Consider the following 127,065-nt stretch of genomic DNA (forward strand, 5'->3'; position numbering starts at 1 on the left):
AACACAAATTTTAAACCATTCCTTAAAGCGGTAAGAAAATAAGACCATCTTACTTGGCCGGGCCGAGTAGACCGACTTCACGGGAACGGAGGTCATCGTCAAAATGCCGCGCAAACAGAACAGCGCAGTTACTTCTCCCACTCTGCGCTAGATGGCAGCACATTCCTGTGGAATTCTTTGCACAGGTGGTCTTTGCTTCTACGGCTGTTGGACAACCGCCACGGCGCTAGAACGAGTGTGCAATATATTGTACACTGGTTCTAACGAGGCTATACGAAAATAACCACATGGGAGCAGTAGGAGGAGGCGTTGCGCTGCCCAGACAAGGAGGCTCAAGCTTCACTGGCCTCCCCGGCAGCCGCGGGCGCAGCCAAAACGACGGCCATCATCCTCAACTAACTCTCTTCCAAAATAAATGTGTTTCTTTTTTTTGAAGAAACAGTACGGCTTTTCTTTTTCGTAACAAGAGATAAAGCCGCTAGGCATCCAATCAGGCCACAGTGTTCGAACAGCATCTGGTCCTGGAGATTGCGGCAGTGCTCAAAGCTAACCAGTGGACGGTGCTAAGTGGGACAAGAACGACCCGTTATCGACTGATTTTGAAAATGATTTCGCGCTTACCTTGATAAAAAATTTCTGCCGTGGCCATTTTTCTCGAATCCTCATTATAATAAGGCTTCACATTTAATTAACTTACACCCACCTAAATGACCGATTACATTTATACAACGACGAGCAATAGGTGATTACATGATCATTGCAGCAGTAGTTTAACAAATGCAATCTAAGTAGCCATTTCAACCACACCAGTTGAACTCGCCTCCGTATAGATCTATAGGTCAGTTGGGTTAGTTGAACAGGTACAGTTAAAACAAATTCTGTTTCGTCATTGTGACAAGGTTAATTTCATCATACAAAAACTGTTTTATTAGGCTAAATGTAAAAAAAAAGGTAGAATGGATGAAATGAATTTATTTGTACAGTGAAGGTACGCTTGCGTTCTTAGGCACACCGGGAAATCCCCGGAAGACTTCCTGTTTAGAAGATACTTTCATAAGTTCTGTACATGTGGCGCCTTTTGTTTGATACACAGCACTTTTGTCCAAGCTTCCGTCTTTTACGAAGTCTCGTATTCGGGCATTCACTTGCACCGAGCATTGCTTAAGCAGCCAATGTCCCTTCTCCGGGTAGTACACAACTGTGGAGCTTGCCAGCCACTTTCTGTTGTACTTCGCAACCTTGGCAGAGAGGAATGCATCGTTTTCTCCCCAAAGGATGAGGGTGGACACGTTGGTCGTACGATAGATGAGCTTTTCTAGTTGTTCACTGTCGTTGTTGAAGGCACGGTAGTAGTTTAGAGCTGCTGTAAGCGCACCTGAAAGCAAATATGCCACGAAACAAAATTTGCAACGCTTCGGTAGTCCTGCAGGATTTTTAATTTTGGCACATTTGATATTTGCTCAAAAGATTTCCTATAAATTTTTAGTACAAGCACAAATGCTAACCCAGAAACGTCGCAATAATTAAAGGTAATGTCATGCTTACCTGGTTTAGAAAACGTGTATTTTGCTGCATATTCCTCTTCTGGTGAAAATGCGGTGCCGTGTATTTGGCTCAAAAATTCGAAATCATGCATGATGAGATATTTTTCTGGTACAACAGGTTTCTGGAAAGGAATGAAGTACCTGCAAGATGAGAGGTGTCAGTGAAAGTGTTTACTCAGCAAAACAATCATCCGATTTCCGCACTGCCTTCTCGCGTCTTACCTGCAATAGTTATTACTTTGATGGGTGCGTACACGCATGTAGTCGCTCATTATTTGAATAGTATACTGGGCGCAACCGCCATATGCACGCACAAAGCTCAGCAAAGTACTGTGAACATGGGGGAATAAGGAGAGGTCTGTAATAAACTAGAAGGTAGTATGCGAATACAAACTACAACTTACACGGAACCTTTTATTTTGGTCTAGGGAGGGTGTACTTTCAACGCGGTTGCTTATTTTCACTACAGATTGAAGTTGTAAGCAAAATACTGATCTCTGGATTTTGTTTTCATGTTGAATATATCCCAAGAACAAATTTCCGTTATTTGTACTATCATATACCGTGAACGAATGTTAATGCCATAGAAAAAATTTTCCTACGTGGCTGAAGTGAATACTCGGTTCTATACAGCGACTAGAAGCTAATGTTAGTGATCGTCAACACCAGTTCAAAACGCAAAAATTATATTTAACGAGATCAATGCATTTTCAAATTTTATCGAATGCTCGAGTGAATGTCTCAATACACTGGTTGATGCAATACCCAAACGAAGACTTCGAAAAACAGGTGAGGAATATTTAAACAATTATGTCGTTATGTTCCTACGTTCAGAAGAAAATGAAAAAAGTGGCTGTGGCGTGGCCAGGACCCAATTTCTAAAACTAAAACAGTAAATGGGCTCTCATAAGGCTGCGCAACAACGTATTACAACGGCCTCAATTTGCGGAGATTGAAAGGCGGTACACAACATCGATTCAACAAAGCAGGTAGAAAAGCTGCTTTGTAGCGGCATACTATAGAAATGTAACACAAAAATAATAAATAGGTATATTCTCAAAAACTATCGTTTCGATTGGCCTTTTTCGAACAGTCCTTATGTACTCTGAGGAAATTAAAAAGATAAGCTCCACGGACTACTACAGATGGGTTTATGTTAAGGCACGTTCAAAATAGAATAAAAAAATCACGCCAAACAAGTATTAACCCACTGTAGCATTCAAGAATGTTAGTGCAACGTATAGATAATAACGCCTTTACAAACTTTTCATCAGCGGAGACGTAGTAAATGATTGTCTGCTAGTGCAGATGCTATTATGACTGAGAAACCAAGTAGGCAGTAATTCCACTTTATTCAAAAACTTTTTCCCGGAATAGTTAGAACTTTTTCTGTAGGTTAGAATACAAAAGCAGAGCATGGTACGAACAAACATGTTTGTTTGATACCATGCATGTTTGAACTCTTTGATTGTTTTCTCTGCATACATAAATTCAGCCATGTCCGCGATTCAGATTGGAAGATTTAGATGCGAAGATTCAGAAAGACTGAGCCGGTGGTCTTCACTAGGTTTAGCACCCTCTTTTTCTACACCTAAATGTTGGCTTTCTGTAGCTTCAACTAGGCTTTTCTAGAGCTCTAACTTAGCTCTTCTTTAGCTCAACGTAATGTTTAGTATAGCTATTCATATGCACTTTCTTTGCCGAATCTCCGCTCCTTCCTCGGGAAAGAGTAATTTCTTAGTCCTGCCTATATTCTCGGTAGACTCGACACTGCTGCCGCCGAGCCCACGCCGTTTCTCACAACTTGGAGAACACCTGCGTGTAAGAGGTTATCATTAGGTGCGGCCAATTCCCCAGGCGCGCCTGACCGCCGGACATCTGAGCTACCATTCCACTCCCGCACTCGTCGGCTCCTTGCCCCCTCGCCACTGTTAGGAATGACGATCCCAACGCAGCCACCTCTGTTGCGAATGACTATCCCAGGGCGATCGCCAAGGTTGTGACTCGACGATCCCACCGCTGGCACCACTGTTGGGAATCAGCCATCCCGACGCTGTCTCCGCTGTTGCGACTGGCCACCCGAGCGCAGTCACCGGTGTAGCGATGTTGCCTTGCTCCGTCCGCTATCGACGCGGCGCAGAGCCGAGCGAAGAAGTTCTCGAGCCGACGAAAACTTGAAGTAACATTTATATACAGTATGTACAGGGTAAGCAAACGTTACATAACTCGCACAAAGGTGACAGCACCCCTTTCACTCGGTGCTTCCGAAGAGACTGGTGCCGGAGAGAAGCCGCCGAGGAATGCCGACGATGAGAGCCTCCGGGCTTCTTTTATAGCCCGGGAAGTTCGTTGGGGCCCCGAGAAGTTCAAATAGCTCCAATCAGGGCTCTCGCTGCCTGAAGTTTGAATTCCGACGAATGGTAGCGAAGCGGTGAGTCAGCTGCGCCGCCAATGGGGAAAGGGAGAGCGATGCCGCCGCCGTCTCCGTGACCTCGCCTCCGGGCGTAGCGACATGCCCTTGTTTGGGTCGTTCTCCACTGAGGGATTCGGCCGCGCCGCAGCGTTTCGAGATGCAGGATTCGGCCGCGCCGCAGCGACGAAAGGGGGAGGCGTGACTCAGCCTCGCTGTCGGCGCGTCGCCTCGTGCAACGCCTGTGGGCCAGGCGCTCTGGCACAACAGCACCCCCGCCGCCAGACAATGCGCCGTGAAGACGAGCTGCCTCCACGTGGCTCGGATGCTGGGCGCGCTCGTTCGCCAGGCTCATCCAGGTACACCTCCAGTGCCCCAGGAAAAGGGCGACTCCACCAGGTCCCTCTCCATGAACGGGTACCGCCTGCCAGGTCCGGATCGCAGGTACCTCGCCGTGCTGCCCAGGTGTCTCGACCAGCTTCGTCCGGCTCTTCCGGTCTGTCCTCAGCACCGGTTGCTCATCGTTCTGGAGCTTGCAAAGAACCGACCGACAACAGGCAACACCCAGCGCAAGCAAGCACCCTCTGTCCTCTATCAGAACACCAGACTCAAAACGTGACAAATTCTCCTAGCTAAGTGTCTATCCAAAATTTGGACCCTCTACACCAAGACACCCATGCGGGACGTAAAACTCTTAAAAGAAGAACTCACACTAAGTGTCAAACGTAACACACGACATTAAATGATAACTAAGGTTGATTACTTGAAATCACGCGGTGCGGAAATAATCAACTGAGGCAGCAAATGAGGGCAATAATTTTGCTCCCATCTACCTGCTAAGATAAAAGCTGCTCACGGACTGTGCACGCGTTTCGAAATCTTTATTTCGAAGCGGCTTCTCTGCCTCCGCGCCGTTCTCGCTTTCCTGGCTCGCTTCTCTGTCCAAGAATACGAGTGCGGTCGCTTAGCGTTTGCCCTGGCACGCTCCGTCTTCTGGCCCTGACCTCTCAACAACGAACGGCGGCCGTTGGTCCTGACTTCTCGGACCGCTCGCCTGAACCGTTAGACAAGTCACGCTAGGCGCCGGCGAACCCTGACGGAACTCCGACTCTAGCCTCATCAACTCGAGCTGCCTTTTGGCTTCCCGTTCCTGCCTTTCAACTTCCTCCCTCCGTTCCTGCCTTTCCGCTTCCTCGCGCTCGCGGCGCTCTTCTTCTTCGGCCTCCTCGCGCTCGCGGCGCTCTTTCTCTTCGGCCTCCTCGCGCTCACGGCGCTCTTTCTCTTCGGCCTCCACGCGCTCCCGGCGCTCTTTGATATCAGCCCTGGCCTCATTGACTTCCTCAGCCGTTACGTTCTCCTTCCGCATGATCTCAAGGATCGCATGCTTCCGTTTCGCACGGCCTAAGTCAAGGCCCAGCTCCTCGCAAATTTCGATGAGTTCCTTCACTTTAAGGTCCTCCATCGTTTGAAACTGGCCTCTTGCTGCTTACCCGCTTTAGAATTCCCTTGCCGTTCCTGTACTATCGAACTACTAGTAAGGCACGCGCAAGTAATTCTCTACGCTCCTTTGTTTACCTCTCGGCACTAGCTTTGGTTTCAATGCACTTTCTCTAGGCTTGAAACACTCAAAGCTATACACAGTGCTTCACACAGCCCTTCTCTAAACTACTATAACCTGTGCTAGAGAAGTCTGGTGAACTGAGAGAAAACGTCGAGCGCTTACCACACCAGGTAGTAGCCGTTGCCGGTCGATCCCGCAGCTGCCATCCACTGTTAGGAATGACGATCCCAACGCTGCCACCTCTGTTGCGAATGACTATCCCAGGGCGGTCGCCAAGGTTGTGACTCGACGATCCCACCGCTGGCACCACTGTTGGGAATCAGCCATCCCGACGCTGTCTCCGCTGTTGCGACTGGCCACCCGAGCGCAGTCACCGGTGTAGCGATGTTGCCTTGCTCCGTCCGCTATCGACGCGGCGCAGAGCCGAGCGAAGAAGTTCTCGAGCCGACGAAAACTTGAAGTAACATTTATATACAGTATGTACAGGGTAAGCAAACGTTACATAACTCGCACAAAGGCGAGAGCACCCCTTTCACTCGGTGCTTCCGAAGAGACTGGTGCCGGAGAGAAGCCGCCGAGGAATGCCGATGATGAGAGCCTCCGGGCTTCTTTTATAGCCCGGGAAGTTCGTTGGGGCCCCGAGAAGTTCAAATAGCTCCAATCAGGGCTCTCGCTGCCCGAAGTTTGAATTCCGACGAATGGTAGCGAAGCGGTGAGTCAGCTGCGCCGCCAATGGGGAAAGGGAGAGCGATGCCGCCGCCGTCTCCGTGACGTCGCCTCCGGGCCTAGCGACATGCCCTTGTTTGGGTCGTTCTCCGCTGAGGGATTCGGCCGCGCCGCAGCGTTTCGAGATGCAGGATTCGGCCGCGCCGCAGCGACGAAAGGGGGAGGCGTGACTCAGCCTCGCTGTCGGCGCGTCGCCTCGTGCAACGCCTGTGGGCCAGGCGCTCTGGCACAACACCACTTCGCCTCACACCTCCAGCATAGCATTTTTGTCCTCTCCACTTAGCTGTGCCCAGTTTTGAGTGACATCCGGCACGGCTCCCCACCCGAACATCTGTGCCGCGTTATGAACTCCCCACCCCTCCTCTTCGGCTCTTTGACTTTTGCCTACTTCACCTCGCAGTTATTGACCAAGAATTTTTCCCCTGTCCACTTTCCTACGCCGATTTTTCAGCGAAGCCAGGCCATCGCCTCCTTTAAAGGAGGCGATGGCGAGGGCCAGGCATGGCTGGAACCCATATGTATTGACGAAACACAGAATAACACCCTAGTGCAATAGTATGCAGAGGCAAGCTTCTTTCGACATTACATGGGTGTCCCACGATCTAAAATTTTAAGCGAACCTACAGTCGATTATTTAATGTGTAGTATAAATAGAAGGATGTTCCTTACTTGCCCTGAAATACATAGCCCTTCTCTCTGAAGTCAGCTGCTGACTACCTTTATGTGCAACATCTTGAAGATGTTGCACTTTTTTGACGAGGTCTAATATATTATAGTTGAGTGCCAAATAAAAACGGTAGTCTCTTTGGAGCTGCTCAACGCAAAACAAGATTATTCGCCTGCCTGTCTCTCAATCAATTGAGGCGCCAGGCCAAACGGCTGAAAGAGTGGTCGTACCCAAATTTGACTCAACCAGATGTTCTAACACGACTCTTACTTCTACATAGTACTCAGTGCATGGGGAAATAGGGCGCATATCTGAGACAATATAGAAGTGAATAAACGCAGGCCCATCGTGTTTGTTTATTTATCGACGTTATAGTTAATTATAGTTACCTACTTATCACGTGTGGAAGCCAAATTTGCTTCAGCTTGCGACGGTTGTTTATTTAGAGGCATTTTCGATGCGGCAAGTCGCAGTTTCGGCTTCAGCGGGTGCCACGAAGATGGATATTTTGTGTAAACGAAGAAAACCATGTGACCATCGGACAGATATCACAGAGAAGAGCTGCCGTAGCACTGTCGAATCTGCGCCGCCATCAGTTTCTGCGAATGCCCCCACGTACTGGTCTCGGGAGCCGCTTAATTAAAAAGCGACCATGGACATAACGCAGGCGCTGCCAGTGCGCGTTGCTTCTGCGGATAGAGAACAACGCGCGATGCTCGAGTCAGTGGCCGGGAAGACGCACGCTGGGAGCAGCCGGCCGCTCTACCTACAGTCCCAACTACAGATTTGTTCGCCTTATCACTGCGGCGGATATTCGACTGCCGCTATCGTCAGCGGTGCAGATAGTTAATGCAACCCGCAATCGCATCATAACTGCTTTCTCATATAAGCTGTTATGTTTTGTACTTGGGTCCAATTTTGTGCAGCGGTAACAAGCTCACGCTTGTTAACGCTGCACAAGCATTACCTCACAAGCGTTACCACTGCACTTCCTGCTCCGGCCTCCGCCACTTCGCCGCCAGGACCGCCTCCTGCACAGCGACCGTGCGGCTGACTCGTGCGCTCTTCGTGTCCCGGGCGCATTCTCGCGTCCAGGGTAATAAAAAGCAATAAAAATAGAGTGTCTGGAATTGCTGTAGAACTTAGGTTGCGGCCAGCTGCCCGATGAACCGACGAACCGATTAAATCACGGCCTGTCCGCCGCCTGCGACCGGGTCGTTGGTTTCTCGAGAGCAGAAGCTCCAACCTCCGATTCGAGCGGCGAGCCGGACAAACGCCGGCAGTGCGCAAGCGGCCAACACAAACTCGTGTTGTGTTGGGATGTTGTTTATTTACGAAATATCTACGGAATTTCTATTGCGCAAGGTCTCCGCTAGCTGGAACGGCCACCATGGAGCCGAGCTGATCGAATTTTTTCTACATGAGCTCTGTGGATATTCTATTCCTGGGACCGACATTCCCCACGTGGACTCAGGAAAGGTATTCCACTGTGTTCCTGAAGGTACACGCACCCAGAGGACACAAAACCCCCGGTGGAAGGACAATCGGCCGGTGGAAGGACAATCGGCCGTGCTAACCCCAACGAGGCCTACAACTGCCACGGCTCGCACAGTGAGTCGAACACTCTGTTCTGGCTCGCTCTGGCACGTGCCGTGACCCGCGCCCTTGCATCCTCGGGTGCACTGGCGTTTACTCTGGGTGCGAGCTGGCACGAGCCGCTGGGGACTTTTCCAGCAGGAAGTGCAGTCTTAGCCCCCGCCTAATCGACACCCATAGAGGTAATATGCAAGTCATGAAAGTGGACGGTGAGCCAATCTCACCCGAAGACTACGGAAACGACGCGGACTGGGTTACCAGGCGCCAGTAACGAAGCAGCCGAGCCAAGGCTAGGCTCACTGATTGAGACTCCCGAAATCAGGAAGGCGCCAGCCGAGAGCAGGCCCACCAGATCCAAAACCAGGTGGGCGTTGGCAGACCACGTCTGCGGCCTCTTCGAAGAGAAGATATCAAGATAGTTATTCGACCCCGCGACGGCTTGAACACGTCGCGTGTGAGTTACGCACAGGTCCGTGACGGTGTGTTACACGCCGCCGCAGTGTCAATGGCGAGGGCGAGGGACGACATCTTTCGCCTCCACCCAGCACAGAACATCATGGTCGTGAGTACGCCAACGATGAAAAATGCCAAGAAGTATTGTAGCATCAAATAAATTCAAGTAGGGAACTAGACCTTCGCTAAGACAGCGTATGTGACGGCACCCGACGACACATCGAAAGGTGGGATTCGCAAAATCCCCAACTATGACATGCAAGGAGACATCACAAAGAGTCTGGTCCACTCGAAGCACCCCGCAATTCTCCAGGCGAGACGAATGGGCAAGACGAGCTCGGTTATTATCGTCTTCAAAGGTAACAAAGTTCCGCACTACGTGTACTACCGCGGTGCAGAATATCGGTGCATCATGCACAAGAACAAGGTGGAAGTCTGCATCACCTGCGGTCGTCTCGGGCATCGCACAGATGTCTGCCCCGGCCCAAACGAAAGATACTACCAGGGCTGCAGGAATAAAGACCCACCGATAAAGATAACAATTTATATCTAACATGCGCCATGTGCAGCAAAGCCCACATCACTGGTGACAAAAAATTTTGCACCCGTTTCAAGACACCGTTCTTGCTCAAGTAACGGCAATGGGAGGAATAGCAGCCCTCGAGTCAAGAAGAGGGCGAAAGAAGGAGCTCCGGAATTCTCCATGGGGAAAATCGCAGAGCTACGAGCAAGCAAGGCCCCAATAAAGACATCGGATAAGACCGAAGAGAGCGCTGCAGCTCCTTTGCCCGACTCGCTCCCCCAGAAGCGAAAAAGCAGAACTCAAAGCGTCATCGATCTCGGTCAAAGTCGAAGACCAGCAGGGATTCAAGACGGCCTTAATCACGGTCCTGCTCTAGCTCCAGGCCCCAGAGAAGGAGGGGTCGCTCGCAGTCATCGGAATGTAACATAGAAGACAATGCAAACAAGGTGAGGTGGGCAGATGCGGTCTCTCATAATTCTCCTAGCAGAGACGAAAAAATAACAGGGCCTTACCCCGTAGAACAGGAAATGGTTATGCTCAGGCAAATGCTTGAGCAAGTAACCAAGGAAAACAGATAATAAAGGAAGAAATAGTAAAGATGAACGCGAAAAAGCAAACGCATGCGCAAACTGCTGCAGCGCCAATAGAAATGGGAGAACCAGAAACTCAAACCATTCCGGTCGCACTTGCGATGTAGAGTCATGGGGATTCTTCACCGTCTTTAAAGAAAAGGCGGGTGAACAACTCAAAGAACATAACGACTCCGAATAACTACAAAAATTAAGCAACAGTATTGACTGCAGGGTTAAAGGTATGGACCGAAGAATCCAGGCTGCGATCTCTGAGCTAACCGGCGCCATTAAAGATGACTTTGACAAGGTGGTCACCCGCCTTACAGCCTTAGAGGATACCCATAAGAACTCCAGCACGGCTGGCGTTGGGCCGATCAAACCCTCAAACCCTTACAGTAGAACCGCTTTGGCGGACATGGCCAAATTTAACAAGGAAGAATCAAACTCGAACATTACCCGCCGCGGTGGCTCAGTGGCTAAGGCGTTGCGCTGCTAAGCACGAGGTCGCGGGCTCGATTCCCGGCCGCGGCAGCCGCTTTTCTGATGGAGGCGACAAGCAAAAACGCCCGTGTGTACGAGATTTCGGCGCACGATAAAGATCCCCAGGTGGTCAAAATTAATCCGGAGCCCTCCACTACGGCGCGCCTCATCGCCTGCGTTGCGTCGGCGCGTTAAACCCCACAATCAATCAATCAAACTCGAACATTGGCCGGGACCAACGAGAAGTACTTGATTTGGTAATGGAACTTCCGTAGGTTTCGCCGGATATGAGAGAACCTGCAGCAGTTCGTAGACACCAATGTGCAAAAGGCGCCGGACGTAATAGCGCTGCAGGAGACAGGGGTACAGGCACAATTGGCTCGGTCTAAAACTTACGGCAAAGCATCGGACGATAAGACACCCGTCGCCACTCTAGCAAGATGCAATTTGCCGGTTTTGGAACACGAGACGGGCGTCGCCACCGTCGACCACGTCCTCGTCGAAATTATTGCCACCAAAAAGGGAAGCGAAAGGAAGCGTTTTCGTTCTAAACGTATACAGTAGTCCCAGGAAAAGGCACAGGTTCGCAGTTCTATTCCGTATGCTCTTAGACATAGTCAAAAGACAATCACGCGTTGTAGCAGGCGACTTTAACGCGCCTCACCCATCCAGGGGGTACGGTATGGAGGTCGCCACAGTACGAAACCTATGGATGGAAGCACAGCAGAAGGGTCTCACTCTGGTGACCGATCCCGCTCATCCCACTAGGGTGGGTAACAGCGTATGCCGCGACACCACTCCCGACTTAACCTTCGTCAAGGACGTGCCGGATCCCGCTTGGCTAAACACTCAAGAAAATTTGGGAAGCGATCACTGTATTGTAGCGACTTCTGTGAAGGCCGGTCCTTCCAAACCAAAGGGTAACAAGATCTAAATACCAGAATGGGATTCCTTTCGTGATATCAGAAGAAAAGAGAACTTGAGTAGCCAAATAGAGGACATCGATTCTTGGGCAAAAAATATACAAAAATGCGTAGAAAGAGCTAATAAAACGATCCCCAAGGAAGCCTCACTGAAAATGGCTGACAGCAGGCTCTTGCACATGTGGAAAGCCAAGAATGCCCTGCAGAGTAGGCTCAGTAAGCAGAAACCTAATCGTAGCCTGCGCAGAAAAATATCAGTTTTAAACAATCATATTGAAGACTACGCGAATCATCTCACCCGCCAGTACTGGCAGAGCATGTGCGACGGCATGGAGCGTCAGATGGGGCTCGCTAAAACTTGGCATATTCTCAGATACTTCATTGATCCCGAAAATAGTAGAACTACGCAAAAACCCAAACTGAGTAAGATTGTTCACTTAGTAGAGAACGGAGCAGGACTTGCTGAAAGAAATTAGAGATAGGTACATTGGAGCTACCCAAAAGAAGGCGCCAAAATCATACACCGCTAAAGAAAACACACACCTGGCCGTCCCGTTACGATATGCGAGATTCGGGGAGCTTCGCACAATCTCCAGACAGGGTCCACCCCGGCCCCGACAGTATATCGAAAAAAATTTTAAGAAATCTAAATGACGAATCTATAGAAGCCTTCACGAAGTACAATTATGGATTCTGGGAAACGGGTAGCATCACGCGTAAATGGAAGACTGCCCGAGTGGTCATGATTCCAAAGCCCCGTAAGAAATTACATTGGGAATACGTCCGACTCATCTCAGTGACGTCGTGCGTCGGCAAGCTGATGGAGCACGTCATCATCAATAGACTGAACACCGACATGGAGAACCGAGAGCTCATCTCTCACACCATGATAGGATTTAAACACAAAATGTCTACTCAGGACATAATGCTACGCCTCAAACATCAGATCCTAGATGGAGACGAGAGCTCGTCCCTAGACACCAAAGATATTTGGGGATTGGACTTAACAAGGGCCTTCAGTGAAATCGCTCACGAGGCCATCTTAGAAAACCTCCAAAAACTGGAAGTGGGTTTTAGAACTTATGATTACATATTATACTTTCTCTCCGACCGGAAAGCTCAAGTACTCAAGTACTCAAGCTCAAGTACTATCGGAGGGGTCAGATCAGAGGACATAGAATTGGAGAGCCGGGGAACACCGCAAGGATCTGTCCTGTCGCGTTTCTTTTTAATTTCGCCATTATTGGGTTTCGTTAAATACTAGATCGGATAGGAGGTTTGAATCACAGCCTCTACGGTGATGACATCACCCTCTGGATCCCCGGAGGTAGTGATGGTCAAATTCAAGATATTTTCCAGACAGCGATTGACGCAATCGATAAATACGAGAAGCCGAGATGTCTAGCATGCTCTCTGCAGAAATCCGAGTTGTTGCTTTATCAACCTACGATGATCGGATGCAACCGTGTCTTGGAAGTCCCTAAAATCAAGCTTTTCGTTCATGGTAATCTCATTTCAGTTGTGACGAGTACCAGGATTTTTGGCTGGAGAATTCAAGCCAACGGAAAAAATATTTTTCTGAAACCAATAAAGCTTTAGAAAAACGAGTCCATCAAACCTCCAAACTGATTTCCAGGATAGCAAGCAGACATCATGAAATGAAGGCGGGCAATTTGATCAGGCTAGTACAAGCGTTCATCCTGATTCGCATAGCGTACGTAACACCTTTCTTGAGATAAAGGCGGGCAAACAGACCAAAATTAATGCCATGATGGGGAAAGCATATGAAAAAGCTCTGGGGATTACCACGTCCAACGAACATTTTGAGGCATGAGGTATTCATAATAGCTAAGCGGAACTAAAAAAGGCGCAGAGAGTTGCCCAGCTAGAGAGACTTCCAAAGAGCTCTACTGGCCGTCATATTTTAATTCCTGTAGCCTTAAGGTACGAATCTTCATTCGGCGCCAAACTCGAGAATCCCCGCGAAGTATGGGAATGCACACACGTTCCTCCTATACCGAGGAATATGCATCCCGAACATAACACAGAAAGGAGACGACAAGGAGCGAAAGCCTTACAAAGGAGATTCAAATACACCGAGAACGTGGTCTACGTAGACGCCGAGGAATACGCAGCCCGCAATGACATGACCGTTGCAGCTATCGATTACAACGGCAATTCCGCAACTAGCGGCACGATACTGACGTCGTCGCCGGATGCGACAGAAGAGGCGGCCATTGCTATGGCGATGGCTTCCACGAAAGCTAAATATATTGTCAGCGAATCTAAAACTTCAATTCGCAAGTTTCATTACAGATTGGAATGGATTAAGTATCCTCACTCCCACTGTACTCTTAACAAATGGCAGTCTGCAGTATGGCGCCTCTTACAGACAAACACATTCCTCAATCCGGTCATGTACAGTCATTGTTACCCGGGGCTCTACACGAGCGAATGTAAGCTATGTACGGGCAGCGCAGACTTGCGCTATATTACTTGGCAATGTCCCCAGAAGAAGAATCCGCAAGTTGCTTCGTTATTAATTATAGGAGCCATGAAGACAAAACACAAGTTTGTGTTATTCGAAAGATTTCGTGATTTATAATGCCCCCAGCGCTTGTCCGAATGCAAACGATGCCTTTTTCACTGTCAAATTAATTATTCTAAGACAAAATTTTTTCAATCATATCACAGCGCCTTGTTTACCGTTAGTGAACTTAGATGGCGCCAGCACACCGCGGAAAGACGTTTTCTGCCTTTGGTTTGTTTGTGAACGTATTTTTACCTCGCTTGTTTTGCTCATGGAGACAATAGTTTCGTGAAGCATGGTGCACGCTCAATCAACACGGTCACATAAGACATCGTCGCTTGCGTCAGTCGGCCAGTGTCGTCTGAAACAACCCCAAAGCCCCGCAGTCCTGTGCAGCTAAATTAAGCATATTACGCGCAGTGCCAACAGCAGCATACGCATCGGTACTTCTATGTTTACGTGTGCGTTTCTAACTTCCTCTTTTTGTCCCACCATTCTTAGGGCTTTCAAAAGAATGTGCCCGACATTTAAGTGCAAATAGCTCGTTCGGCAAGCTAATAAGCTCTGCCTAATTTGCGTTTGCTTTTGCCGCCCTCCGCCAATCGCAGAGCTGTCTGGTATGACATCATAGGTTCTGTGCCGGGAAATGAGCTAGTGGGTCGCATGACCATCCCATTTTTTCCTAATTAGGTAGCTTATTTGAGCGAAGTTTACGTTGAAAGTGGTGTCAGTATGATTCTAACGAGGCAATCTTTTGAATGAACCAAACTTTTGTTTTCTCTTCATGGCGCCTTTAAGACCGAGTAGCAGCGGGAGACCGTTCTGCGCAGCTCCGACCCGGATGTACAGACCTGGGCTGTCCAAATGGCCGAAGACGCAGGCCAAGGACTTCTGGCCGCCGTCTGAGGTAGGTGAAGAGACATCATAGGTTCCGTTTCCTTTGCTTCAAAATCATGCGGGACCAATAAATGTTGGTTCTCTCTCTCTCTCTCTCTCTCTCCGCTGGCTGTTCGGTTGCGTTTCGCACATTTTAAAATTTATTTGAAATATGTTCTAGGCTGTATTTGCCGCTGACATTTTGCAGATGATCTATGCGTGTCCACACAAATCTATCTCCGAAGTTGTCTGAGCTTCAAAAAAATTCTGCCCACTTCCCCTCGCGGGAACCCTGGTGTGATGCGACGCTGAGGGGGGTTGAAGCGCACGCGGAGAGCAACCGTCGACCGAAAGGCCGCTGGAGAGCGGCACACCGGTTACATGCGCAGCGCGCCCGAAGGAGAGGAGACCGCGGAAGAGAGAGTACTGCTCATGCGCCGGCGCCAGTGCGTCTGCCGCGGCTATGACGCAACACAATCCAACACAATCCACTTTAATCCAATCCAATCCAAATCCAATCCAAATCCAATCCAATCCAATCCAAGCCAAGCCAAGCCAAGCCAAGCCAACCCATTCGAATCCAATCCAATGATGTCCCTCGCGAGAGAGTGTTCGCTATCGGAGAGGAGAGGGGGTGAGCGGCGGAGAGTGCAGCTCGCGCGGCGAGGAGAATGGGTGAGGGGCGGACGCCGACGACGCCGGATGCAGGGACAAGGCGAGTGAATGAGATGCAGTCGCATCTAAAATTTTATGTCAGTACCTCTATAAGCTATTTGCATGCCCCAACTGCCCCAGTTTGGAGTAGTGTCAGGGGTCAACGCGAGCGCAGGGCAATGCCCGCGCCTCCAACTGCGGGGGCTGGGGGGGGGGGGGGGTAAAGAGAATTTATTATAACTTCTCAGGGAGCAACGAGGCGCCAATACATGTACTTGTGAGGTTTCTTGCTTCGGCCGGCTACCCGGCGCGGTCAGGAGTAATGTCGAGAGACGGTGAGTATTTGAGTGTAACACAAATTATAAGCCTTGTACAAACTTTCTCTGATTGTGCATGGCGGTTGCGGAAGCGGACAAGAAGCGTTCCAGAAATCTTAAGATTGTGTTAGTTAATTTTAAGCCGATCTTATTCATTATACACTTTTCTAGTACGCGTTACGATGTAGCACGAGGCTTTCGAAAACGAATGTTCCCGTGTTTTAAGCGTGGCCACATCAGATGCCGACAGCAGCAGACGCCAACAGCCCGTGGCCCTAAGGGGCTGTGCCAGTAAGAAACTAATATAACACAGAAGAGATTGGCGCGAGGTATTCCGGGATATACCAAAACAAGAGGGCCAATCAGATTGCCCGGTAATGGCGACGTACAAAATGGAAAAGAACGGGACAGAATTCTACTGCATTCCTAGTAGGCGAAGCGAGACACAGAGAATACTTAGTACGGGGCAGAGAAGAGAATGGAGGGGTTGTTACGTAACAATGGTATGGGAACACCGCCTTTTTCATGGATTTTTCTGTTGAAGCGACCAGTTAACGGCTAATATTCTTGCTAATGTCAATTGGGGCTCCTAAAGAAGATATGTTCGGCCGTGTGTGTGTGTGTCGTGGTTCAGGCTAACTATCCTTGAGGCTTGGAATCTCACGTGACACGATCAGCTCGCTGCGGTTTGGTCGTACTTTGCATTTGTCATTAGTGTTTATCTTTATTTAACTGAGAAGCTAAAATATTTTCGGAAGATGTAAACAACGTTATAACCTTATAAGGTCACACAACTACTTGATTGTATGGTAAATTTAATGGTCCCGAAAAAATTTTGGAGGCTTAAAAAGGCGGAAGCTTATTATTAGCGTCGACATTTGTGTTAAGGACGCCATTATTCACAGCGAAACTTGCATATCTCATGAGATCTTTGTTTTGTATTCTGCTTAAAAAATGAGACCTCCACTGGTGATACATAATAAAAAGTTTTCATAGGTACAACACTGCACCCATAACCCGCGAAAATTCAGGATGAGGACGGTGCTGGGGCCCCCACATACAGCGCTTGCATTTTTAATACTAAATTGATAGCATTAGCGTTAGTATATCAGTACTCAGTGTTATTATGTTAAACGTTCGGGAATAGACTAGAATAGACAATGCAATAAAATTTGGCATAACCCATTAGGCATAGCAGTGTGCAGCAAGTTCGTGCGTGTGGTTCTCCCAATGTCTTTTGGGCAGGTTTGCTTACTTCGGGTGTGGCGACAAATACCGCGTCGGTAGGAGTTTAATTTGCAGATTTTTCTACATGTAATCTGTACATTCTCTACTAGATTTCTACGATGCAAACGAAATTAACCGCTCAACTGTCCAGGTCAGTACAGTGTTTTATGCAGAAATGTATTATAGTCGGGGGTTGTCGTGCGTCTCTTGGCCGGCGTGCGCAGCGCGTCTGATGATGATTGTGGCATGATGCTCCTAGGGATTGGCCAATCAAACAATCCATCACGAGATAGCTTCGCGTTCAACCACCATCGTCACCTTCCCGTAGGGGAACCGCTGAAGAAGAAGAAGGAGAAGAAGACAAAGCTGCGAAGAGGAGGGCTGCGTGATTTTTGACTACAGTTATCCTCCTCGGCCGGCGCATCTTCCCGATCTGAACCCGGTCGAAGAGCGGCTCATCGCGCCTCGACTCCCCTTCATGAGCATCAGGCGGCTGACTCGAGGCAACGGGCAGTTTGGAATCAAGGGACAGGCGGTGAACGTGCCCATCGACGTATCGAAGGTTGTGCGGTGCCTTCCTCGCATGGTACCCGAGGACGTTGCGTTCGACATTCACATCAAGCGGAGGCTGATGAGTCCGGCAACGTACAAGCGCGGGTTGGTGAAGCGCGGCAACATCCTGGCTTGGCTCAAGCACCTGGAACACACCCCGCTGTATCGCGCCATCAACGTTCGGGTCGATTGGAGTCGGCTCGATCACTTCGATGACGGCGGCGAACGAGAACCGCAGGAAGACGACGTCGATGATGCTGACGGTGAGTTCGAAACGATTCCCGACGACTTTGACGTGAACGATCCTCTGCAGTTGGTGGTTGCGTTCAACGCGGTTTCGAAGATGCCTCTCTATAACGAAGCGGAAATGACGGGTGTGGGAAAAGAAAAAAATAAATGATTACGCTCACAGTCTCGCCTCTCTCTTCGCCATTAATCGCATCACACTCATCGGTGCACCCAATGCATTTCTGCATCCTCACAATCCCCCTCTGGGAGGTGCGGGGATTTTTTTTTCAGTGTGATGGGCCACCCGCATGCCGATACAATTTTGCCACAGATTTCAAGGGATGGAAATAAATTCAAAATTTTCTAGAACAGAGATGGAAATCTAGAATACACAGCCTAAGGGCTCTTTCTTTGTGTAGAAACTCGTACATGAGAACGAACAACTTTCCTGGAAAACACATATTGCTCACCTGTCCAACGAACCCTCGAAATGTATATATATCAAATATGGAATCGGCCATTTGATACCACTATGGCTTAAACAAAATATAAACATTGCCCTCATTTATTCGCGACTATGCTACGGGATTTTGGGGTAAGGGACCACAACTAAAGCTAGTTATAGCATGCTCGATGTATTTAAAAATCAATTTTGCCTATATCATAGCTGTTACTCAAATTTTGATAAGTCATTAATTTACTGAAAATTCAATGGTTCAAGCTGGCAAAATCTATTATATGAAGGTTATGCAAATCATTTATAAACAAAACATACACAATCCAGTTAACATTGCATCTTCTAGCTATCATCTCAGGATTAAAATATTGCACACTCCTAAAGTAAGAACAAATTATGGTGAGCAATCCTTCCTGTACCAGTCAAGACAAATAATAAATAATTTGCCAGAAAAATAAATTTCGACGCCAGTGAATCCACGTGTAAAAACACGGTTAAAGAAATGTATTGAAGGAAATCGCCTCCAATAGTGATATTCAGTTAGGGGTTTCAAGTATATGTCGATATGTCCCCCTAAAGAAAGACGTTGAGGGCATTTACAAACTAAAATACATTATTACGTCATTTTGATGTATGTTTAATCGTTGAGACTTCATGCGTGCGAAGTACAATGTTTGTGCGCACGCTTTGATTCTCCTGGGCATTTCAACCGCATGCTTTCTTTCATACATTCGGAAATCTATTAATGGCTGGGTTTTTGTGTGCTACTCTTCTAGTATGATTGTGGTATTATGTTTAAATTTATTCAAAATTTTCAAGCCTCCAACATAGCAAAGTTAGAGTCAATACAAAAAAAAAAAGACGTCCGTTTTATCTGCCGAAGATATGACCGCGATTTTTCGCCTACGTCCAACTTAGCACCTTTGGGTTTAACTCCGTTATCTGCTCGGCGCCATTCAGAATGCCTAAAATCCCTGTTCACCTTGATTAATTCGCCGCGCTTGCCATCGCTTCACAGGTATCTGCAGTTTGCCATACTACCCTCTGTTTACCGCGGAAGCCAACACGCGCGAAATATTACTCCATTTGACCCCAAAACTGATTTGCTGAAATATAGTTTTTTAAATGCGAATGCATTTCTTAGACGGGGGTTGTCGTGCGTTTGCCGGCGTGCGCCTAGCAACAGCTGTGGCGCGCCTAGCAACCGGAGCACGTGTAAGCTCGGGCGGGAGTAGCGGAGGGCAAGGGGAGAGGAGGAGCGCGCTCGGCGTGTGAGGGCGCTCGCATCGCGGAGCTAGGGCGGAGTAGCGGAGAGTGAGTGGAGAGGAGGAGCGCGCTCGGGCGTGTGAGGGCGCTCGCATCGCGGAGCTCGGCGGAGAGAGCTCGCGCGCGGGGCGGGCGTGTTGCGCGGGTCTCTCTCTCCTCTCCGCGTACCCTCTCTCCGCTGGCTGCGCTCGGAAAAATATATATAAATGCAGTGGAGCGCGCGCATCTCTCCGTGACTGCTTGCCGCAGCGCACTCATCGGTGCACCCAATGCATTCGCATTTCCGCACGATCCCCTTCGGGGAGGTGGGGGGGGGGGTTTTTTCCTCTGACGATTGAGCTCTGGAACTCGATACCTGGTGATACTCGCGGGCTCCCTTTTGATCAGTTTCCGAGTGCAATATCAAATGCGTGCTAAGTAGAGATTTCTATGTTCTCCTTCTTTCTTTGATCTTGCGTTTGTTTACTCTGTATCTTGTGTAGTATTGTGAACCACACAATCTGTGCCATACGCTCGTGTTTGTGTTCCTGCTCTTTATCACTTGATCCTTTGTATGCCCACTCCTGCAATAGCCCAAAGAAGGGATGCAGCATGTATAAATGAAATAAATAAATAAATAAATAAATAAACACTACTTTTGTGCGTACACTTTGAATCGGGTGACCGAGGCCTCTGTCACGCCGGCTGTCACGCCCCGTCATTCTTTAGACTCAGTCTCCACTTGGTTCTGCCAAGAAATCAAATCAAATCGAATCAAACACTTACCAAGCCATCATTTTTTGCACCAAGCTTTTGCGCAGCTGCTTTCCGAAGGCCTTCGGGTGCATGCCATTGATGATCACCATCTTATCGATAAGTTGGAGGTCTTCGTGCAGCGTGGTGAAACAAAAGGCAGTCATTCCACCCCAGCCATGTCCGACGAGAACTACCTTTCGCTCTTTTCGGGGGTCTGAAGCATGCAATACATACAGGAAAAGAGGTCAGTGCATTCATACTTTTCGACAAATATTTGTTTTTCTGGCTCCAACAAATTATTGGCACAATTCGAACCAATCAAAGGCCTGGGAGAGGTAATGGGATTTTGTGATGAGTATTCTTTTGTTTGAGTGTAGCAATTGCGTTTTCGATAAGAAACAACGCAACAAGAAACAAAAAATTTAAATTCGGAAAATTGCGTCATTAACAGAATTACGAAATGTGCTCATACATGCAATAAATATCACACTTTTAACTCAGAAATATACGCGAAACATTTCATGTGTGCCATCATCATCGTCGTCGAAATTAGAGCCGCTGGATAAAGTCGGCTTTGTTACGAGGCGTTCGACGTACGGCGCCACCGACGGCGCCAAGGAGCCAAAACAAGTTACGCTTGAAATACATATTCTCTTGGCCTGCCAACCACACCAATTCCTAAATGTCGGCGTCCTCCTCCTCATCAACATCATCGTCGTCATCGGCGTCGTCGTCGTCAGCCTGCTTATGCCCACTGCAGGGCACACGCCTCACCCGTAGATCTACAATTATACCAGTCCTGTGATATTGCGACTAATTTATCCCCGCAAACTTTTTGGTCTCATCTGGCCACAACTTTGTGCCGCCCCTCCCTAGCTGGCCTTCTCTAGGTATCCACTCTGCTACCCTTAATTACCTACGGTAATCTCGCCTTCGCAGTGCATGCCCTGCCCGCACCCATGATTTCTTAATTTCTAAGGCATATATGTGATTTTAAATTCAAAACTAATGTTGTGATTCAAAGGGGTATCGATAACGCAAAAATTTTATGGTGTTCTACAATATGGGCAGTTTGTCGTATGCGCCGCGTAGCAATAGTGGAGACAAGTAGCATGGATGCCTCCCGCCTGGGGAACCCGGGGTGCGCTGCACATAGGAATGCTGAACGGATCTGTACGCAGGTTGTACGTTTCGGGCGCGAAGCGCGCGCGCTACAAGTCGTCCGCTTTGTCAGCCGTGGTATCGCGCCCTTCTTTCCGTATATTTTCCGTGCTTTCAGTGCTGCGTAAAAAATAAGAGGCGTAATAAGAGGCGTAAAAAATCCGCCTGGTACATCAGGACGGAGTTCAACTGTACGCAGCAGGCCTAAGAGGAGACACGCTCTCTTTACCGCGTTCAGTCCGAGCCTGCTAGCCGCAAAAATTAGGCATGCAAAATAAATAAAGATGATATATGCTGTGGAACAAAGTACAGTCAAACCTCGTCATAACGAACACGCATATAGCGAAATATTGGCTCTAACGAACAAAATATGAACTTTGGGCGGTTGCGCTTCGTTTCAGTGACACTTATTTTTTTTATAACGAAACCGAAACCGCGAGAGCCGTGCACGGTATCAGCTATAACGACGAAATATTTCGATCGCCCGAGGCTCGAAACTTGAGAGCTGCATAAAAGAGCAAAATGAAAGAATAAAGACAAAACAGCAATTTGTTTAATAGGTTGTAAAACTACAAAGTGGAAAAGCCCGTTTCTTCTATGGACACTGTGGAAAAAAACGTCCTCCTGGGGTGCTGTGAAAAGCCGCCAGACGAAGATCACATCATAATTCAAATATACGAAAACGCAGCCCTGTTTGGTCAAATGAACTTTATTCTGTTGGAATTTCACATTCTCGGGTTCTGCTGCATTTAATTTGAAATGCAACAAGAAAACAGGTAAGGGTTATTTCGTGTATAGCACGTTAGAAGCCTATAATAATGCGTTTCAGTATCAACGGGTATTGCATGAGCCAGATTAACTATTTCTTACAGCCGATTATTACCTCTACTGTTACTACACTCAAACCCGTTTATAGCGAATTGCAATATGCACCGGGATTAGTTTGATATATCCAATAGTTCGATATAGCGGAACCCGCCTATAACGAACTTATTGTTACAAGTTCGCAATCCGCGGGAGCCCCCCCTTCTCGCCCTCCCCAACTCCACCATCTCCGCATGCAGAAACAAACACATGAAAGTAGCCAGTACCATACCCAAAATAATCCATTTATTGCAAGTAATAAAGCTACTTTCCGCCTGAACTGCCTACTTTGCAAAGAAAAAAGCGGTGATTTTTGTTCTCACTTTCGTTTTGGCGGCTTCAACTAGCATAGCATTCTCTACACGAAACATTGTTACCCCAGTTCGAGTCCGCGTCGTCCAAAATCTAAGACGCATTGGCCGAGCACATCGACTCCCGAAAGCGCTTCATTATAAGCGTCGGACGGCTTTCACTCGAAACATCATCGGGAACATGGGGGAGCTCCCCCCGCAGTTCACCGATGCTGCTGTCTTGGTCCGGACTCGCTGACTTCGCGGGTTCAGGTCGTGAGTCCCGCGCGTCGGAAACAGTTACGGAAAGTGTCTGGCGTCACGTCGTCGTGCGAGGCGCAATGTCTCAGTCGCAACTCTTGCTTTGCGGTCGCGGCCAATCCGCATCCCAATCGCCGCTCCGAGACCGCGAATTTCGGCGGCCATGTTCGGCGCGCTGAGTTCGATATATTGGATGTGAACTTCGTTATAAGGAATATGTTTCCCATGTATTTCCGTAACTGAAATATTTTTGTTTGATATATAGCATAATTCGCTTTATCCGGGTTCGTTATAGCCGGGTTTGACTGTACAAATGTCGGATATAAGAAACTCATTTACCGGCCCAGTACTACTTCGTAATAACGAGTGTCGACTGTAGTGTACTTTGAGGACGACATATTTTAAGCCTTCCTTAATTGAGCGCATATACAATAAACGACAATCAGAAGCGGGGTTTCGGACATCCCTTCAGAGAAATTAAAGTGGCAATAGAAGCTGCCCCCCCGATATTCTTACAGCCAGTTATGTTTCAAAGACACTGTCAAGAAAAATAGAATGGGAGAGCATTCTGCGACAGCGTTGATTGATTGTAGAGTTTAACGCGCGGACGCAACGCAGGCGATGAGGCGGGCTGTGGTGGAGGGCTCCGGATTTATTTTGACCCCCTGGGGATCTTTGACGTGCGCCGAAATCTCGTACACACGGGCGTTTCTGCTTTTTGCCTCCATCAGAAAAGCGGCCGCTGCGGTCGGGAATCGAACCCGTGACCTAGTACTCAGCTGCGCCACGCCTTAGTCACTGAGCCGCGGCGGCGGGTCTGCGACTGAGTTATTTCTTCGGAAAAGCGGACTCGACATGCAGGTTTGTAGCGAAGTAAACAATGAAGAGAGCCAGATAGAAACTTGGAAACACGAAGCGAATTGGATCACGCCGTTCAAAACAAGAATACGTCATACGGAAGTCTGAGCGCTTCACCATCGCTGTCCATATTAAATATTTGGGAAGAGAAGCAGACCAGATAGTAGTATTCGGCTTTTCCGGAATAAATTTGAGAAAATTAGTGCACTGACCATATAGCTTCTTTTTAGCGTAGAGGTGCTGAAAGGACTGCTCGTACATCGCAAGCGGGTTGCATTCGCGTACAGTTCCGCGAACAAGGGTCTGAAATTCTCGTGGATTTCAAAACTTGTACCAATCATTTCATCAGGCATCTCAAAGGACGAAATTCTTCCTAAGCTGCAAAAAATACTTCCTCCAACTTTTAATGAGCGGAACTGCATGCTCCAAATCCAAAAACGGGTCTCTAATAACGACACTGGAGAGAGACCGTCCTTCTCAGTTTCTGCTTTCACGCAACATCACTAAACAAAGACACAAGCCACAAAGACAAAAACGCAGCCACAATGACTGAAGCGCTTGAAATTAAAGCTTTGAATGTCCCTGTTGCGTGCCTAGCTTAGGTGTGAACATTTTGTTCGTGTGGTAAGAAAGCGACATCTTGCATGCCAGGAAGTCTTCCCGCTGTAGATACAGCATTTTAGTGTTTTCCAAAACTTACTGAGTTAAGCGAGGACGTGTACAGCTAGCATGTTGAACGGAAGCCCGTTTAATCGGTACGGCACGTCCTCAATGAAACAATCAGTGGGGATTGTAACGCATGTATTTATGAGTTCGACCTCATTACTGAAAGCCGCGAAAAAGCAGGTCGTCGAGGCAAACTAGGAACAAAGGCGCAGCCAGGGTGCAGGCGCAGGATATTTCATCGCGAGAATAAAAAGGCAGACTTTGTACACAGCGAAGCGCGGCTGTATTGAGCTTAATTTATTTCAGCACCATTGCAGGCTTGCTGATTCGTGACGTACAAGAAACTCCACAGTTACATCTACGGGCCGCCGGGGCCCAATGCTGGCCACATCAGTGCAGCGGAGCTACTCCAACCGGTACGGCGCTTTGGGGCCGCCCGGATTCATTAGTGGAAAATGAGCTCGCACTCCCTTTAAGACGTCACACTGCCCACAGTTCTAGGACACGGCAGTAACTCTGCAAAATGGTTAAATTCGCAGGGTCTCTGTAATGTACTTTCATAAAAAGGACCTCTGAGCTTCACCCCATTGTTTAAACAGATTAACGCCAAACCTATTGTGGATGCACCTGGCGCACCTATAACTGGACAGCTGTTTTCTTCAACAACCAGGCGGCCCGTATTATGTTCAATAAAGGCAGATGCGAAAACAAGCGAGCCTAGTTTACAACTCTTCCCATGCTAGGAGTAGGACAGACCAGAAGTTTGGTAGACATAAAATACTTCCTCAAATTCAAAATCATATTCTTGACGTCTTCAACAAGATTTCTCATCATGTAGTCCGCTGAATCTGGTGGCTTGGACGTCTTACCGTACCCGCGCATGTCAGGAGCCACTACACTGCAAAAAAGACATGAATTGTGGGTTATGGTATAGAAGTGGACGTGTTTTCTTTTGCCATAAAAATAAACACAGAACTCAACGGTGCTGAGGAGACTAGGTAATAAAGCTTTTTTCAGTATAAAACGTGACTATATACAGAGCCACGCACACAATTTTCTTTTCTATGACAAACGCATCAACCCTGAGCGGCCAACAAATTTCTTTCCTTCTACACCGACCATTCTCCCTCAATAGCTAGCCTTTCCAGTGATTTAGTAACGTGGACGGTTATAATCTTGGGCCGACGTGCCGTGGAAAGTGGCAACGTTGGTGAAAGGTGCGCGCCGCCGTGGTTGTTAGTTTTATAACGCTGCCGAGAGCATTGTTACTTTGGCAATCCTAAACATCGGTTGCTTTGGCAACCAGGCACAAGCAGCCCTCGAAATCAGTTACGGTCGGCTAATCCCGGTTAATATCGGGACCCCATCCTACCATATGTGGGCACTGCAGCTGTACCACTCACTCCCGTTGAGAAGCGGGCGATATGTTCTCATTGGAAAATACAGGAAGCGATAGTTGATCAGCACGCGTGGAGGGCAAAACTTTGGACTGGACAGTTGCCCTCTTACGCTGACGGCGAAACTTTGTTAAAACCATTCTAGAGTGTCACTGCCGTATAGCCAAGACGATTATATCTTGCGCTTCGTAGCTACAAACCTACACATATATTGAAACGTGTTTTTTTGAGGCATATGATAAACAACAACGTTGGCGATTAGTGGAAGACCAAAAAATTCCTAGATGGCGTTTTTATATTCGTTTCAAAATTAGAGCGAAATTTCTGACTTACAGGCAATGCAGAGCATTTTTCAAAAAAAAAAAAACATTTATTATACGTAAACTAGAATAGAGAAGAAAAATAAAAACTTACGACTGAGTAATACCAAACTGAACTCCTTAGTTTGCCAAAATGCACAAACACGGGACGTAACATTTTCTGAAGGTTGGCAATGCTTGTTATTTTAATTACAAAAACCTAACTTCTTAAACCGAAAATTCGAGATAACAATTACAAGTTGTTTAGCTCGCCTATGCCAATATGGCCAGGAGATCGTCCTATAGGAGGCGCCGCTTAAGTTAGGGGGCGCCACGGTCAAATTTCTATAGAGGGGAAACAAACGACAAAAATACATGGGTTTCTATAGGGCACTGGTCGGTCAAACAAGGTTCATTTATTGTACGGGGAAATTATGCGCAGTGGGGCAGTGGAAATCTACGAAATACACATCAGGCATTAGCCTGCAATGCTTTCCGCAGGCGGAAACACAACGCAAGCTCTCGATATCAAAGCTGAAATTTTGAAGGAACGTTCGACTCGGTCTTTCGTATACTTCAGCGCAGAGTGTTTCAGGCACATCTCAGACGGAAATGAAAATAACAGCGTAGAAATCACCACAGACACGAAAAGCCGACCCAAAAGGCTTTGCAATCATTCGCGGCAGTGAGAAGACAGTGGCTTTTTTAAAAGAACAGCTGTTCCGTTGGACGGTGAACACGAAAAGCCGCCGAAAGTTGCATGTTTTTCGATAATTCCCATTGAACGTTCCGCCTTACCGGGCACAAAAGAAGTTTGGCTCTAAGTCACTTTTGATGAACCCTGTGTTTACGTAGTAAGTTCCATACCTACGAATTGAGTCGCGTGTCAGTGCGGCAATTTATAAGGCCCCGCTTGCGAAGACGATTGATACCCCACACTACACGCTACGCCGAAATGAAACTTGAACACGCTAAAAGCTGCTCTAATAATATTTAAGTACTTTTTTAAGTATTCTAAGTACTTACAGGTAGCAACGCAAAACACGCTCCTTGCGCGGACGACCCGTAATCCGCACAAAATAGGAAGCGCTACACGTACCACACACTGTTATGTGAGTCGGTATCCAATGGTCATAAGACGTCGTCGCACGGAGAGCCGGCAGCGCATATCAGACGGGCGAGCTGACACGCAGACAGGGATGGAACAAGCACAGGTAATTCAAGACAGACCACGAGATGTACACAGTTTCACAACTCCATGGGACACACTGCACACCGACACAGACGAGCTAACTCAACGGGCGATAAGCGCCCATTTCCCGCGCAGCCTTAGCACGTCGAGAAAACCAGTACGTTTGAAACAGAAGCTGTCGCCGCGACACGAACACTCATTGGTCTAAACAATCACGCGACCCGTGGCTGTCTGCAAATAAATGCCTACAAAGAAAGACAAGTTGACGTTGAGGCAGACGATACGGAGGGGGAATCTGGCGGCCGCCTCCACCACCCCCCTCTATTCTTTCCCCAGCACTCTGCGCTTATTGGGTGGTCGGAATCAAGACAAACACACAGAAATGCGGGAGGTCACTGCTCTTTTTGTTCCCCTCTCCTGAACGACAGCATGCGAAGAAAGCCCGGGCAGCCGTTAGGGCAGTTCGGTGGCTCTTACATCCGCGCGCGATTAGCGAACTTAGCGGAGCTTTTCATGCGAATATAACTAGATCAGTGTCGCGCATGGAGAAAGAAAAAGTTGTGTCGCGCGTATTTGCACGTGTATAGCGTGTGAAAGCCTGTGAAGGTATTGTAACTCTGCCGCCTTCAGCGTCTACTGTGCGGGACGATGTTCAGTGGGGGAGACAAATTTTTGCACCTGTCGGGGGACCAGTACACCGACGCGAATGCAGTTTCTTACCAAACTGGAATTTCATTCGAACACCGAGAACTAAACAACGTCGGAGACTTCGCTCCTCTGTTTCTTTTTTTGGTAACTTTTCTCGTGCAACAGTTGTGCGGATTCTCATAGCCATGGTAAGAATGACTGAGTGCGGCAGCTCTCGTAGAGGGACGGCTGAATGTTAGGTAAGTTGAGTGGACAAAACGCGGTAAAACAGCGCGCAAAATCTTTTCGGGAAATGTGTACAGTTTGAGTAATTCTTTTAGATCAACATATACTGGAAAGTGCTCCCTAGAATTGGATAAATGGGTAAATATCGTTCTCCTGAAATATACGGTACGACTTCGGCCATGTGAAAAAGCCTGTGTCGTCTGCTTTGATTCCCCTCTATTCAGTTTTTCGTTGGCGCCGCTAGGGGCGCCACTGTAAAGGCACATTCCCACTGGCGATTTGCCTCGTCGCGCGACGGCACCCGTCGCGCGATGAGGCCTTGAGGTGGTGTTCGCACTTGCGATGAGCGATGATGCGACTGCGTTCAGCGCAGCTGCTTCCCGACTTGTACGACCTCGTTGGTGCGTCAACCATTCGCAGTCAAAGAAAATGATGTTACGCGACAAAAGCAGGTAGAAATCAAACTAAAACACATGCTACTAACCTGGAGCAATGCCGAAAACATTTGCGGGTTGCGGGAGGAGCAGAAAATAACAAACTCAAGAAGGCTCTTTTCAACATATTATTGCACGAAGAAATATACACGCTTGCACGCCACAACACCCACATCACGGCCCACAAATATCGCTTCTTTTCACAGGCGCAAAGTTCTGACGCCACCGAACTCTACGCGTGTTTACCAGTCGCCGATAGAACGAAGAGGCTGCAAGACCGTCTCGCTGTCCACCTAGCTCTACGATGATTACTCGCTTTTACAATCCATACACGCTTCTCCACACTGATGAGGTCCACGCTATTCGTTGATTAGTGCACGCGTACGCTGAAGCCACTGACCAAAGAATTGATGCACACGGGAAGTTGCTCGCCGGCCCGACCCGGCGGGTACAGCGATAGCGGGCCAAGCGCCTGGCCGCCTGGCCGAGCGAGCCAGCGGCGGTGGCGGCGGCGGCTCGTCCTCGGCCGGCCCGCCCGCAGCGTTTGCATACCGGATGTAAAGAAACGTTTCGTTTCCGGCTACGTCAGCCTACTCCGCTGCCATGATTGGCTCACCGGTTTTGCGGGGCCGTCGCGCGACGAGGGAATTCGGACCGAGAGCGATCAGCTCCGCCGTCGCAAAACGCCGAAAAGCGACGGCCGGCTCGTCGCTTTGCGACGTCGCTTTTCGTCGCGCGACGAGGCGCATCGCCAGTGGGAATGTGCCTTAAAATCTCCTCCCCATATTAGCGTGAGCTAAGGTTAAAAAAAATTTCACCATCTTCCCGTAGGGGAACCCTGAGTAGTATGCGAAGCAGCCATGGGGTCGACCCGATTCCCTATTAGTTTTCAGTTCGATCACGGCGTTGCGGGAGGAGAATGACGGGAGCGGGGCGCGCACGCGTGTCATTTATACATCATTTTCCTTTCTAGAAGTGGGCGCCGCCATTTGCTTTTTCTGACTACCTGCTAGCGCCGTCTATGAAGCGAACGCCAAAACCGCTGCGCTGGGCTGTTAAGCGCTCGGTTCTTTCCGTGCGTCTGCTCGGTACCCGTGCATTACCGAGTGAACCGTAGTGGTTTGGCGTTAATTTAGCGGTTTCAGTGCTTGCGTGTGTGTGTTCTGTTTTGTTTTCACCATATGCGGATGGATTTTAGGTCCTAATTTGCTGCCAGAGCGGCAGATGCCGACCCTGCAGTTGCGAGCAGCCGTAGCACTTGTGGTGGTGGTGCCGGTGGTGCCCCGCAGTTCCGCGACGCAAACGTACCGGTATGGCACGGACTGACATAGAAATCGATATCATGGAGTAAATACGTGTTTTCAATGCTACCATGCTTGTTATATTCACCGATTATTCATGTTTACGGAAGCGCGGACGTCGAATGCGGAGCGCGCACAGCATATGTGGGTCACGCTGATCCGCGCTCGCGATTGACTTTCGACGAAGCGATGGCCACGCTGTTGACATTGCAAGGCAATATAATCTTTATTAACTAGGCTTATGACGGTTACTGACGAAACAAAATTACCTGGGCGGAAAAATAACACGACCGCACAACCAGTCAAATTACTGTTCGAAGGTTGAGCAGAATGATCGACATTTGGGCGAGTTATTACTGGTTGATCATGATCGTGAGCATGATTGGCCTAACTCTGAGCAGCGCATTTAGCTGTCGCTCGGGGCCCACCTTTGTGGAACCGCTCCTTGCACCACAAATGCTTTACGGGATCAGCCATACGGTTTTGTAATTGTAGTACGTTAAATTCCCTGACAAGGCAAAATGATTAGAAGCTTTTACTTTCACCGCATTGTGAACATGTTGAGCTATTTTCCAAACGAAGCGTTTACGTATCTCGAGCTGCGTTTCCACATTGGGCTGCCTGCTTATCGTGCTATCTACCAGCAGTGTGCGATGGAGAAAGTATCCTTTCATATCGTTTGGCAGTGTAATGCGTTCGCCTAGAAAAAAGTAAACAAAACGCAGTGATTTTAAAGGTTAGAGTACATGAAAATGGGATTGTTTAATACCAATCGGCTACAATGACCAAATAATATATGGTATTTTAAATTGACTACAAGGAACCAGAAGTTATTGTAATGTTGTATTGTATCGGCGCTCGTGAAAGATCCCCAGGTAATCAAAATTAATCCGGAGCCCTCCACTATGGTGTACCTCACCTTAAGTGTCGGCGCGTTAAAGCCCATAATCAATCAATTAATTAATCAATCAACCAATGAATGAATGCTGTATTGTAAAGGATAAAGTTACTTCTAACATTTCAGGGTGTTCCGTTCCCTGTCGCAGCTTTGCGTGATAAATAGATTTTGCTCCGTCTGCTTGCCGTCCAAGTGTACCCAACAATTCTAGAGTGTGTTGTTGGTACAGAGTCGTTGCGATTTATCAGCGGCGTCCACCGATATCTCAACTGGGTGTTTGTTTGGATTGATTGATTGATTGAAGACACATTTATTCCATTTTCTTGCGCTTGCGCGCTGCTATGGATAGATGGGTCGTTTGGAAGCGATGCAGCAAAAACACGTCGCAACCGCACTGCATTTTCTCCAGGCAGTGTCGTGCAGATGCGTGCTGTCGGCGACTTTTTTCGCGCTTTCTCCACCACCGCACCCACCCACCACCGCACAGTGCTGGCCAAGCGACGTTTGCACCTTGAACGGCATCGCAACATTCGCTAAAATGGTTGAAAGTTCCGCAAAAACAAAGCACACGGTGCGAAACACTCCTTAACTACGCAGCGGAGGACACCGCCCCGAGCGGTATTAACAGGCAAGCGCGCACAGGCAACGCTGGTCCGCCGGAAGCGGAAGGCGCACGGGCCCCGGAGAGAACTGGTTTGCGAGTATTTTCCTCCTTTCCCGGCTGTTTATGGAAAATGGTGTATACCACGGAGCTAAAGTGGCGCCCCCAGCGGAGTATGCAGCGGCTACCGTGGCGCCTCTAACTCTAAGCTGCTTCGCATTAGCGCGCGCGGAGCCGCAGGTGTTGCCATTCGTTGCGCAATCCCGGAGAGGAGAGGAGCTTCGGAGAGGAGAGGAGCGTCGGAGAGGAGAGGAGATGAGACAATTGATTTGATTGATTGATTGTAGGGTTTAACGCGCCGACGCAACGCAGGCGATGAGGCGCGCCGTAGTGGAGGGCTCCGGATTAATTTCGACCACCTGGGGATCTTTAACGTGCGCCGAAATCTCGTACACACGGGCGTTTTTGCTTTTCGCCTCCATCAGAAAAGCGGCCGCCGCGGCCGGGAATCGAACCCGCGACATCGTGCTCAGCAGCGCAACGCCTTAGCCACTGAGCCACCGCGGCGGGTAGGAGATGAGACAAGGAGAGTGGAGTAAGGGGAGGAGAATGGGCATGCGCAGTGGGGGTGTGGACGCCACACAACGGCGGAGGGAACAAGCGCGCCAATAAGCATCTCCGCATCTAAAATCCAATCCAATGGAGTACAGTCCAGTCCAGTCCAATCCAATCCAGTCTTATCTAGTCCGGTCCAGTCCAGTCACTGCTCCTCACGCATGCGGAGCACTGCTCTTCAGGAGCCACGCGAAACGGCTACCAAGCGGCTCCGGCGCAGCGTCAGACTTGGCTATGGTGCACGGCACACGCCGGCGCCAGTGCATCTGCCGCGGAGATAACGTCACTCCTCTGGAATGCGCAGGCCTGCGAATGTGCAGACCAAATTCTCTACACTCCCCTACTCCAATTTGATTGGATTTCCAATCCAATCCAATTCAAATCAATTCAATTAAATTCAATCTAGTCCCAATCTAATCAAATCCAATCTAGTCCAAATCCAATCCACCCACTGACTAGCGTCCAGAAACTGAAGGAATGGAGACAAGCCAAATACTGTGACAGGGCAATTTTTATTCCGCCAAACGAAAGAAAAATTGCGTGAAAATAAACGGGAACAGAAGAAAGCAGTCAGCGATATTCTTCTGTGAAAACCTAATGGCGCGAAATAAGAAGCTCTTCTGGCAAAAGAAAACTAAAGCTCTTGTAAACAATTACAATTTTGTACACGGACTCCAAGGAAGCCGTGAGAGAAAGTGGAAAAAATAACACGCGCAGTCGGACGGTCGCAAGGATTCGTGCAGTCGCAAGAGACCTTCGACAACTCGGCCGCACACTTGCAATTCGCTAGGTCCCTGGCCATAGAGGGACCGGGCAACGAGGAGGCACACAAGGCAGCACGGGAGATGCTTTCCAACTCTGATAATTGCCAGAAACTTCCGTCGCGACCGACGAACGTCTTCCCCGCTCTCCAAGCGTCGACACCTCCATCTTTGGAGCAGCTGCCCGACGAGTCGCAAGAGAAAGGGTATGACAACGAGGAAGTCTTTGCCAAAGCACGTGCTGAGCGACGTGCAGCGCTTTGACTTCATCTAGCCGAAGAGGATGACCCTATCCCATCCGGCTACAACCGGTGGAAAACGGTCACACTACGACGCATTCGGACGAACACTGCCGTAACGCCGCACATCAAGGCACGCTTTCGTCTACACCCCGGCGACGGTACCCGCAAACTCTGCGAATCACCTGACAGCCAACAAGTCGCTGACCTTGACCATCTCCTATGGAGATGCCCTGCGTTGAAGGACCAGAGAAACCGCGCACATGCGCTCATTCCTCCTCGAGTCAGGCTTCAAACGCTGCGGGAGTGGACCCATCCGGAAGGGTCTACACAACACAGGAAGATGGTCCTCGACTCTCTTCTCGTTTATGTTCGTGAAGCCGCCGTACAGGACCACATTTCGTAGGAACACTCACCGCCCCGCCCCCCCTTCCTCCAACTCCCTACCCCCATCTCCCCCTCCGGCGATGACAAAGGTCAAGGCACGGAGTGTATATAGGATTAATAAATACATATTACAACAAAAACAACAATCTTGCAAGGCAGAACAACGGCAAAGTTTTCGTGCGCCGCAGCCAGAGCGATAGGGTGATTATAATCGCAACTGCGCGAGACCTTGCAAAAATACGATGAAGTGAAAGATAGCTGACACCAATAGAAGAGCGCCTTTTCTTTGCGAACGTGACAACCACCAAAACGTGGTGTACTGATAACCGTGATACCGTAGAGTTTAAAAACTGCAGTTGTGCATCAATCTCTATGCAAAATAAAAGTCGTATATTGATTTATGTTCGTGAGAAGGTGAAATAAAATATTGCTAAAGAGTACACTGATTACAGTGTACTCTCTAACAATATTGTCGTATCGATCGATATTTAATAATATCGCAGCAGTTTGATTCTATCATGGTAAAATGTCAAAGTCTTTTAGTAGCTGCTCTATATAGGCCCCCTTTAGGAACTATGACAAATTTACTAGGTTTCATATATACAATGCTTGAGTACTGTGAGCGAAATGGCGCGCGCGTAATTATTACAGGAGATTTTAACATAGATACATGTGCTGTCTTCAAGCTGCAACAAAAAACTGTCTTGGCAGAAGGATTTCGTTACGTAAATACAATAATTTAGCTACCAGGATAACACAACTGAATGAAACTGCACTAAATGTATGCTTCGCGAATTGTAAAAAGGAGGTATGCGCAGGGGTTTTGACACCCGGAGTGGGCGATCACCTACCGATTTTTTCATTTTTTGCACAGCCAAGAAGGCAAGAAAACCATGGATTGATGCTACACTTCTAAAAAGAATGAAAGCAAGATATACGTATTCACTGAATTCATAAAATCTATACCCCTAAAGTGCTTAGTGGAGTTTAAGCAAGACAGCAGTAATTTAGAGGCTGATATTAAAAAGGCGGGAATCATCTACTACGGAAATGTTTGCAGATATACTCACTGATCAAAAATCCATCTGGAACACTGTCAACGATCTTTCGCAAAACAAGAATACGAAGGCCATTTCGAAGCTTCAAATAGGGGGCAGATCATATTCCGGTACTCAACGGGCCCAGATGTTCAATGAACATTTCTTGCGACCAGGAGCTTCCAATACATCAATTGGTTCAGTCCAATCTTATCAGTCGTATATTACGACAGGCATCCCGCAATCTATTTTCCTAACTCCCACGGACAAAAAGGAAGTAGCGTTGCTTATAAAGAATTTAAATAACAATTCTGCTGCTGGCTGGGACGGTTTAAAAGCAGTTTCAGAGAACATTAGCGCACCCTTTTCGCATATTTGCAATCTTATCTTCAACACTAGAACGTTCCCGGACAAACTAAAAGTTGCTAAAGTATCTGTTATTCAGAAAGATGGTGATAAAAATGACATTGGTGTAATGGGCCAATTCCGTTTTTTCCCATATTTTTGAGAACCATAGAACGTGTCATATATGTACGAATTGCAAATTTCTGTAGCTCCAAAATGTCATTACAGAACATCAGTATGGGTTTTAGAAGAACACGTTTACTGAACAAGCACTAATAAAGATAAGATAATCGATAATTTTGAGCTAACGCCACACAATGGGAGTATTTGTTGATTTTGAGAAAGCGTAATTCTATTAGGTATGAAAGTCTTGTACAAATGCTTAACGAATAGGGAATAAAGGGCTCGTCTCCTAATTTAATAACAAGTTATCTTACTAATTCGGTTCAATATACCGGTATGAAACAATCAAAGTCTCAAATAAGGCAAGACAAATTACGGCGTCCCCCAGGGCTCCATACTTGGGGCACTTCTGCTTATATTCTATATGAGCGATATCTAGACGTTCCTCAAAGAGCAGATATTATAATATACGCAGACGACACTAACGTATTTTTTTAGGGCCAAGATGTCTTCAGTCTAGAAAAACATGTAAACCTTTGGGTTAACCTTTGTCTCTATGGCTGAAAATAAACCAGTTAGAATTGAATATCAAGAAAGCAAAGTAGAATATTTTTCAACCTCGACATCATTCTATTCTCCCTAATACGCAGCTCACATTTAGAGGAGTTTTGATTGAGCGGGTTTAGACTCAAATGTTCCTAGGCGTCATTTTTAACAAAACGTTGAACTGGTCTAGTCACATCGATAAACTTCGTACCCAGGTATCACGTTCCTTTGGTGTAATTGGAAAAATTGGATGCTTGCTAACCTTTTGGGTGACAGCAGCTTTACTACGCTTTGGTTCACTCCCGAATACAATACTGCCGGTTAATCTGGGGCTCGACAACAAAAGCAAATACAATTGGTATTCCCAGACTGAAACAAAATGCTACGTATAATCGAAAATGTTCCGCGTCGAACGCCTTCTGCTCCACTTTTTTGCAAGCATGAAATTTTAACATCTGAAAATACCTTTTATAAAAAGCAAGCGACAGTCATCTACGGTCAAATCAAATCGAACGCATATACATTTTATGATGCTTTCTCCCGAAAACTACAAACGTATAGCTTTAGAAGAACCACCTACTACAGTGAGAGAATTCAGAACAACTACGGTAGACAAACGCTAACGCACCTTATTCCTTCGTTTTTAAATTCAAACACCATTGCCACCAGCAGAGTGAATGAAAGTAGATCATCAGCAATTTTCAGACAAATATACACGCTTATCTACTCATGCTTCACGCAGTATATTATTTTAAGATTTGTGGATCTCGTGTACCTTTGCCGGAACGAACTGTGCCTTAAATTCTTCCAAACCAGGGTAAATCCTGTTCACTTTCAAATTCAAATTTATTCAAAAAGTACAAGGTTGTATTGACATTGTGGGAATTTACAGGAGGAGTGTTCGCAAGTGTTCGCAAATTTTCACTTTCTGACTACTGTTCACAAAAATGGTCTTGTTTTTAAGGGCATTTTAAATGGCTTTCCTGTGTAAAGCGTGCATTTACAGTGTGTAATTGTTTCTCATCATTTCTTTCCTATACATCTATACTCATTGTATTTTCACTCCATTGAATGAGTGTATTTATGCTTTAGACAAACATACTGAGTGCTGTGCATTATTGTGGTCTGGGTGGGGACCGGTGCATTGTCAGGCATTAAGTTGCCTTTTCCCCACCCCTTCCATTCAACCACTGGATAAGTGATGTATGCTTGAAATGATGATGAATAAACTTCGAACTACTTCGTGCAATGAATTATGCCAAGCTGAACGTACGGGCACCTAACACACCGCTAAAGTTACCATGCCACATTTCATCAAATTCCGGGTATCTGGAAAGCCTTTCTACGACGCAAACTCCGCCACTTAGTTCTGGATGTCTTTTGTAAGACGAATTTCCGGAGTTAGATAGAGCGGCGTTATATCACAAAATCCTTGTTTGAACGGCTTTCGATAAAATATCTTGAAAACACAGTTCGTTAAACCCTCATTCGATGAAATTTCCCGAAACCAGCGTTGCATACCTATATCGCCTCGACGCTATAAAAATGAGTCACTTGATCAGCTCATTTCCGTTATTCAGGGCAGCGCATCTACGGAAAGTACTTATGTTGGAAGAAAGGAAGTGCGCGTAATAATAAAAAAAACACACACAGTGACGTAAACGATTCTGCAGCTGCAGTCAGCGTCACTGCACCGCCTTATGCGGCTTGTACCGCAAGCCGCAGCTGTTGCCAGTTTGTTGTGTTCTCGCAAGGCATCACAATCCCTTTCCATTAAACAACCTCATATGTGGCGAGATCACGGCGTGTTCGTATATCTCCGTCGCTTTCTCGAAGGTAACGCAAGCTGGGCATAGAGGATACTCTGAAGAAATAATTACCAAAAAAAAATGCGAATGGTCTACAAGTAACCTCCATGGAAGCATCGGCCAAGAAAAGGCCCAGGCTATGCACGAGGGCAGCGTAATTTTATAAGATCCCATTCTAAAAAAAAAAAAAACTTCTGCAAAGCAAACTACATCGAAACAATATACTACAACGGCCAATATACTACAAACAATATACTAGAATCAGCCTTTTAACGCTCAGGTACCATGACAATAAACAGAGAACAGTATTTGTTCATACGCAGTCTACTAGCGACCGGAGTTGCTGCTTAATCTCATTGCAGAAATAATACTACACCCGAACTCTTTTTAATTTTATTGGCAGTGAGGAGAATATAAAAAAAATCATGCATGCCAACAAACAAAACAACACTCCACAGAAAGTTTAAAGGCCAAAGCATTGCTTTGCTGGGTAGCTAGCAACTTCTTGAGTTTTGGAGTGTAGCTTTAATTATTGTATACAAAATTCCAATCAGGGGTGGTTTAACGGACCGAGACTACACTTGGGCATTGCTACGCACCCTAGTGGAGCGCTTCGGCGTAATTTTAACCACCTCGGGATCTTCAAGGTGCCCGGAAAAACTAAACACAGGAATGTTTTCGCTTTTCGACTTCATCAGGATAAAGGCCACCCCGGCCGGAAATAAAAAGCAAAATCATGTCTGCAAAAACAAACTTCCTCGTTCGTGTCAAAGAGATGATTTTCAAGGGCTGCATCCCTGAACCTCTGAATGCATGATGTTTTCGATTCAGGACCTATTGCTGAACCGTTCGAAAGGTCTCCTGGCCAAGAATCGGGCCTTTCTAACGACCTTCAGTGACACAAGTTTTTCATGGCTAGGGAAGTTCTTCGTTAAGAATAGGTAAATTTGTAAGTTAAGAATGAAGAGCTGAGTGTGGGTGCGAAGGCCAGCGACGCAATGAGCTCTTTCGCAAGGAAATTACTGAAACGTTTTTACACCATTGGTCAGAGCCGCACAATGGCACTGTACTCACTGCGGGCACACAGTCGTTGCTTAAAGGAGCCATGAAGAGAAAATACAAGTTGGGTTTATTAGAAAGACTGCTTGGTCCCGATAACAATGATACCAATATCATCGCAATCTTCGAAAAAATAACGGAGATATTAACGAAAATGTGTGAAGCCATGGCGACCCCCTAGCCAATTTCCCGCAACTTTTCTATGACGTCACGGAACCTTGTTTGTGCAATTCGCGCCCCCCTAACTGACCTGTCGCGACGACACATGACTGGACGTCTGTAATGGGGCCTCTAGTTCCATTTTACCGCATCACTTGAATGCTAACGTGCAGTTAACGGACTGAAAATTACGTTTTATTGTTGGCCCGTATGACGTCATTCTCGGTCATAACACGCCACTGTGGCGCAAAATTTGAAAGTTATTAAATACTTTCTGCTTTTTTTTCGTTAAAAAAACACCTTTTGGGGCTGCAATGGAGCTGAGTGAGATACTGTATCCTAGTTCTTTCAAATTAAACGAAGTTGTATTTTCTCTTCATGGCTCCTTTAACCTACCAAAGCAGCAGGCTAAAAAACGTTAATCGAGGCCAGTAGCAGTATTTTTGTCTTCGCACCGTTTTCGGTCACTGCCGAAATTCATGGGGTAATTTTTTTCCCGAAGGTGAGCAAAATAAACAAGCCTGAGCATTTGTTCTGTGGTGCTTTCCTGTTTGTTAAAATTACACCCTTGTCGGATTAGGAGTCATTTGGCCGAAAATTGTTTAGCGACAACACGCATCCTTAATGCCCATGTGTGTGGATGTGGGTGTGAGGTGTAAAATGGTAGAATATCCAAGAAAATTACCATCCTATGATATATTAAAATTTAGTTGAGAAGGACTTGTTAGAGGGCGATTTGGAGCATCTTTAACGTAAAGTAAAAACTGCGCAAATTTAGACGGCCACGAAAAGCAGAGAACTTAGGATAGGCGCAGTCCTGAGTACACAGTACTCCCCCTTACCCATGTACTCTTCCTTTTGTGGCCGTCTCAATCTCCGCTGTTTTTACCTTTATTACGATTCAGTAAACGGCCAGATTGAATAATCCCGGAATGGTTTGCCGAATATACTTCGAAGGTTATTTCTAGTTGCTGCTGTTTTAGTTCGAAAAACACACGTATTAACAGAACGTTTGGTTTCTATGCCGCCAGGCTCCGATAATATCTATACTTAATTACGACCCTATAATCCAGTCGCAGCGACTAGGGAATATAATATACAGCAGGGTTGTTGGGCAGATCGATGACTTCTGCAATAGCGCTGCGTGTTTTAGTATTTTTAGGGGGCTTCTTTGAGCAGTTACAATGGTATTTTTCTCACGTTATTTTACTTAAGAACGTAAATTTGTTACTATGAGCTGTTTACCCCAGTAGAAAAGACATTTCAACAGCGTTTTTCTAACTATACTTTACTTAAGCCGTTTCTAAATAAGTATGCTTTATTAGTTTTTGAACATAACTTAAAATGCTGTTACCTTACAGTAAGGCAGGGGCGCCGCACTAGGGGCTTGTTGCGGTAACATAATGAAACCGTTGCAGATGAAGTGGAGACATTGTGGACAAATAGCCCCTACCAATACCGTTTACATTCACAGTGCGTAAAGTAATTCTAGATCTAGCAGGGTAAATATTACTCCTCATATAATACATTTTCTATCACTTGGTCTGTAGGTCTGAACACATACATACCCAGATAGCCTGAACTGCCTTAGTATGCTTGACATTTCGCACCCCAAAAAAGGTTTCGTTCATTCAAAACACGTCATGTGAAGGTGCTAAAATGTAATGCCGATATAAAAACAGACGGAAAACTGGTGAGCGAGCTTATCGCCCAGCTCATTTGGTGCCACGTTTCCTCCCTACGGGTAGGTGCCGACAAATGTGGCCCCCAGCAAACACCGAGATCGTTGTGATGGCTTTCTTATTTTACCTTACCCTGCACCCTTCATTTCACCCCACCCCAAACAGGGCGCTCGTGCCCCTTCCGATAATAAAGGGATTTCGGTTACGTTTTTTGCAACACCAGTTTGACTCTACTTGGCTGACGGCACTGATTGTTTTATTGTTTGGTACCTACACAACGAAACTAATGACACCATTGCTCACTTCGTAATTTAGATGATGTGAATATATGCACCCATTTTTGAGAGTTTTTACTCCAAGAAGTATGCTTTTAAAAGCAAGAATTGAGTGGCGAGGAAAACCCGCCGTGGTGGCTCAGTGGCTAAGGCGTTGCGCTGCTGAGCACGAGGTCGCGGGTTCGATTCCCGGCCGCGGCAGCCGCTTTTCTGATGGAGGCGAAAAGCAAAAACGCCCGTGTGTACGAGATTTCGGCGCACGTTAAAGATCCCCAGGTGGTCAAAATTAATCCGGAGCCCTCCACTACGGCGCGCCTCATCGCCTGCGTTGCGTCGGCGCGTTAAACCCCTACAATCAATCAATGAGTGGCGAGGAATCAGGTTCTATGTTTTTGTTAATGAACACACTTTTCCGGTCTTCAAGGTTACAAGGAGAAAGACATGTGCCAGAACACCAAAAACCATCTGCGGACATTGATGCCGTGCTAAACCGTGTTAGATTTTCGGCGTTTTTATGACCATGACATGCTGTGCTCTAAAAGCTGAGCCACTTAAGTACCCGTGCGCAGTAAAAGGGCAAGAACTGAGCCATACCAAAACTCCTTGCTCAATTCGGGTATCTGCCTGTCCCAGACGAACCAGAAATCTAGGACCCCGTGCAGTAGTAGCAGCAAGGGCCGCCGTTTGTCTTCGCAGCCTCTCGTTACGTAATGCACTGTTATATTCTGAAAGAGAACAGGGTTACAATGAATTATTAAAACCATTTGACGCCTTAAAAAAAGCGAAACACGATTGCAGCACTCCTGTTTTGCTAAACTGCTAGTAGCGTTCGAATACTCATTCGTGTAAATTGTACGTTAAATTTTGCGCAGCCATCATAAAATTGCAAACAGTTATTGTAAAAACCAGTAAACAAACAACACAGGCTGTTCAATCGGATGTACAACTAATTAAGTTAGTTGAGCATGCTTAATTAGTATGAGGAAAAAATAATGGAAGACTTAACATGACAATGGAATACAGTAAACATTAACCATTCTTGTAGGAATATTGAGAGTTGAATAATTGATGTTATAAACTCTAGTTAGTTTTAATCATGTACTTTCGAAACGTTATTCCAACTACGTTGTAATAATCGGATGCATGCATTAGGTGAGTATACGTGGGTGCTATGGTTTTCGACGTCTCTATCTTTTATAGCAGGGAATTATACTTGCTTAATGGTCATCCACTGGTAGTTCCACTGATATATTACACGGCCGATTTATTATAGCCTACTAACCTAGTACTCAGTCGTTTATTCAGTGAAGGGCCCCTAGCAGTAGTGTTACGCGATGTGGGACGTCGGGTCCAACAGGATGCGAATAGCATACACCTAGGGGGCCTGCAACATTGTGTGTATGTGGCGATTGAACCATGGATTATTTGTTTAGGCATTTGAACATGCATGTAAATACACTGTTAGACAGGGTCATCATAATGGTATACGCATGTTATTCAACAATGAGCTCAATACGAAGCTGACGACGGCAAGCAGAAACTTGGAAATGACTACACAAGCTTGTCAGGAACCCTTTAAAAAAACCACGTAAAGATACCTATATCAGTTGTGATGTGACCAAAATATTGACAGGAAGCAGGCAGTAACTAACAGAATGAGATAACTTTTTCAAAAGTATGCGCAAGAGGGAACTGCACTTGGCCGTAAAACGCACCGAAAAGCTGAGAAGGACCGCAAACATCGACAACGAGAGGTCTGGAAGAGCGCTTTGAGAGAAAGCACAATTATGTCTCATACTATGTACAGTGCGGTCCATTGTTAAAGGGAACCACCGAGCGCGTGGCCGCTGCCCTGCGCGAAGCGTCAGGGCAGAGAAGTGGCGAGAATCGGCGACAGTCGGCCCAATGCGCACTGGCCGCACGATGCGGGAGAAGCCGCTATGTCGTCTGCTACGGTGCCCCGTCGTGCCGCTCAGCATCCTTCGAGTACAAAATTATACGGCGGAGGGCCGTAGCATACGACATTGCGGCTTCTCCCACATCGTGCGCTCACTGCGCATGGGCCGACTGTCTCCGATTCTCGCCACTTCTCGGCCCCGACGCTTCGCGCAGCGCAGCGGCCACGGGCTCGATTTTCCCCTCTAACAATGGATCGAACTGTACAGGTGCGCGAAGACGTAAAATGAGCACGGGAGCGGTGTCGGAAATGCTTTGCCGCGACGCCTAGAAACGCCGACGGGAAGCAACAAGCAGCGTTTCGGGGGTGCGTGCGCACGGCCGCCTCCGCTTTATCTGAAATCTTTAATCCGTTCCTGACACACTTTCGATAAGCCCTTTTGCTCTTTCCTTCGCGTTTGGAACCACTGCGAAAGCCATAGTTATCGCCAGCACATAGCGACACTGCCTGATTTGATCATCGCACCAGATACGGATTCCATTTCGGCTTTGTTTTTGTTGTTTTCTAGTCGCTATCGAAAAGCGTTCATTCTGAAACTGAAGAAAAACCACCAAAAAGCCGCTACATGGCCTTAGTGACGTAATTCGAGCCGTCGAAGAACGTCAAGAGCGGGAAAGAGAGAAAAATCTTTTGAGCTAGTTTGCAAGTTATCTGATGGAAATAGGACAGTACTTTTCTGCTGCGGTCTGTGCGGCCCCCGTATCTAAGCACTGGTGTGTTGGTTGTCAACGTTCTTCAAGCATTTTAGATTTCAAGAAAAAGTTGAGAAAGTGTTGCGTGATGATGGTTGCATTTTAATGGAGCAAGGCCAACTAGGGCAAAGAGTGCCAAACACCGATGTTTGGCCAGCATAGATTAAAAGTGAATAGTAAAGCTGATCAGCAACAGAGGTAAAAGCAAATAAAGACAATGTAAGTGTCTGGTGTAGAGGGCCAGGTTATGGTTATGCATGATACGATATGACATTCAGAAATTTTACTCCTGACAAATGCTTAGACACACGTTGAACAGAAAACATTGGTTCATCACTTTAGAAGTTCGGTGGGTAGAGTGGCATTTGTCGTCTGTAGATTTCTGGAAAGTGTCACGTTGTGTGGTGTGTAGTGACTTGCATGTGACTAGTATGTGAACTACCGATAGGCCCTCTTCGCACCTGCCCCACAGGTGTCTCGAAGACCCAGTGAGCAAATGTGAATGTGTTATTTAAGTGTGGCCTACCCGTAGCCTGGCTAAGGCTACTTCCGTGTGTCTGTCTTCTCTGTCTGTTATGTGCCTACCTAAGTGTGGCTTTACAGTGTGTAGCTTGTTGTCTGTGTATCCCACGCTTTCTGCCGAAATTTACCAAGAGCCCTTCGTACCAATAGTTTCAGGTCGAGGTAGGGAACATAGGGTACATCGATGGTGCTGCGGGGAGCGGCTTCAGCAGCATTCTCGTCAGCGATTTCGTTTCCCAGAATGCCGTTGTGTCCGGGGACCTGGCAAACAATTACTTTTAGTTTGGAATTATAGGCAGACATTACTGACCTAATTAGGCACTTGAGAACATAGTTTCTTGGTTCTTTGAAGGATTGTAAAGCTCTAACTACACTTAAAGAGTGTGTAAAGAATATGGAGTGTTGCGTTATGGTTTGCTTGATGTGCTGTGGTGCAATTGAAATGCCATACACTTCTGCTGTGAATATAGTACTGTTTATATTTATTGTACTTGTGCTGTAAAAGCGAGGACCATGTACAGCACATGAGACAGCAGAAGAAGACTTGGACGCATCTGTGTAATAGGCAGTGTACGGGTATTTTTCTTTCAGTTGTAAAAAAATGTTCCATTATTCTCTCTTTGGGCGCGTCTTGCTTGTGAATGGAGTTAAAGGATATGTCACAACAGATTGCTGACCTATCCCAAGGCTGGACGAAGTCGGCAATAGAGGACTTCATGCTCTCTGCAAATGAAATTCCTAGACCCTCCTTCATGGTCTCTCACTGACAAGGAGAATGGAGCAGGTTAAGACGCACGTGCTGCGTACGAATGGGCGGATGATATGTCATTAGAATAAAATTACAAGGGCGATTTTTATGGAGGTATAGCACTGATATGAAAGTCCGCTGGTCTTGCAAGGTCTCGTTAATCGCCGCTCTGCATGTCCGTCTGATTGGGTGTGACAGTTTTCTAAGTGCAGCGCTTGGCTTTACAATGGCGCTCGTTACATTGCCCTTCGCAGCGTTCAGCCGCAACCACATCCGTCGCTTTTGATTTCGAAAAAGCTGCTTCCATGAAAGCTGGCCATGTCGCAAGCCCTAAAGCGCAACAATCCATATCCTGCTCACTGGCCGCATAATATTGCCTGCCGACATGGCTGGCCATTGCCTGCGTTTGCGATATAACGCAAATAAACCGACAACAAAACGATGCTGTTGAATGTAACCAGCACATTCCGAGTGGAAATGTCTAGGAAATTTATCACTGTTCAAAAAAATCTCGGTTCAGATATTAAGGTGGTGAGTTTAAAGTGACTGTTTCCTACGTTCCACTCCGGTAGCGGTGGCCCGCTCACCGCAACCGGAGCCAATGCCGTTCGAAGTCAATCTCGCCACGCATGCGTATTGGCGCTCCCGCTTTATATTGTAGCAAAACGAAACGGTCTGCTAAAACTCACTGTTTTCTTTTCTTCGGGGTAAAATTGTTCGCGCTTAAGTAGCGGCTGCAACTAGTTAGCTCAGCGCTGTTCAGACCAAAGTTAAACACAATAGGGTTTTCGCTTCATTTTTGCGTTTTGTACCCTTTGAAATTCGCGCTCTTTGCTACTGCAGTTACCGGCGCTCTTCCGAGATGGTGCGCGGATGGTAGTACAGTGTGCGCCGCTCTCGATAGGTGGCGTACAATGCTGTGCGCACGTAAATACCATTGCGCACGGACCACGCCAGACATAGACACGGGCTAAAGGGCTTCGTCTTCAAAACGCGCGTTCTTGAGAAAATTTTGCGTGGCAGGTTGCTAATGCTATGCGGCCCTTCAGCAGAAGTACACATCGGTGGTTGCGCTTTATAGAGCCCAAGAAGGCACGTTTTCAAGCGCCGAACTTGTTCGCACTCAAAAGCGGCGGCTACAGTCGCGCTAACGGCTGCGAGCGGAAATATAATAACCGTCATTGCACAGCCAAGCGCTGCTTTCGAAAACTGCCAGGCCCAATCAGACCCGCAAGCAGATCGACAATTAAAATATCACACACTTCCACGCCGTAAACGATGCGGAGGGTGCGACTGAGCACTCCGACGCAAGTTCTGTATTGCTTGTGTGATGAGTGTCATCGTCCGTGCATGCTGATGCACTTTGAATTTTAAATGATATTGAGGTACAGTAAATGCACTGTAAATGACAAGCGCCACACGAAAGACAATTCGCGTCGCTGTACTTCGCACCCTCATCATTGTTGACGGCGCCTTTTTCCGCGAATTCTCGTTAGATTGTTTAGGGTTTTTGCTTTATTTTTGCGTTTTCTACCCTTTGAAATTCGTGATCTTTGCTACTGCAGTTACCGGCGCTCTCCCCAGATTGCGCGCGAATAGTACTACAGTGTGCGCCGCTCTCGTTACATGACGTACAATGCTGTGTACACGTAAAGCCCCTTGCGTACGCACATCGCCAGACATCGGCACGGACATTGCGAGGTCAGATATGGCGGCGGGGGCGGTGCGCAGGTTTCACAGAATGCCACTAGGTCTTGTGTTGCCTCCCGCCGGCATTTTTAGGCGGAGCCACGATGCATTTCCGCCACCTCTTTCGGGCTGCGTTTGGTTGTCCGCGGACCTGTACATCAATGCTTCGATCGCGATTCGTCCTAGTCTCACAAGTGCATTGGCGCACCAGACCACTGCTAATTTTGCGATTAGCAAGTAACGTAGAAGGGCGAAAACATTTGGGAAGCACGTAGGCTTGCTTGAGTTATCACGGATGTAATAAAATCTTCTGATGAGCTTCTGTCGTTGGCAAACAATATTTTATTTGTCACTAGCAGTTCCTTTATTCATAATTTGGTGATCAATCAAGGGAGCGGCCGCGCCGACGATTTCTCAAGGATTGGTAAAATAGCTGAATGTCTATAATCGGTAGCGCTTGCGTGGCGCGTGGCGGACTATAGATCTACAAAGAAGATATCAAGTAGTCAGAGGCGGAAGCATATACCAGCTCATTGCACTTTTACGATGAGCGATGCAAAAGCACAGGCCATCTTTTAGTTTCTTGTGAGGCTGCCTCTCGCCCTCATTAGAGTTGTATTGTGCGTACTATTTCATTCGTGGTAGCATCCCCAAAGAAGCTAGAAATCCTGTCTTAGATACAAGTACTGGCATGGATATTCCACATCGTAAACAGCGGAGCAGTAATAGGGGAGGTCCCGGAAGAACTGCCTTCGTCGAAATGTGAAAATATAGGGACTTTTTCCGCAAAGTCGAAGATAGTTAGTGCTCTGTAGCTTGGAAAACACACGTGCGTCTTAAAAAAACACAGACATTTGCCGCTGGGAAGCTTCTAGCATAACGCCGAGTTTCATTTGTTTTGTAATAAATTGTTCACAGTCAAGCGGTAAACATTACAGAATGGCCGGCTGGTGTAACTACAGGGCCGTGAACACAGGAAGTACGTTTCCCGGTACCGGGCGCCGAAACCGCTCGAACTATACTCCAAGTCTCATATACTTTTAGGAATCACGAAGTTCACCGTGAATTTATAAACGTTGTGGAATCCGACATTTTCATTGAGCTGCGGCGGCCTCTGGTGGTCCCACCGTACTAGCCAGAAGCGATAATTCAGGGCTGCAACTGGGCCGGCACTGCAGACGAAGGGGAATCAGTTCTTGGTTGCTAGGGTTTTTTATGTGAACTGTACAGCCTACAGCTGCAGAAGGAATTACTATGCCGGAAGACGTTCGTTTTCAACGTGGAAAACATCTAAACATGCGTGAAAAATTGGTTTGTGGCTATCGGAGGTTGTGGGAGCGAAGTTCCTACACACACGGTTTTTTTTACTGCGTAGCATTCTGTGCCGTGTACGCTCACAACCGGGACGGGGTAACGCCCTGCATTCCACAAAAACGCAGAGTTGGCGGAAGTCATAATACCGTAAATGGAGAGGATGGGTAGGACTGACTTTTGGAAAACAAAAAGTAAGAAAAATAGAAAAAATTTTTTTAAACCAGAGTGATTTGACAAAATCAAAAGTTCTTCATCGGTGCTGGTTTTAATTATTGTAATGCGCTTTTCCTTCCAGACCGGCTTGTGTCAACCTTTGATTTCATCTTATACATCACCCCACAATATGAAGAATTATCGGGAAATATCTGCAAAAAATGCTAAAATGAAATAAAACGCCAAAAGGGCAAGAAACGTTGTAACACCCTGCATTTTAACAAAAGTGGAGGTTTGGCAGAAGTCGCACATCTAAAATTTTACAAAAGCAATCTGCCCTGCATTTTAACAAAAATGGAGGTTTGGCAGAAGTTGCACTTCTAAAATCTTACAAAAGTAATTGACCTAAGCAAGAACGTGCATCTTACACATGTCCCCCAAAGCTGAAGAATAAACAGAAAAAGTCTTCAAAATGCTGATCAGAACACTTTAAAGAACTACCGAAAAAGGCGAAAAACCATGTAATGCCCACAATCTCCAGGAAGATGCGTTTTTGGCAGAAGACCAACCATTGATCATTATAATCGCATAAACAGAGATACGATCGGAATTTCAAAATACCAAAAAAACTATCAAAATAGAACAAACAAAACATAAACTAACTAGAAAACACAACAAACAATAAAACAAATAGCCCCCAACAGTACGTTTGAAATACGAAATAAACTGCAGCGAATAAGACGAAATACTGTAGCGAAAAGACGAAAAAAATATCCACAAAACTGCAGATTTGGCGGAAGTTCTACCTTTGTTCGTTATAATAGCCTAAATGGAGGTTATTGCCCCTAGAGACTCACGAGAAAAATCTGAAAAATAGAAAACAATTCGCAAGAAAAGTTATCTGAGAAAAACAAATATATGTATCTGATGATAATGATGATGATTTTGATGGTTTAATTTTTTTGGCGCTACGCCAGCTGGGGCAAAGAGTGCCAAACAATAGTAGATACCAAGAAAATACTAAACCAGTGGGCCAGAATGACCGTAAAATAAATTAAAGGAAGAGGTGATGACGGGTGTATAGGGTCAGTTTTGGTTATGCATGATAGGAAATGAGGTATTAAAAAATGGCTCCAATCCAGGTTGTGAAGGTGGTTGGAAATCAAAGCTTTAAACGACACCCACAACAACTGCCAATGCGACGTCTCTTGAATTCAGACACGCGGCTCTACAAAGAGGGAAACCAGAGCTTCTGCCAGCCGTTACCTAGAATTCGCGGGGGCGGGGTCCCGAACGCAGCAGCAGCGACGGCCACTGCCGGGCTACTGCGGTGGACGCCGCCGATGTAGGCCGGCCGTGAGTCAGCGGAAGAAAACGGAAAGGAGCGTCTTTCGAAGGGTGAGACAGCGGAACCAAGCTGATGTGCCAGCTTGGATCTACACCACCGCGCGACACAAGCGCAGACACCGAAACAATTCGGCATGTGAGCTTAGTGATTGCCATTTATACCGAAATAAACTACAGGTTTTCCCGCTGAATTTAATCTAATCGCCGTACAATTTAATCCAAGCGCCAGCCAATTTAATCCAAGTGTCATCTAATTTAATCTAAACGCCATCGAATTTAATCCAGGTGCCAGCGAATTTAACCCAAGTTCCAACTAATTTGTTCCAGCTGTAGAAGGGTTGTTCAGGGGTGTTTTGTGCGGAATTAGGCGAGCTTTGCGGGCTTTCATGCGCGTGGTGGGATGAAAACGTGGTGTCCTTGATATCTTACGTGCAAAATATCATATGTGCGTAGCTTAATGGACATTTACTAACATCCGCAGACCAGGAGAGCGGTCTCGTTTGATCCGTAGGTGGCGTGTTGTGATCGTCTGAGAGATCGTCAGAAGTGTCGTCTGCTGGAGTATTGTTGCCCCAGAAGATTTGCCAGCGTATTTTTACACGAGCAGACAACACTTCTGTCGTCAGCACGTGATATTTCTGACGATCTCGCAGACGATATTATGATTCGTAAATATTGCTTAACACTGCAGAAAAGAATTAATGAGTTTTTACCCACGAAATGTCTTAAGGCATTGTTACGCTCGGAGCAGACGATAATTCTGATGCTAGTTACACAAAGCTGGCAGGTCTGGTGGCGTAATAATGCTGGAATAGACGATACTTATAACACACTTGCAGACGATTATCACACGGCCCCGACGGAGTAAAAAGACCGCTCTCCTAACATGCGGGTGTTAGAAAATATCCCGTGGAGCACCGAAGAAAGCGCCTTTTCAAGGCAAGAAGGCGTACAACTCCGTTTCAAATGTCGACAGAGCCGGAAAGTTGAGGTTTATCGGCGCGGTGGCGACATAGAAATCCTCGCTGAGACGCTTGGCATAAACGTCAAGACGGCTAGATCCCTTGAAGCAATGGAGTGCAGCAACGCACAAAAGCGTGGCGGTTCGTCAAAGAAGTTCGACTTGACCGTCGTACATGCGCTGACCAAGATTGTTGACAATAACCCATCTTTCACGCTTTCTCAGATTCGGTCTGCCCTCACCGAAACCATGCCACAGCTTGATAATAGTTTCCCCAGCACGGACCAATTGTTAGATGGCCACGGCTACTCCCCAAAGTTGGCCACGCACATACCGGTAGAGAGAAACAGCCCGGAAGTCGAGGCCAAGCCCCAGGAGTACGCAGAATGGCTGTAAAACGATGGCACGACGGTGTGACGCTACTACATTGATGAGACCAATTTTAATGTGAGGTGTGCGCGGAGTTTTGCCAGAGTGAAGAGAGGTGCTCAAGCAATATGTACAAGCAAACACTGTACAATATGTTAGGTGCAAACAATGTGCGCATTTGTGGTGCCTTTGTGGGGATGAATTCGAGGCTGTGTTCTTTTGTTGTTTTGTTTCGTAGCATGGTCAAATAGTGACTAAGCTGTGTGAAGGCCAAACGTGTCATGTGTTTTACTTTCCTGTGGTTTTTGTTTTCGTCTATTTTGTTTTAAATATGGCATGAAGTAGCGTTCGCAGGTTGGAATCACTGTACATATCACCCAGCAATCACGTTGCTTCGTCGCAAGCCTGAACGGGCCTCTACAGTGCGGAAAGGAGTACAGTGATACTGCAGCTGATACAAAGGAAAGGGTCGGTGAAATTTTTAAGCGCCCCACCTGCGCACTGAAGGTCGTTCTCTCCCACACCCCCGTCGCTGCTCGGAGACTGCTCTGCAGACACGTTTACCAGCCGCGCCCGCAACAGACGTCATAACAATAACTCCCTTCTTCCGCGGGAATATTGCCGGCATTCACATTGCATCACATTGCAAAAAAAGTGGCCAAAACGAATGCTAGGCTCTTAAAAAGCACGAGGAGACATAGATTATGCCGGAACAGATCAAAACAGTGCCCAAATAGCAATCTGGCCATGTAAACAACTGCTAAAAACAACTGGCTTCATAAACTGTTCGAATGTATCCCAGCTCAGTCATGGCGTCAAGAACTTTCTGTAAACAATTGTTGACATCTGGCGCCAAGCGTCAGCAATATACCAAAATATTTGGTCCTTTTATTAGCCGCCTCAAAGCAGCTGTTAGCAGTTCTAAGCAGTGTAAAGCTAGTCCCTCCATACACGTTTTATTGGCAAATAAAATACGAAGCTGCTTGTAGCTGCTCGGAACTGCTTTTAGCAGACAAATAAAAGAGAACGAATAGGATTTATTATGGCGCAACAAAATGAACAACGAAGCATTCACACTTCCGCCTTCTCATTGTATTTGACAAACACACCGATGCCCCAACTTCCCTTACCCGTATTTAAAGCCCGAAAAGCGTAGGTAGGAACTGTCTTACAGCGAAGTAGTATATTACAGCGAAACAGTAAATACCCCAGTTTTTCGTTCCGGTGCAGCCTCTTTACTGTGCAACGCTTCTATTCTCCTCCTCGCCACCGCCCATTTCCCCTACACCTCCGACGCGTCTTCACAAGTTGCGTCATCGGACAGTAACGAAGCCAGCACCATCGCCAGCAGTCGCACTGTTAACTAGTTCTGGGACGGACGGGTGTCTTGCGCTCGCAGGAAGGAAAGCGGGAATTGAAATTCCGCTTAGCTGGGTTTAACGCGGGTTTAGCGCGCCGAAGTCAGTACCAGGGTATGAGGAATGCCGTAGTGGAAATGCTCCTTATTAACTTTGACCACCTGAGGATGTTCAACGTGCACCTAAATGTCGCCACACGGGCATTTTGGTATTTCTCCTCCATCTTACTTCGACTCAGCAGCACGAAGCCTTAGCCACTGAGCCACCATGGGGGGTCACAGCGGGAACTGCAGTAGCATGGGCGCGGACAGAAGCGTGATGGGCGCGAAAAAAACATCCCAAAACCGCTGCTGTGGAGCGGGCAACCGCCGCCATTGGCGCCTTAAATTCCACGTCCTGAAGTAGCTGCGAATCATTCCCGGATGAAGAGAAACTTGCCGGCCTGGAACGCCGGGGTGAGCGAATATTCCTCGTTCAGCTTCAAGGACTTCCAGATGGTTATTTTGGCTGAACGTCTCTTCCATGTATAAGTACGTGCAGCACATGAGGGGTTGCTGGTTAAGCGTGTGTGGTCGGGTGGCTTGCACGCGCCGCCAGGCTTCATGCGCTCACTGACGACAGGCCCGTTGGGCTGGTGGGGGATCGCAACGTGGTCATCTCACGGCCCGATACGACATCGCTGTGGTCCTGCGTGGTCGAGTGCTTCGGGTTTGGGAATTACATAGAAAGTAAGATGCCTACGACGCGGAACTGAGACGGACCGCCCTATGTTTCTCTGCTAGAAAAAATCTCGAGTGCTTCCTAGTTTTATTCGGAGAATTGGCTAGGGACAACGCTCTATCCCAAATTGGAAACGAACTTTTCTTGCGTGCACTACTTGGACTGAGCCCAGCTTCGCTGGTCATCCTTCTTCACGTAGCGGAAAAGCACTAAGCATTCTCGTGAGCCCCCATTTGTAAAAACACTTGCGACGAGCCTGGCTCTTTCACTGGAGGTTGAGTGCAGTGAGAGTATAAATTGTGAATGCAACAGTTCGGTTCCAAAGCGCTCCCTCTACGACAAAGTAAAGCTATTCCATTGTTGCTGTTAAAGGCTGAATGCAAAGTAATCTGCAACGTTATTCTGCAGTTTTTCTTGTCGTTTTTGTTTTATTTAGGTTTAACGTGGTGCAAACCCCTTAATAATTCGATTCCACTTTTTTTGTGTTAACATTGAAGTTTTCGTAACCTTGTCCAGGAACGCAGTAACAGAACCGTGGCAACTTCAGGAAATATTATTTGCTTGGCTAAGTCGTGGGTTAGGTCATTGGTTAAGCCATTGACTTTCCCTTAGCATAAATGGTTCGGCTTAGGGATCACTTAGGACGTTTGGGACATCAAATTGCGATCACAATAAGCTCATTATTTTTGACCTCAATACTCCCAGCCGTTCATAAACATATGAAAGATAAATCGGCAAACATGTTACACCATATACGCGTGAAGCTTTAGTAAGCTTCCGTGTAATCAATTTATTTTATTTAGTGCATATTTCTCAGAAATAACATGCGTGTTCTAAACCCCTGTTTATTCTTTACAGTCAGGGAAAGTTTCCTGCAGAGAACTAACGATGTACTCATGACATACTCTGGTCCCTCGATCCCCCTTTTAGCCGAAGGTTATCTTTGCGTGCGCCCAATCGTTGGCTGACATTGCTTTATCTGCGTCTCTTATGTGAAGCCCTTTTTAACTGCCGAGAAACCGTACACTGTTGCGAAAAACATTTATGCGTCAACACGGATCTTGAACCCGAAACGTATCTGTCAATACGTTTAAACGTGGTCAATGCAGGAGGCATGACTTATTCAGGGCATTACTCATCGCAATGCACAGTTCTGGTATTATCTGACGCGCAAGACAAGTGCACAAAGGAAGTTATTGTACATCCTGGTTCTTTTGTCAGGAAATTCATCACAGCGATCATCACCTAAAATGTTTGAAGGCAAAGTGGAGATTCTTTAAAAAGAGCGTGAGCGTCTCCCGTCTTCCTTCTCAAACCTAAGACTCGACCTGTAGTCATGCCTCGGTGCAGCTTTATATGTCCGCAATCAGGCGTTTGTCGCTCGTCTTTTGTACAACTGCTTAAAAGCAGACCATACAAGCACACCGGTAATCTTCCATCTGTCATGGCCCAGCTGTGGTATTTTTAATTATCCTTCCCACAGCACGTCCACATAGCATATAGATAAATATTTTTTTCAAATCTTATCAGGACTGTTTCTCGGTCAATATTAACAAAATATTTGTACAATTTCGGAACCATGGTGAAGGCTTCGCATCTCAGACTGATCCATCTGCGGGTTCGGCGCAGTCTTATGTGAATATTTACAGTGAAAACTAGCAACCAATTAGGCGGCGACTCAATTTTTTAGTAACACTAAAGCGTGTGCGTGAGCCCCAACATTCAAAGTACTTCATTTTTTTAAGTACTAGCACATCAAAGTACTATATTTAGAGTACCAGTACTTCACGTGGTGCGATATTCTGCGATAAACGTGACTTCTCCCTTATCATCAGGGAAATAACATTTCGGGCTAGTCGATTCCATTGCTGTGACTATAGCCAACTTCGAGAATTGGGTTGCCGTATCTCTACCCAGCTTCAGGTGCATACTTTATGGCGAGTGCGATTTGTTGCATATGCGGCATACATTCCTACTAATGAAAAATACAAAATTCGCTCAAAATACCTTGTATCCAACATTCATAACAGGACTACGTACACGGAACAACACATGGAATGGCATCGCAACCTATTAATGGCAATCGTGCCAGGTATTCTGGAGATTCCGCCCTAAGTTGGTGTTGTTTTTCCTCTTTCTTTACAGAAGGCGTTTTATGGTAAATACATGATGAGGCTCAATGGAAACATTTCGCTGCTTTTGCCACCTTGAAGCACTATGGTTGCTCAAACAGTGTAAGCTTTTTTAACGTCCATAAGGTGCCTTATAAATATTTCTGCTATATTCCTGCGTTAAAAAGAAGCTGCCCCCAGTAGCACGAACAAAAGTATTATTTTTGTTCGTCCTACAACTACACATTCAATAAGATAGTGCTGCCGGGTGTTCTAGAACACCAAATTATGTACACGAAAGTTATTCGTGAGTGGTAGACATAGCCTCGTGAATGCTACACGAGCATGGCCTGGAGTTTCAAAAGGTGTATATTGGCGTGCGTGCGCACGTGAACGTGGTATCGATTAAAATAACAATACTTCCCTCAAGGGGCAGAGAAATTTTTTGCTAGAGCACACTCTTTGTTATCCGACGAGTCTACGGGCCTTCCTTCCTACATGCACTCTGATACATAGAACAAAAACATTTAAACCGCTTGCATTTTATATTTCCCGCTTAGGTTGGGATGGCGATATCTAGTTCTTACTCATATTGTAGAAATCTTTTTCGGCGTGTACATATACTAAATTTGGAGATGAACCAGAAATAACAGGTTCCATACATTTTTGTGTGTGCGTGAGCGTGTGGGGGCGTGTGTGTGTGCGTGTGTGTGTGTGTGTGCGTGTGTGGGTGTGTGCGGGCGGGCATTTGCGTGCGTGTGTGTTTGTGCGTGCATGCGTGCGTGAGTGTGGTGCTATACTGTAAATATTAACTGTACACCGTAATTATTACCCATATATTCATCGTTGGCTTTCTCTGCGTCACTTTGTACTTTTATAATGCATCGATAGGGTGGCCTAGTGCTCTCAATGGGCTACTTGTTTTGAACCTTAAACACTTTCATCCCATCACCAGTATCGGAAAAAATCCGGAAAATGCGAAGGTGTAGTTTAAACGTGTTTACTCACTACGCAATAGGGAATACATTTTACCCCGAATTTGCAATATTCTAGGGGAAACGATAGCTTAGTGACAGACTGCGCAGAAGTAATCAATTTGTCGAAGGCTGCTTTACTCGTAACGGTGAATTTGACACTATGATTTTTAAAAGCATGGCGCTTCTTTGTGGTCTGTGTTCTATTTTTGTGTTGCACAACTTCATTGCTGCCATATTCACTTCATAATGGAGTTTCTGCAAGCTGTTCAACATCGGCACAGCGTTGACTAACCCGGCTTTGCTTATGTACTGCTATCTAAGCGAACTGGAAAACTACGTACGGGTATTTCCAGAAATTTGTGCTGTCCAAACACAGGATTCATAAGAACAGCGGGTGCTGTGCGGAGCTTCGGGACAAAGAGAGTATCTCCGTACGTCAATTCCTGAATTTTCACGTACGCCTGCATCCACACCCACATGCTCGTCCCGATTCCGTAGAAGATGGCCGTGGCCACTTTCGACAGGAGCCACATCCTGGCGGTCGCAGGGCCCGGTGGTCCTGGTCACGCGATCTGCACAAGCAGGAGGTCAAAGAGACGACGGGGTTTCAGAACTCAGTTACAGTGCCACTGAAGGGCAATGTGTGCCTTGACTCTCACTTAACTCATAAAAAAAAGACACTACCCTTGTAATGCAGAAACGTTTGCTTCGGATGTATTTAGAAGACAGCAACTAGTATTCACGTGAGAGTGTAAGTTTTGCCAGTGTTCGTCTTTATGAGCATACTCTGCGCACCCTACCTTCAAAAAAGTGGGCTGCCACATTTGCGGACCCGCCACCAAATAAGGGCATAGCACCTTCAGCATAGTCACGAGAGGTAAAGATTTATGTAAACAATTTTATGCTCCCGAAAGGGGAGCATAACAATGAAATAGACTGTATACTATGCGATGGCCCTGGCATACTGCAGGTTGTGGAAGTGCTCGGAAGGGCGAGGTGCAGTGACCACCCTGTGGTAATATCTCGAATAAGGCTAGATTTGAGCAGGAACCGTAACAAACTAGTACGAAAGAAGCCGATCAATGATGTAACAGTAACAGGGAAAGTTCGAGAGTTTAGGATCGCGCTGCAGAACCGCCATTATGCTCTAACCGAAGAAGCAGTCTACGACACAGGAAGCCAGCGACAATCTTACACGCAATATCACAGGGTGTGCAGTAGAAGTTGGAAGTGCGATCCCTGTACAGGATACTGCTACACTTTCCTAGGAGACGAAAGATCGAATTAGAAAACTGAAAAACATGGCAATATTGTCACGAAGCAAAGGACGACGCAGTTGTCTTGAAAAAGAAAATTATTGGAGCGAACTTGTGCTCCCCTAGCAAGTCAAAAGAATACAGAGGCGGCGAAGCAGCGGTCAACAAAGTGACTTGTGCAGGCGAGAGTCGTCGAACCGAATGCCGCGGCGTCTGCTCTGCAGGCTTTTATCTTTCAGTGCGAGTGTTTCTGGAACCGTCGATTCATATCTAGAACATTGTAGATCACTGAAGATTATTCTGGGCTAACGACGTTAGGGCGAAACAGTGTGCTTATCTGAGAGTGATACGCCGTGAGGCTTAAAAATAAAGAACGCAAGACGCGTTTTGCTTGGAACGCAGATAACACAGCAGGGCGTGTCCCGGTACTAAAAAAACAATAAATCAACAAAGCTATACATGGTTCCCGCAATTACCCCTTCTCTAAAAGTGCATCAACCCGATGCTAAAATAAAAGACAGTCCGAAGGAACAACAAAAAAAGTCCGTCATCTTGCATAGTAAGGTTTCAAGCGAACCACGTGGACGACTTCGGGCCGCGTGCGTCGTCGTGATGTTTCGGAATCACCATCGGGGATCACCTCGTAAGTAAGTTGGCCGACACGTCGTAGAATCTGGTAGGGTCCAAAATACCGTCGCAGAAGCTTCTCACTGATTCCGCGTCGTCGGATGGTAGTCCAAACCCACACACGATCCCCTGGTTGGTACTCGAAGTCTCGGCGTCGGAGGTTGTAGCGCCCGGCATCCACCAGATGCTGGTCCGTTGTACGAACTCGAGCGAGCTAGCGGCCGTCCTCCGCACGCTGAAGGTATCCTTGGACGTCGGGGTTGAGGTCGTCATCTTCTAAATGCGGAAGCATGGCGTCAAGCATCGTAGTCGGAAGTCTTCCATAGGCAACTTCGAACGGCGTCATTTGCGTAGTTTCCTGGATAGCCGTGTTGTACGCAAACGTGACAAACGGGAGCACTTTGTCCCAAGTCTTATGTTCAACGTCGACGTACAATGACAGCATATCTGCGATCGTCTTGTTCAGACGTTCCGTTAGCCCGCTCGTTTTGGGGGTGGTATGCCGCCGTTCTTCGGTGATACGTGTTGCTGTAGCGTAAGATTCCTTGCATAAGCTCCGCAGTGAAGGCCGTTCCGCGGTCCGTGATTAGGACTTCAGGTGCTCCATGTCGCAGCACAACTTGGTTTATGTAGAACTTTGCGACTTCTTGTGCAGTCCCCCTCGGAAGAGCGGCGGTCCCTGCGTAGCGCGTCATGTAGTCTGTCACTACAACAATCCACTCGTTCTGTGATTGTGACGTAGGGAACAGGCCTAGAAGGTCCATTCCAATCGGTTGAAAGGGCCTCGACGGGACGGCGATCGGTTGCAGAAACTTGGCGGGTATTGTCGGCGGCGTTTTTTTGTCGCTGGCAGTCACAGCAGCTACGGACGTAGTGGGTGACGTCGGATGCAAAGCGGGGCCAGAAGTACTTCATCTTGATTTTCCTAATTGTACGAGCTGTACCGAGATGTCCGAAAGACGGGTCGTCGGGGCACGCTTCCAAAATTTCGTCATGAAGATCTGCCGAGATAAGAAGAAGGTAATTCGCTCTCCTTCCGGGGCTGAAATTTTCTTCTCGAGGACGGAGTTTTTCAGGCTGAATGCAGGTAAGTTGCGTTTGAAGGCACTGGGAACGACGACGTTGTATCCTTCTAGGTAGTCGATCATGACGCGTAACTCGAAGTCGGCACGCTGTTGGGTGGCTAGATCGCTCTCAGTTACGACTCCGAAGAACGCGCTGTCTTCATCGGAGTCTTGTGGTGGTGGGTCGACGGGGGCGTGGGACAGGCAGTCGGCGTCGGAGTGTTTCCTCCCGGTTTTATAGACTACTGAAACGTCGAATTCTTGCAGGCGCAAGTACCACCTACCAAGACGACCAGAGAGGTCCTTCAAATTTGCGAGCCAACACAGCGCATGGTGCACTGTAAGTCAGAGGCGGGAGTGACACTGGTCTCCACAGAAGTGTGATTGCTTTGTTTCTTGTTTTGTTGGTTCCGATATCAGTTGTGTGTTCATATTTTTGTTCTGGTATGATTACGCCAGTGTGCACCTTTTATTTTATTTTATTTTGGCCAACGGATGTAACTAGCTTTTTTATTTTTTTGTTTTGTTTGTTTATTTTTGTTATCTTCTTCCTCTAATTGTTGTTCCTTATGATCCCGCTGCTCCTCTGATTGTTACGGGTGGCAGGGCCCCGTCAGGCAGTTTTGTTTGCCTTTTGTCATGCCATCCAAGGCATTTTTGAATTATCTAAAATAAATGGATACAACAACAACAACAACAACCTCCCCAGAGGGAGAGGCGAACCTCTTTCGCGCTTCCAGAAAGGTGATGTTCTCAGTTACCTCAAAGTTGAATATCTTTTTTTTCTATTTCAAATGTTTCGCATTTGCGGGAGTACGCTGCATGCCGCCCGCCGCAGTTCACACAAGAGAGGGTGTAGGATGGACAGTTGTCGCTCGGATGATCATGCGCCGCGCATTTTGGACAGGACGTTCGACCACGGCAAGAGGTTGTACCGTGCCCGCACCGCTGGCACTTAAAACAGCGCCGCGGGTTCGGGATGTAGGGACGGATGGAGCAACGGATAAAACCTGCATTTATGTGTTGTGGGAGAACTGCCCGGTCAAAAGTCAAGATAATGTGCTTGGTGGGAATATCCTTGTCGTCTCTGCTGGTAGTGATGCGTGTCACGGCAGTGACGCCCTAATCCTTCAAGCCGGCAAGGAGATCCTCATCCGTTTCGTTCAGGAGATCTGTCTCGGATATCACACCCTGCGAGCTGTTGAGGCTCCGATGGGGTGTGACCATGATGTCTAGATCAGCCAGTCTAGTCTGAGCTAGAAGCTTTGTGGACTGCTGCTTGTCATTTATTTCGATGAGGAGATCACCAGACCTTTGTTTTTTGTACTTTTATCATTTTCTTATTATGGCTTCACGATGTTTTGCAATCAAGAAGACTGACTGAGATGCAAGAGGATGGGGTGGACTGAGCGACTCCATGACGAGAAATCGAGAGTAATGATCTCGTTCAGGAAATGTTAAGGATGGCAATGGGGGAAACAATACTTCGGTGCGACACCTTTTAGGGAGCCGATCACGTTTGGGAGGGGTGTTTAGACAATACCATAAAGCATAGTATAAAAGCAGGGGACGGGGGTACTTTCTCCTTTGACGTTACCCTGGTAGTCAAAGAGGTCCGGGAGCTCCCGGCCTAGTAGGCAGGCAGGAAGCCCATCGGCCGGAGCTTGACCAAGTCTCTGACGACAACCGTTTACGGCTTCTACCCTTCACTTTTAAACACCTCGCCACGGTTGGACACAGCTTATGTGTGGGAGCTCGGGGTTCAATGTGTCGCTGCTCACCGTCACCCTGAATATTCAAGGTGCCCCGTGCGGGGCGTTTCATAATTTCGTCAAAGTGTTTGGACATGTGCTGAACTGACGCTTCAATTTCGAGGACAGTATCTCTAAGGGGCATTATCTTGTATAGTTTTTCACTTATTGCGGCGAGTTGAACAGCTATGTTTGTAGCAGAGCCGTGACCTAACTAACCGCATTTTTTCTTCGGTCCTCCAGGTGTTCTGGTGCGACGAACGGACAAAGCTTTGCCTTAACAGTTCTGATGTTAGAAAGGCCTAAACTGCGCAGCCGCAAAAGACGACATGCTTTGCATGAATACAGTTTGAACTGTCGGTAAAAATTGACAAGCGGAGGCGTAAAGTACGCGTGTCTAAAAACGTCTTCCGCACACTAAGACAAGCCGCACCTGATCCCGATGCTTCAAGATGTACGAATTTTTTACTCCTCCTTTGGCAAGTAAGGTATTATCCATTTATTGGAAGGGATGGCTATGAAATTTTATGCTGTGCTAAGAAAAAATTTGTACCTCAGTGGAATGGTTTTGGCGCGAACCACTACTGCTTATTAATGCTCTGAATTGTTTTTCTTTGTTTAATTCCCAAACCGAGAAAAAGATTAATTGGTTTACGTATTGCGTTCTCAAAAATTACTGGAAAAAATTTCGAAGGGAGGAAATGGCAAAATGTAAAATCATGAACTTCGACATTACGACAATGAGATGTGGCAGTTACTCTTTGGTTTTAATGTGTCGCCAAGTATTGGAGTTTAACAGTTACGCTATTAACACCAACTTGGACGCGATCGTGGTGTTCCCTCAGGTAAAACGTGGCAGTTACCTGAGGTATGGGGTAACTGCAGCATGTTTTCCCTTCACTCTCATCGCCTTCCCTGTTCCTCGCCTGGAGTGCAGTGGCCGACGCCATTTTGCAGTAGTCGTTCCCAGTGCGGCAAGTTCAGTCGCTCACTAACAGGGGTCGTGCGAAGGTTAGACCAGCGACCGAAGCATCAACTACATCAGTTGTAGTGCATGGTTATAGTTTCGCGGAAATAAGGTAATCGCAAGAGGGCACTGAATGTCTTCCTTTGAAACCAGCCACAAACAGACGAGTAGTGAATCGGTTGTGATTGTACCATTGGGTAGCACCTAAGCTCAATACGGGCCTCGGAACATAAAAAAGAAATTATGGCAAGAGCCAATGCACCCCCATAGTATACATTAATTCTTGAAGCAATGCAATAAGTTCCAAATATCAGGGACCTTGGAGACGGCAATTTTGTATTACATTACAAAGTCTTGAGATAAACCTTTCCGAGTAGTGCCTACTTATAATGAACGTGACAACCAAGTGCCAACGTATCTTTACGTCCATAAGCGGCTGCCCGGACAGCCGCAAGTTATTTTTCTGACCGAAGCACCAACAAGCTACACCGAAACAAGGCAGCGAAACGAGCTTGCGTTGAGTCTGTGTTTGATAAAGTCGAGATTATGACGGAATCTTGTCAGGCCGGGAGGGTACGTTCCGAACAAAAAAGAGACGCCGACCAGTCCAAACAAAACGTGCTGACGTTTCGGCTTCCAGCACGGAAACCTTGTCAGAAGTGCATCACCGCAACGCAAGTACGTTTTGTTTGGACTGGTCGGCGTCTCTTTTTTGTTCCAATCTGTGTTTGAAACGCGTGGCGCCACCGTGTCTGACTAAAACTATAGAAATATAATATACTCGTGTGTCGTTAACGCTACCTAAGTCAACACGAACTAAGGAGGACTCCCGCCACTTTCTTGTGCCACACCTGCTCGAAGGGTACTCTCAATACTTAAAACTGCTTGCAGTCCTTTTTTAGTTTTGTTGCAAGCACGTGATGAGCACTGTAACATGCAGCAACAAAGTACAGCCACAACTTTCACCCGCTCAGTGGTGGGGACACAAGTATGTCTCTGCTCTGTCAACAGACACAGAAAACATTTGGTTGAGGCACAAAATGCAATCGTGCTAATCACTTTTGCCTCGGCAACCGAGCCTAGGTAGTCGTCCAGAACGTAAGCACCTAGAAAAAAAACTGCCAGTCCCCGACTAAACAGGAGTGTGATGAATCGAAAACGGTAAGGGTTACAAGGTACGTGCTCGATTAATGCGGAAAGAGGCGTTCCTTTGGTTTCTCTAACCAATTTGGTTGTTTTTTCTGCCCCCTCATACCCTACGCTGTCGTCGGTGGGGAACTGGTGTGCTCATTTGTTGTTTTGTGACTCATAGGCTCGTGTGTTCAATGCATTCATAACAGCATGGAAGTATACGGAAGAATGACAGGTTTTCCAACAAAGAAAGAACACTTTCCCACACGGCCCACACGTAAACATATGAATTGTGGTCGGGTGGCACAGCGAAAAATAACTCAAAATCGTGCGGTATTTTTGTTGCACTTTATGTCCATTAAGGATGACAGAATGCCATGTATGGTGAAAAATACGGTTTGAGAGCATACCTAACACTTTTAAAAATTGTACTCTTTTACACAGACAATTGTACACAGACGCTTTCTTCGTCTTTTACCTGCAATTTGTGTTCGCATATTCTCTTGTTCGCATATGTATCTTGTCTTGCGGTTTTATTAAAGTATTCTGCTTCTATTGTATTTCAAATTTTAAAGGTCCCAAAATATCACACGTTTTCTTTACCATTTAAAATAACCGGTAAGATTTCCTTAAATTTTCTGAAATATTTTGGCAGGAATTTCTTCTACACGAGCCAATACCGACCTATGTCGTAAGGGACACGGAAGTGACTTGTAAACATTGCGGGACTACTGGCGCAACTTTTATTCCAAAGTCTCTAGGATTTGTTTCGACAAGTCTGGGTGTGATTACGCGAATTTATTGAATAGAAAAATATATGTTAACATGCTGTCTTCCTCTCTGCATCCTTGCTTATTATCTGTGGTGTTTTCGTGTGACGCCAGGAAAAATGACTTGGCTTGACTGCGCTACTGCAGGGCTCACGGACCTACTGACAGAGTCAGTCGGCCCAGCGTTTAGTCCACCTGCCGCTCAGTTGAAACTAAGTCGCTCAGTTGAAACTAAACCATGACACGTTTGTGAACGGAAGAATGTGCATTTCTTGAGTTTGTTCGTTTGTACACTGTATCAAGTTTCAAGTCCACGTCACTACACACAAGCGCTGCACAAGTACTCTTGGGACGCTTCGCTGACTGGTACGCAAGCTGTAAAACTTAAGGCCAATTGAAGGCGGAAGAAAAAGCCAGGGAAGGTATTATATGGACTAAGAAAAGAAAATCAGCTGAAACTTTTGCCCTACAGTGTAAAACAAGGCTACAGACTGCCTTTTTTTGAGCTGGGTTAAGACGCAGAGCCGTCAGCAGCACGACCACACATCGGCGAACTCTTTTCCGTCTGTGAAATGCAATTATTAGGCGTGAGACCCAGTGTAAATTCGGGGGACGCTTACTTCACGAACGCTATGCAAGAAATATTCATCTAAGCTGCCTGAAATACGAAACCTATACAAAAATGTAAATGTAAAATTATATACCTCACATTTCCAACAGCGCCTGTGCTGGCTTGCGGCCGAGTCGTCGGGAGCACTAAGAATGGTGTTTTGCCATTCGGAAGTTCGAATCCCCGAGGGTATACCTTTTTTTTGTCAGTTACTTCTTGGCTTTCGGCCAATGTTTTCTATGCAAAATTCATTATTCTTTAGCCGTAAAGTTCATTGCTCCACGAGCGAGTTCGCATAACGCGCGCAAACTAACACTGGCGCGCTAGCCAGTTCTTGTTGGCGTGCTGTTGCCGTGTGTACCGACTCCTCCCGGGCAGTGGACACAGGCCAGGATCGGCAGACCCTTGGCCTGGTGCGGACACGCTTTTTACGATACAGACATGACTGAGCCAAGCTTCAAAGATGGGGAAAAGCTCATGGCATTTGAGTGGCTGCGGTTGGTGGGATGGCGTTTATCCACTCATTGGGCCTCGGATATTGATTGCTACAATTCCAAGCCGTCTTTGCAGGCTTATCTGAGGCATTTTACAGCCGACAAAATGACGGAAGCGCTGTATGACGATTACTGAGATATCAAGAATACCGATCCAACGACAACGATGGATGCCAAGCATGTTGTTTCAAAGAACCCATACCGAAACTGATTTCAATACTGAACTTGGACATCGTCCAATCACGTAGCACCTTTACCTGACGTTACTGCGGTTAGTTGGTGCATCCGGCGCAAAGCGCGCATGGTAGTTTTTCTTCTTTCAGGCTTTATAAAATAAATACCGCCTGATCACCACGATAGACGAGGAAAAGTGCGTTTATTTTAAGCAAGTCTGAGCAGCGGAAGCAAAAACTGGAGCTTGACAAATTAACTTCAATGTCCCTTTCAGCTGGCACTGGTCTTAGAAATTTTTTTGCTTTCCAACAACTGTTGATAAAGCTGCATGGGCTTGTTCAGTTTTTCTAGCTTATTTCACGTATGCGTTTAGTTTTGATGTGAAGTGATTTCAGGAAAATATGCTGTTGGGCTAGTTGGTTCATTGCTTATGGAAAATCGATCGCTCCCAACGAGGACAGAAAAAACGAAGAAAGACGAGACAGATTTGTTGTGGGCGTAAATTAACACCTTCCTAAATTGTTCCTGAGAACAATAGGTAAACAACTGTTCCATAAAAAATTACCAGCGAGGCATGAATAGATACCCGCAGTCGTGGAAAATAAAATGTGGGAAGCAGTTTTTTTGTTTTGCAATTCCATACCAGCTCGCGCGAATTCTTACTTCTGGGTTTAAACTCCTCCTGCTGACTACTTAAAAATAGTGCAAATTCAACAACTGCTGAAGCAGAAAATGCAAAATCTGCTTTCTTTACTAGGTGGTGTAAACATTCAGCTTCACATTGCAAAATAAAAAAGATCTTCCTAGCTCCACTGTGAAGTACCTCAGGAGAATTTACTATCACTGCGGTAGCACTCGTGGCGCAGAACTGGGGAATTATGAACAAAGTATTATGTTTCATTGAAAGCGGGCCTCTACGACTTATATAATTACCTGGTACCATTCCATGAACCGAATTCTTGGAGGAAAAACTGTGCAAATGAAGATAAAAGTGGTACTTAAACAATGCTTTTTTGCGCAATTCTTCTCTTCCAAAGACCCATGTGTCCCATTAAATGCTTATGCAGACGCACGTCAAATTGCAGAAAAATGTCCCTGAATGCAGGTACGCGGAGAGGAACTACGCCCTTCCGCTCAGAATGACTCAACCCGCAAAGCATTCTGCGAAAAACGAACATGGCACAAGTTTTTTTCAGAAAAAAAAAATCAAATACGCCGACGGTTGCCCAGTGACCTGGCTGAATGATTCAGACGCGTTGAGCCGAAAGAATTCGAGCAAGGGGCGTTTTGCATACACCTACAGAGACCTGTGCAACTTTTAAATGAATAAAATACGCAGAAATACATTAGAGAAATGATAACACCCACAATTAACAAGAGTATCATCTAGCAATTATCATAAGGTAGCGTCTTGTTAGCGATGTAGGAGCGATAAATAATGCACAAAGTGAATACTGCTGGAAATTCGGATGATGTATGAAGGAGGTGGCCACCAAGGGTTTCGCTCTTGTGGTTACAACCTTCCTTTCCCGGTAATTTTTGATTATGTGTAAGAAGGTACTATATTCGCAAGTAATTTGCTACTGTGGCGAAAAGCAAAAAACGGCCGTGTGTTCGAGATTTCGGCGCACGTTAAAGATCCCCAGGTGGTCAAAATTAAACCGGAGCACTCGCGTTGGTTGCGTCGGCGCGTCAAACGCTGCAATCAATCAATCAATCAATCAATCAATCAATCAATCAATCAATCAATCAATCAATCAATCAATCAATCAATCAATCAATCAGTCAGTCAGTCAATTTGCTACTGTGTTTTACTAAGCAACCAAGCCAACTCGCCTCCAGCAAAAAATATCGAAAGCGTTTTCTTCACCCGTCGAAATACCGCTCCAGAAAAGTTTAGTGATAAGCGAAAAACAATCGCAAATTTAAGATTACTTTTTAGACATTCAAAAAAGCAACGAAGCGCACAACATTTCTTTCAAAAATCATCTGCTTCACCGTTTCCTGCAGCACAAGACAGTGCGGTTGATCCTACTAACAAAAAGTGGCTAACGGATTTGCGCTGACTTGGAATATCCCTCGTTGCGATATGGAAGCGCTAGAAATTATTTGCGTGTATTAAAGTGTTGTTCATATCTGCTTTTTCTCCAAGGATAGTAATTAACCATACTTAATCAAAACCAACCGGTCCAGCACTAGTGCAGAACATTCCCAAAAAGAAATATTCATTTATAACAAATGCGGTCACGCTACAAAAAAACAAAAAAAAACTAGCCTGCGTGCACTTCCAAGAGACATTGCATTTGCAGCTGTGGTTAAGGCAGCAATGACTACCGCGTAAATTGTGATTTAATACGTACGAATTGGCAGTGTCCAGGGGTATCTTGGAAATCACATGTGCTGTGATGTTGTCGCTGATAGTTTTGTATAGTTCGTAGTTACTAGTCATACGCATAGAAACTATATTGCACACGCAAGGAAACCGACGCAAGCAATGTTTGGCTGCTTTGTCGCCCTCAGCGCCAAGAGACGCACGCGCCGCGATACTTGAAAGCAAAAGAAAGAAAGATGATGCAGCGCCATTGTTCCCCTTACGCAAGTGTTGCAGTTTCCTTCGACGTGGAAGACAGTGAGCTCACGCGCAAGAAATACCCTCAGATCATTGTGCTGGGTACAAAGGAATCAGCGCTGCTTACGCCAGCCAACATTGAAATTGAAATTCTTTCTTATGCTGAAGATATTTAGTATTGACGCTTGTAAATAAAATGTACCGCCGTTGTCTGGAAACAAATCTAGGTTTTTAGATGCGCATACGCATTTCAAAATTAAGGGTACAGACAACGCAGCGCACTTAATTTAATCATACGTTTTCCTCTACATGAAAGTGCGTGATCTGTGTTCTATTAACATTATATGCCAGGGTTCTCGTGCTGATAAAGAATGAAATTCAGGTGAGGCATTTCATTTCGTCCAGCACTATTCATCTAAAAAAAACGGGAGTACAAGAAAATAGCTAGCCTTTGCCACACAGGTACAGTGAACATGTTCTGTTGAGCTTGCTGATGTAATATCCACCGACGACTTAGCAGCTTTGATCGTGCGCCCAAAAATGAGAAAGACTGATATTTATTTTGCAGTGAATGACGGAAGTTTAAAATCCCCAGAAGGCTGTCAACGTTCTCGTACTTTTCATACTTGGATTTAGTATTCTTCGAAATAATTTCCTAATTCTATTGTGAGATGCTATTTGGTTTGGTACAAATGAAAACATTCGTAAAAGCCCTGATAAATGTTAATTTGAAGCTTAGCATCACAGAAAAAATTATTTATTTGCATCGTGGCCCCAAGGATGTAAATTTCAGCCAAATGTGTTTTTTACTACGAAAAAATTTCAGGTGTTCAGTACCGTGCCAAGCGAATGTAAGGTGACCAAAAAATTCGGAGGAGCGTTTTGTTCTTGGTAAAGGAAACGAAACAAAAATTCAACTTCACTTCACCCGTAAAAAATGTTTGTCAAAGCAGCTACGGGTAAAACAAGACTTCCGCCGACACCAAAAAATAACAAGAAGTGCGACACTGTTTTACCTGCGTAGAAAAACTATAGAACGCAAAATAGTTTATAATAAGCGAAGGTTGCGTCCTTCTTTTAATACATATTATTAGTTCTGCCGAAAAAAGTGAAAAACAAAGCCATACAATCAAAGAACAGTTGTCATGAAAATGAATATGGTGAGACACTAAGGAAACCTCCTCTATCTTCAAGAAACAACTTGTGATTACTACGGTAGCAATCGAAAAAGAACGTACAATAAAGCGGGAGTCAGCTCCAATTGAAGAAGTCGCTTTCTCACGCAGTGGTAACGATAACATGTTCGGCATAAACTTCAAAAACGCATGAAAGTCCAGAGAATCAGTCATTAAAGTGGCTTGAGCTCTCGAATATGGGCAAAACGACTTCCACACAATTTTCTTGCAGCGGACTCCCTCTTAGAACCCGCCGATCAAGGAGAAAACAATGTCTGTCAAACGGACAAATGCGAGGCCACTACAGAACGATATACACTTTTTCTTACCAAAAGCGGTTACGTCGAAAGACAGCAATGCATGGTACATGTACTTCACCAGACAAACTAGACTTTCTAAGCAGGAAACGTGCACAAAATATAAAAAAAAACTTCAAGAAATTTCATTCGTCCTATTAACACTTTCATTTAGCACCGCAATTTTCGGAATGCCAAATTATCTGAACCAAGGAATTGCCATTCAACTGTTTTGTGAGGCTTGAGGGGAAACACAGGGCCGATGTGGGGCAATGCACGTCTCGATATAGCCTGCTGTGATGGGCTTGAAACCAAAGCTCGCATGAAAGTTTGCGAAAGTGTGAATAAACGCTGAAGCGTCTGACACAATATCGTTGAAGGTTGCTGGTGACGCAGTGTAGTCAAAGTTGAATCCAAACCCACATCCGATATCCGGCATTATACTGGGTGTCTCGCCATCCACAGTTCCTTTGTTTCGGCATTGTACGGCTTTGGTGTTCAGCGCGGATGTGTGGACGTTGGCGGTGGACTTGCACACGTTATATGCATATTTTAAGTTTATCTTCTTTAATGTCCGCCAGCAATGCGCCGAGCATTAGAGTTGTATCTCTCATGCCGCAATTTCTATTAAAATAACCGGCGCCGTTTCCTGGTTAGCTTTGACGTACGACCACCACCTTTGATGATGATGGTTGGTGTTTAATGGCGCAATGCCAAAAAGGGAAAATAGCATCAGAGAAGCAGTTATTAATTAAAGATAAAGATGAAGTTTATTCGCCCATTTATACATTGATAACAAGAAAAGGGCTGAGGAAAAAAGCTTCAAAGCAGCTTGACGGGTCCACCAGCACCTTGGGTACATGAAACCAACGGACAATTATTCAGAAACGTAGTTGCAGGCGACTGTGGAAGCCTTGCTACACACACACACACACACATACAAAATGATATAGTTTGCGTCACATCGCTGAAGTACATTGAAGCCCGAAAAAAAAGAAAAAAAGGGGCGTACAAAAAAAATTTGTGCCCTACCGCTCTCTCAGGAAGGATGACCTGCAAAGCTGGACGCAGTCCACGGAGTGCACGAAACAAAACCCGCTTGTCGTAATTTGCGATGGAGCATATTTCCTAGCCAATTAGCTCAACGAACCTTTGGCGGATCCAAGCTTTGTTCTTGCAGATAAACATGTAACTACCTGTGTCCCTGGCGTGTCGTAAGCATCTTAATGTTTGCGTAAGGCCGGGTTCCAACTGTTGCCACAACTGTCCTAAGAACTTTAAAGAATGACGCCATTTTACACCTCAGCCGTCCAAACTGCGTGACATGCTATTTTTTTACGTCCATAGATCCCGGTAAGGGGTTTGCGTTGGTAATCGGAACATAGCCTAACACACAAACCCAATATGCTCTACCACTAAGGACTCCGGAGAGGTGCCATTGGGCCGTTTAACGTCCGCGTTTAAACTTCGCCAGACCACAACAGGCATGACATCCATCAGTACAGGCACGGAACCTATAGCTGCGCGTGCGCCCCCCCCCCTACTCTCTCTCCCTCTTCTCCACTACAAATATGTGCCCACATAAACTGGCAACCGGTTATGTGCGCGTGCTTAGAAATGACAGACGGGGTCAAAAATATCCCCTGAAAGACCTCGGAAGAAGTGATATTGGCTCACGCCTGCATACCAAGCGCGCAATTTGCTGTTCATCCAGGAGGGAATCGCCGCTACTCCACGAGCTGAACTTGAAGAGGTAGCGGCGGTGCCAGTAGCTTTCTATTGTTTTTGTACCAAATTGCGCTTGTGTTTGGGCAAAGCTTCGATTCTTGCTCTCTTCCTCCAAACGAACGGCATGCATCCGTACCATAGCGATTTAAAATCTGGAAGCCTGGCGCTGTCCGTTTTCCTTCACACTCGTATGCATCTTACTGTGTGTGTAAGATGTCTGTGTAACACGTCGACCCACACCCGAACCACTCCATTGAGTAGGACAGCCAACTAACTCCATTACCAGAACCACCGGAATTTCATCGGTAGCGGCATGAAGCCTAGGTGTGAGTGCACGCCCCCTCCCCTTTTTTCTAACCGCAAACCATGCACGCAGAAACCGGCAATCAGTGATGGCCCATATTAAGGCGTGAAAGACACCGGCGAAAATGTCGCTCGGAAGGATTTCAAGCAGGAAAACAAATATTGGCTCAAACCGGCAGCGATTCGCAGCTATTTGGCAAAGTGAATTGGAGTGGAAACGACGACGGCGGGTTTCGGTCGTTTTAGGGGGCAGCGGTTACCTAGGCTTCGCGGAAGCGGCGTCTGTTTATGTCCGCGTAACTGACTGAGCGAACGCAGCAGCGACCAAAGAAAGAAAACGGAGAGGAGCGTCTAGCGAAGGGTGAACTGGAGTACGACACGTGCGGCAGCGGCGTCATCTCTCTCAATGGCTTTCCCTCCCACATGTTTCATGTGTCGCCACCAAGGAGCGCACTCCCCATGGCACTTTCCCCAGACGCTGTTCCATTCTCCGCTAATCCAAACCACGGGACGTTTGTCCGGGAGGTTCAAACGTGATATGCAACAACATGCTCGCTGCTCCCTTGTGTGTCCTTAATCCGAGCACGCGACATTTGCGCGGGAGGTTCAAACACGGTTGGCGACATGCTGGCCGGCGGCGGCGGCGCTCTGCGAGGTAGCAGCAGACTAGCGCACGCCGCCGTACGTTCGCTGATCACGCGAACACTTCGTGGGACGCAGCAGAAATGCGCCGTGACCAACAAGACTGCAGCTCGCGCTGCGCACAAATTTTATATAAGGGAGTGTAATAATCGTAGGGCATTTTTACACCCATCCGTGCTTCTGTTTATTTTTCGCTATCATCTGATAACCGCATGCCGCCGTTCGCTGCCGACTGCGCAACTTGCCGAAGGGGCATCGGCGGAGGCGAGCGGGAAAATAGTTGTGAAAGAGGTGTCACCGGTGGTGAGGAGGAGCCCTGGAACGGCGCCGAGTAAATCGATGACACCGGAATGAAAACTGGGGGGGTTAGACATATACTGCTATGCAGTAATATGCGCATGAGCTGGCTTGACAGGCTGTGTTGATAATAGAGGTAAATTATACGAAAAAATAAAGAAACGGCCGTAGACAATCTTATCTTTCCACTGAGCGGCGTGTGTCAGGACTATTCTGGCATATCATGATTTAGAGTGCAACACTTACAATTCGTAGAGCGTAACTACAACAAAAACAAAAATCCCTACATGTATAACGGTGAATACGAGAATAAAAAGAAACCAAATAATAAGTACCAACATAGAAAAGTATTCTAAACTTTCCTAGGAAATTTGTTTCTGATCAACATTTGTGTATAAATTTTATTTAAAAGACGCGGCAACATAACGTTCATCTTGAGCGCAGAAAAAGCAGGGACACAGTAGACGAGGGCAAGCGGTATTATGTATGTTCGATACACTTTGAAAACCGTAACCCATACAAAAAGTAGGCACCTGAAAGTGTGGATAATGGATATTGAGACCGTGAATACTAAAACCTGTGAGTAGAAGTAAAATTGACGCAAAAGAAAAGACAATGGAGATGGCTGCTTTATAGGGGCAGGATGATTACACGTAAAATGGAAAAGAGCTGCAGAAATTGTACCTCAGCTAAAAACTTCAGAACACGTTGAAAAGAAAACATCGGTTCGTCGGTTAAAAAGTATGATGGGTGCAGTGGAATGTGTCGTCTCCACAATTAAGGGAAGTGTTTGTGCCGTGTTGTGTCAAGTGCCTTCCGTGTGATTAGTACGTGTACTACGGATAGCTCCTTTCCACACCTGTTACACATGGGTCCGTAAGCTCCAGTGAGCAGGTGGGAGTGCGTTACATGTGTGTTGCCTATCTGCAGCCTAGCCAGGGCGACTTCAGTGTATCTTTTGTGTGAGTCAATTGTGTAGCGTCCCAATTGTGGTTTTGTTACGTGTAGTTTGTTGCCTGTTGGTTGACTGCAGTATAGTTGCCATGTGTTACGAAGCTGTCGTCTGGTGTGTGTTTTTAGGCCGGTGAACGGTACTGTTGTATTTGTCAACTGTGCTCATGAGAGCAGCAGCACCAGCCATTTGATCAGCCGTCTCATTGCCACAGTGCCCTGGTACCCAGCGTATATTTATTTTTAAATTTTAAGCATAAGCAGTCATCATAACCTTCAAATGAACATTGATCACATAGGTTTTAGACGACCTTCTTGATGACAGTGCCTGCACAACGCTTAGCGAATCTGTTTACACGATAGACTTGGGAATTTTCTGTTTGATGATTTTATGATGTTTTGATGATTTGAAACAATTAGGATGCCATTCGCTTCTGCCGTATAAATACTGCTATGGAAATTTATTGTTTCACTAACACTAAAAGTTGGTCCGTGCGTTGCACAAGAGACAGCAGAAGCAGTTTTCGACGCGTCGCTGAAAAATTGTGCGCACCTGTACCTGTTCTGGAGGAACAGGAAGGGCTGAGGAATCGCACTCCTGGGTACCCTATTTTTTCTGCTTGCGTGAATGACAAGTCGCATGATATGGGATGAAAATGCCATGGTGGAATGAAATAATAGATGGGTGTCTTGTGCGTATCTGAAAGTTAAACATTGAGTGCAGAAGTCTCCTCCCTCTTTCTGAGAAAGAAAGGCAAGGAACTAAATGGCGCGTTTAAAAAGAGTTGCAAGTTTGGGGTATCGCTCATGATAGGATTAAAAGGATGGTTGGTGAGAGATGCAATCTTAGATCCATACACCAGTCAACATACTCCCGCTGATGCCCTAGGCACCATTTGTCACACTCGACATACAGACTCTCGACAGGGCTAGGGCGGAAAGCGCCGCATGAGAGGCGAAGGCCAAGATGCAGCACTGGGTCGAGCATTTTCAGGGCTGTTTTTTTCGCCGACCCATACACGACACTGAAGTAGTCAAGCCGACGACACCCTACCAAGTCCGCGTAGAGGCGCAGCAGGAGTTGTTTGTCGGCCCCATAATTGGCGTGAGAGGACCTTAAGAATGTTCATTGTTTTTAAGAATCTGCATTTAGGCTGTTCGATATGCGGAATGAATGTAAGCTTTTTGTCGAATAAATACCTAAAAACTTATGCAACATGTTCCCAGGAATCAAAACGCCGTTAAGAGTGATGTCTGGGTCTGGGTTGACCCCACGCTTCCTGAAAAACACAGCACAAGAGCTCTTTCCGGGATTAATTACAAAACCAGTCTTGTCTGTCCAGCCGGCAAGTTTCTTGACGCCAAGCTGGACTTGACGTTCGGAGATTGACATATGACATGATTTCAAAAATATCTGGACGTCATCTACATACATGGAAAAAGAGATTGTAGGTGGCAAAGCCTTTCCAAGAGAGTTCACCTTAAGCGTAGAAAGAGTGCAGCTCAAAACGCCACCCTGTGGCGCGCCATTTTCTTGCACATGAACCTCTGACAGTGCAGAATAAACTCTTACACGAAAGGTTCTCTCCGCCATATAACTACAACAGATGTTGAACATGTTCCCCGAAACCCCGATTGACTTCAGGTCACTAAGGATGCACTACTGCCAGGCGGTGTCATTGGCTTTCTTGGGGTCGAAAAAAACTTTATGGTAAAACAGTTTATGCACGAAAGCATCCTTGCTACATCATTTAAGAGCGACAAGTCTGTCGTGCCGAGATCGCCCCACCCAGAAGCCTGCCTGGCATCTCTCATGAAGACCGTTGTACTCCAAGAAGTACACGAGTCTTCTGCTTATCATCTTCTCGAGAAGAATGCACAGGCAGCTTGTGAGGGCGATGGGTCGATAGCTTGCAGGAGAGGAAATGTCCTTCCCCTGTTTTAGGAATGCCACAACTATGCCCCCCCTCCAAGAGTTTCGAATTGGCCCCGAAAGCCATAACTTGTTGTAAAGGCGAAGAGTGTTACAAGAGTGTCTGCGCGTAAAAGCTATATCATTGTATATGTGATGTTGTCTGGACCTGGAGCTGAGGGTTTGCAGGTACTCAGAGCACCCTCAGCTCACGAAGCGAACACTCGGAGTTATAGGACGTGGTTCATCTGTCGTTGTCATGTAAATGCTTCTTTTCGGCCGAAAGTTTGTGTTTCATGAAAGTGTTTGTGTAGTGTGCTGAACTGGACACGTGTTGGAAGTGTTGGGCAAGTGTGTGAGCCTGGTCTTGGAGTGTGTCCCCTGTTGTGCTGACGAGAGGCAGGCTGTGTGTTTGTTGTCCTTCGAGTTTGCGTATAGCTTGCGTATAGCTAGTGTATAGCTTGTGTAGCTTGTGTAGCTTGCGTATCTTGCGCGTGTCTGCGTATGAGTTTTTTGATGTTATGAATGAGTGCCAACTATGCCGTTTTGCCTCGCGGCGCACCCGTTTTCCAAACGTTTTTGCACGTTTTACAACAGGAGGTTACCCGCCGTGCGGTACCGACGAAGAATACCGCACGCCTTGTTCTCGGCCTTTGGCGCCCGCCTACAGTCCTCATTCCACCACGGCCTCCTCTGGTTGCGAAGGGCACCACAGGCGTGGGGAATGGACTTTTCCGGGGGGGGGGTCGAGGATGAGCGCCGTGAGGAGTTGGGTAGCTTCTTCCGGAACCCTTCTTCCAGAACTTCTTCCAGAACAACAGACAACAGAACCCTTGACGCCCAGGCACCGGCAGCGAGACATGAACAAATATTTCCTAAACATTGTCCGCGCGAACGCTGTTAACAGGAAGGAAATCACACACTGTATTGCCTTAATTTTGTTTCCTCAAAAGGCGGGAGTTTGTTTTATGGTCAAAAGAAATCCTACCACATTTTGAAGTGGATTTTATTTGTGTGCCGTTACATGGGTGTTGCAAAAACTGGACTTCAGAAATGGGGCACGCATTGGATTGAGTGCAGAATATCCAACACTCGGGATGTCACGTAACGCCGTACTGTTACTACGTTAACTTAGCCTTCACCGCAGATACCGGGCGAGAAAAACACGCTGCTAACGTCATTGCCCTATCTTCAGTTCATTGAATAGATTGGAGAGTGGCGTATGCATTATGGTGGATTTTGGGATCTCCCTTGCCAGCAGTTTTTGCTTCCGCTTTTAATTCGTGCATTCACTGAGTTGTACACCGAGCGTGCTGGCCGCAGCCCCTACGCACGGTGCTTCGAGATAACCATCTGGCACTACAAGGTTTTGTACAAACCATCAAGTGCATTTGCATCTGAGTGAACCTGAGGCAGCCAGTGGGGCACCTTGTATGACAGCAGGAGTGGCAACTGGGGCTCCTCTTAGGGGAACCTGCCGATGCTCAACTCTTAAAACGCCTAAAAAAAGCCTGCGTTACCACACAGCTTCGTCTTCAGCGTTCAGGTCAAGTGTTCAGAAGGTCGTTATTTCTCGAACGCATTGCAGCGGAGCGGCTTTTCTGGACAGAACTGGAACAGTGTCTTTCAAACCGAGCCAGACGTTGCAAACCGCGTTCTCTCACCTTTTCGTGAGAGCCATAGCCCCTCACCGTGTTTCTACGTTTCCTGTTTCATGCAGTCACACAGCTTCTGTGACCTATTTGGCATATGCCCTGCTCGGTAAGCCAATACATTGTTTGCAGCCAAGAATCTTTCCTTCAGGGCTTTGTTCCCCACAACTAACCGTGCATTCCACATTACGTCATTAGATACAGCCATTGATGCGTTCTACGACGATACGCGCTGAGGCGGCTGGAAAGAGTGCAGCCTCCAGTAGGCTCAAAGGCGCCACTGGTGTTGGAACGTGTGCACGTTTGTCTCAATAATGGAGCTTCGTTGTTCAAAAGGGCGTTGAATGCCGCCGGGTGGAACCAATTTGTCACCTCGCCGCGGTTTCTCAGTGGCTATGGCGTTGTGTGTCTGAGCCCAAGAAGGCGGGTTCAATTTCCGATCGTTTTTCGGATGGAGGCGAAAAGCGAAAACTCCCATACGCTCAAGATTTGGGCGCACGTTAAGGATCCCGGGAGGTCAAATTTAATCGGGAGCTCTCCATTACGGCGTAACTCATTACGCGTCTAGCGTCGGCTCGTAGAACTTCACAAGCAATCAATCTATCAATCCATCGATGAATGAATGAGTGAATGAATGAATGAATGAATGAATGAATGAATCAATCAATCAATCACTCACTCACTCACTCACTCACTCACTCACTCACTCACTCACTCACTCACTCACTCACTCAATCAATCAATCAATCAATCAATCAATCAATCAATCAATCAATCAATCAATCAATCAATCAATCAATCAATCAATAAAATCAATCAATCGACCAACCAATTTTATTAATATAAATATATAATTAATTGGGGGATTAATATAATTATTGATCATTATTTATTTAATTAGGTAATTGTGTGATTAATTTCTCGATTTCTCAGATCCTTGGCCTTCTAAACAACGCCACACAACCGACACATTGAACTTTGCCAGACCGTTTTACTAGGCCTTCGCGCTGTGTCTCGCGAACCTCTACAGGATGTCAGACCTCCGGGTATGGGCTACGTGCCGCACTATAGGTAGTTTTAAATAAGTGGCTTCGAGATTTTGGTTGTAGATTGGTGTTCAAAGCATCTTTTTCCGCATGGCACTGCCAGCGATGGGGTATTTTTTAAGCAAGCCAACTTCTCAATGAGAAACAGATCGTCGCCGGATTGCTAACCTCGAGGCCACACATGAGAGCATAAAACCACTAATCTCTGGCGAGGTCTTAGAGATCGCATACGTTGCTGTGTCGATGGTCTTAACCGTATTTTGTTTAAGCTCGAGGTTTGCGCTTCGTAGTATGGCCAAGAGCGTGTTATGGGTCCTATTTTATCTTGTTTCCTTGCGTAAAGAGTTGCGTAAATAAATTGAAATTCCACAAGATAAAAAAAAAACTATACAGGAAATTGCTCTGACATTTCCAGGAAGCTCAGGAAGCCTCAGGAAAGAAAGTATCCCAGGGAGTAGAGCCGTGTCCCGGACCTGCTTTTACATCTTTTCTTGAGCTTCGGCCTTATGATCGTTAGCTGCTACCAAAATCGTTTTCCTGTTTTTTCCCCTTCCAAAAGAGCTGGAATTGTTACGTATGGTTCATGCGCTGTTTAACACAAGAACGGATGTCTAAGCACCGTACAGGCTTTGCTTAGTGACCGGCCAGCCATTCAAATACCAAGTCATCCGTGCATATTGTGTACAAAGCAAAAAGGTCTTTACACCTTTTACACTTGGTACGTCTAATCTTGCTATTTCTTTCGTTACTCATGCCACTTTTATTTCGGTACCCCAATCTTTGTGACCAGTTTCGATACGTGGAAGTTTTGCTTTGTTGCGTTGTGACTAGGACAACAGGCGCATGAAAACTTTATTTCCCACTTTTTGTTCTTTCTAGATGTATACACCTGGCTTACAATGTCATTTTACGGCTCTAGCTGCGTTGTACATTGCGCAAACGCCTGTCGTTGGCTTTGTTATGCGCGCAAAGCCTCAGCGAAAGTAGGCAAGGGGGCTGATGAGTGAGCAGGCGAGAGTGAGTTGAAAAGGCCGAGACCGCGTGGAAATAGAGCGACGGCGGTCGAAACGCCTTCAAGTTGTCAATAAAATTGCCTCAGATAATCGAAAATGAATGCCGTGCTAGCTCCTTTTGATTATTCGTAATGTGGCAATGTATTGTTCTACCTTTCACTCGTAAGTGCCGCCGACATCATCATGCTGATAAATTCCCGAGTGCAAAGAGCATAGACTTTTTAAGGTACTCTGGTATGTCTCAACCTTTTCTCCAGGTGAAGTTATTCACGGTCTACTTATAAATGTAAATACGAACGCTAACCGCATAAAAACACTCAGAAAGCCCGAATAATATCTTATGTATGCCAGATTTTTGTCACCTCGTGTTACATATTCATTACTGTCACAAATGCTTCTTGAATAACATTTTTCGACAGCGCTTGTGAACTGCACGGAAATTTAAACTACGTGCACACATTTCATAACAATAAACAATGACGTTTTCTACCATCAATGACAATCGATGAAGGCGAAGGAGATACTCTTGCTTCTATAGACTGCGACATGGCTACTGTTTCAAGAGCCTCAAGAACACACCAAGTGTGAAAACCGTACTTAAGGTAATATGTCACCCAACAGAAACTGAAGAAAAAGAGTATTTTCCTGCTGAGTCTCTTTTAATAACGCATTGCGGTATTCAGGTTATGCCTGTCCTCTATTACAGTCCAATTCGGTTATAGCGAACTGTGATATGCACCGCGATTAGTTCGATATATCAAATAGTTCGATATAGCCGAACCCGTCTATAATGAATTTTTTTGTTACGAGTTCGCAACACGCGGGACAGCCCCCCTGCCATTCCCACGTAGAGAAACAAAAGCATAAATTATGTCATTACCTTACACAAAACAATCCATTTATTGCAGTCACTAAAGGTACTTTCCACCTTATTTGCCTATTTCACAAAAGAGCGGTGATTTTTGTTACTTTCGTTACGGCGAAGACGTCGTTTTTGCCAGTTCAAGTCCGTGTACTTCAATATCGAAGTAATATTGGCAGAGCACACCGACTGGTGAAAGCACTTCCTTAACCTTTATTAAAGCACCGAAGAGACTGGGGGTGTTCCTTGTGACGTTTTTAGTCTCTTCAGTGCTTTCAGCAGCACCAGCTGCCACGACATCAGTGACGGTGTCTGCTCCTGAGGGGCTCACAGTGATGGAAAAGTCGCCGTTGACACTTATGAAATCCTCAAAGTACACTCCGTTAGGCACATCATCTGGAACGTAGGTGAGCTCTTCGCGCAGTTCACCGATGATGCCGTCTTGGTCCGGACTCGCTGGCTGCAGATGTGCTCCGCCGTGAATACCGTGCGTAGGAAACAGTTACGGACGGTCTCAGGCGTCACGTCGCTCCATTCGGGGCTCAATATCTCAATCGTGGCAAATCAGCATGTCAATCACACTCCGAGACAATGCATTTCGGTGGCAATTGTTAGCGCGCCGAGTTCGATATAACCTATGTAACTTCGTTGTAAGGAATATGTTTCGCATGCATTTTCTTAACGGAGTTCTTTTCCTTCGTAATATAGCCTAATCCGCTCTACCAGGGTTCGTTATAATCGAGTTTGACTGTACATAACGTTTAACCAAACGTTCAACCAAAGGTTCATTCAACCCAGACGACGTTCAGGACGAGTTGAATCTATAGGCAATGGTGGTGGGCTCCAAGTAGGACTCGGCTATCGGCTTGAAGCCTTTGCCATCGATACACGAAACGCTGACTGACGCTACCGAGCACTTGCTGGCAATCTCAAGCACTACGGAAATCTGGGTGAAAGCACGTGAACCACACCCACGCAAATGGGGTGTTGGTTTAGTTAGGGGTGTAGCTAAGGACATTACCCAAGATTCTCCGTGCATTACTTCCAAGGACACCAGTCAGATCAGTCAGCTGTCTACGCAAGACATCCGAAAACGTGCAAATAGAATTGGCTACCAGTGCTGCCGCGTCTGCGAATATGTCGAAAAGCCGAGGCAGTGCTCCAAGTAGAGGTTTCTAGCTTGGCGTTATTACGGTCCACTCACAAGCTTAGCGGAGCGGAGAGTGCGTATACGCATGCGCACTCTTCTGGGCCGCAAGCGGGCTAGCGGAGCGAGGAACATGGTCCGCCTACGCGCAGCTTGAGCGGAGCATCGCTGCCGTCTATACTAGAGCACACTCTAAAGGCGGGTTCATGAGGGCTACCAGAAGGATACAGGGAACTCTCCCGGGCGATTGCGTCAACTTCGCTTGTTTTAAGACACCTGCCTTCACGAAAACCTTGCCTTTGCGAGAGCCGCGGCTTCTGGTTCGTACTTGCGTGCGATTGCGAATAACCTGTATAGTACGGTTCCAAGAAATTCCTACGGAAAAGTGGCGCGATCTAAACAAGCCGACTGTACAGATCGCCGCATTAGAATGTTGGCGCTGAAAAGTATTCGAACAGATCTGGAACGCCTGGTATTGCGTACTTATCAAGTCGAATGAACTAATAATCTATACGTATTGGTTTTGCTTTTTTAATTGGCGAAATGGTTTTCTATTCCGTTTCATTGATCCAAACTTGATCAGATGGGGTTGCAAGTCCGAACGGTCCGCTCCGCCTTGCATAACTGGTCATTAAAACGTAAAAATGGCTCACGGGTCCCCTGTAGCCTAGCGGAGCTACCCGGAGCGGAGCGGACCGTAAAAACGACAAACTAAAACGTTGCGGTTCGGCCAGGTGTCAGAACTCCCAACACGATGCACTCCGAGTGGTTTGCGTTGCGCTAACTGTGGGAGGATACATGAAGCGATTTCCAGAACCTGCTCTGGTCGCCGTGACGAGGAGGTGATTTAGAAATGTAGAACAGTTCATAAGGCTGATTTGAGTTCTGCGACAGCAGCCGCACAAGAGCAGCGTGCTATATGAGGCTAGAGGTTTTAAGAACGGGAGCAAAGCAAGCAGGTGAGCGACTTCGCTGTCCAACCATCCCTACAATGTAGAGAACCCCCATAAAATCTCTGACGATTAGTACTATATTGCCTAACGAGACATTTCTACGCAACGCGAGCTGCAGTCTTCTCGGTCACGGCGCATATCTGCTGCGTCTCCCGAAGTGGTCGCTTGATCAGCTACCGCACGTGGGTTGGCGCTATTCCGCGGTTACCTCGCAGTGCGTCGCCGAGCATGTTGTTGTAAATCCTGTTTGAACCTCCCGCGCAAATGTCACGTGGTTGGGACGAGCCACGCAATGAGGAGGACACCAAGTGCATCAAGCGGTTGCTTCAGTCGTTGCTCAGCACTCACTCCTCACTCTTAATAAAAAAGGTCGTAAAAAGGTGGTAACGGCCGTATTTACTAACTCCTTACAAACCGTACTACCCCGCAGTTTTGTACGTAGGCTCTGCCACTAACAACTGCATGGTTAGTAAGTTAACTGAGTGTAGGAAGTAGTAGCACTAGATTAAGGTCGTGCTTAAGGCTAGGTTGTGCATGGCCAGTTAGTAAACGCATGTAGCTCAGAAGAGTGCTATCGCTGGGACTTTACTAGTGGGGGTAGTGGTGCTTACTGCCTGCTTCAGTTAGTAATTCTGACAAGTGCTACATTTACTACCTCCAGTTACTAAGTACCTAGTGTATACTGGGACAAGTAACTTGTTAGTATTCCATTAGTGAATGCCCCGGCCTTTTTTTTAAGAGTGCTAGGTGCTGCAGTGCGCTGAGGCAGCACTAACTCGTGGGTTCTCTCAACAGCAGCGAAGGAAAGCCTCTGCGTCGGCGGCGCGAACGGTGCCTCAGGAAGTGAACGCATACCTTCGTCGAGCACACGACCGCACGCGCTGCTATGGCATCCTTTCGCAGCGGGTCGCCACAGCCAAGCATTTCTAACAGCTTCTTCGCCCTCACACTTTCGCGTCACGTCGCCACAAAGAGCTTAATGTGCGGGTCAGCATACCGCCCCCCCCCCCCCCTCACAGTTTCGGCACACAAATCTCCGCCGTTTTCTTTCAGTCTTCGTTCGCTTGGTTACGGCGCCGACGGTGATATCAAAACACAGTAGCGGGTGCCTAAACCCGAAACCTGCAGCAGACATGGCGGCACCTGTTGCTGCAGTTACATTTCCCCGGTATTACAGATGTTTCTCTGCAAGCGCCCATGTCCCGGGTGCGCTGCAGTAAACACCGACTGACTCACCAACCCCTGCGGTCCCGTCTACCAGCAGTACCTACCGTGCCTCACTAAAAGGACAACTGGAGTAGCAAGCAGAAGGCAGTTAAGCATGCCGAAGGTCCGCAATGTGCTCTTTTGTGGAACCTTTAGAGCTTTATCGGTTCTCTTTCCTCTCCTATGGCCAACGCTGTCTGCACGATCGTCGACTTTGTTTCGGTTATACCGTCACAAGGGCGGCAGCAACACCATAACGAGACGGTAGTAACTCTGCAGTAACTTCGGGAAAAAAACCAACAATTTTTTAATGAAACATAAGTACACCTGGTCACCTGCTTCCAAACTTCCGCAGGTCAGTAAAAAACCAGTTCCATGTTAACGCAATCTCTCAGTTCTGACTTTCAACAGATATAAAATTCGAATGCGCAGTCCTGCGAGCATCGTCTGGTATGGTAAGACTAGGATCTTGCTTTGTTTAAGAAATGAGTTCACGTTTTTGAACACAAACTTACCTCTAAGTGCTTTGAAGAAATTTACAGCCGTTACCGTACGACACGCGGTCATTTCTTAAGTGACTTTGACGCATGTATTTTGGCCCGTGCACCGGTCAACACCGAGCATCTTCAACTCCGTTCAACATGTGACACAAGCAGACATCTGTACTGTCATATGCCTGTATATGAAGTACATCTTGTACCGGCCGAAACTGATATTCTATTGGGTAGGCCGCTTGATCCGGGACTTCAGTTGAGGGCTGTTTTGTGTCCTTGGTCGGTTGTCAGTCAGGCTGCACGTGCGACTGAAGCTATTGGTGTTTCCTCAGAACACAGGACTGGACAAAGTTTTAAGAAAAACTTCATTGTGTGTGTGAGAGAGAGAAAGAGACAGTCAGGAGTTTTTGCCCATCATGCGACATATTTCAAGTTTTCAGATAATTCTCTTATTTTCTTTGTTATCGTCTAGCGGAGCAAGCCAGCGCAACGACTTGGCAGACATCGTCCTTACCATTAAATTTATTTATTTTCTCTCTCTCTCTCTCTCTCTCTCTCTGTCTCTCTCTCCCTTTCTCTCTCTCTCTCTAAACAAATTCTGTGTTCATATGACTGCAGAAATACCTCATTTCTTTTCAGTAAAATTTCAATAGCCCACTAAGTATTTATAATCCTCCCTGAAATGCAAAACTTTTATGGACGTAGTAGATAGAAATGGTTTTATTACAATGGCAGAGCGGTGCCGCAGACGATAATGAATTCATTTTTGACGGAAATCCAAGCGAGCAGGCCTCAACATTTTTATGGCTGAACTGGAATGGCACCTCAACCTCTGCTGCCCTTACGGCTGTGCAGAGGCTGTGCCGCATAATACGCAATACTTATTTAGCCAGAAAGTTGTTACGCCACGGGAGAAGTACTGCTTCAAACTCTCCGAGCATCGCCTTGTGGAATAGATCAAATTTGTCAGTAGAGTATACGACGAACGTATAAAGAGTTGTTTAGTGTGCCATTGATTATCGAGCGAGCATACGTCTAATGTCACAGTTATGTAAAATAGTGTCACATTATCACCCGAAGGTGACATAAATACACTCGAAAGCGTATGGGGCAAGACAATTTTCTGCAGGGGAAATATTGAGGGAAATGGGTCGCACCAAATTCCTGGAACCAGGAAATTCACTGGGAAAATTTTCAAGTGAGGGCGGTAAGATTCTGTATGGGGCAGATTCTGTATACTTTCAAGGTTGTTCCTCGCTGTTTTGGTAAACTTTGTCACGGGATGCGAAATATTTTAGTTGTGTTAGAGCTCCAAATTGACAGTAGCATGCATAATATTTGCGACAGTTTTGGTACGCATCAGAAACTGCCAGCCCAGAAAAAGTGATCATTCTAACCCCGTTCCATTAAGATATCGTAAAGGCCACATCCTACTTTGTATCATTTGCATGATTTTTCGAACAACCCACAACGCATTCCTTTTTGTGTTAAATGCCACTCGCAGGAAAGAAAAAGCTCGAACTGAAAATTACGATGCCTGAATAAGTACACCAGATCATTACCGGAGTCGGAATGTTCTGGAGGATAGAGGTGACCAACAGGCACAAGTAAACGGTCAGTGCTGTGACTTCAACCCAAGATACGTAGTCCGCTAGAGCTGGCCGGGTTATGCCATTTAGTTTCTTTTACGATGCAGTAGTTAAAGCGTCTAGTGCTATCTGCTCGTTTGCTTTCAACCCTGGGGACCGGCTTTTGCGCAGCTACTAACTGTTTTCGATTAAAAAAGATCGTGGCGTTGAGTTTCCCGCGCTTGTTTTTCAGGTAGCGAACTTTTTGTGCGCAGATGCTGTAATATCCCAACCCAGTTCTCCTCAAATAACGGTCGTTATACATGTTTCAGATTGTGCTACCCAGTGTGCTGCCTTGCACCGTCTTTGATTTATGTATTTAAGCCGTGCAGGAAGGGCCGCTTCGGTACCGTATACGAAATGGAAAATCGCTACCGGATTACGCGCCTTACGCCTGTTACCGCCCAATGGTGTGATCGCACCTCTAACACGTTGTGCTGGTACTGTTATGGGGAAACACCATCCCCTACGGTTTTTATTGAATTACATTTTCCAAGTACATAGATGGTAGGCTCTGAAATTTTACTCAAACACGGGTTCAACCCACGTCTAGACGTTAATAATATAATGTTCGGACACCTCAATACCGCGGTAACCGTCCACACATCACGCAGTTGAAAGACCTACACAGTGATTCTGCAACATTCTTGAGCCTATGGTTTCAACTCGTTGCATCACTTGGTCAGATACGCCAATCAGTAGTAAAGTAACACCATCCCTTTACACCTTTCGTGCAATCCACTGAATGCCGCCAGACGTTCTGCCGCATCTTGGTCTTCTAAAATGCCATGCTTATAATGGTCCCTGTGACTGTAGTTAGCGTGTTTCTAATACCGTCACTCCAGTCCTTTGCTTCTTATAAGTGAATTCTCGATGGGGCGTGCTCATCAGTAGGGCCTCATTATCAGAATAACATTGGTTTGGGACCGAATAATGATAGATTGTTTTCGGTATTTCAGGCTGGTGCTCTGACACCCAGGCGTTCTGATTCTTATGGCGGACGAAGAAATTCGGACATTAAAAATAAAAGTGCGGCGTAACCAACCACACTTATTTGTCCATTTGCCTTAATGCTGGCAGGAGACGGTACAAAGTTTGATATTCGAAGCAACCGCGGCGTTATTCCGCGATCTTTTTTGCGACACGCGGAAATAAAAGAGGAAGCAGTGGTGGTGGGAACATAGAAAATATAGGGCTGAGGGGCTATTAAGTAAAATGTGATTGGGTAAAGGTTCACACCAGGCACGATTATAATGCGTGGGGAAACTATAGGCATTTCGGGGGAGATATTAGGTTGTTTGAAATATACCCTTTCCATTTGCCTGCTGTTATGTTACTTCACTTGCTTGGGATTGGGCTTACTGCCATCAAAGAGTCATAAAATGTAAGCAGATCAAAATAGTTGTAGCATATAGCTCTTGTCACTCGTAAAATGATATGGTCTATATATTGGCAGTTGCAATTCTGGAAAACAAGTAAATTGGAACGTGCGCTAAGCTCACACAAAGAGAAAAAACGAAGTCATGTAGGCGAACAAATTGCTTTTTATGTTATTTGAGACTAGCTTATCAATATAAATGACCAACTTCGTTGAACTCCAGTTTGTCTGACAGAAAGCAGCCATCACAAAAAATGAGAAATAAAGCTTTACGCTAAAGTAAAAATCGAAATATTTATTGTTAAGGCCGGCGATGCGCGCGCAATCACCGCTGCAAATTCTGGTAGATGCAGATAATATTATACTACCCGAACGACAGCGCAGTAATAATATGGGGTCAAATACTCACCACAAAGTTCATTTTTTCTGTAACAGCTCCGCTAGGGGTTCCAAATATTACGGACAGGTTTCACACGTGTTGACAGTTCGGAAACTCTGAAGGGCCCCAGCTGGCAAAAGAGAGCGCAGATGCTTATGGTTGGCCGTCGTTTTTCCTTTGTTGCATAAAAGAAAGCCTGCACGAGAAAAGTGGATTTCAAAGGAAGGTTGAAAGACAATCTTCAAGCAAGCTGGCCTGTCAACTGCGTCACAACGGATGTAGAGGTATTGTCAAGAAGACAAGGCGAAGTGTTTGGTTTCCATAGTGACAGAAGGCGACTCGAATATAAAATTCAAGCGGCTTTCAAAGGCATTGCAGACGTGTAAGCTTCTCCTCGACTCTCGCTGATTTTTGCTCTCGTAGTTGCCAATACAAAGGCATTTTCTGTTCGAAGTCCCATAGCACGGCGCTTTAACGATAAGAAAGTTTAAATGTACATTATATTCGTCTTATTCCCGTATTTGAACATTTCATACATCATCTCCACTGCCTACGATGCCGTAAGTCCATAGGTTGCTTTTTTTTGATCGAATGCACTACGTACAATTCGTTTCACTACGAGTACGTTGCGTGACTTAGCTCAAATTAGGATTACTTCGCGCTTCATCCTCGCAATTGAAAACACTTCGAAATTTACGCTGACCACAGCTCCCTATTTATATTGATTTCACAAAACAAGTACAGAGAATTGTATTTCCGTAGGGAAGTTCCCAAAAGGATTCAAGCGCTCAACTTAAAGTGTAAATCAAACGGGAACGCTAAATTTATTTATTTATTTATTTATTTCACACGCCCCTTTACAGGGCATTGAGTAAGGGGGTACAAAGGTGAGGTGTTACAGATCATACAGAATATTTTCACGCGTTACATAACAGTAGAACAACTGATGGCTACAAGGTTTGCAACATAAGTTAAAGTCTGAAGATGACATGAAGGAAAAAGAAATGTCAATTGCATAGTGCACACATATGAAATGTCCGCATAAGAATGAAAAGTGAGCCGAATACAATCAGGGTAGTAGATGATGTAAACAGCAAACAAAGATAGCAGAATATACGGACGCGACACGCATTACAACGCATTTACAGCGCATTATTTGCATCGCATATTAACTATTGTAGTCTTGCGTGGGTTACGACAAATAAAACAAATGAAATAAAAATTCTGGGGTTGCAAAAGAGAATGATTCGAATAATCGCCAATATTCCGTATTTGGCATCAACACAAAATACCTTCCCAAAATACAACATTATCAAAGTAAACCACTTGTACAGGTTTCGTATTTTAAGTGCATTTGTTTCTGCATGAAACGCACTAAAAAGCGTTTTAATATCACTCTCATCCCTAACAGCAAGGGATACGGATTCACGCAAGCGCAGCACAGAACAATGGGTAGTGCCGCGATTCCGCACTAATTATAAATATAAGCCTCTGCACTTCAACATTCCTACCATTCTAAATGAACATAGTCATACACATTGCTTTTCCCGCAAACAGTTGCGGAATACTTCGTAAACTTGTAGTTTCCATCACTGTTACAATCATTGCTGGTGTTTTGTATTTATGTGCTATTGCTGTTGTTTCGTGTCTTTCTGTGTATACAACTGTCTGTTTGTGTTAATTTGTGCGAATTGCGAATTTTGAAACCATAATTCTTATATAACTTTTCGAATTCAGCTTATTGTCAACTACGTACGAAGGATGTACTCTTTCAATTGCTTTCGTTATGAGTGATTTTTTGTTCCTTTCTTGAACTCTGCCAAGCGAGGGTTCCCGGGCCACTGTCAAGCTGTCTTTAGCAGCTTTTAGCCCGGACGACCTTCCAGTTTCTTCTGGAGAAATAAAGATTATCTTATCTTATCTTATGAATGAGTTGCTATAGATTGCAGTACACACAAAATAAAAATCACAAGAAAGAACGCAGAAGCTATGCGCACACGCAAAAGACGTTTCCAGTATACAACATTCATAATCAGGCACAAAGTGCCACAGCAAAAAAAGAAAGGAAAAACAACAATGACCGTGCTGCGGTACAGAGACGACGGGTTCCTGTGGCCTTAAAGTAAATTTCTAGGGGTATATACGAGGGATACAAGACATGGCAGAATAAAAAAAATGTGAAAAACAGTGGTAACACCTTATTGCGAAAAGAGAGTAAGCAGCAATTGACGGAAAGAATTATTGCCTTATACTGATGCGATGTTATTTTTTAAGACCATTCCGCAAACGGAGGTGGCGAGGAAGAGCAGATGAGTTGAACGCATCAGTTGACCCATTTGACTGCGTGAAACTGAAGTGATTATGCAACCTACGTGAAGTAATGGAGGGAACATTAAGGTGACGGGGGAAAGGTCTGTTGCTGTAGACCTATTTGTGAAAGAGGCAAAGACGAGAAATGTCACGCCGAGTACTCAGGGGTTGAAGCAAAAAGCTGTCCTTAATTGGCGTTATGCTGCTGTGACAGTCATGATTGCTTGAAACGAAACGGGCCGCCCTATTCTGAATCGCTTCAAGCATATTAATTAAGTAGTTGTGGTAATGGGACCAGATAGGAGCGGCAAATTCAAGCTGTGGTAGGAGGAAGGTTTGATAGTCTAGTTGACGGACGTGAGTGGGCCAGCTATGCAAATTGCGGGGTAGATGTCCTAAAGACCGGGTAGCCTTTGCGCTAATGGTGGACATGTGGTGAGACCAGGAGAGATTGGGTGTGAAATATACTCCAAGGTACTTATAGGAAGATGCATGTGACAGTGGGCAATTATTGATAGTGTAGCGAAAGGTAGAAACGTTTTGCTTGCACATAAAGGAGGATATTTTGCATTTGTCCGTGTTGAGTGACATTAACCATTTGTTACACCAGTTATTAATGCCGTGAAGGTCGCTTTACAGAGTTAAATGATCGTCGGGGGATGGTATAAGACGATATATTATGCAGTCATCTGCGAAAATTTGCATGCAGAATGAAATGATATTTGGCAGATCGCTCATGTAAATTAAATAATAAGGGGCCGAGGACGCACCCTTGTGTAACGCCAGAAGTTACGGGGAAAAGCGAGGAGGGGGAATTGTTAAGAAAGTGAAAGAAAGATATGAAGCCATGATAGAATTAGAGAGTCTAATCAGAAGGCAGATAAATGAGAAATCAGACGACCATGGGCTACACGATCGAAAGCGTTGGAAAAATCATGAAAAATACAGTCAGTCTGAAGGTTAATGTTCATGTTGGGATGCAGCTCAGTTGTTAGTTCTAGTACCTGTGTTTCGCAAGAGAAACCTTTCCTAAATCTGTGGTGGTTGTGAAAGAAGAAATTATTTCATTCTAAGTTTCAGAAAACATGCGAAGCGAATATGTGTTCAAGAAGTTTCAGCGCTTACAATTAAGAGAAATTTGGCGGTAACTTTCGGGTGAGTGCTTATTGCCGGGATTAAACACAGGCACTATTTTACCAATTTTCCAGTCAGACAGGAGTTAACCTGTCACTAAAGATTGCCTGAAAAGGCGATACAAAATGTTAACTGAAACAAAGGCGGTGTGTTTGAGAAGCGTAGATGCCGGCTGAAGTGGATAGCTTTAGGTTATTAATTAGAAGGGCAACACCCTCGGCAGTTATTTCTATCGGATCCATGTATCGGATATCAAGTTCCGGAACATATGGTACGTCAGAATGGTCTTCCAGGGTGAAAACAAATGAAAAAAAAGCGTTAAATACTGATGTGCATTGACTATCCGAAAGGGGAATATGGTCGTCATCTAATAAGGATATTTGTTGGTCATTATGTTCAGGGGAAACAAGTGACCAGAACGTATAAGAATTTGATTTCAAGAAGGAAGGTAGACCGATAGAGCTGATTGTACGGCCGAACAGTAATTTTTCATAATGTTTTTGTATGCCTGCCACGCAGAGGCCGTGTCAGGGCGCTTAGCCGTGCGGTATTACGTTTCTTTTTATTTCGAAGCTGCCAGAGAGATTTCTTAAACCAGGGGTTTGATTTATCATTTTTACGTTTATACGCGGGGCATACTGATTAGCCAGTGTGCATAGTTCATCTCTGTACTGCACCCAATTATGATTTACTGAACGACGGTTGAAAAATAGTAGGGATGTATCAGTGCAAAAAGTTTCGAGTTCAGCGTTAATTTGGGTGTAATTGGCCTTACTAATACCGCGAAAGTTTTTGTGGTCGGTGCCGGAGAAGGGTAACGGAATGTTAAGAGTTACTTGAAAGAGGCTGTGATCGCTAAAACCCCCACGTGAAGCACGGTACCTACCGTTTCAGGAGCTGTTGTAAGAATTCTGTGTGTCAATCGTGTGTTTTACAACCATGTTTTATGAACCTCCTTAATAATTCCTCTCCCCCCATTATGTAATACCCCGAAAGGGGCCTTCAGGAGAAAAATAAATGGTGATGATGATAAATAAGTCAAGAAATTTAGAACCGCGCGTGTGTTGATTCACTATTTGAAATAAGTTAAAATCAAAGGCAAGGTTGATAAAGTCCATGGAATTACGGCAAAAGGACGACAAGCGTTCCAATCTATTCCGGGAAAATTAAAGTCGCCGAAAATGTAAATGGCGTCTGTGCGCCATAATTTGGTGGCGTCAGTTATGCTACTGCCCAAATCCTCCACGAATCAGTGGCTACAGTCAGGGGGCCGGTGGCAATTGCTGATAAGCAAGGTGGTGAACTTAGTAGCACAGGCCAACCAAACAATTTCTATATCAGAGTGTACATTGATTGCGTAGGATTGTATAGTCTTTCTTACTGCGAGAAGTACACCTCCGCCACGCCTATGTTTGTGATCATTTCGATATGTGTGGAAGTTGTTACGATAGGGAAAAATTTCATTATTGGTGATATCATGGTAAAACCACGTTTCAGTAAGGGCAAGAATCTCGCAGTTGCTGTCATCTAGAAATTAACAGACCAAGTCCCGTTTCGGCTTTAAACGGAAGCTGAAACGCTTTAAAAAAAATTGAGCTAGAGGCACTTTTATATAGTTTCTTGCGCGCTGACTACGATCATCACATTGAATTTTATCGTAAATGAGCCCAACCGGCATTTATCTTTCTGAACGCATGGTCCCGTTTGAAAGACGCGCGCTCACCGTTTTGACGCCTCTGATTGGTTGCGCCCGCCATGACGTCAAAGAAGGACACCTTTCGGCCGCGCGGGTTGTCGGAGGCATTGGAAACGATCGCACGGCAGCGGCGCTTGCCTTTCCGGCAATTTAGCTTGCAGTTTGTTGTTCCAACATGGCTGCAAGTTTTTTTTCCTACTTCGCGCGCCGTTGGTTCAAGCAGCTTAGAGCATGAATTTGCTTTACACGACCGAGAACCACAAAGCAATGACGGTACCATCAGCTAGACGGTTCCGTTAGAATATTTCTGAACTGGGCAACCAGCATAGGGGGTTTCATGGCGTTCATTCGCTGTAATCGTATATCTGAGACATATGTTGCCGTTACACGCACAAACCAACAAGCGGCCTCTGCTTTCAAATTTTCTTTGTTCGTTGCCGCCCACCCCACCCCCCTTACTCATCCCCAAAAACACACACCCGCACGCGCGTTTGCGCGCGCGCAATTTGGGCAGCGGTGCTAAGGCGCCTCTGCGATCGCTAGCTGCACTTCGATGAGTGGCGTCTTACTGCTTGACTTGCATTTATTATGAAAACATTGTAGCATGCTAGTGCCTACCGCATCATTAACAGCTCTAGCAAGGCTTGATTTTCGCGTGTGCGTTGCTCATTCGGGCACAATATTACGGCCACCTCGTTATAATTAACAGACCAGTCGGATAAGGCGGTTACGTTGTTGTTACGTTACTTTAGGTAACAATCACCAAACGTTTGTGGTAATATATCGTTGGCCTGTTTTATCATTTCTAGATTTAAGCATTTACCGCGCTAGTCGGACAAAGGCCGTATATATACTCTTCGCTCGTACTGTTTTCTAGTCTCAACGTTATATGTATCAACGACTATCGCTGGAGCACACGTGAGGTTCAGAGGCAACAAGTGATTGCCGGGTTATAATAGGGAGGCACACTGAATCTTGGGCGCAGAATTAGGCCCCCGCAGTCACTCACAATTTATGGTGCGGTGGTCTTTCGGAGCGATGTTTTTTCATTCCAGACAAATATTACCTTGTCGTGGCATGTATACTTGCAAAATAAGTAATGCGGTGGTCTTGGTTCTGTTACTTTGTAGGAATACATTTTACCTCTTAACCTGAAGAGAACTTCTATCAGGACTGGCACCTTGTTGTAGTTTCGCCAAACAAAGGGTTTTTGAACACTGTTCTAAGCCCACCAGGGAAAGAAAACCGACGCGTTAAAGAAATAGGTATTTCCTGAAAAAATGTGACTTTGTTTCTGTAAGTGAACGATACATCCCGGGCCAAAGTACAGCAGTACTCACCATTTTCCCTAAATCTAGCGTCTAATACGAACATTCATGTTCCTCGCATCAAAAAAAAAAAGAAAAATAGGAAAAACTAATTGGAGCATTTGACAAGGTATCTAACGTAGTGTAGTATATTCTCTGTCATCAAGCAGAGCCACCTCGGCTGTCGCTTCCGTATGTTATAAATCCTCCCGGCGTGGTATTATCCAGCTTCGGAATACGGCATGGTAACGTATGCCTCGTTTGGCGTTCGTGCATACTTTTTGAACAGGAAAATTGTACAAAGGAGTGCTATCAAAAAGAACAAAAAGTATCATTCTTGCTGTGGCGAGCATCTACAGGAAATACGGTGAAAAGAGCATGGCAGAGGCAGCCGATCCAGCCGGAAGTCCATGTATGTCGTTTTCCGACCGCTTTTCGGTCTTCCGGCATCGCGCGCTGAGATGGGGGCGGGGCATCGGTCAATTTTGTTTGCGTATTGCGCCGCTTCTTTTGTATGTATTGCAAAAATATTTCGTACACGGCAACATTTCAATGTGAACTTGCTGCTAGTCAACTGTTATTTTAATTCTAAAACCGCTTCACCTTCCCTTTTAGCGAAGGATATTAGAATATAGCGATATTGTTGGAATGGTTTGAATGGAAGTTATATTGGAATCTTGCATGTTCGAGATTAGTTATCTGCTTGCTAGCGCAACTGGCTCAGTGTTGATATCATATACGTAAGTCTTTTTTATCAATGTGCAGACGGTCAACTGATACTTTGAAAGGCTTGTTTTGGGTTTTGGCAAAGCCCACCAATTTGCGCGTGGCCTGTCGCGTCGCTGGCGAAAACTCTTCGCCGATTGAAAACATCGTACCTTTTATTTTCCGGGCAGAGGACAAAATCTGCGGTTTATCTATGAAGACGGCTAGTTTTGCAATAATTGGTCGGTTTTTTCCCTCGGTGAACTTGACAAGCCTGTGAACCCGTTCAAACTGTGATCTATTTGTGGGTATTTCGAGTCGTTCAGAGCAAAAGTTAATTATTTTCTCCACGGCCTCGGCCCACTCCTCTCTTTCGCTATCTTCAATTCCAAAGAAAAGAAGATTAGACCACCACTGCCTATTTTCAGCATCGTCGCATCTAGACGTGATTTTCGTCAATCGATCTGAAACTTGCAGCAGAGCATTGCCAGTGGATCCATCAGCGTTATTTTTCAATGCAAGTGTTGCCTCAAGGGCAGCGATTTTAGCATTAAGTAATTTAATCTCATTTTTAGTTGTTTCTAGCTCGCCAGGTAGGTGTGTCAGGTCAGCTGACATCACGGAGTGATCAGCATCAAGTTTTTTTATTGTTTCTAATGCGGAAGCAAACGAATCAGCTTCAGCTTTACGCATTGGTCCCGAATTTGACTCGGTGGCAGTCAGCTCGCAGGATCAGGGGAGCCAGGAGCAAACAGCCAAGATGACTGCATCCTACAACATCAGTGCTCGTGAGACACCCATCGCAGATGCGGCGCCGTACACAAAGTAGATGGCTGGAAGCTGCTTATATGCTCTACCGTTGACGTCACGAGCCGACATTGAAGTGCCACGTTGCCAGGTTGAAGCGCCGATTTCATCCTAGTTTGGCCTCAGAAGGGTTTCAGCAGGCCAAGCAGAAGGCAGGCAGTTGGTGCAAGTGAGCTCGCAGGGTCCGGGGACCCAGTAGCAAATAGCCAAGATAACCGCAGCCAGCAACATCAGTGGTCGTGAGTCACCCATCCCAGATGGGGCGCCGTACCCCTCGTAAAGGTCTTTCAATTCTTGAGCGAACGTTTACGCAAACTATATATATGGTATCGGTAGCGCTGTGTTTGAGTGTTTATTTGGTAACGTATTTAATGGGTGTCGTTTTTCATTGCTAGCTTACATACAGCACCGAGAAGCCATTGTTTATTGTAATATAGGTATGAACTTTTTTTGTGTGATATCAATTATAAATTATTTTAAAGGCATCTCGGGTTTCGAATAACTTCCAGAACACCAAGAATTGAGTATTTGATTGATTGATTGTAGTGTTTAACGCGCCGACGCAACGCAGACGATGAGGCGCGCCGTAGTGGAGGGCTTCGGAATAATTTTGACCACCTGGGCATCTTTAGCGTTCGCCGAAATCTCGTACACAAAACGTTTTTGCTTTTAGCCTTCATCAGAAAAGCGGCCGCCACGGCCGGGCATTCAACCCGCGACCTCGTGCTCTGTAGCGCAACGGCGCTGCCACTGAGTCACCGCAGCAGGCCACCAAGAATTGAAAGAGAACGATTTTAAATGATTCCACCACCGTGCGGTAACATAATGTCATTTATCGACGTTAAATCATGTTTTCAAAATCGTTTTTAGAATGATGACGAACAATTATTTTTTTTTGTTGAAGTGGCTGCCAGCGTTAGTGCAACCGCCAGGTGGGAGGCGCCAATTTCGCGGTGGGCCTCAGATTCTGTTAGCCAAACCTGCCCTCGGAAATCGTCGCTATTCTGAGAGGTGTAAGCTTGGTGGCAGTTTATCTGGTCATCCGCTCGCTGGTTACTGCAGTATTAGGAAAACAGGAAAAGCGCACCACGTGTAACCGAAAAGGAACCGAGCCAGAAACTGGAACTGAGCCGGTATTTTGTTTGCGCACACTGAACCGGATCCGGGGCAGACAGAAAAAATTAATAACGGTTAGAGCAAGAAGTGCCGCATCTATGGCACCCCGCGGCGATATAAAATATTGAATTTCTCGTCATTCGCCGCCAAATAATTGAAGGAATCAGGCCGCAAGATAGCTCCGCTGCGCAACCGGAAAGACGTGCACTTTATTCGTGGCTCCTTGTTCCATTTCAAGCTCGCCAACCTAGAAAAATTCCCCCACATTTCCCCGAAGGGGAGCATGAGGAAGTGCGAATGCACGGGTGATGCTATGAGGGGGAGTTTGTTGAAATGTGGTGGCATTTGCCCGTTAGTTACATTAACACCCACGCGTGATCACGTTCGGGCGGCGACAGCCTCGCCTTTAAACCCTCGCGCAGCGCGACGGCAGGCGAACGAAGCGGGAGAGGAGGCGAGAGGCGTGACGTCACGGCGAGCGGAAGGGGAGAGGAGGCGAGAGCGCGCGACGTCACGTGGCGTACTACGTCATGGCGCCGTTGCTACGCACGCTCTCCCCTCCGCTCCGCGCCGTTGCTAAGGGCGAGGAGGCGCGCGCGCGATAACACCTGCGACTGAAGACGGATGGCGGCAGAAGCGTGACTCAGGGTAGCGTAAGAAGTGCATTCGCACTTAAAAGTGCAAATTATTCAATTACGTGTTATGTGTATGAGGCAGTTGGCTAAGGCGCCGTGCTGCTGAGACCAACGACGCGGGTTCGATTCCCGGCCGCGGCGGCCGCTTTTCTGACGGAGGCGAAGAGCGACATCGCGCGTGTGTTCGATATTTGGGCGCACGTTAAAGATCTCCACGTGGTCGAAATTAATGCGGAGAACGTCTACTATTGCGCGCGTCATTGCCTGTCTAGCTTCGGCTCGTTAAACCACATGGTCAATCAATTTAATGCTGGAGTGGGGCAGAGGCTTAGTCACTGGGAAGGATGCATGATCGGTCCGCGTTGCTGCGGCAGTTTCTTTATATAGATTAGCCGCAATAGAGAGCATTGGCAGTCCGTCTGTTCGGTCGTGTACGTCGTTACCGTGTTGACCGGGACCCGTCTGGGCACTTGTGCATTCGTCGCGGTAGGGCGATCAGTTCCGCGGGGCGGCCTTCGCCATGTCCGCGCATTCGTCACGGTGGGGTGCGCCTCCTCGCGCTTCCGCGAGCGCAGGCGCAGTCGGGTCCCGGTCAAGACGTTAACTACGTACATGGCAGAACAGATGGACTGCTAAACCTCTCTCATAACGCCAATGCGGCACATTTGGCGCTAATTAGGTTCCGAAGTATTCAAAATATTCAAAATAAAATAAACAAAATGTCGATTGATTGACTGTAGGGCTTAACGCATCAACGCAATGCAGGCGATGATTCGGGTGGTGGTTGAGGGCTACGGAATAATTTTGACCTCCTGGGGATCTTTAACGTGCACGGAAATCTCGTTTTTGCTGCCCTGCAGCATGCGGTGCGCTTTATAGTACAGATGCAACTTTGGAGCATCAACCTTGCAAATATTTGAAGGAAAAAATCCCAAGTGCCCCATTCTGCCAAAACTCGTCGCTGTGGTTGTTCGGTAAAAGAACACCACCGCGGTGAAGAGTGAATAAACAAAACAAAACGTGTGATCCGATGGGTGTGTTTACCTCGACTCCTACGCAAGCGTCCCGACGCGCCTCCACTGGACTACCTCCGCGCGATGCCTACGATAGAACACGGGCTTCCGTGTAGAAGATGAGACTGCATACACTTCGCGGGTGCATGGCCCTCGTCATCGTTTCCTCCTGGACGTCATCCGCGAAGCCAGCATTTTTACGTTTATCCAACCAACTTTCCTCATCACCATCTCATACTCCCTCATCTCTGGCTTGTGGCAAAATACACTCTTTGAAAACGTTAGGTTGTTGCCACTGTTGTTTATCTTTTCATCGGGACGCACAACCTCTGAAGGGGTTTCGCCAGGAATCGGGAACGTTGATGGGCTAACGAGTACGCTTCACACACTTTACAAAACTCTGAATTAGAAACGTGAAAGTTGTGTAACAGCAAAAAGTAAAAAATTGGGCATGTTCCTTCAAATGCACTGTGGTGCAGCAGCGCAAATAACGTGACACAAAGGAGGAAACAACAAAAGGAGCGCTAACGATCAATTTTTTTACTAGAGAGCAAAAACATCTATGAGATCGTTTGGGCCCTTTGCATAGGCATGACGTACTTCGCTTGTTCATGTACACGATACAAGTTGAAGACCTGTACAGACACGTCAATTGCACTCAAGCAATGACAGCGATTGGGAAATCACATAGACTTCAAAACTCGTTTTAATGTAAATGCTTCAGCAATCTCACTTTTGCGTATATCTTTATTTGTAATCAGTGCAATGGTACGATAAAAAGTAGATAGGAATCACAAACTTTGCAATGGTACGACAAGTAAGACGTGGGTGTCTTCTTAGGGGTGTTAGGAAGCTGGCGCGAGCTTATATTGACGCATCGCTCTACGGGCTCATTGTACATCTTATCGCAGGATGAAGGAGTGCTGTGTACCACGTTGATTCAGCATTCGTCAAACCGTGTCTGCTGTTTTACGCCCCAACCATTATCTTGTGGAGCCCTTTTCTACACATCTTGTTGCAAATTTGGGAATAATCCTCTTGTTTTGCGAAATTACCACATAATCACTGGAATCTTTTCTATCTCATAGCCAGTTTGCGTACGAGATCTGTCGACTCTCAGAGAAAAACAGGGGTCAAGGAGAGAGAGGAACGACCATCGACGTCTGTTTAATGGAACAGCAATTGTAAGAATTTAGGAAAAAGAAGCAAGACGTGCGCTCATGTGGAATGACCTAACCATAGCTCATGGCGATGATTATGCCAGCGAAGGGAAACTGACCGAATGCGTTGAAAGGCAACCGCTGGCCGTCAGCAGAGAGATGGCGGTTAATAGCAATGGAGATCGGAACTCTTTTAAGACATTCTGCATGTTCCGGGCCACCGACATTGTGAGGTCAGTCTGTTTCTAAGATCATGAATCGCAGAATGGTCTTGTGAGAAGTCTATGCGTTTTCTGTGTATGCAGTCTGGAATAATCCTCAATGCTATATAAGCCTACCCCAGCGCTCGTATAACGGGATCAGCTCTCATTATGGTGGGCGATTTCATATAAACAGATGTTGCAGCGAGGGAGAATGAAAGAAAGATGCGATGGAGTTTTCCTAAAGATAGAGTCTTGAGAAAACGTGGTCCTGCAAAGTCAATACCACCTGCCAGAAACGCAGCAGTGCTCTTTACGTGGTCTTGCAGTAGTGGCGCATCATGTTCTCTAAACGGACTTCAGCAGGACCGCTTGCAAATAGCGCATTTGTTGAGAACGTTTTTATAAAATGTTGAATTCTGAGGATATAGTATTTTTCTCGTGGCTGAAGTAGCCGGTCGTGAAAACCAGAGTGCCCAGGTTCTAAATGCCTGTTCCGGCCAGGAAGCTTCCCGTAATGAGCGTCGTCAAAGATCCACATTTTTAGACCTGTGATTCATTCTAATCCCGCCGGCCGAGTAGCTACGGTGTCTTACTCTCGTTCAGGCCGGTTGGAATAGCACGCGAAGATTGTTTTGATAAAGAGGTGTTTTCAAAAGTACACAAGTGTTCGAGCATGTAAAATTAAGCAAAGGCAAATACATTTATTGAGGGACCACTTAAAACAAGTGCAACGTCCTAAGCAGCGATGCTAAGCAATTTTCTGTTCACGTCTTTCATAGTACAGTGAGCGTTGCATTAGGTTTGATTGTTTATGTTCTTCACACTGCCGTCCTACCGATCCGCGTATTCCATTATTTCCTTGTTATGCCCCGCGGTTTACATCAGTTGATAGGGAGGGTGTTTCGCCTCGCCTTTACTCGACTACAATATTCTTTAGTGATCTCCAGTGTTCTGGATGCAGTTCGAAGGTTCGAGAAATAATCACGCCGAAAGATCCATGCTCATCTAGCGACACCGCGGCATTCGACTCGTGGACACTCGCCTACGCACATCACTTCACATCACTTTCTTGACAGCAGCTTCACCGCCTGTGCAATCTTTGAGTTGTTGGGGGAACGCAAGTTCGCTCATTTAAACGTGCCTTCAATTTAAGCACCCACGACAGTCTCTACCTTCTACGAAAGTTGGTGCGAGCAAGCCGGTATAAGCGGCCACACATTCTGGTTGCTATTGATTTGTAAAAGGCTTACGACACCGTATCACACGCAGCGGTACTCGATGCCCAGTGGATGCTTATCCGGGTAAGTGGCTACGCAATTTTTTACGAAGCTTCCTGGCTAACCGCACATACGAGATTCGATCCGGCCGCCACGACACCATTTCCTTCACAAATTGCTGCGGGGTGCCCCAGGGGGCTATCATCTCCCCTACTCTTTTTAATTTGGCTCTCAGGAAGTTGATTCATGGGGTGTCTGCGGTGGAAGGTGTTCATCTCACTGCCTATGCCGATGACATCACAATTTGGACTGAGGCAAGTCACCACCCCACAACCGATGACGCTATGCGTCAATTACAGAAAGCCCTAGACACGTTCAGTGCCTTCTTAGCTCCCACTGGAATGAAAATATCGCTGGCGAAAACACACTTCCTGGCCATACGGGGCGCACCTGCAGAGCGCTCCCGGATTCATTTAACCATTGACGGCGTTTCGCTCCAGCCTGCTCCACAGGATTGGGTGCGTGTCCTCGGGGTGCCCGTTCACCAGAACGGTGGCGCTACAGAATGGATCAAGCAACTTCGGCAGCAGTGGCGTAGCCTCCTGCACCTCATTCGCCGCATCTCCAACACCTATGACCCGCCGCGGTGGCTCAGTGGCTAAGGCGTTGCGCTGCTGAGCGCGAGGTCGCGGGTTCGATTCCCGGCCGCGGTGGCCGCTTTTCTGATGGAGGCGAAAAGCAAAAATGCCCGTGTGTACGAGATTTCGGCGCACGGTAAAGATCACCAGATGGTCAAAATTAATCCGGAGCCATCCACTACAGCGCGCCTCATCGCCTGCGTTGCGTCGGCGCGTTAAACCCTTCGATCGATCAATCAATCCAAGACCTTTGGCGGGGCATCGCAGGACGTCGCTCGGCGTTTAGTGAAAGTGTACTTGTGTCCAAAGCCACATATGGCGCCATGTGCTATTACCTCACCAAACACCAGACCCACTAGCTAGAATTCCTTTACCGGGAAGCGCTTCGAGCTATAACTGGGATTCCATGACACACACGGATTGAGGAGCTCTATCGGTACGCTGGTCTTCCCACTCTCGAAAGCATAATCCAATTTAGGGCAGAGGGGGCGAAAGACCGTCGCAATCTCACTCACCAGGGCCGCCGCTTACTATGCCATGCCGGTGAGGATTTCGACACGTTTGTGCCAACCATACATAAGCACATTCCACCTTGGGAGTATGAGCTCATTACTGAGCAACAGCCAGCACCAACTCAACGTTACCAAGGAACTTACCCATCGCGTAGACATGTCCCTTCGGTCACCGCACCTTTCTTGAACACAGAAGACTCAGCAACACTTTCTGTCTTCGTGGCTGCTTTGTGGCGGCGCCATTTACAAACGCTGTCCCTCGCCGCCGTTACACACGTACCGGCCGTAGACACAACTTGCACCTTTAAGATGACCATACCACCTACCGCCACAGCGCTGGAGCTTCGCGCCATCGAAGAGGGCGTCCAGCTGGCTGTACGCCTACTGGCAGCTGATCCCCAAACGTACCGAAGCGTCAGCATATTTACGGACAGCGCAGAGGCTTTACGTTAAATCATTGGACCACTCAGACGGCACTCAGTCGCTCATAACATTAAACGTTCCTGTGCAACGTTGCGACTGCGCACTGGCATTACTGTGACCGTTCGCCTGACACCCGGGCACGCAAGAGCCCTCGGTAGTGAGTGAGCCCATCAGCTGGCGAGCGAGGCTTGTCGAAATTTCCGCCCGCAGCTTGACGGCTCCCGCACTGAGGAGTTCTGCTTTGATCCCGATGGCGAACGCGCCGCAAACAGCGCCGCCGACAGGAGATCCTTTCAACAGTGCCCATCAACCCGGACCCAGTGCCTCCAGGGCTTAGCCGCGCTGCACATGTCTTCCTTAACCGTGCGCGCTCCGGATACGCTTTAACTGATGACCTCGTGGCCAGGTGGAGGCACACCTCAAATAGAACAATGAGGAGCGGCAATTCCACGGCAGTAGCTTCCGAAGACCTTTCATCTCCGGTGGCATGACCATCCGACCCTTCGTACGTCTGCTACGCATGTGGGCAGTAACTGAAGCCAACCATCCATCACCTTGTATGGGACGGCATAGGTCTCGTAGGGCCACGTGAGACACATCGGCCTGCCTGGGTACTCGCTTACGAGGACTGGATCCGTCCGAAGGGCCGCATCAAACAGACTTTATCCGCACTTTGGCGGTTCGTTCTGGACTCCTACATGTTGGGACACTATTGAGGTCTTCATCTCCCCTCCCTCCTCCTCCTCCCCATGTGGCCTTGAGCCATCCCTTTTAATAAATGTTCGTTTGTTGGTGACCCTATTTGCGGCACCACAGACTCCGAGCCCTCAAACATATGCTATAACCAACCATGGTGAGGTGTTTATTTTATTTCTTTATTTTAACATACTGCCCATTCCATTTGGGATTTTGCAGGAGGGGGGCTACATAGTTTCATATACACAAAATTCAAACGTGGTTTTCTTTTATACAGGAAGAGAACAGTATCAACATGCTGGACAGTTTTTCTACATGACACGCGAAGGTTACATATTACGTTTTAAATCTCAAATCTCATGCATCAAACGTGACAAAGTTCATGGAAAAAACAAAGCAACAAAGCATAATCAAATTCAATGCAGGATAAAACACAGACAGAATTTGGAGGCAATATTTACAGCAGTGATTGAACGAACCAAAACCAGACATTTTACGAAACCAAGCCAAACCACAAGCGGTGGTCCTCGTACCCGTGAACAAGGTCTCGCGGATGGGCTCCCTGTCTGTTTACGAGGCATGGAGCTCCGAGACTTCTTTCGACATGAGGGTAAACCGAGAGAAGAAAAAACCGCCATTTCCTGCTTTATACTATAGCATATGGTATTTTCTAAATCCTTGCAAAACAAATCATCCCCTGAAAAAAGGGGCCGCGCTGAAGTATCATTTACTCCCTTGATGAAGGTGAGCTTTCCTGAACCGGACAATTATTTTTGATTTCTTATCATGGTACAAACTGCTGCCGCTGCCATAGAGCCTGTGCGAAATGCGCCGTACAGGTCCCACCCACTTACAACTGCAACTTTACAACCCCCACTTGTGCTAACTGCCGAGGACCGCAGGCGGCATCCTCCAGGATATGCGAGAAATTCTAGCAGCAAAAAAAATACTTAACGTCTAAGTCAACGAAAACGTCTCCTCCTCAGCGGCATTAAAGCGGTTCGCCTCTTTCCCCATGAGGAATTACGCCGACGCACCTCTCTGAGGAGTGGAAAGTCGTCTAGTTTCGCTGGCGACCCCAGTCAGCGAGGCTGATCTGGTAGCGGTCCCGCCCTCAACCCACCCCTCATTGGTTGCCTCTGATAGCCGTACCCGCCACCACACCGCAGGAAAATCCTGAAGTGGTTGCGGTGGCAACAAGCACCGATGGGACGCCTGTCCCGTCTTTGCTTCACCGGCCCCCAGTACACCTAAGGGTGCCGAGGAGATGGCGGTGGAGGCAACAGCACCAGCTCCCACCGCCACTGCACCGCCTGTGATGCCTGAGGCGCTCCGGACGCCCGCGGTGGTGGCGGCTGCAATGGAGGGCACCCGAAAGGCTATTAAGTCCAGGAGAGCAGTCCACCTGGCACCTTTGGTACATCGGATGACGAGATGGACATCGGACTTTTCCTTTCTCTGTCGCAGAAAAAGGAACAGGCCCCTTCATCGAAAGCCCCAGAGAAGCTAAAAAAAATCCCTCCGAGAATAACAGCCCCGAAAGACCATACATCACACCCCACTCACATACACTAGCGCCAATCACACTCCACTAGCTCTGAACAATATAAAATGGGAAGCTAAAATATTGTTCAAATTCTTTTTAAATATCTTGACGATGTTTACTAGGAACTGCATTGTCATCAACCAAGCATCATGTGTCCATAGGAAGCTCACCTGAGTAGTAAACAGACAAACCTTCTTAATAGTTACATGGAATTCAGAGATGGCTGCGCACACTCTTCGGGCGGTGTGGCCATAATCCCCCAGAAATCTTTAGCATGCCACCCCATCAATTTGAACACTACCCTCGAGGCTGTGGCAATCTACACGATATGTAATAGGTCAATCACGGTATGCTCATTCTACATCCCCTCTGACGTCCAGCTATCGAGCTCTGGTTTCGAGGCGCTTGTATATCTGCTACCTGAGCCAATCATCCTTACAGGTGACCAGAATGTACACAACTCTAGTTTGGGCACTTCACACACAGATGCCCGATGTCACGTGATGAAAAAATTCTTCACATCCTCGTTAGCGGGCCCTTTCAACCCAAGTGCAATAATGTAGTACACAACACGTACTCACACTTCGACTTGGCAATTGGGTGTGAAGTTATATTTCAATCTCTTGATTGGGAAACGGGCATGAACCCGTATGGTTGTGACCACTTCCCTACCTCAGTGACATATATAGGCACCAAAAGTTTACCTTCCCATGGGAGATTCAATGAAAGCCGTGCAAACTTCAGCACACTTACAGATACATTTAAACTACACAACACGCACGAGGTCGCGGGTTCGATTCCTGGCCGCGACGGGCCTTTTTCTGATTGAGGCGAAAAGCAAAAACGCCCGTGTGTTCTAGATTTTGGGCGCACGTTAAAGATCCCCAGGTGGTCAAAATTACTCCGGAGCCCTTTACTACGGCGCGCCTCATCGCCTGCGTTGCGTCCGCGCGTTAAACACTACAACCAAAACTACAGGACTCATCAATAACACACCTACACGTGGACGAAGCAGTCCAACTCATCACGGTGTACGTACTCGACGCCACCGAAAAGTTTATTCCGGAGGCCCTCGGTGCCTCGCGGAACCATAGGAAGCCCTGGTGTAATGTGGAATTTTGACGGGTGTGAGAGGCTCAGAACAAGGCATTCGTCTCTGTCTTTTTGTTTCCTGTCTAAATATTTGGCGCTTCAAAATTTTATAGTGGGGTATCTTTTCTTGGTACCCCAAGCCGAATAACCTCATATCTTGCAAATGAGCGAACGCTCTTGGCAAGCTTGAGACCCAATAGGCAATGTGGGTGAGTTGGCATGCTTTTCTTACATCCAATAACTCATACCCAGACACACACAAGGTAATGAAAAGAATACGTTAATGTAAAAGACAATATGCACTTGGCCTGCCCCTGGTCTGCGTCACAGGGACACACTCGAAGACCCGGCTAACACACTTGCATAACCCTTTGAACGGGTGTCCAGTTCTGGACATTACACAAACACTTTGATAAAACAAAATCTCTTGTGAAAAGAAGCACCGACGCAACAACAGAACACAGACTTTTTACAACTCTGTTTTTACTTCGTAAGCTGAGAGCAACATAACATACATTATGATACAACACTTACACGTAGACACTCTTGAAACCAAATATGGCTATCGGGGCACATGCCGAAGTTTTGGAGAGAGGAAACTGTAGTGGCATTCCTGAAGGAAGGGAAAGACTCTTCCTCTCCCGAGAGGTATCGCAGCACGCTCTACCGCCGGCCCCCCCTTCCGCTACTCGCCCCCCCCCCCCCCAAGCTGCCTGTGCGAGTTTCCCGAGATGCTCAACAGAATATCTGTGTACTTCTTTGAGTACAATGGTATCTCCAGAGCTGCCAGGCTGACGTCCGAGCGGGGCGATCCAGAAATGATCAACTAGTTGCTTTAGATGCCTACAAAAAAGATGCATACATACGTAAGTAATATTGCATGACGGTATTATTTGATATTGAAAAAGTGTCTGATACTGCATGGCCCTACGGCATTTTTAGAGACTCAAAATCTTGTGGTCTCTAAGGTAACGTGCTGAGAGCTCTTTCTAGTTAAATAGCCAAGCGAACTTGTCGTGTGAGTGGGGTCGGTGCTATCAAACGTTCACTTCCAGGAGAATGGCATGCCTCAAGGTGGCGTTTTGAGCTGCACATTGTTTATCGTTTATATATACTTGCTTCGAAATGCACTGTTGCCCTCTATTTCCGGCTTCATGTATCTTGATGACGTTTGAATATCTTTTGAATAATGCAAAATGTCAACTAGTGAATCTCTGGTACCGCTTGGGGTAAACAAAGATTCTCGCTGGGCAGACGAAAATAGTTTCAAACTTAATTCCGTGAAACGTACTTGTATTGTATTCTCAAAGAGGTGCGGAATACGTCCCGATCCTGTCATAAAACTAAATGGTGACTAAATTCCTACAAAGAAGGAACACAAGATTTTGGGTGTGTGTGCGTTAAAAAAACTGACATCCACCCCGCACCTAAAACAACTCAAACAAAAATGCCTAAAAACAATGACCATTCCTAAAGTTCTCTTACACGAATCCTACAGTGCAGACAAATAACTCCTGCTGCGCTTTTATATCGCTTTGGTAGGGTCTCGTTTGGACTAGGGAAGTGTAGTTTATGAGTCATCCACAGAACAGCGCTAAAAATGTTTGACCCGTGGCAGCACCTTGGGATACGTTTCACGTGGCGTTTTCAGCACTATCCCTGTCGACAGTCTGTATGTAGGGTGTGACCAAGGTGCCTTGGGCATCAGCGGGTCTTCCTGCGTCCATCTACAATTGTCTCTCACCTGCCATTCTTTTACCCTGTCATTACCGACACGTCAAATTTACAACTCTTTTTAAACAAGACATCTATTTTCTTTCCATATCTTTTTAAACAGGCCACCCTTTTCTCTTACAGTGAGGAAAAAAGCTTCTACAGTAAATGTTTCTCTTTGTGACATGCACAAGGCACCCGCAAATAATTTAGATACACCATCGCATCGGTGCGCCATATCACGCTACCTGGCATTCACGGAAGCGGAAAAAATAGGGCACCCAGGACTGCGATTTTTCGGACTAACTGCTCCTGCAGGACCAGTACAGGTGCGCAGAATTCTACAGTGACACGTCCAAAGCGGCTTCCACTGTCTCTTGTGCTGCGCATGGACCAAACGTTAGTGCACGTAAAACAATGAACTTTCATAATAACATCTAAACAGCAGAAACGTACATCTCATTGGTCTCAAATCACATCATCCGACATAAAATTCCCGAGTCCCTCATGTAAGCAGATTCTCCAAAAGTTATGCAGGCACAGTCATCTAGAAAGCCTTCTACAAACAATGTGGACAATCCTCTTTGAAAGTTTATAATGACCGCGTATGCCTAAAATGATTAAATAAGTCTATTGTTGGTTACAGAACACCGTGGATTAATGGCAATAAGACCGCCTTTCGAATGGCTGCTGCTGCTGCTCTCAAGAACAAAGCCGACATAACAGTGTCTCCTACCGACCCGAAGCCACACTGATGGTAAGAGCTTCGTACACAAGGTAATCACAAGGGAGGCAGCAGAAAAAACTGCGAGTATTCAAACCACACTCAAAACACTACACCACTGACTCACAAACCTGACACACTTAAGTTGCCTTGGCTAGGCTATGGATAAAGCACCCACATGTAACGGAGTCCCACCTGCTCAAAATATCTTCAAGACCCCTGTGTAGTAGGTGTGTGAAGAAGGTATCCGTAGTCCACATCCTAATCACTGAGCCCTACTGAGATCGAAGAGTAGCTGTAAAACCATAACCGAGCTACAGCGCGCTTCAATCGTTCGTTGTTGGCCTACCGATACCGTTTGCCACGCCGTGGAAGCATGCTGAATTCGCACATGGAAGGTCTTACCACCCACGTGGGGGAAACTGAAAGCAGCTACTTCGGACGGTAAAGTTCTACTTCGACGAAAAAACGAAAACCCTCGAAGGACAGAAGGATGCACAAGTCCCCATGATTCAGGAAATGCCGTCAGCACAACGACCCGATCTAACCTTTACGCGACAGCCACATGATACAACGTGTGCTCGATGTGACCGAGCCTGCTGGTGAGAAGATGATGACAACGATGACATATTTCCCGACCGTCAGCACAGAGAAGCGGAGATACGACGCCCCACGCACCCAGAAATAAAAAAAGGTGGCGTCCGACGTCAAGTTGTCCATCGACGGCTTTGATGTAGTCGCCCTCGTAGACACGGAAGCAGACTACTGAGTAATGAGCGGATCATTCTAGTCTCAGCTAAAGAAAAGTACGCCCAGATGGTATGGTCCACACATATGCAGAGCAGGTGGCCATCTTGGTTAACCACCGCTGTGGCTCCGTGGCTGGGGCGTTGTGCTGCTGAGCATTGGGTCGCCGGTTCAATTCCCGGCCGCGTTGGCCCCTTTTCTGATGGAGGCGAAAAGCAAAAAAGCCCATGTGTAGCAGATTTCGGCGCACGTTAAAGATCTCCACGTGGTGAAAATTAATCCGGAGCCCTCCACTGCGGCGCGCCTCGTCGTCCGCGTTGCGTCGGCGCGTTAAACCCTACACTCTTAGGCAAAAAGGACTAAAAGTTCGTCCTTTCGGGGACTAACGGCCTCTGCCACAATCATTAGTCCCTTTGAGGACTAACTGCGAGGGGACGAACGGTTAGTCCCCCACCCGGATGGTCCGTTCCGATACTCCCCAAGGACGAACTGCGTAGAGTGCAGAAAAAAGAAAAAAAGTTCACCACCGCCAGGGATCGAACCGCTGACGCCTTGAATTACACACAATGAACCCGACGCGCTATCCACTAGACCACGCCGCCGGGTGGTTCCTTTGATGGATAATATTCAAGTGTACAGCGTGTAGCTCTGTGCATAACGCAAAAGATCCATTGCAAGTGCTGCCCGAATTTCTATCTGTGCAAGCGAATGTGACCGCGTTTTGCGCCTTGCGCTTAGCGCTTTGCTAGGTTTAAAGACTATTGCTCAGTTCGATTCGAAGTGAGCCTCACAACCATAGTTTTTTCGTAAATAACAATCAACTCGTCGTCGCCTAGTTGAGATAGGTAGCTGGGCGATCGGACGACTCATTTGTTTCCGCACAACTTAGCGCAAGCTAAGTGCTTTCTTAGTGTTCGATACATATGTTAAGTGCTCTATGTAACGTATGTGAAAGGTGTCGTCTGTGTGAGTGTCAGAATAAAGAAACATGCCATATTTTCCTGCATCGGCGAAAGCGAATTCGGTGTTGCTTAGCCTGAATTCTTCAAATTCGCGTCGCTAGACGATTGCGACTGTGAAATGCAAGCGGGTTTTACAGCAGTTGCAGCATTGTCATAGCTTTGGTGCCCAAGGCAATTATGTACCGAGTGTAAAAGATAACTTCGAGACGCTTACCTGTATAGCGAGCATTTTTGTTTTGCAGTTGTCATCAGCAACATGCATTTTTTCTAGTCTGTTAAACATATACATATTCATTACGCTCAGGAATCCACTTTTGCTATTGTCACTAATTTTTGAGTTACTGTTAAGGCGCTTGAAAGCTTTCATTGGCCGTTATTACCTCGCACGAATCGTATGCAACACAGCGTATCAACATAACCTCGCCGAGAAGCGTATGACAATCGCGCTTCGCCGCTCCTTGCCATTACCCGCCGCTCTACTAACCCTTGGCGATTTTCTTATAACTAACATCAATATTTTCTCCCGTGGCACCATCTAAAGCACCCAGTGACTGCAATGCCTTGTGTTTTAGAAATATAAAACTGTTCGCAGACATATGCGCGAAAGGGCAACTACGACGCCATTAGGGGATTAACGACGCAGCACAGTGACTAACTGCATGCGTTTCGTCTTCCCGTTACTCCTTATAGATCGGCGGGGACGAACAGTTAGTCCGAATTTATGCACACGGCACGTACTCTGCCGCAGATACTCCCCTTGAAGATGAACGGTCGCCCGCGAAGACTAAGGGCGGTATTTTAGTCCCTATTTTAGTCCTTTTTGCCTAAGAGTGTACAATCAATCAATGGCAATCTTGTAATGCCAAGTGTAACGTGCACATCGCGTGTCATTATATACGGCGCGACGTACCCTGCAGCGTTCGCCATTTTGCCTAACTGCTCGCGCGACGTAATTGTTGGAATAGGCTTCTTGACGGCCAACGGAAGAATACTTGATGTACAGACCAAGTCGATAATGTTTCCCTCCCATCATTCCATGACTCCGGAACCGAATTCGAACACCGTGCCGTTGCAAGGATCGCCGATCATCATGTCACGCTGCCACGCTGCGCAAGCTTGATGATCACCGTCTACATCGAGGATGCTGCCCCTGATGTCAACGCTATCGTACAGAGTGACCAAAAGTTGCTTCTCGACCACGGTGTCTCTGTCGCAAGAGGCATTGCACGCTTTAAGCAACCCCAATCCTGCGCTTTCGTCGCTGATTTAACCGTGGAATGCCTGCATTTAAACAAGGTTGCTAAAATTGCGTTCTCGAGGAAACGCGAGAAGCAAGTTACGTGATCATGGTGACCAAGTTTGAACGTGCACCCCACGATACCTTCAAGCTTCCGCGTCACTTGGACGTGAATCCCACACTACCGCAAGAAGAACAAAACAAATTATTGGATTTGGTGCGTCACTACAGCGGGTGTTTTCACGCCAGACACCTCTAGTGAAGCCCTGAATAATAACCGAAGATGGGGCCGCACCTGCCCGACAGTCACTGTGCTGGGTGTATTCACACGAGCGGGAAGCCGTCCGGACACAAGTGGAAGACATGCTCAGGAACGACATTATACAGCCGTCGAAAAGCCTGTGGGCTGCTTAAATAAGTACATATGCCTCTCTCGTGCACCACTATCATCATCAGAAGTGTGTTCTATTAAAGACAGCATCAGGAGGGGCCTCCGCGGTTCGTCCCTTTCTCGACATAATTTGGTGCCGTGAAATCTGGGAGACGTTACCTCCAAAGGTGAGCTAAAGTGAGCGTATTACGCTTCTTTTTGACTGCCTTCTCATCTCTGGACATCGGTAATGAAGCCGCACAGTGAAGCAGCCGACTCGGAGAACAGCTGGCTAGCCCAAGAAGATAGCAGGCAAACCCAGAGATGTCCGTGAGTGGAAATAAGGCCGACGCGGAGGCAACGCGGACCCCTGCCTTCTGAGCCCGGTCGCCAGCTCTTACAACCGACGCAATTCTAGACCCGACAATAGAGGCCCTTCTTGAAAGGCGGCGCATCGTTCGACTAGAAATGACGACAATCATCGGCCAAGTTTAAGACCTCCTTCCAATGACACGACCCTCAATGTGTAAGTTCATTGAGTTTGCTACTAAGCTAACTGTACAGCATGACGAGTTTTCACCGCACGGCTGCGCAGGGCTGTGTTATCTGTGTGCTGAGTGAAGCGTATGTTGCATTCTTTGTTTCTTATGCCGCACAGGTTATCTCATTCGATAGAGAGAATGTTTCGCCCTAAAGCCACTTGCCTTAAATAGTCTTCTTTTTTTCTACAGTGTTCTCGACGTAATTCAACGGCTCGAGAAACACTCGCTCCGAAAGATAAATGCCCACAAAGCAGACGCCGCGGCATACGATTCGCCGACACCCTGCTGTACACGTCACTTTGTTGACTGCTGCTTCGCTGCGTGTGTATTTTTTTGTTCTTAGGGGAGCACAATTTCGCTCCAATAAACTTGTTTTTTCTTCAAGAAAACTGAGTCGTCTTTGGCTACGTTACAAATCAATACCTTTATCTTACAAAAAAGTATGGGAATGTATTTGAATCATTTGAATATGCGTTTGATTAGAGCCGAAAAAATTGCCGCGTTGGCTCGTTCCTTGTGATTGGTCTCTTGAAAGGTCTCATGGGTCAATCCAATGCGCTAATTTTTAGCAAAGGTTGGACGTACTTTTAGCGAAGGTTTTGACGCAGTTTTGATGCTAGAAAGTTTGCGCACTTCTCTCAACTTTCTTTGATGAGAGATGTTGAAGTTTTTATAACTAAGAAAACACGCCTATATACGCGTGAGCAACGTATGGTCGACGTGGAAATCTAGAGTTCTTGCCGCACATTGGCTATTCACTCGTGAATTAAAAGCTCACTCCGTGACGGGCCACGACGTACTAAAATTCTAGAAAGCTGATTTCATGGTCAGTTGTAGTCATGCATCAGTGTATAACACAGATTGAGGAATTGTTTCGTGGATAGGTTCAGAGAAGGCCCGCTAAAAATACTTCAAGGCACGCCATTTCGGAGGCCCCAGAGGGACCATGAACAAAAATGCGAGTTCGGTTTCCTAGGAAGACTGCTTTCTCGCTACAAGTATGATGCTAATTTTATAGCACACAACATAATAAAGAAGATATATAAAAAAGTGTTCGATTGATTGTAGAGTTTAACGCGCCGACGCAACGCAGGTGATGAGGCGCGGTGTAGTAGAGGGCTCAGGATTAATTTTGACCCCCTGGGGATCTTTAATGTGCGCCAAAATCTCGTACACACGGGCGTTGTTGCTTTTCGCCTCCATCAGAAAAGCGGCCGCCGCTACCGGGAATTGAACCCGCAACCTCGTGCATATGAAGAAGTGGGGTCTCCCCAGCCGATTAGCAGCGACTTTTTCATGACGTCACAAAATATCACTCTTTGCTATTCTTGGACTAAGCCACCACCGATAATCATGAGAGAGCGAGTGTAGTAAGCCTTGAGTTCCATTTATTTGTAAAGGTGGTATCACAGAACGCAATGAACACACTGACGATTCTGTTTTTCGCGGAATGATTGTACACACTTATAATTATATTTTTCGTTCTGGCCTATTTATTGACACTCCTGCCCACTTTACGTCACTTTCGCGGGAACTTTCTGTGTTCTTTCAAGCACCGCGTTTTCTTGTTAAAACGCTTCTCTTGTGGGTAAAATTGTGATGAGTGAGTTACCAAAGAGTAGTAGTATTTTGAAGAAGGTACACTTTTGTCGCCATTGTTAGCTGCTTGGTTTGTTTCGCTATGATAACAGTTACATCAAAGGCAGGGAAACACGCTCGATCACAGCAATTTGTTCAGAGCCACTGCTTTCCCACTCTTCAGGAGTTTTCCATTCTGTAAATTGCGGATGCGTTAAGTAGTGCCCTAAAAACCCACTAACGCATCTTGGTTCATGAATTACGAAAGGAGCTTTAGGGCGCCAGCAGATCTCTTGGGCAACGCAGAATGTTCATCGCTCATCCTTATGTCTGTGGCGATGAACAACTATGAAAGCTTGTTTTTCCTGTAAAGCTCTAGAAAGTGACTGTTCCCGACAAAGGCGGAAAAGGAGCAGCAAGGGCAGCAACATGTTCGTTTCGTGTACCAAAATCGCCGTGTTAGTAGTACCCCCCCCCTCTTTCCTGTGCTTGCAAATACGTAGGCCATATCTCCAGTGTGTGACGACCCCGTAATGGACTAGGTCACTGTTTCCCGTTTTGGTGGGTCCACGCAGAGTTGAGAGGAAAACAGACACTGACACGAACGGGTATCAACAGATAGCAGGTAAGTTTAATCAAGCAGAGTTTAAGCGGTGCCGGTTCCCTCACCGGTCTCGAGGGCGACGTTGCGTCAGCGCTTGTCCGGCTCCTGGTCAGGTAGCAGCGTGTCAGCTGGGTGGCTGGTTTCGGGCCGTGGAGGTGAGATCCCATGCTCTCGCGCCCAGGTGCACTGGAGGCGCCCGCTCCCCGCTGGACCGGGGGCCCGAGCTCTTCAGCCGGAGAACGCATGCTCCGCTCGGCTGTGAAGGGAATCTCGGACGCACCTGTGAGCCCACTGGTTTGTGTTGGTGGAAGGGGCAGGGAGTGGCGGTCTTCACCGCCTCGTTCTGGGGCCGGAATGCAGGACCGCTATCGGATAACTTCTACGGCGCCTTCCTTCGACCAATCGCTTGGTATCGGTTGGAGAATGGCGGCCCCTGACGTTTGTTTTAAATGCAGAGCATTTCAGTAACTCACGATGTCACCCGCGTTGACGTCCGTAGTCCGCACCGTCGTTGTCCCTACTATATAAAAAAATACTATCCGGCGCCCGGTTCCGATCCCTCGACCCTGCGGGCGGAACGTAATGTACATGGTGCTCTACCCACTGCGCCACAAAGCCGACACAGAATGGAACGCTACGAACGCGCCTTATATCGTGTACTCATTCAAATTACTGCTGACGAGCGCTCTCTCGTCAGCAGTTGCCACAAGTGCAACAACATTAACGTAACGCAAACTACTTAACGTCGTGCGCCCCCGGAAATGCTCTGCATTTGATCGTGCCCCTCGCGAGGGGGATGTTTCACTGCGTCTTCTCTCGGTCGCGGGACCCGTGGCGCCATCTGGCGGAGGCGCGGCACAACTCGTAGCACTTTGAAAAGATGCGGCGCCAGCCAGCTGTGTGTGGGCGTGCCGTACTTGTACAAATGGCGAGTGCATTGGCTGTCCACAGAGCAAATTGCCTTTCTCTCGCGTTGCAGCATTGAATCCTTGCACAATGAGCGTAGCATTGGTATGAAAACACCGTATGGAAAAACCATATGAACTGCTACGGAAATACGATTGGTATGTGTACGCCACGTAGGCGCATACAGCGCCTGCGTAACGACGATGAAGAGGTGGTAACCCGAGTGCCGCGTCAACGTCTTAGGTGTCGTTACCGAGTGGTCAGTGAGGTTCCAGCGGTTACTGGAGAAGATGAGAGCACTGTTGGCAACAGCATATGTGTAAAAACACCTTTGTTCATCTGCGGTGAACGGGCGTTGAAAATAACCCTTTGCTATACACGCCGATTAGAAGCGCGTACTATGAAAGACCTCACACTTCAAAGACACATCTGTCTTCAAGAATCATTGGTTTGTTTGTTTCCTCTTTCTTTTTGCTTTGTCTCGTGTTCAAACTTTTTTTGCGTCCAGTTATACCTTTTTACGTGAAATATAACGACGAATCGTGTTAACTCAGCGAAGCACACATTTTCTGCAAACGCAGGGCGTTTCCCGTCCTTCGTTTATGTTGCTGTGTAAAGGCCTGCATGGTTTCTCTCGGGCGGCCCCGATTAAGTATTCCAGGGGTGCTAGAGGCAGCCGCGGGAACGATTTCCCCTTTGTCTGGGGATGCCGGGACGAGCGTGTAGCCAATATAAATAATCCCAGCCAATGAAGGTTTGTCAATGTCCTTTTGCGGCGAGGCGCACCTTTGTAGTCGGTCCAAGCGGCGCCGAGGGTACCTTGTAACGCCGGCAGGAGGTCTCTCTAGTTGTCGGGGGTAATTGCCCCCTTAGGTCGTGCCATTCGCAGGTGCGTCCTTGTTGGTGGGGTTACACTCGTAGTCGCATCATGCGTAGGGCCAGAGATGGATAAGGAAAGGCGCGCCGTGGCGCTTGGAAAAGTTGTACCGGCCCAGGTGCGCAGTGAAGTTCAGATTCGTAACAGTTCTACCGTGTCACCATGACGGCGGGTGTATGTGACGAGGGACTGACAGCTCCTTTTGTGATGGACAGGCCTGGTTGACAAAGGCAAAAATTTCTTCCGCGCAGCGAATTTCGTCACTACAGGCATACTTTTTTGTGGCTCGTTCTCGGTGGGACTGGGAGATTCAACACACGGCATCAAACGGAATTGCGTGCTCTGGCGGACTGCGCCGCATCCGGGACGTTGGATTCGACTATAGAAGGGGAACTGCATCTACCTAATACACATCAGAGCGGGCCAAGCAGCCGGGCAATTCACATTGTCTAGCTGCTCGCCCATTCAATGCAGGTGAGCTTTTTGTACACCTGCCTTTTTCTATGATTGTCATTTAAGGCCGGTTGCTACTCTGCTCTGTGTTCTCGTGCCTCTGCTATTGTGAACTGTTCTTGCATTTTAGTTGTTGCCATGGGTGATTCTCCCGCGGGTTTTCCTAAAGGTTTGGGCGAAAAAACGCCCAGCAGCATAAAGAAAATAAAAAACGGTTTGATTGAACTGAAAACTAAATTTATGGCAGCGGTGGGCGACCTCAAGGGTGTTTCTAACAACGTCATTAAAGCTCAGCTCGCATCAGTCACAAAATCAGTGCACTCTGTTAGCAAAAGCTTTGATGTGTTCAAAAACGACATCGACATATTTTGGCAAGAGGTTGCAGAAATAAAAAAAGAAAGCTTACACACTCACAGCGCAATGCAAATGCTCGAGAAAGAGCTCCAAGAGTCCACAAGGCAGCTAGGTCAACTAAAACAGTACAGCAGAAGGAACCACATTGAGTTTAAGGGAGTTCCTGTGACGGAGAACGTGGCCCTTACAAGCGTAGTTAATACGGTCATGACCGAACGCATAATTGTCAGCCCGAGACATCGATGCTGTACACCGCGTTCCAACCGAAGGTATCCCAAATATTGTAGTGAAATTCCTTTCAAGCTCACCTCGTGACAAAGTACGATTTGCTGCCAAAAAAGCCAGACCGAGCGCGGAAATGCTAGGCTTTCAATCGGATGACCTGGTTTATGTCAATCAACCCCTCGGACCTGAAAATAAAGTACTTCTCAGAAAAGCTATTCAGGCAAAAAGAGAAAACAACTTGAAATTTCTTGGGTGAGCGATCGCAATGTACTGATGCGGAAAGCGGGAAGCCCTAAGATCCTTCACGTGACATGTGTAGACGATCTTGTGAAAGTCGCACAAGTCGTAGGAATCGAGTCTAATCTCCTGCATGCACCACCTTGCGCATGCTCCTTACCAGTAAACGAGATGAGAAGTGATTTAAAAGCAAATAATTTTCAATCCCCTTTTGTAATGCTCAGGAAAAACCTTAACGTGGTGATCGATTATCTCTCGCAAAACGAAAAAGCGTCCGACATCATCGCAGTATCGAAAACTTGGTTGAAAGAAGGCGAAACTGTGGTAATCCCTTGCTATTCCACATTTCTATAACGCGTAACACACACAGCCGCGGCGAGGGTGTAGCAGCTTTTGTTAAAACTCTCTATAATGTTACCACCATGCCATCTGCATCCTGTAGCTGCGCAGATATTGAGGCTACTATAGTCAAGGGGGAATATTTACTGACAATTGCCGTAGTCTATCGCCCTCCGACTTCCAATCTGGCTTCCAGTCTTTACAGACTTGAAACCATTCTGTCAACGTTAATCTTAAACATCGATGCACCTGTTGTGATTGTCGGCGATTTTAATACTGATTTCTGTCGCACAACAAATCGAGATTATTCTTATTGGCTAGATTACAATTATTTCCACAATATAATGACAATTCCTTAGCGCATCACCATTACGACGGCCACACTAATTGACCATGTATTAACAAATATCCCCACCAATGTACGAGCACGCGTTTTTAACTAACCTATGGCAGACAACCTTCCTCTTTTTGTTAAGCAGAACACAGAATAGACACCAAGCGCAGTTGCCTGAAACATTAAGTTCGAACAAACCATCAATCGTTACGTTGAAGGATGAGCAAGAATCTATTTACAGAATTTGCAATGCGGCCATAACAGCGCGCGCTGCGCCGCAGCCACTTCTTCGTCGTCCTCGTCGTCTTCTGTGATGAGCCATGATGGGGTATTGGCCGCCTAGGTGTCCCGTGACATTACCCCCCCGGTCGAGGGCGACCGTCCCGGTCGAAGCTGCACCGCGGTGACGATAGGGACGCAGATGAGCAATGTGGAAACACGCATGCCAGGTAGCATGCACCACACAGCTCCGTCGTCGTCGTCACAGATGGTTGTTCGTGACGCCACATGCGGCTGCTGTCTTCATCGTCTTTGATGGCGTAACATGCCCCTTTCCTCGAAGGCGAAGGTCCCGGTCGAGGCCGCAGTAGCATGCTGAGGTCGGTGAAGGCGAACGATGTGATGAGAATATACAGTGAAGCTCTTGCCACCACGGATGTAAGGGATGGGTTTGGTGAGCTCCGGCCCACAGCAGCGACGCGCCCTCAAAGGAATGACGAACCGGTGAGGGCTTGCTACCACGTCGGACCACAGGGCTGGGGACACGTCGTCGTCGTCGTCAGGTCAAACGCCGTCGTCGGATCGGCTCGTCACGGGCTGCGGAAACGGGGCTGGGGGACGTCGTCGAATTCTTGTAGCGGTGGGGCTGGGGCTGCCCGACGTGGTTCACGCACCCTCGATGATCCCAGCGATGCCGATGAGGTGTGAAGCTGGGCCCAGGACGGGGAGAACGACCCGCGTTCTCCACCAAATGTAACGTGGCAGCAGAGCCAATGACTCGAACGATGGTTGAAGGATGAGCAAGAATCTATTTACAGAATTTGCAATGCGGCCATAACAGCGCGCGTGGCGCCGCAGCCACTTCTTCGTCGTCCTCGTCGTCTTCTGTGATGAGCCATGATGGGGCATTGGCCGCCTAGGTGTCCCTTGACATTATATTGGCTAATAATGCTGCTGATATTATTAATGAGAACGTTAACATAAAGATTGACAATTTTATTCATGCCCTTTATTTAGCGCATGAATATTTTATTTATTTTATTCAGGCTAAAAGCAGTGTCAGGGTGCCCAAACATTCTTCGAGAATCCATTATGCCCATGGATGACCAGTCAAATTCTTTAAATTCTTAAACAGAAATATTACGGTACAACAAATGAAGACGTAATAAAGCTGGCGAACATAACTTACGACAGTACAAGAATATTCCCGATATGAGTGTGTCGCCACTCAGAGCGCAGTAAAAGCAGTACTATGCAAACATTATCAAGCTGTCGGTGACAGCAGGAAAATGTCGAAGATAATTCGGCCAGCCACCGGGATGAGAAATCAGTGCCAACAACAACATTTGTAAAGCATATAACCAAAACGGAAAGATGCAGGCAAATGCAGTTTTATATCACAGTAATTGTTATACCGATCAAACGAAATGCGCTAAGGCCACTGCTATGTCTTTTTTCACGTCTGTTTTTATTTCATGAGTCGGATTGGTATCTTGGCTTCCTTTTCTTGACTTGTTCTGGAAAAGAAGATTTTCAGTGAATCTTGGAGCACAAGAAATATTCGCAGTGTAGGGCGGTCAAAGCTAAGTTTCTTTGTTGCAGCTAGTACAAAGCCAAATATTACTTCAATGGCGCAAATGAAGCCTTTTGGCTTATTATCTTGTAGATATTGTTTAATACAATTACATAGACTAATTATTTATAGAAAATATTCATCAACTGTGCGATATTCGCATAGCAAAAACACCAACACCGGACATCATTCAAAAACCAGCCCTGCGATACCATGGAACTAATGTATCTTGCTGCTAAACGGCATAATACTGCAGTTGTACATTTTCACGCTTGGAATGAAAAATAGTTACCACACAAAAAAATACCACACACGAAATATTACTGTAAAAGCAATATCGTTGAGCTGTACTAAGCACAATCATTTAAGGAGGTCTCAATATTTATACTGAAGATTGCAGGGGTTGTGTAATTTTTTAAGAAATAAATACAATTTTCGAGCTTCGGGAAAATAGAAGTTAAACGCTTTATATGCAATACTATTTGCCTTCTTGCCAGAAGAGATACCATTTTGAATCAATACTTTAGTAAGACAACTTTAAAAGGGCCTTGTCAATTTTTTTTTGTCAGGTTGGTGCGTCTCTCGAGCTTTGGTAAATTGTTAATAGGACTGAATACCTAAGTTAACTATTCTGCCAAACAATTGATTGCGGCTTTGCTCAGCTACCTATCGATATGCAAAGCGAAACATTTTTCAGACTGGATAAGTCTTGGATTCACTTAGTGAACCTGTCATTTAGCTTTATTGTTATCATTTTTTCTCCGCGGCCATGTGGGCTGTCGTAGATTCGCTCAAAGCCTGCTTTTGTGTTCAATTGTACGTCTGCCTTCAGCTCCTTACGATCCGAACGGCTCGCTCTTCCCCAGTTTCCGGTGCCATATTCGGGGCTTTTTCATTGCGAAACTTCGTTCTTGAAGCAGCTCGGTGGGCCATGTCTGGGGGAAGGGGGTATCTCACGTCGCTGGCCGACGACGGCTCAAAACCGCGCGCTCCCTCGCAACGCTCATAGAAGACGCCCGGTGTAACTCTCATCCATGGCCTAGCTCACACTGACTAGGCGAGCACTGCGCTCCTCTTGGCCAGGTGCGCCGTGACTAATGTGGTCAGGCGGCCACCCAGCTGCAGAGAGAACAACGTGCGAAGCCAGGAACAGCGGTGGCCGTTAGTGGAAGCGACGGCGGGGGAGTTCGTAGTGGTGACTCACTTAGAACGCTACGACGGATCTGCGGTCATATGAAGGCACAGTTGTTTGCGACGGCGAAAGCTGGCTCGACGAGTGTAGCAAAGCTTTTCTTTAAAAACCGGCATCCGGCGCTGGCGTGCGTAAGAGACCGGGCCTGATTAGGGGGGGTAGGCGGGGCTACGGGGGCTGCACCCTGGCCCCCCAGCTGCCAGGGCCCCGGCTCGAGTATCTAAAAATTTTCTTGAGTGCGCTTGAGCCCCCATCGAAAGTTGAAGGTAGAAGCTTGAATCTCACTTTCACTCCGAAGCTGACTAACTAGTGAAAGTTGAGGGGGAGGGGGCACTAAAGCAAGTGTTGACAACCTTCGGGTCCATTTGAATCAATTTAGTTATTCCTACTCCCGCTCCTTGTTTTCCCGAGGTTTCTGAGAAGACGTCTTGGACCAAAAGTCGCTGGTGCACAGCTTTACGGGGCCTAAGAAGCCACATAAAAAAGGCCCCGAGCTCGGCTCCGGTCTTTTTCGGCACAGGTCATTTAGGTAGTCTCTTCGGTAAAAAGACCTACAAGCACGCGAACGTTTCGGCACGCGCACGTTTCGGTATAAGGAAGGGTCAGGTATGCGAATAATGAAAAAATGTTTGAAGGACATTGTAAATAGTTTATCCCAGCGACACCTGCGTAAACAGTTTCTGCCCGAATTTTCACTGTATAACGCTTGGCAAGGAAGTTCATTGTGATGACGGCCCGTTCAATGACGCTAGTGGATTAGCTGAATCGCATAACGGTGATTGATATCGATTAAATATTTCTCGCTGAAGTGATTCAGTTTGTTTGCATTACCTGAAGTGTTGTACTTTCCAAGATACAATCCCGAGTGACCTTCTCAAAATAATATTGCAGAAGATATTGCTTCCATTGCTCATATGTTTATACCTAACTCTTTCTGCACCAACCTAACAGACTGAACAATATAGTGAGTGAGTGAGTGAGTGAGTGAGTGAGTGAGTGAGTGAGTGAGTGAGTGAGTGAGTGAGTGAGTGAGTGAGTGAGTGAGTGAGTGAGTGAGTGAGTGAGTGAGTGAGTGAGTGAGTGAGTGAGTGAGTGAGTGAGTGAGCAAACAGGCCGACCTATCCTTGCGAGGTGGGCCGCCAATCGCTTCGCCCGAGTGACACCTTTTAAAACTATTCGTGGCGAATCACCAAGAGTCGCAAAGGTTTGTGTCCTTCAAAAAGTTCAGGAGGAGAGGCTGAATGTGTGACCTATAGTGACCGTTCCCTGTTGTGAATAAGATATTGCGCCGCAATAGGCATGCGGGACGGCTCTCCTTCAGAGTTTTTTAAATAATGCTGGGTGCTCCATTGCATGCACTGAAGCACATCTTTTGAAATCTGTTTTTATGTAAGGCTGCGTGGGTTCCACTATCGTTAAGAAGTTTTAATCTCTATCCATCATGTCGATGGAAAGAGACCCTGTCTCACATGACTTATATTTCCCTTATCCTATACACAATGTAACTATTCATTAAAAAGTGAAGCCGCTGTGATTGTAAGCGACTTTTATTGGCGCTGTAGGACGGGACATAGAAGAAAATGCCCGGTACAAAAGCGAGACTTCAATTCAAAAATTTTTGAAGTGAAAGCTTTCTTAGTGGAACCGGTGGCATTATGTCAAAAAACTGACCGCATTTCCTCATATACCGGTTGGTCCACTGAAATCCTTTCATAAGGTCTTTCGATACGTGGCGCGTGCCGGAAACCGGGCTTGCATTGTGTAGAAACGGTTAATTGAAAATATCGAAAAAGGGACGCTTCTAGATAAGACAGTATACACGCATCGATCATGAAGAAGGAGCCCGATAGTATACCTGTATCGCATAACCCACGCATCGGTATACAGTCAGATCGTTCGTAGAAGCATTCTCCTTTGGCGAGAACATTTGTCACATGGATTCGTTTTTCGTTCGCGATTTGGGCCTTTGGAGGTTCAACGCTAGGTTGGACGCACTTTCAGTGAAAGCTGGAGGCCCTTTGATCTTTAGCGTTCTTCTCAACTTTCTTTAGGAAGGGATGGCAAGGTTTTTTACTGGACACACATATACGTGACCCCGTCGGCGCGGGAGCCAACTGTAGGAGACAAAACCTCGGAGCACAACACAGAAAAGGAGAAGCATAATTCGTTTTTCACACGTGCGCGTTAATCTGCGATTGAGGAACTATAATTCGGTTTGGACAATGCCACGGAAGGGGTGCCGACACAGCCGTAGCCTTATTCGCCAATGCGATACGTTTCGATGATTTCTCGTTGCCATTCGCTCGCTTCTTGATTTGTGCGAAACCTGCGTATTTTTGTATACTGTAGTGCACTTGCACCTGCGGCAATGGTCAGCGAATGATTAAATAAATGTTGAAAGGTTGAGTAGGCCACTCGCGTTGTCGTTCCGCTTCAACTCGCGCTTCTTTGGTGTAGCCTCTGCAGGATTTCTGAGCGCAGGGGTTGCTGAAGCTACACGTCCGTGATTGTCGAGGCACCACTCTGTGTGGCCGCAGTAGCTGCCGGGCCAGTCCGTCCCTAGCGGCTCCCATCCAGCTGGGAAATCAGCAGGCCCAGGCGGTGGGAAAATCCCAGGCGTGTGACGCCAGTCAAAGCAACAAGAACGTCTGTTTCCTGTCTGGACGAGGAAAGCTGCGTCCACTTCAAAACGCAAGCTGCGTGCGACCCCTTGGATGCCGTCTTGGAAACGCACCTCCGCCGCGACTGAGGGACGGTAAGCTGTTGGTCCCCGTGGGCGCTTTTCGCTTTGGAATGAGCCGGCGGAGGGCGCGGTACAAAGGGCGGCCGGCAGATCTTGTCCAGCTTGGGCAGAGCGGATGGATGAGAGGAACCCCTGAAGGTGCGGGGGCAAAACGGTGGACGCGGCAGGCGTGTGGGGGACTCGAAAGCGAGAGGTCAACCTAAGCTCGGTTCCGTAGTAGATTCCGAATCCAGACGAGAAGCTTCGGCGTGTTTCCACTGTCAGCGACAACCGAACGATGACCCGGCCGACCGACATTGAACTACTGGCTGCTGTAACTGTTGTGCGGAACCAACGGGACAGCAGTGCATGGGTAAGCAGAAGCATCCTATCACTATTAAACTGTTGTATGATGCCATCTCTCGCACTCACCCGTCGCTACCATCACAGTCGCGCAACAGAAGTTCATCGCCGCTGAAGGCTCGACAGCCATGCGCAAATCCGCGCACGAAGCGGACCGCTCCGCAGCTCAAAAAGCAAGTTTTCGGTTATCGTATTTGGGCTAATCGTGCTGCGATAGGGAGGTTGCATTGTGCGGCATGTCGGAGCCCTCCCCCCCTCACCCCAACTTTCTTAACGGGCGGCTCATGTACTAACCGCCGCGTGCTTTCTCATCTGCGCGGGTAACATACCGGATTTTGGCCCGTAAGCCGTAGCGGCTAACTGTGAATGACAGCCGCCTGCGCGGACTCTAAGCCCTCCCGTATGTGCAGGTGGGGAAGTGGAGGGACATTGTCGAGACAACTAGATGCCGACGTTTTGCCATAAAGAAGGTCCTTGGCTGAGCCTTCGAGCTAGACAGTGTCCCGTGAGACTTGGGGTCGCGACCATTGATGTTACGCTTGCAATTTATAAGACCCCTAAGCGACATGCAGGTTGAGGATGGCATAGGAAGTTAAAGATACAGCTGTGTTATGGGCAATCTGACGAATCTTGCGGCAAGAAAAGAGTCCAGGTGGTTGTCGCGCGGGCGGTTTGTATACACTCGGAGCATGCGAGAGAGGAGAGTTTGAGTTCGGGGCGCTAAAGGGGTGTTCACGCATTTGGTGCTCGGGTCTAACTGCAGGTTTGAAGTTGTTCTTTTATTACTCATGTGCTAAGCGTCGTTAACATATATATAGTTTTATATAAATTCTTTACTTCCTATCATCATATAAACAACATCTCAAGTTCGCCACACCGGCCAGAATCTCCGAAATTTTTTACGCCACCTCGATGCTGAGCCCCCTGCCAAATCAGCCACAGCCAGGAGATTGGGTTCCTGATCGACGCCGCACTTCCGAAAAAAAAAAAAACTTTATTCATTACAACTTGCGACAATAGATTTGTTCTGTTGATTTTTAGGCGTATAAAATAAAAACCTCAAAACTTTAATAAAAAGTGCTCCTTGTAAGAAACTACCCTTCTGTTCTATGGCGTGCACAAGTGGAGTCCGACGCGGCACTTCTATTAATTGGGAATTTGTGATGGACCGGCAGTGAAACGATAGTAACTTTAACGCTGATAAAATCCGTTACATAATACTAGACATCCAGCCAAGAAATTAGTTTCGAGACACTGTAAAATTATGTATAAGTTATCACTGATCAGTAAGCATAATATTGTATTCGAAAATTTTAGCATAATAAAGCGGAATCATTATCATCAGCGCCGTCATCATCATCATCATTAGGGCCCCAAGGACCCAGTAGTCCCGGGCCCCAAAGTTTCCTAATCCGGCACTGGTAAAGCACACCGTTTGTTTGAAAGCATTCTATACCAAAAGGCTCAGTGAAGCGGAGCCTAAAATCGGCACCCTTCGCACTGAAAAAAGGCAGCAGTCGCAATCGCTAGTCTCTCCTGAGAAGCGCAGACAGAAAAACACTCACCACCAAACCTAGTCGACACCCCGCCATCACACCTGCGACCCACACCACAATTCGCAGGAATTCCACAACTCGGAGCTATTCCGAACTTCTTGCAAAAACCTAAGATGCGCTTTGAAAAGCTTGAAGCTCGCATCCAAACTCACCCCGCTCAGCTACCACGGCGCGACCGGAAGCCACACATCGCGCCTACTCCCACCAAAATTATCACCCGACCTAAGATGGCAGTGCAGAAGAAAGTAAAAATTCTCAACCACAAAACCCCGTATGGCAATGGAGTTGCAACGGATTCAATACCAAGTGTGGCTCATGCTCTGAGTTCATCGCCACGTCTTCCTCACACCTGGACGTCATAGCATTTTAGGAGACCGGTTCTACCCTCGCCTTCCCGGCTACGTTACGTAAGGAAAAGGCTCTGTCAGTAAGCGTCACACGCTGGTGAGTAAACAAATCACTGGTGTCCACTACCCCCTCCAACAATCAGTGAAGCTCGATGTCCTGCTAGAACCCACCCCAAGCATCACAAAACCGATCCACAGCATCTTCACTTCAAACATCTACACCAGACCGAAATGCAAAGACACCGACCTCCACAATGTGATCATTACGGGCTCCTGCAAAGCGAGAAGTCATCCTTTTCTCTTAACGGGCGATATCAACGCGACCCACCAGCTGTCGGTGTATACGTATTCGAATACACGTGGACATGGCTAATGCACGTGATGTTGGCTTTGCATGTTATCGTCAAAAAAAACAATGACCTCACCAGCCTGAACAATCAACCCCTACCACAGATCCATAGGCAACAGCGTCACCAAGGACACCTTAGCAGACTTAACTATCATTGGCCCCTTCCCCATGCGGACTGGCCGCACCTATGAGAATATTTAGTAAGCGAACACGCCACCTTGGCTCTCATCATATACGCCACAAAGTACCGAGTCAAATTCCCACTGCACGCCTCATTGACTGGACCAATCTTCGAGACGAACAGCAAAGGCGGGGGAAAAATGACAAATCCTCAACCCTTCGCTCTTCAAGAGTGAATATCCATCTTCCGCCGCCAGAATGTCCAAATACATACAAAATCTCTTGAAACGTCGACCAGCACCCCATGCGTGGACGCACGGCTCTTCCATATGTGGGAAGCTCGCCGCAGTGTACTTAAACGCTGGCCGAAACAAACGCTTTGTTTGAAGTGTAAGCACGTATTTCGCCGCTCACAGAAGAGCGGCGCGCTATGCCGGCTTATTGTGCAAGCAAAAATGGCTCGCCCTGTGCGACTGAATGTGTCACACCCATGTCATTTTCATACCATGGTAGCTGCTGCGCTTTTTTGTGCACCCCGGAAAGAGCAAGACAAAATATCAATCAATGCACGATGACAATAATCATTCATCAATACCAGGGAGGCAGACGCATTTTGCTCGCAACTCTCACGGCCGGCTATCGTCCCACCTTACCTGCGAAACCCCTTCCTCCGTACTTTGCATACCCAAACCTACTCCTGGACGGTGAAATTCATCCGCGCGAAGTTACGGCCACCCTGGCCAAGCTTCGCCACAATACGGCGCCCAGGACGGACCAAATTACAAACAACGCCCTGAGTAACCTATACACCCCTTCCCTGCTTGAGCTGACTGATAATCTCAATCACATCTTGCAGAGGGGCTTACTTAAAGGGGGATGAAAAATCCCGGGCCATCTCCACTAACGTTAAACCTGGGGAGGGGCGAAGCATGCAGTGTACACGTGTAATCGTGTCCACGGAAATGAAACCGTTAGGGCTATAAGTATACAGTTTGGCTCTAAATGTCTTGTGTCGTTGAAGAACAAAGCGTTCTAGCACGAGGCGTTGGAAAACGAGTGTCCAGTGTGTTTTTTTAGTGCGCTTTTTTGCCCACGCAGAAAGAACGCTCGAGCGCGAAGCGTTAAAAAACGAGTGTCCCCGCGTTTTAGTACCGTGACTACATAAGACGATGACGACAGGAGACACAGCCAGCCGGAGTCCCTTAGCAGCTTCACCACTAAAACAGCAAGTCAGGCTCATACGTAAGATAGGAAAACCCCGGAGTACCGATAACGTTCGAGCTATTTCCCTCACATAATATCTGGGGATACTGCCACAATACATTGTTGTAAACAGAATGCAAACGTATTTCCAAGACCATGAGAAGCTACTTTCGGCAATGTTTGCCTTTTGCCCTCGTCTGTCTACACAAGACATCCACTCTAGCTCAAGAAAGAAGTAATGCTGGCTGCCACGCACAACTCACCCACAACCATTCTTGCGCTGGACCTCAAGGAGGCGTTTGACAATGTTAGATGTGGCGCCATCCTCTCGAAACTTATTACCTTTGATTTCGGGCTTAGAATGTACCAGTACATCAGGGATTTTCTCATGGGTCGTACGGCAATACTCAAAGTGGGACGCGGCCACAGATCACAACCTGCAGGGTAGCCGCTGCACCCCGAGGGGCAGTGTTCTCCCCTTTTTTATTCAAAACTGCGCTTATCGGTGTTCCTCCCTCATTGGAGTACATGCCGGGTATACGCCACGGCTTACCACATAGCCATCTTGTCGAATACAGGATCCCTAGGTGGCTGATCCATAGGGTCGGCTGAAAACTGGACCCAATTTGGTCAATCATTTGGCAAAGCCGTGCGGCCTCCAGTGTTCTCGACGTCAATCAGAACTCCTTGTTGTTTCTCGAAAAAAGAACCCTCCTGAGGTCACTCACTGTCACCTCCACTTCTTGGCTTGCTCCGATGGCATGGCTTATTCCGTACATTACACAAGTGCAAGTATACAGAACAAATAGGGAGGTGTGTCAAAGACAGATTGCGGGAGCATCGCTATAACGTAGGAAAATGAGATAACGGACGTCTAGGCGCACATTTTAAAGATTGTGGCTGCTATCCTGACCCGAAAAAATGCTCCATGATTTATAAAAGTAAACACCAACTTTTCCGGGAAATCGGTGAAGCCAACGAGATTTATGCTAAGAAAAACACTTGCGGCAGCTGCCGTTCTGCGCTATTAACCGACACAAAATTGCTGCCTTCTCTCGTGGTGATACGTGAACTACTGTGACGGCTCAACATGAATGTATTCTTACCCCCTTCCCTCTTTCCCTCCTTCTATGTAACACAATTAAGTATATAAGTGAGTTTGTGCAATAAACGCCTGTTAGTTTGGCG

The 127,065-nt window shown here is 46.8% G+C and overlaps 1 protein-coding gene across 1 annotated transcript; it reads right to left on the bottom strand.

The window, feature by feature from the left end:
• Positions 1-957: 957 nt before the first annotated feature.
• Positions 958-86,194, bottom strand: LOC144164323 (AB hydrolase superfamily protein YfhM-like). Its single transcript, XM_077694818.1, has 8 exons — positions 86,180-86,194; positions 85,852-85,882; positions 55,806-55,918; positions 41,023-41,153; positions 25,183-25,295; positions 20,328-20,511; positions 1,546-1,685; positions 958-1,375 (listed from the first exon to the last, which is right to left on the bottom strand). Exons 1-8 carry the CDS (start codon positions 86,192-86,194, stop codon positions 972-974), a joined length of 1,131 nt encoding a protein of 376 aa, XP_077550944.1. The 3' UTR covers positions 958-971.
• Positions 86,195-127,065: the final 40,871 nt, after the last annotated feature.

The sequence above is a fragment of the Haemaphysalis longicornis genome, unplaced genomic scaffold (genome assembly GCF_048455015.1).
Source record: "Haemaphysalis longicornis isolate Haplotype H1 unplaced genomic scaffold, Haemaphysalis longicornis Haplotype H1 scaffold_13, whole genome shotgun sequence".
NCBI classification, from domain to species: Eukaryota; Metazoa; Arthropoda; class Arachnida; order Ixodida; family Ixodidae; genus Haemaphysalis; species Haemaphysalis longicornis.

Bases quoted from the DNA above. Each gene is read 5' to 3' on its own strand.
- LOC144164323 (XM_077694818.1), bottom strand. The intron at 20,512-25,182 runs GGAAGTATTTTA...TGCATGCTTCAG, and splicing joins GAATATGATTTTGAATTTGA to ACCCCCGAAAAGAGCGAAAG. The intron at 1,686-20,327 runs GTAAGTGTTTGA...CTCATCTTGCAG, and splicing joins GTGCAAAAAATGATGGCTTG to GTACTTCATTCCTTTCCAGA.